We start from the raw sequence: 121,896 nt of genomic DNA, 5'->3' as shown, positions 1-121,896 counted from the left end.
CGACAAATCGAGAGCTCCTTGAATTTTTATAAACGGAATTGTTTGTTCATCCTGGCTCCGTTGCTTTTCGCCTATACGTATAATCGAGACTTGCGTCGCACGATGATGAGGGAAATTGTGCCTCTGAGACGTAACTGAAAAAATGTAGAATAACTTTTTTTCTAGTTTTCGTTATTTCGTTTCACTTCGTTCAAGCTGGATGTCCCGTGAAATTTAACGAATTCGGAACGACCGGTTTCGTATGTACAGGATATCGTCCAAGACGTGAGATTTCCGTCTTTCGTTACCTTGCCGCGTATAGCAATTGCGAGGGGTGAAAATCTGAGCAATTTTTTTTTTTTTTTTTTATAGAAATTGACGTACCTAATGCAACGATTAGCGGTATATAGGAATTAAATGGGCCTAAACACGGGGTAATCATCTGACTATAGATACAAGCGGTGCGGTTGCGATTCCGGCACATTCACGCCCGCAATTGAAAGCCGGAAGATATCCATTCAATTCCGTCTCAATAGAACCTTCATCCCTTATAATGGTATATATACCAGATACTGTATATAGATAGATATATATACACGTGAAAATTGCGACGCTTCGCCGATATTATCCCGATTAATGACGCAAGGAAGAAAAAAAAAAAAAAAAAAAACAAAGAAAAAGTAAAAAAAAAAAAAAAAAAACGAAAGAAAGAAAAATACGCGGACATAAATTTGAAGAGAAGAGGAAGTAGGAAAATATAAAACAGGCGCGAAGTGGTACAGTGGTACGGTGGAGGCCCTTTGTATTTCGCGATCGCGGGATCGCCTCTGCACACGATAACTACATCCCACCGAGGCAAATCGCACGTGTATCCCTCCTATACACGCCGCATACCTCGGGAGACGCGTGTATAACGTTGCGGCTCCCCGCGGTTTCGATTATCGCCGTGGTTCGGTAGCGGCAGGTAAAGGGGTCCGGGGTCCGGGGTCCTCCGCCGCCTACCCCTCTTCCGATTTCGGGGCCAGCTGCGCCCCGTTTCCCTCCAATGCGAAGCCGGTGACTGACAGCTGAATGCGCGAGGAGGCCCTAGCCGCCTGCATCCGCGGACGGACCCCGTCGCAACGTTACGGTGAAAACTATACACCCGACCCGACGAAAACTACGGCCGACGGTACGAACCTATCCGCGTCGGCCGACCGTCCCCCGTTTATCGGGACCCGTCTTATGGGACCGACGCGTAACCGTATCCAGGCGGCGCGCCCTCGCGGCCATATACGTGCCCGACGATCGAGCCGACGCGTCGCCGCGGTTCCCGCAGGACTCGGGAATCGGGATCCACATCCGGGCGTTATACTACAACCGCGTACCTATACATTATATAGTATAAGCAATAATGCGGATTGTCGTATCCCGCTGACGGGAGTCGGGTTACCCACACGCACCGCGTGGCCGCATTATTACCGTCGATGCCCATGTTGCGTATGTTGCGTACCGCGACGCCGACGGGTCGTTTTTTTTCGAATTTCGAACGACGTCGTGAAAAAAACAAAAAACAAAAAACAAGGTGAGCGCATCAGGTGCGGAAACGAGTGCGCGTAATTCGGGTCTCGTTACGAGGTTGTCTGGAATCGTATTATAATATCGTTTGAGAGAAGAAAAGTTGTGGGACCGGCGTACCTGGTTACCCGCCTGAAAGAGCTATGTATGTATACGCAGAGGAATAGAGGAGGTGGTGGTGGGCGGCGGTGGGAGACCTGGACATCGATCAGGGTTGTTCCCTGTACAGCCAGTCCTCTCGCCTCCGTCCGAATTCGTCCCGGCAAGTTGATGGATGCGAGATTACCGCTGTAGGGACACTCGTTGACACCGCGTGATGTATCACCACCTTCGCTTCCATCCGGGGTGCGCCTACTTACCCCAAAAATGGTCGACGTCAACCCGGACGCGCGCGGCCTCGATGTATGCGGAAAATGATGAGAAAAAAAAAATAAATGAACAAACAATTCCAAAATCTACGCGCTCTCGCACTTTCCAATTTATAAAAAATTACAAGTCGCGTCGACGGACGCGATTTCCTTCATTCATTCTTTCACCTCTTCGAAATTTTCTCACCACCCTTGCGGTATTAATTTTTTCCTCCCCTGTCGATCCTAGAAAAAAAAAAATGACGTTCCCGGTGGGTAAGGTCGTTCGAAATGTGAATCCGAATCGGATCGACGAGGATTAATTTCGAAGGAAAAAAAAAAAAAAAAAAAAAACACCTCGAAGCACCTTCCGACGCCCCGGAAGAACTGCAGCGTCGCAACGCTCGTGCAGGTTGCGGGAGTATATAAAATATACTTGTCCATTTCCTGTACATACGGTTTTATGTAGGTACGCCATTCATAAGACACGTTTTACCATATTTTCGCGTATACCAACCTAAACGTATACGGGTGTGGTTGAAAGACAAGAATTCGCCGGAGTAGAACGGGTGTACGTTCTTTGAACGGGGGCGGTGGTGTATTATACACGACCGCCCGAGATAAGTCGATGTTGTCTACGTTCTTTTTTTTTTTTTTCTGCGTCCGGCCATCTCCCGGCGCTCTTTAAACTCCGCATTTTCGGAAGATACACGCGTACGAACGTGTGACCGCACACCCACGTACGTCGCGGTTTGGTCTATTTTCGTTGACGCGACACGTATCGCGCGAAAGATTCACCGAGGAAGGGTCAGAGGTGTCGGATACGCGGGTGTCGGGAGTGGGACCGAGTCGCGGACGGGGGACGCTGTTGAAACGGTGAATGGAAGATTGGAACTCTTTCTGCGGTGACGGGACTCCTTCCGGCGAAGAGGCCGATAGTGCCGGCTATTTCCGGTGGCCACCGTCGTGACATTGCTATCGCGTCGAGTCGACCCTCGGGGCTTCCCCTCGAACATGCTCGTTTCGTAGGTGGTTTCCACCCCCCCCCCTCACCCCCCACCCCCACGTACCCACCGCCGCCCCCTGCCCCCGCCCTCGGGAATTTTTGCCCCCGTTCACGTCCCCCCCCCCCCCCCCCCCCCGACTGTTCGGAAGTCGATCCATTTATTGTGTGCCGCGCTGCACACGGTTCGCCCGATATCTGAAACGTTCTTCTATTTTGTTTTTTTTTGGCTTTTTCGTTAAAAATTTTCAATACAAAAAAATCCAACAATTTTTTCACCCCCGTTTTTCTATTCGTATGGTTTTGACCAACTTAGCTCGAACGAATTTCAATTAGGTACCATTTTTAAATTCCAAATCTGTCGGGATATCGCTGAGATCCGAAATTCGAAAAAAAAAGAGAAGGAAAAAAAGAAATTGAAAGTGGGTACACCGCGCACACAAAGATTATCCGGGATTATGTCGTTATACGGCGTGTCCTCGACTGTCCTGCGCGATCGGGTGTGGATTACAATAATGAAGAAAAACGTCTCAATATTATTGCGGATATTGTTTAAACAATCGCTAAGCGTTTGTATTAAATGAAATCCGACCTAGGAGAAACCGTCGATTCTTATTAAATATGAAAAGAAATTACCCAATAAAGACAGCGGACGTAATCTTGACATTCGTCTGACTTACCAACGATGTGGATCGCCAATCGTCCCGATTAAACTTCGATAAATCCGCCACACCTGACCGGTGACGGTGTTCAAATATTCGGGATTAGGCCTTCTCATAAGAAAGGAAAATACGAGATCGATCGCTAACTCCTCATGTTCGGCTACCTGCGCTCGTTGCGCCGCACCTGCACGAAATTTCTACAAGCTTTAATATTTATAAAATCGCGTTAAAATCACTTGTTATTACGACGTGATAGGGTCTTAGGCGCCGCATATCCGCGCTGATCGGTATGAATAATCGCACTCTGTACTTTGCCGTCGGGTGTTTGTTATTAGATCGAAAAATGTATACTTGACAATTTTGAAATCCTTCGATCTCGCACGCGCCTCTCAATTCCGATATTATACACACTTTCATCCACCGATCCTCGTCGATCTCCGTTTTCCTTTGTTAGTCTCGATTATTATGTTCTGTTTCTTTTTTATTCATCTTATTTTCATTTTTATCCAGCAGGATTTCTCAGAGTATCGACCTTGCGAGAATAATGCTAAATCATATTATGTTACCTGTTTATCGACGCGTATATACCTACCTATGATGCGATGTGAAAAAAATCAAAACAGAAAAAAAACAAAAAAAAAAAAAAACAAGCAACGACAACCCATACGAACTTTTCTACGGAGCATCCAACGAGAGAAGGGATACCGAAAAGATGCGCGAAGAATTATCACAATGATAAATCGGAGGATAAAAAGTCCACGCTCCCTCAATTACAGTCCATTGACAGAAGGTGAAGATTATACAGGCGTATATATTTAACTAGTTCGAATGGTTAATGGGAATGATTTATAAAAAGCTTACAAAGTGCAACGAGAAAGGAGATCCGTGACGAAAAAAACGGACCACCCGAAAGCGAACGCGCGAGTATAAAATCGTAGATCGCGGCCGTTGCGCACGGTTAACCTCGCGCCAGCTCGACGACGATCCTAGTCTCGTTCGTTCGTTTTTTTATTTTTTTTTTTCTCTCTTTTCCCTCCTCCGTCGTCTCGTTTTTATTTCACGCCGTCCGAGGATAGGATCTCGTCGACGGTTGCGGTCGCCGTAACCGCGCCGCTGCTGACCACCGCGAACTTTGTAATTTTCCTCCAATTATATAAGAAGCGAAATGGCGAAACGTAGGAGATTAGGCGTGAATCGGATCGATCCAAATCGACGAAGAAGAATTTTTCGCCTAATTTTCTAGTTCATTTTTCCCCACGCCAATTAGCATAATCGATCAGGTGGTCGAGCTTCGACTCGACGATGAAAGAGGGAGGAGGGGCAGGGGGGGGGGGAGGGTGGAGAGCGGTGAACGTGAAGACCTAATGTGGAAACCGTGTCGCTCGGATTCGGAAACCGACGATCGACGCAGTGCCAAACTTCAAGGTCCCTCGCTTACACCGAGGGATCGATTCTTTTTACAATTTGTTTTATTTCTCTCATTTTTTTTTTTATTATTATTCTTTATCCGCGCTCGTACGTACGTTACACGTACAACAAGTTATATATATTAGGTCTGTATTATTTTCACGCTATAATTATCGGTTGAAGTACGAAAAAATCGTTTGCGGTCCATAACTCACGACCGTATTACACCGGAAAAGTGTAGTAGAACTTCAAGGCCGCCCGCGACAAGTTTTAACCGAAAAAAATTCGTGACATCGATCGCCATTGCTCAGCGAGTTTTAATTTTCACAGATTCGTCAACGAGAAGACGTGACGAAAAATGAACGACGAATTAATATCCTAGGACAGAAAAACGAAGATTTTCCCTTTTTTTCTATTTTTCAACGATCCCGGCGATCGTCTCTGCCGCGCCATTCCAATTAATTGACAATTGCAATTCTCCTACGATCTGTTGATAAAAAATATCCCTTACCTATAAGCACACGCGTACAGACATATCGGATACGCGCGAACGCTACGTGCAGTGTCGTGTGCGGCGTGAGGGGGCGATGATTTGCGAAACGAGCCCTTCGGTTGTCGAGGACGTTTATCGAGTGCATGAATTAAATTACCGTTTTATTACCTACCTCCGTAAGAAGTAGCTGTGCGGTGTACATTAATATTCCGACAAGCTTCGTTTGCGCGTAAACCCCCTGCAGATACGCGTGCGTACGACAAAGCTCTACACACTCAGTCGTACAACAATATGTGCTCGTACACGTAACCCCCACCCGTCCGTATAACATGCACACGTTCGCACGCCGTACATATGCGACACGTACCTAGACAGTGAAATTATGCACGTGTGACGCGTAACTCCGTATATACTCGCACACCGATGCGGTGTATTGGAACGCACCGCGCGCAGGGGGTGTGCGAGAGTAGATTAAAAATTTAAGATTAATTACCCCGTGGACACCGGGCCGGCCTCGAGATCCAGATCCACGAGCGGTAGGTATACCTACGCATGTAACGCGTTACATGCGTACATACGTATGTATCCGGATAATATCGAGCCGAGTATAGTTCATTGTCATTTATTTATCTCGATTACGTAGGGTGTTACGATTCGATTGATTGTTCCCGCGGGACAAATATGACGCTTAAAATATGACGCGCGCATTTTATTACGTAGATCAGCGACGAGGATCTTATTTAATCGACCCCGTTTGAGGTTGTCCTATCGCCTCTATTTTTCAGGTTTTTGTTTTTGTTTTTTTTTTCTCACTCTCAATTCGAATTCCGCCGAGACTTTTACGCGGAAATATATTTTTCCACCCCGGGGATCCGCAGGTAACGAAATCTCAAACGGAATTACGAAGAGAATTTCGACATAATTCAGGGGGATAGGTATTTTATACGGAGCCGTCATCCAGATCACGTAAAGTTATAATAACGTAAATATATATATATATATATTATTCATAAACCTACGACGTTGTACAACGAGAGCAGTTCGTATATATTGGCACAAAGGGAGAGGTCAAAGGTCAAGTTGACATCCACGACGCGGGTTGAGAACCGTCGAGCGCGTCCGGCTGCCCCGCGTCAGGGGGGCAAAAATCGAGGGGCGGGAGGGGTGGTGGTGGTGGGTACGCATTCATCGCGATGCAGATGGCTTCCAACCCTCGCGACCCTTCTACCGATGCTGCGTACCTATGGTACGCACACGCGCACACGGTTGTACCTACACCTATACATTAGTATATATATATATATATATATACATACACGTCATATTCTGTATACCTATACACACAATGCGTGAGTTTCACCTCAACCTTGTACCGGCGAATACGTTGCGTGCTGCGTATCCTACGAATATGTGTACAGTACAGTGCGTACACATATCTTCTACCTACGCACCCGTTGCGACGCATCGTATAGGGCAATATTGGCCTGTACGGACGCTTGACGCTTTATACATATACGCGACCCTCCGCAGGGTTTACGCGTGTACGCGGAGACGTAGCTATGTAGGCAGGGATGGTATTTATGGATATTCGTAGTTAGGTTCACCAGGTACGCCTATGTGTATGTATATGTGAGCGCGCGATGCGCGATGCACACGGCGAGCGCGGGTAATAGGTATACATAGGTATGTGCGCAGACAGTAGAATCAGTGAAGAAGGTTTTTCATGAAATTGGGAAATCAACAATTTTATCGCACGGTATATAGGTACGGATGTATTGATGTATACCGCATGTATCGCGTGTATAGGTATACCTACCTGCGGCTAACGCGCCGCGAACCTACGATCTGTGCTGTACGCGGAAAAAATTTTTTAAACTCGCAACGCGACCTTCCACTCTCTGGATGAATAATTTTACAGACAGATGTGTATGGGTGTACGCACGTGCGACGTTTCCCGATCCGAAATATAAAGATCACACGTCGTTCCTCGTGGTAAATGAAAATAATTGAGTCGATTCGATTCAAGCGTGACGTCGCGCGGGGTGTAAATTAAAACTAGAAAATCGCCAACTTTCCGAATTCTTTTTCCTCTGACTGACCGTTGAGAATTCGACATTCACCGTGCGCATAGTCCGGTAGATTATTATACATAGACGGCAACTCGATTAGTTTCGATAATTTTCAAAACAGCTTACAGGTATACCGTAACTTCTGTGTGTGTAACATGTTCGCGGTGTATGACCGAGCGCCCTTACCTGTCGGTCGATCCGCCATGACGAGGGTTCTCTTATAACATACCCTGTGAAAGGGCGCAGCCCGAGAAGGATATTCCGAAAGGATATATATGTACTCATTTCCCCTCCTCCAGCTTCATCAGCTACTCTCGTTCGGTTTTTTTCTTTTTTTTCTTTTTTTTTTTGTTTTTATCCACTATATGATAAGTATATCGCCTAAAATTGCATTGCAAAAATTATGCATACATACAATACATCATTCGAAAATTAACAGCGATACGGCAGAATCGCGCCAAAAACATCCACTGTATAGAGGTATGCATGCACTTCAGGAGACGGAGGACCGGAGGACCAATAAATGGAGACGACGTTTTTCATTTATTTAGGTTTGTTTTTTTTTTTTTTTTTTTTTTTTCAAAAATCTGTTGCGAAATAAATTAATTTCACAAATAGATCGATATAATGAAAAATATCTGGATCGCGAGTATAATCATCTCGTGTGTATCGCCACCCGTTACGGGAACGATTCAAACAAAAAAAAAAAAAAAAGAGAAAGAAGAAAAAATGGCACCAAAGATTTTTACGCGTGTGAAGACCGTAGTATATGATACGCGTGTGTGTATAACATGTATAATAAATTCCTACGAAAGAAACCACCGCGATGGTACGTCGATTGTTATGAAAATTTGTACTCGTATAACATTATACACCGACGGGGGTACTGGGTGAAATTCGGTAGGTATACATATATATATATATATATATATGTATATAGCACGCAGTGGAGGAGAACGGTGACAAATTAGAATAACAGTATCACGGTGTACAGGTATAATGCAAAGGTACGTACGTCACGAGTGCAGGACGAGAGTGACGAGTGACTGCGGTAGACTGCGGTGTATATATGTGTACGCATACTTGTACAATGAACTTATACACACGTCTGCGTATACATGGGCGACGCATGTAACAAAACTAACCGGGAGGTCCCAGGTACTCAAAATTGGCATAAATGAGATTGATACGAGTTTAAGTTACTCCGAATTGAGATTCCCCCTCGCGAAGCGTACGCGCGCGGAGACGCCGGACGCGTCCGGTGGATTATATGGGATATGAAAAAGGACGAAGGGGATGTCGCGGGTACGCGACGACCGAGGAACCAAACGAGTCAAAGAATAATGGCTAGGAAGGAAAAAAAACAGATGAACGAGTCGCTCTTCCAGTCCTCGATCAACAGCTACGGGGATCACGATTATTCCTTGACTCCGGTACCTGGAGCACCGTACCACCCCACCGATTCCATATATACCGTATATTCCCATGTACCGCACGTACACAGAAATTCTTGTACACGTGTATTCGTTTATTGTCACGTCATCACCGCGTCAATCTCACGATTAACTTTGCATCGAGAAACATCCCGCGTGCGTCGCGCACTGCGACCCGTATACATATATACATACGGGTTATATACATATATATACGTTCTATCGTTCGCGTCGCGCGTCGATGTAACGTGAGGTAAGGTAACCGCCTTTCGATTAACGAGATGCGCGACCGTTGAACGATCACGCGTAAAAATATAGAAACGCAGAGCGCGGCGGACAGTGAGGGAAAACGAAAACGAAAAGCTTGATATAAAATTAAACTTGAAACAAAAGAAAAGAGGCAAGAGAATGGGATTATATAACGCGGCTAACAGCTTCCGCAATTCGGAGGTGCACGTCCTACATTTTGAGGCGATAAGGTTAATTATTGGTCGTCCATAAGCCATGTTATGTGAATGAATCGTATTTTCGCAAAGATGTTCATTTTTTTTATGTCATTCAATTTCGTCCCGCTTCCTCAATTTCTTCCTCTGTGCTTGAGTATGCATAATGGAGAATAATTTTTAACGACGCCGTTATCATTGAATAATGTGCGGTAAAGCAAATAATAACATCTTTCTAGCTGTACACATACATATATGTACATACATATAATCCCTCTGCGATAAATATCGGGTCCCTATATGTTCCAGCTCATGTCTCTTTTTTCCCGTTTCTCATCCCTTCCGCCTCTTACGTATTCCCTTTCCCCTTTTCCGTTTTCCCTCACCCCGTTTCATTTATTCCTCTTTGCCGATTCTTCCCCCACCCCTTCCCACCATACCTCCCCTACCCCCCCCCCCACCCCCCTGCACCGCAGGTATGCCCCACAAGGTCGGAACCCCGACGATCTGCACCACCCCACTCTCGTTTTATTCGTTATATAAGCGCGTTGGAGGTCGGTAAGAATTTTATATGACTTGTGGAACTCCGGTGCGAATGAATCTATATTATACCCATGATGTATAACAACATCAGAAGACACCACCCATCTTCGTTCGATCTAACTCGACGCCAAAAGAAATATATTCGTCGTTTATTATTGGGATATATGATACGATGATATGTATTCGCGGTGATAATTATATGGGTGAATAATTTCTATTCTTTACAGATGGTGAAATTAGATATATTCGCGACGCGCGCGGATGAATTTTTTCGGTGACTAATTCGACTGCAACGCGTTAATATTACAACGGCTTCGAGAAGACGGAGGACAAGCTATACGATGTATTGTACGTACGTAGGTACGTACGGTGACGCGTACAGGAGACATCGATCACGCGTCGTCAGCCGTCCATATTTTACATCGTTCGTATTTTTTCCAGATCAATATTGAAACGCATACCTACTGAAATGACCGTCGCGGTATATAGCCCAGGTTTTGCACTTGCGTCAAACTGAAGCTATATCGTGGCGATAATTCAGGGAAATAATATGTGACAAACCGACGTCACATCGTCGATGACATCGTCAAAGGCACTTGACCGTCAGTTTTGACAGGATCGTCCACGCGTAACAGTAACACGTGCGAAAAAGCCTACGTGGAAGCTGTCGAACGGATACACCTTCCCCGAACCTCGCTGAGGTATAAGCGGAAAATATGGGGTGTGTGTACCGCAGCAGCGAGGGGTGCAACCAGAGCCCCGACCTTGTAAGGTGTTAATAAATTTCCTGGAATCGGGTGTTTTGCCACCCGATGTATAACAGAGTGACAACCCTTTCGGCTGACGTGTACAGCTCGTTATAATAATCCTACCTGCGGTCGTATCGCGGCTGCGGGTCAACGGACAGGAAACCCCATGGGGTTCGCCACGCACGTACACGCATCGCAGGTATAAGTACATAGGTATAATACAACTATTACACGCATATTATACCCAAAATATTATTGGTATATAATACATCCCGCGAGTACATATAGGTATATATTTCGATTTGTAATATCGAAACCTGCAGAATTCGTATTCCTCTACGTGCGTTAAACGAGTGTACAATTATTGCATATGATGTATAGGTGTGTATACGAGTATATAGGCAAATAATAAGTTTTATTTTAATAACTTTTTTATGAAATCAAATGAAAATGAAATTCATCGGTAAGCAAAATCTATCTAACATTATTTGACTCGAAGAAATTTTCCAAGAAACACGCGAAATTTTATAATGCGACAATTGTACACACATAGGATACGTCCGACGTCATGTGGGTATATGTTTCCATATATGTATATCCATATATATATATACGTGGACCGCGAAGCGACGGGCACTGCAGGAAAACGCGGGGCGGGGATGAAAAAGGGCGCGGAAGGGAATGGAAGAGCAGAGAAGGTTCGTATATACCTACGTAGTTATATGTGAAGGTAGGAAATACCCGACGTATAGGACGTATATATACGTATATAATACACGTGAATAGGAGGACATCGATCGCGGCGTCGACGCGAACCCCGGGATTGCGACTGTTCTCCGCGATGGTGCAGGAAACAGAGAAATGTTTCATTTCCAATAGACGCGGGTGCACCGGCGACGGGAGTACGCGGATCGCATAACCGTATACACGCATCCGTACGGACGTGTATGTTAAACCGCACGTGTGTATATATATGTATGTATGTATATATGTATATAGGTATGTGGGAAAATAAGTGCACAGAGTGCAGCCTCGGGTTTCGGCTCTGCAGATTCCATGGAATCCGATCGAGGAGATTGCGCCGCGGGACGGACGGTCATACGCTTTTTTCGAAACTTTTCGAGCCCCTTGAACACGTATGCAGGGTAGGTAGAGGTACCGTGTAAACGGATCACAATGAAGTGCGGTGTGACTTGTTGTAGTGGGTCTCTCTGTGGAAGCGTGTGCATTTAAAACGACGACGAAAATGGCTCGATATATACTCGAATCGTATTATACCGTCATCCAACACTGACGTCATTGTATCCATTCAGCGATTCACGTGCCAAAGAATCTCGGCTAATACCTATATATGTATACGCCTCACCGCGTGTACGTTCTATCGGAAAACCGATCCCTCCGACCTCCTCACTTTTCGCGGATATCCCCACCACGAAATTGACTTTTCCACCGTCATGGAATCTCGAAGAATTTGATAGAAGGATGATAAAATTCGCAACGCGTGTCGTATATTTTGGAATAAGCGATACTATGCATATCCTTTTACTATTTTTGGTTTCAAAGTCCGCGAGGACGGCGGTCGAAGAGGCTGGTTTTCAGCCCTTGCGTTCGCCGTGCACGGAAGTTCGATTTTTTCTCATTAGAAAAAAAGGGCCCTATCCGATGAAAGCTATTATGTAACGTTTTCGGTTGGCGTCTTTCGCTTGGATACCGAAGTTCCTCAAAATCTAGCCAACCCGTCTGAGAATACAAGCTGTGAACCGTCGATTCTCCGTTCCCACAAACCGTCCAACAATGCGATAATAATTGCCAATTTTACGCCCAAATATATAACAGTGTATACAGGTATATTTATACCAGTCCGTTACAATGCTGACGGATAATGAAAAGTATCGGTTTCTAATTAAATAAAAAATAAATCAGATAGGAATTTTGAATATTATCGGGGGGGGGGGGGGGATACGCGAATAGAAGGTCGCGCTATTCAGGGGTACGATCGGTCAAGAATTTTAGGTGTTCGATGTAAACGAAGTGGGACATTCGCCGAAGGAGTGTGTTTTCCACATAAGGAAGCGTACGAGAAACGCCATCGTAGTCTATAATAGCCGGTACCACCGGCAGGACCACCGTGGTGGCGCACAGGGATTATTTGGATCCCGTTGAATGGCAACAATCAGGCTTTGTAATCGTGCCTCCTCAATAAAGACATCGTTGGCCACCCTTCCGACCCCCTTTTTTCTCCCACAATTCTTCGGTCTCGTTATTCGAGCTAATAACAGAGAGCCTCGATGCCGTCACCTGTTGGCCCACTAACTTTTTTCGTGTTCTTTTCATTCGACTAACGCTGCACCTACGAGTCTTCCCATTCCGTTATCTATGTATTACTCCCGTGAGCGATCATCGCTTGCAGACTTAATTGATATACGAAAACTCGATACTCGATTCTTCTGGTCTCGATTGCCCATATGTATGTCTATCATTTATTTGGATCGTATATATGTATATTATACAACAATCCCTCGATATATCGGTATATATATATATATATATATATATATGTGTGTGTGTGTATCGAATTATGGATATGGATACAGGTATAGTATACTATAGGACGCCACACGCGCACGGGGTATATCGTACAAACATTGATTTGAATCACAAAGCACGCCCGCGGCCTCCCATTGTCAGAGTGGAGCTTATTGTATCTGCTTTTCTCTCCTCTCTCGCTCGCACCGACTTCCATATCGGATCATTTTCTCTCTCTTTTTCTTTCTCTCCTCTTTTCCTTGCATTTCGCGGTTATGTGCCACTTGTGGCACTTGGCCGCACCACCACCTTCTCGATTGCCAACGAATTTCGCTGATATTTTTATGTCCGCGCTGCACACCGTTATACTGCAGCACCGTGCAGCCTCCGTGCGTATAAATAGTTACCCCGCATCTATATTCCAATCAAAGTATACAATAATATACCGCGCGCGGAGAATTGTTCTTCTTATTGTAGAAAAAAAACATTAAAAATGTAACATATATTATAACGCGTTGCAGAAATAATTGTATACATGTATACTTATCTCTTCGAAAACTTGCATCGGAAAAACTTGCAGACTTTGGGGACTCTTAATTTGAAAGTCAACCGTACAACCAGAAGGTACACATACGCATACATGTATGTACAATACCGATGTGTACGTAACCATGAGAGACTTGTACGTCGGTTATAATATACACATATCATAGAGATGAAGCCATGTGCCCACATATATGTATGTATACATACACGTATAGATGTCCCATATTATATGCGCGTACGTAAAGTTGCCGCTACCGCTTGTGCTACCGGTATAGGTCCGTGTAAACACGTGGAGATATACGTGGAGTAGTACATGTACATAAGACCGGGATATATACCTATATCTGGTATAATACCGCAGTGTATTTAAGCACGATCTATTATCCGTTGTGACCTAAACACGTGAAAACATTCTATTGAGAGGCGATAAACGGCGAGCACGCGGTGCATAACACAGGCAAAGAACCTGTTGCAGTGCAGGAACAGCCTACTAACAAATATATACCTGTATAGATATGCACCCATGTATATACATATATATATATATATATATATGTATGCGAGTACGTCTATTATGTGTATAATAGAAGAATGCACGACGTGTATATAGATAATCATACCGGACTCGTTGTATACGCCGCGATAGGGCACCACACCACCGTATACATACACAACAACGTAACTTTTTACCAAAGCGATCGTCACGCGCGCGCTTTTTATAATATGCCGGGCTTTAATACCTTGAGATCTAATTCGTCTGTATGAAGACGCGATCGAACATCGCGTCGCGATTCGTCTGAACGGAAGGTCGTATACCTTCGTAACCGATTGTTTGCTTTATTTCACTGCACTCGCCGGTGTGAATTATACGTACATGCGGTATATACCCTTCGGATCTCATGCAGATGAAATCGAAGCGAGTATACGACCGAAGGTCATATACATGTGTGTAAGAGAAATTTGAAGTTATTCTACGATTGTGTATAATGAAAAGATGACCGACAATTGGAAAATTATCTCGAAGAAAAAAAGGATTTATATATAGAAAGCTTTTTATTGACGAGCTTGAAAAATTTGAACGACTCGACTTCGTATATATATATATGTACCATGATGTCTTTTCGGCATCACGGCTTACGTTGTGTATAGGTAATATGTATAACGTGTAGTGAAATTCAGGGCGGATAATGCGACGGTAAGCGTCGTCATTTTATACTAACGTATCACACAATGCTACGTATTCACATACACAGATATCTATATATATATAGATATTCCTACATAATATTCTTGCAGGCCTCAACCCCTCGTATACCCACTTCTCGGCAGTCAGCTAGAGTATAAAATATGTAATATACATATATTATATCAGCATATCATGAATATTTTCATGTGTGGATATATAATACGTGATAAGTGTTCCCGATATTATCGCCGTTATAAATATCATATATATCTGGTTCAATCATTACCTCGGTATTAGAAAAACGAAAACAAACAAACAAACGTTGTAATTATGCAATTTGCGTAAAGAAAGAAGAGAAAAAAACCAACTCGTCATTTTTCAATTATAACGTCTTTGCAAATTTGCAAACAATTTAGAGGAGTCAACGACGTATATAGTATACCTATACGCGGTATATACCGTGTCTGCTGCAGACTCGAAACGTCTCTTTTTTTTTTCTTTTTTTTTTTTTTTTTTTTTCAGTTTGCTTTTTCTGTTTTCTATTATTTTTGCCATATATCTACCCCAGTGTACGGCGAGCGCGTGTACGTACCACGGGGTATATGTATATATGTATACCTATAGGTACGTGAACTGCCATTATATAAAGGATTTCGACGTTGGTCGCGTTTGCTTTTAACCAAATTGGTTCTATCGGTGCAGCCAGCATCAGAAGCCTCGCGCTGTTACCATCGGTGCAACGGCAGCTGGATTTCTACTGCAAACTATGCACTCTACCCGCGCATCCCTATATACCTGTACACCTCTATTATATACACACTGCAATACCGCAGTCACCGAGCAATTTCCGTAAGTCAAAAATTTCAAGGGATTTATAGAGCGAGCCGCTCGATCGGAGCATCGGGTCATTTGACCTAATCCATCATCCCTGCGCCGCTTTCTCTACCAAGCATCTCCGACCAATGGGACGTCCGTTTCATTTCGGAACCGAAAAACCATCGACGTGGCACCTGATGAAAACCTGGAGGAAAAAAATCAGTCGCGTGCGTAATAACGGGTTATACCGTCGACAAACAGAAATTGTTGTAAAACTTTTCTTCCGCGAGTATTCCGCGGGGCTCGGGCGCCTCGACGATATCCTCGGTTGGCCCTCTTTTCGGGCGCGCGTTGTATTTTCCGAGAGGCGGCGGATGTCGACGGGCATCTCGGGCGCACGCGATTCGGCGTCGCCGCGCGAGAGAGGATTCGGCCGCCGGAGAGGCTTCGGGTGGCCTGGGGTACTCGTTTCGGTATCGCGTGACGTCACGGAGGGCGAACGCTCCGCCCCGAACGCGGCGTCGTGGCGGCCCATTGGCGGGCCGGAATGATGGCAGGCGTGCGTCGCAATCGATAGCCCCTGGTAGGTTCGCCGACGCCGAGAAACCGTCGGGTATCCGTCGTAGGGAGGGGGGTGGGGGGGGGGGGGGAACTCGGCAGGAAGCAGCCGAACGAACCGACGAACCGGAGGGCCCGGCGCTCCAGCCCCGAGTCCACCAACAACGAACACTCAGACCGGACTGTTGCTCCGAAGTGAGTGGAGGTCGCTTCTTCAGGCACGCTCGGTTGTTGTACAATAAATACGCATAAAAGGGAAAACAAGAAGCGATATTAACGAATATAACAAATACGGAAACGTCAGCGTCCAGAGGAGAGAGGAGTTTAAACGATCAACCTCGATATCGTTGACCCATTAAAAGTGTACAGAGTATATATAAATATACCTGAGAACGTATTATTATTCTTGACACGCTCAAAGTTATTGGCAGTGATATTACATGTAACGTGATCGGTATTACTTTATTGTTCGCCTGTATTCCTCCGACCTAACGTTCGTGTTCCGATCGAGCTCGTCGGGCGGTATAGGAACCTTAGAACAAATTTAACTCGTTGGAAAATACACGTCGGTTGTTGTTGAGATTTTATTTGTCTTCGCCACTTTGAAACTGTATAACAACGTGTACACGTGTGCGGAATTTAAAAAATAGCGGAATATACGTACGTGTGATGATAGTTCGGTTGATCTGGTAAACTCGATATCATCGAACATTGAAAACATTAACAAGTAAGAGTTGTTCATCGATAGAAGAAATTTTCAGTGCCGCCAGTCACGATGCGTTGTTGTGAACAATTTGTAACACTAGTAACGACGAATCAACACATAATCAAATGTTTGAATTAAACGTGATAAACTAATTGTTTTATAAACTTGAAGTGAAGTGTGGAACGTGCGTCAGGCAAGATTTATCGGAGCGAGAGAAGGGGAGATAGAAAACTAGAGTAAATGTTTTCACTTAAAACTTCGGATTCGAATATAGTGCGACGAAGTATTATTGTGACGATATATCATCGCAGTGACACTACTACTATGGTTTTATTCTAGATTACGATAATATATATTACAGAAAAACACACAAGGACACGAATCCAAGTGAACCTCTGGTCAGAGCGAGAACAGCGTCGCAGTGTTTCGACTGGTAACTGACCTCAACGGTTCGTTCGAAAACAGTCGAACGTAGAGACGATCGAATTCGTCGGTGTCCTCCGTTTATCCGTCACTCGGTTTACTTTGGAGTGAGTATAGTACTCGGAGTAACTCGCCACCGGATACCAAAACAAACGTTTCATTCGGCGACGGCCCCGAAGTAAGTGAGAAGAAGATCGTCGTTCCTCGAAGAGACTCGGTGGGTCCAACGCTCGTCGATATACCGAAAATCGGATTTGATGTATCGCGCAATTCGACCGAATTCGTTATAGCGTCACGAGGGGCGGGGTGCGTTTCGCGGGGGCTGCGAACCGGCGTCGTGTCGAAAGAACCGAGGCGGCCGTGTCGCGATTAGTGAAGAGACAGAGAGAAAACAGGCTCGCCACATTCTATTGACACCCGATAGTCAGATAAAAGGCGGCAAGCTGTACGGACACAGGGAGGACGACATGTTGACGATGGAGACGGACCTCAAGGGCGGCAGCCTCCACGGTCAGATGCCTCCGCACCCCCATCAGGGTGTATCGCCGATGGGTCACCACACGGGGGTGTCGCCCTACGGAGCCCTAGGCTCGATCGTCCACAGTCCGGCGCTTTCTGGAAGTCCGCCGAGCGCGGGTGGCCTGGGCGGCCTGGGACTCCAGCACCATCACCAGCCACCGCCGCACCATTACGCCTCCATGCAATCCCAGCAACAACAACAACAACAGCAGCAGCAACAACAGCAGCAACAACAACAGCAGAGTATGCACGCTCTGGCGAGCCAACAATCCGCGCAGCAACAGCAACAGCAGCAACAAGCGGCCCAACAGCACCACGGCCATCCCCAACAACCGCAGCAGCATCAGCCCCCGAACAACAACAACAATACCAGCAAGAACAACAACATCGACCGCGTCAAGAGACCGATGAACGCGTTCATGGTCTGGTCGAGGGGTCAGAGGAGAAAAATGGCCCAAGAGAATCCGAAGATGCACAACTCCGAGATATCGAAGAGGCTGGGCGCCGAGTGGAAACTCCTCAGCGAGACCGAGAAACGACCGTTCATAGACGAGGCGAAGAGACTGCGTGCGGTTCACATGAAGGAACACCCCGACTACAAGTACAGACCGCGTAGGAAGACAAAGACCCTGTTGAAGAAGGACAAATTTCCCCTCGGCGGCGGAGTTACCGGCGTCAGTGGAATGCTAGGCGTTGACCAGAGGACCGTCGGTGCCGGTGGACCTCAGCAACCTCAACTACCGCGAGACGTTTACCAAATGCCGAACGGCTACATGCCCAACGGTTACATGATGCACGACCCTACCGCCGCTTACCAGCAACACGCTTACGGAGGTCACATGGGTGCCGCCGCCGGTTACCCCAGGTACGACATGGGCCACCACATGGGCGGCGGTAGTCCGAGCCCGATAAACAGCTACATGAACGGGTACGGGGGTTACGGGGGTGCAACGGTTCCCGGTGGTTCGCCGTCGCCGTACCATCAGCCTCAACCGGGTTCCCAAATGTCCAGTCATAGCCCATCGGGAAGCAGCATAAAATCAGAACCGACAAGTCCCGCCAGCGGAGGGATACACACGCCGACACCCACCGGGCCCTCGTCGACCGGGGCCCCGGTGAAACGGGAGTACATGGGACAGCAACAGACCCAACAACCTCAGGGTGACCTTCGGCAGATGATTTCGATGTATCTGCCCCAGAGCGCGGAACAAGGCGTCGTCCAACACGGCGGTAGCGTTTACTCGCCTGGACCATCACCGGACCCCCTGGCGCAACATCATTCGGGCGTTCCGCCGCTAACTCACATGTAAGCAGAATATTTTCATTTTTATTCACATTAGCAATTTTGAGAAACGATAGTTTTTCTTGACTTTTTTTTTCCCTCTCATCACATCGCATCACACGCCGCGAGTTTACTTTATTTTTGTTTCCTTTGCTTTATTCTTAAGGAAGATTCGTTGCGTGTACAGAAATTGATAGAACGGAGAGACATATTTTGCGTGTCTCTCGATTGATATATATATATATATATATATATATATATATGTATGTAACGTATATATATATATATATATATATGGTTAACTTTATACGCTATAATAGCTTTATAAACGCGGCTTGATCTGGATCGCTGAAATTATCATGTATGCAATGGGCGGCTCTGGCTTTTTATTATTATCTCTAATACGTTTATCGCATCATTCTCACTCACTTAAACTTTATAAACTAAATCTTTTCAACTTCTCTGCACACTAGTTACCGTTGGTTTCATTCCATTATATTACCCTATTATTATATCAAAAGACCGACGATACGCACTCGTATATTATATATCACACATATATATATATGGTCACAGAGTATTACACCATGTTACAAGGGGTGTCCTGTACGTATATATATACATATACCATTTTCTCGTAATCGTAGAAATGAATAAGTTGTTGTTGTATATTCTGATGAAAATTTTCATATATAAATTTGCTATTATGCCGTATACCTACAACACACTGTGAACACCTTTGTTAGATATAACAACGAGAAACTAGACGAGACCTATCAGAGCCGAGTCCGATTCTTCCGATTGACGAATACGTACGAATACGAACGGGGACGGAGGGAACAGACGGCGAGCAGCGGTCCAGAATAGGAGCCACGAAAATAAAATTTAAATTATTAACCCAAATGAATTTAAATACCGAATAAATCTGAGATAAATTCAATGAGAGAGAGAACGAAACGATAAAATGAAATGAAAAGAAAGGAAACTCTGTCGTGATTGAAACAAAGAAATTAAAAATAAATCATAAGCTAACCACAGAAAACTACTATCCTCGTAGGATAGCTTAGAGAGCTGATGGGCAGGATCGATGTGCGAGAGAAAAAAAGGGAAAGCGAGCAAACGAGCAAACGAACTAACGAACAAATCCTGGGTTGAGGTGGCTGTGACAAGGTGTGGGGGCTGCGGGATGGAAAATACCGAAAAATTCGCTACGAGGTCAGAAGCGTCGTTTCCACGAATCACCTTCTCTTCTTCCACTTCTTCTTCTTCTTCTTCTCCTCCTTCAACGAAGAACGATCGAACCGAACCTTCTTTAGTTCATAATTTCGAGAATACAATGCACCTATTCCGCCGCGCGCTGCAACCCACCGTACACGCACAAATAATTTCCCGAAATCAACGGAGTTCAAAAATACGGGGAGAGGAAATAAATCAAAGGGGTTAAAGAAAAAGGAGAAGGGGACGCTTGTGATCTTGTATCGGAACTAAATCCAATTCGATACTTCCGAGGCCCACGCATTACTTATGTATTTTTTATCTTGAAAAACAAAACTACAACAAAAATAAAACACTAGACAGAAACAACAAACGATAAGAAAAATTAACAAAAAAAAAAAAACAACAACAACAACAACTCACAAACCGTGTCGAAATTTCTTCACCGGAATGCGAAGAGACAAGAAAATTATGAAACCGTACCAAGACAAAATAATAATAATAATGCTAATAATAATAATAATAATAACGTTAATAATAAATTTATGTATATATATATATGTATTATAATTATATAAAAGAAAGAGAAAAAAAAAAAAAAATGAAAGGTTATTCAATGTCTGTGACACGTCTATTAGATATGCCTGATTTTGTCATACCGATGCGAGGCTTTCCGCGGACGCGTCATGTGACACGCGATCATCATTGGTATTCTAGAAATTTGGACACTGATTCTATATACGTATAAAATTTTTTTAACCAGCACTCGCAACGTACGGTAAAAACCCTCAATGCCAGAAAAAAGATAAGAACATATGATGATAATAAAAAAGAAACACCACAGTGTAAACGAACAAGAAAACGATATTGGATAGAATAAAAGAAAGAAAGAAAGAAACTCGACCGTGATTTGTCGAGAAGTTGAAAAACACGCTCTTTACATTCCTTTGATATAGGAATTTGCAGAGTTCGCTTCTCGAAGGATCAACCCGCACGAGTTTTACCTTTTTCATTTATTTTATTCTTATTATTTTTTCACAAAAATCGTACGCGTTCCACACTTCGTTGTAGAGTGCGCGTGCACGCGGCGTTGAGAAAGAGGAATATCGACGTTGAATTAAATGGATTATCTGAAAATCTTTAACCGTTAACACACGTATGTCTATATAGAAACATAAATTTTGGTGTCGAGAGTTTTTACCGCGCTATACATATTCATAGTTTTTATCCGCATAATACATTTAAAAATATGTGCGTTGTGTGTGAAGTGTGTGCAAAGTTTCCGTCTCTTCATCGTCAAAAATATAAATGAGTCGATGAAAATTTGATAAATTGCTCGACTACATATCTCCGCCGCTGCAGCAAATTAGTATATTTCAAAAAAAAATGAAAAAACGAAATAATAAAGACGCAGGAAAAAGAGAGAGAAAGAGAGAGACAAAAATAAGAGTTGATAATGATGAAGAAGCTATAACGATGAATTTGAGAAATACAAAATGCAAAAGAGAAATAAAAACATCGCTATACCAGTCACAGTATTTATATAAAAAAGAATAAAATAATTAAAAATTAAAAAAATTTATTGTTTACTAGTTTTTAGGTCGTCATTATTATATTGTTAACTATATTGATATCGATGAATATGTGAGTGGCTCGCGCGGGGCAAGTGGCGCTGGAGGGAAAAACAAACAAAAAAATATATATACCAAGAGAACAATTTTCACCCCACGCCCACGCTAACCCTTATCATCGTACCCCCGCAAAAACGACCCCTTCACCCCCACCCCTTCCCCAAATGTAAATATGACCCCGTAAACAAAAAGACAAAAGACGAATCTCGCGTCATTATGGTTTAATATTGAAACATCATTATTTTTTATTATTAGTATTATTACTATTATTATTATCACGATCATTATTATCAATCTATTCTTAAAACTATTATCATTATTGCTATTATTAATTCTTTAACTATTATCCGAATATATAGATTTTAATATTTATCCGTATATACATATTAAATATAGGTACTCTACATAGTAAGAATCACTGTAAGATAATTATTTTATTTGAATTTTATTATACGATATTTGAATCTCAAATTTGTTTTCTTTACTTTTTTTTTGTACATTTATTTCTTCTTCGTTAACGTTTAAGTTATTTTTTCCTTTTTTTTTCCTTGTACAAGGTATACGTGGTTTGCAGAAGTTTTAAACGAGCCAAAAATAAAGAAGAAAAAAATTGAACTCACCTAGGCGCATATTACGATATCAATTCTTTTCGTTGCATCAATAAATCGCGCATACAGTATATGAAAATCAAAGCAACAAAAAAAAAAGAGGAATAGAACGAACAACGTATAATTGATGGAAAATATATATATGAATTATGAGTTTTGTCAATTCGCATAATTATTGTATTATATTATATCATTGAGTCAATTATTATGAACGAAAAGAAAAAATATGGAAACAAAAAGAAGAGAATCTTATACAATAGATTTTAGTTTGATACACACGTAAAGGTACCTATATCTCAATTTCTTCAAGTGATTATTAACTATTATTAATTATTATTATCATTATTAGTTAACGATATCATTATTGTCATTTTTTTTTTTTTTATTATCAAACGATCATCCTTTTATTTTTCTTCCGAATCATGAAATGCAATGAAAACAGAGAAAAGATGGAAAAAAAATTTGTACAAAATTTATGAACGTTGAAAGAAAAAGAAAATAATTGAAAAAAAAAAAAACAAACAAATAAAAAAACGATAATGAATTAACGAAAGAGAAGAAAATAACAAAACAAATTTTAGGATGAACATTTTCTGTACAGATGTTTCGCATGGCGAGGATCATCGCTGCTAAAAAAAAACATGTGAATATATATTCATTAAGTCAAGTTTATATTGTGTTTAATATTTCATCAACCCGAATCACAATATCCAAAGTTCCTGAATTTTCTTCGTCGGTTTCTGTTTGCTTTTTTTTTTTCATTACTTTTTCCATAATTATATATTTCGGAAATCATACAGACATCTTTTCATCATAGTACGTACGAAAGATTAATTATTTTCATATCCTTTGTTCTTATTGCTGTTTGGAAAAACTTCTGAAGAATATTTATCGCTTCACTAATTAATATCGACGGAATTTGTATAGATCACAATTCATTTAATGTTACATTTTCTTCTTCCAGTTCAGAATTAACTCGATTCGTAATAAATTCACATCGGCTTTTTTGAGAATTCACTTTTTGTTTGTTCTTTAATTCTAGTATACATCAGATTACAAAAAGCGACTCGAAAGGATCAGGTAATTATACGAATGATTCAAAATTTTCTTTCACAATTCGTTGATGCACGTTAATTATGCTGAATTTATTATATATAGTTTCCGTCTTCTTCTGTTTTTTCCTCTATTGATGAAAGAAAAACATATTCATAAATCCAAATCCCAGATATACACGATAAATCAATATTCAAAATTCATACCCCTTTCGTCTCTCCATTTGTTTTTTTTTTTTTTTTTTTTCTTATCTTCGTTCGCCATATTTTGCATCGTAAATAACAACAGTTTGAAAAATTACAAACGGCGATAACTCAGTCATTACACATAATGAGAGGAAAACGAGAAATGTACATCGGCTAGCTATTCTACAAATCTATACATAATGGGATAAAACGAACGGCATATTGTAAAATTGATTTCTAACTGAGTACTAAACATCCAAATATCGCAGCGGAAGTTGCGGTTGTGACGTAAACTGACAATAAAATAAAATATTCGGTTGGTTTGATCGTTTGCCATACCCTGCGGTGTATCGTATAAACTCGTACGCACCTATGGGTACATAACCGTACAGAGCGGAGATGTGGATGGTTTATGTACGCATGAAATCCATTTGATAATTTGACGCGGTAAATATTGGATCGGTAAAGTAAACGGCGCATTTGTCATATTCATAAACAAGTCGTCGTTCGAGTTAAGAGACCCACGCGCGCGGGCTCCTCTCCTCCCTCGCTGCTAAATGCAAATGCGCTGCCTATGCCGGTGCTTTTGCCGGTGCTGCAGCCCGGCAGGCAAAGTGTAGAGTAGCAGCGGGGTCTGCAAAGTGCTTTCAATTACCCACCTATTCTCGCTCTATGTCCCGTCGCCTATGCCCCGTCACAATCGAGGGCTTGACTCCGTCATTTAGTGCTCGCTCTACTTACCTTTTTCTACGAATTCACACCGCACTCACACGATCGTACCGATAACCGTACACCTATGTATTACGCACACCTTCTACATAGCTTTTGGAAAACTAAAACTAATCGCACGTATATGGGAATGAGTTTTACCGACGCTAATCAATAAATTTTTTCAATTTTTCCAAGGTCTTTATCCATCTCATCGTAAAGTCAAGTTTCCATGATTTTCTCGCTTTATTTGATATGGACGATTTTTCAACGATAGGGACAAAAGCCACATTTGTAGATTATACGCCATTTTGGTTCTCAGCCCCCTTCGAGTGGATAACCTTTTGAGATGGTGCGAAAACGATTACATACGTGTGCGTAGTCGAAAAATTGACCTCCCAAAGTTTTTTTTGTTTTTTTTTTGTTTTTTTTTTTGTTTTTTTTTTTGTTTTTCTGTGAGTTTAGAAACTTACTGCACTTTCAAAGTGAGTTTTTTTTTTCTTCAAATTTCGTATCACGAATGTCACCGCTTTGCTAGTTTCGCATAAATGTCATACAACTCCACGCATCATGCAGTAGTTGAAATTTCGGCGATCCAGATCTTGATCATCAATGTTTCATACCCGCCATGAACGAAATGTATACATATATGTATAATACGGTATGTTTGAATATTGTGTGTAGAGATTTGAATCGTTTTTATTTCAGTGAATCGTCGAATAAATACGTGTAAACGTATAACGTAAGTACATAGATTGCGGTATATCGTATCACCCACAGTATAGTCCGACGTGTTCGTCGAATGTAAATAAATGTACTATAGGTATAGCGACAGTTTGTATACAAACGGGAGATTTGAACTTGGAAGACGATCGACTTTTATTCCACACTTCGCACCGGTAACTGTTTCATTCATCGCCCCTCTTGTATCGGCCTCGCGACGAACGAAGCGACGCGTCGTCTTCATATAGGTATTCTAATTTTCCTACTCTTTTTCGTTTGAGCTTCTTTTTTCGGGGTGCGATGAAATTTTGGTTTCATCGGTGGAGCGACGTCGTTGGAGTTGTGCAGTTCGATGCGCCCCCGCATGGGCTTCGGTACGCATAAAATACGCGAGTGCGAAATGCCCACTTTTTCATCGTTGTTAATAACCGCGTGAAAAGAGAGGTGTATGAATATTCTAATACGTTATATATACATAATACGAATATACGTACGAGGACGCGGTGTGTTAGCCAAGTGGTTTTTCTAGTGGCGGAAACTCGTTGACTTTGCCGAACGCGCTAACAAGGTATTTATACGTGACGCGTATAATATATTCTTTGTAAGATTTTTACTCACCTCCGAATGACGACGATGATTACGCTCCTTATTTTTGCTTTGTGTTATGTAAAGCGAGTGTGTGGAGGTATACAGCTATATAAGTTTTTCAATCGTTCAATGAAATTAATATTACGATCGTCGCGTACGTAAGGGCATCCCGTCATATCTTATGTGAACTATGACGCAACGTGTTTAAACAGTTGTTGAAATTTTTCGTACCTAATTCTCCAATTTACGAGGATCGAGCCTACGACGTGTTTATCCTATACGTGTATATTTACGAACGTTTTATCTTATCTCCTAATAATCGCCGAATGCTCTTCTATACACGTATTAGTATTCAATAAAAGTAATAGAGAAACGAGATCGCTTTGGACAATCGATTTCCACCAAATTCGTTCTAAATTAATCAGAAGTTCGCACGTCGCGTCGGTCCAGGGGAATTCCGAGAGATTTTCCTCTCTCCGATGATCTCGCGGTAGAAAAAACGCCGTATAGGTATACCGTCACCTTGCCTACCTATTACCGCGCGCGTTTCAGCCGTGTACGTGTACTTTGCCAGGGTTGGTTACACGTATATACGTATAGGTATAGGGTGTATGTGGGCAAACGAACAGTTTGAGAGGTAAAACTGACGGGGTGCGGCGGGGGAGCCTTGCGGGGTTATAACTTACCCTGTTAACTTTAATCGGTTGCGCCTCGCTGACCCCGCAAGCTGCGGTAATACCGCGCTACTACCCGCGCTATACTCCTACTCGGTGCGACGGAGTAAACTCCCGAGCTCCGCAGAAGCCCTAGTTTTGAACCAGCTCCGGGGTCCCCCGTGTGCCGCGTATAGGTATATACGTATACTTGTATGTGAATATATTTTTATATATCTATATATCTTACGTGCTATACCGCGTTCATAACCGCGAGATGATGCGCGACTACCTTCACAGCCAATTACCTAAAATACTCCGTTCTCGCACTCGCTTTCCCCCCCCCCCCCCCCCCCCCCCCCCCGGCCCCGTGACTCGCATTTTCCTCTTTTTCTACAGCTATTTTATCGTCATTTTCACGCATTAGGTAGTACATCGAGTGCGACCCCTTAGCCGATTCGCACTCTAGCTCGCGGCTCGTTTATATACGGATATAATATGTATTGGCAATACGCCATGTTAACCGGTCCTTTTAAAATCCATTACCCCGTGAAACGAGTCTAATTTCACAATAAATTAAACTAGATGTACAAATTTGAGACGGAAATTTTATTAAGGGATGATAGAACGTTTTAATATATTGCGTAGGATTGCGGTCTGTACAGCGAGATATTTATTCAAATTGTTATTGCGAAAAACAAAACGGGCGAGAGTAGAGCTTGAAAAATCGGACAGCTGACGAAATGAAAGTATTATTGACCATTGTTTTTTGTTCGATTTTTCTCCATTTTTTTACGCGAGACCAAATCAAAACTCGACTATCGACAATTTTCACACAACGAAGAATAAAACTTTGCCGGGGGTTCGGTTTCTATCAATTTTTTCTTTTTCTTTCTGTACATATATGTATGTGTATTACACGTAGTAAAAATCTATGTGCCCACATGTTTTACCCAATGAATTGCCATCCGAAAAATGATTTGAAAAATTTTGTCAAAATTTTCAACTTTGCCCATATTGTGTTACAAGGTTTGCGCCGCAGATGTTCAGTTTTCGGTGGCGAAAAATCAAAATTCTGGAATCACTTTATTTACCTATACTATATCTTACTTATATACATTACTATATATTTATGTATAACTCACGAGACTCGTCATCGTAAGCCGTATGTGTTACGGCCGACTCACCGCGCGCGGTACATAAAAGTTGTTGGTAATTTGAGCGTTTAAGAGCCATTTGTGTCAAGTTATGCCGATTGTTACAGAACCGATGGAAACCTTGTTTCTGAATTTCTGAATAAAAATTTTTAAATCGTCAGCGACGCAAGTAGTTGTCCTCCAGGATTTTTCTAGGGGAGTAAAATTATTCATACGATCGCGCGCGGAACCCGAGCTGTCGTCTCGTCTCGTTCCGGAAAATATTCCAGTCACATATCAATATTTGACGTACATTAAGATGCGATAAATCCTCAGGGGCTTGACCCGAGCTGGCCAGACGAGTTCTCGAGATCCTTGAAATTTCCTAAACTGCGAAGGGAGCAGAGACAAATCGAACAAAGAAATTGAACGCTAAGGAAAAATATTTCCGTGCACGTTGCACGGATCGCATTGAAAAAGGAAGAAATAAAAAACCGAACGCATTTTACCGCAACGTTATGAAACTCACTTCAGATCGGTGAAATGCAGAGAATTTAACTCGATATTAATTCAGAATGAGAATCGGTTGCACCGCGGCACTTTAGTTTTCGTGAAAAAGCTAAGGGTGTCCACCCCGTTTAGCCGCTCGAACGCCCTAAATATTGAGGTGAGAGACCGCGAATCTGGTTTCTGGTTACGAGTATAATTCAGGGTCCTGTACAATAACAGAGGGGGCTGGGTCCCCTCGATCTGTCGCACGTTCGCTCGTTTTACTCCGTGAAAACTTGTTGCGTTTATACGACGTGTGTGTCAACTTAATGGTATGTATAGATATGCGTTCGTATCGCACGAACTTGTATATATATATATATACATATATAGTATATAGTATATTGTACATGGATATTCTATATATTATGTATTTACCCGAAACCCAGTCGATACGTACAATTATTACTCGCATAATTATTATACACGTATACCTAACCGACTGGTGAGGTTCAGGGTCGCTTTATGGATGTGGGGAACAAATATGGATTACGAGCTCCGTTCACCGTCGCATGGGTATACAACTTTTTTCCCTCACCGGTACACCTATACGGGGAGTCGTTTGTTATATCTCATCGTATATACGGACGATTCCCTGGTCCGTATAAGGAAACCAACCGCGCCTCGATTTTCCAAATTCCTTCACATTTCGTTTTCAATCGAATGAAATGATATGAAAATTTTTCAAACTCGTTCACTTTTCGCTAATCTCTTTTCTATACCGATTTTTCGTACGGCTCGATTGTTTCCATTATTCGAACGAAAAAGAAGAAAATTTTTCAATTACACTCTTCTGATGCATTTTGCACATCGTTTTGATCTTATGTAAAAGTTATGTTGAAGTTTTTGTATTCTGCGGTCATTTTTCTCCGAATTTACACGAAAATCGTTAACAATTGTGGCACCACGGCGTAAAGAAGAATAACTCTGAAATCATCTCGTAAATATTGACTCATCTTCGCGTTTGATTTGCGATGACGTTTGTGGCTTCTCAAAAAACCGCAAAACAGAATCTCAATTTTTTTTATTTATTTATTTATTTATTTTTTTTTCGTTTTCTGTTCCATGAATCCCACAGCATCCGTAGCGAATGTTGATAAATTTTCTTGGTTCGGCACCCGATCGAGTTGAGACGAAATTGGGAGAAACAATACCGACGGAGCTATTTATGATTTTATACTATTTTTCCATCTTTCGATTAACGTGCAAAGAGAATCATCCGCACGGCTCGGCTGTGGAGGTGCAGCTGTGCGGAGGAAGGGAAGGTCAAGACGGGGAGGGGGGAGCTAATGACCGATTCGCATGCGGCCGGGATAGCTGCGACAAAACTCGGTACTTCGTCATCGGGGAGGCCGCGAGTCTCGGCTCTCCGGCTTCTAATTTACCGCGATGGTAATCGTCCGATTTGTCTTAATTCCTCCCGGCCCCCCGCCGCCCCCCCGATCGCGCTCCTCGTCGTCCGGGCAATGCCCAAGTTGCGAGCGTCGCGCGTTTGTTTGATGATCGCGTTCGGGGCTTCGACTTGTGTAGCGACCCCGCGCTGCTAGAATCGCCGCTAGGGCCGCAATCTTATCGCACCTTCTTCTGGGTAATTTCATTTGTGGATTTATCAACGATTTATTCTTCGCCCCCGTTGGTTCCGGTTGAGATTCCAACACCGGATTGCGGCGTGCGTTACATCGTGTGTTATTTTATACGCCTACCTTGCTCGGCTCATACGCGTATACGCGTTAAATTGCGGTATAATACAATACGATGATCGCGCTGATCGGGGCCGATTTTTCCCGACCTCTGGGTGCTGCAATTGTTTTATCCTTCGCCCCCATCTTGCCACTCCTCTATAGGTGTACGCCGCGAATGACGAATGCCCCGAATCTGCACCGATCTAATGATGCATTTTATCTATACGGTGTGACGTAACGTATTACAAATTATTCACGACAACCGAAATGCCGAGTTTCCGTCTCGGATTTGTTACTCGGGTGAGGTAACTCCGTTTTCGAAAATTCAAACTTCCCTGTATCCGAACTGTCAGCATTCGAGCGGTCGCAACGACTTGAAATCCATTCCCAATGCTCGGTGGGAACTGTCGTCTTTTTTCTGTTCTCTACCACGCTCGCATATTGAGCCAGGAGCTACCGGAGTTCCGACGAGCGACAGAACTCGGAGTTTGAATTTCTTAAATTTTTTCTTCATTTCTTTTTCTTTCATTCTTTTTCTGGTAATTACACCGTTAGAAATCCATCATGTCCGTAACTTTCGAGGCGAGTGGCGAACGCGCGAGGCGCTATTATACTTTTCGGTCATATCGCAGTTTGCGGACGGGGACAAGGAACGGGAACGTGAACGGGAACGGGCACGATACATAAGTACGCATGTGGGAGGAGTAGGCAGATAGGCGAGACGGTCCACACCGAGATAACCGGTTACCGATTTATATCTCATACACACGAGTCGCCACGAATTTTTCATTCACTTTACTCCGTTGGAGTAATTAATTGTCAAAGACCTGCATCGGCTGCCAACGATGTCGCACCACCGATCGGACGAAACGCTCACGCTCCAAATGTATAGTGCAATTATTCTTTTTTTTTTCAAAGTCGTCGCGTCGATCTAGCGCATGTACATCGTCACTGCGATGAATAATATTTTTTACACAAACACAGGTACTCGTTTACGATTCGTATACACATACGCACCGTATCGAGGTTCTAAATTTGCAAATAACCACCGTTCGATAAATGATCGCCGCAGGTACTGAATAGGTACACATATTGTCCATATAATTTCGATATGATATTATAATACATAAATACATATTGTATATATACATAGGCACATATGGGGATGTATACGTGTCATTCGCGTAACTTGCAGCAGTTATCTTTTGAGTCTGTATATTTCCATATGTATATACATATTAACAACGGAATATTTTGTGTACCTGCTTGGCTAATTACGTATACGTACCCGTATCGCGATATCAGTTGTACGTACATAGGTATATTTGAGAACTGGGGCTCAATATAATAGAAATATACCGATTGAGATTGTTCGTACGTACATACCTACGTACCTACGTACAGGTAGATAACTATAGGTATATACCTACGTCCCATCTTACATCGCACCGTCATTCAAAAAGCGATATACACATCCGGATGATCGGGCGTCGTATTTCGTACAACTTTCGTATCCGAGGGACTCTTTTCCGCCTTGTCCGCGGCCTCGAAGTTTTTCTTGCTTCTGCCTAATTAGAGATGAAAATATTTTCTTGGTTTCACCTCGACTTCAAGTGCGACAATACGTACCTACATGTGATTCGATGTAAGGGGTGTTGCGCGGCGAAGCGCGATATTTATTTTTTCCATCGAAAAATCATTCTCTTTTTTTTTACGTTACGGAGAAAATTTTTCGCTCTCTCTCTCGCGCAGCTGACGCACAGCAGATATCAAACTTCACGCGTAAACACATACGTGGGTATTACAATTATTGCGTAAAAGTTGCGACGCGTTTTACGTCATTTTTCGATTCATGCACAATGTAATTTCATACGGTATAATAACGGATACATTCGTCGCGTCGTGTCTCTTCCTCTCTGTTAAATAAACCAATTCCGAGCTGGCTCAACTATACCAAATTGCAAGCGGAATCTTATAGGCGTGCAGATTTCAATCGAGTTCTACGCCTGTTGCAATGCAATAATACTGAAAATATTGATATGTTACATCGTTTTCGGCACTTTCTTAAAAATTTCGCGCAACACAAACCGAATAGCGTTGGACAGGTATACAGCTAGTTTTGTAGCTGCAGTGTCCATGTATACCTATAGAACCGATCGGAATGGCGTCAGCGGTCGTTAACCCTTTCAGGTCTGAAGCGCGTCACGTTAAAGCAAACATATCGGACCTGCTCGGTGTGTATATATTACTTCAAAAACAAAACACTGCTGCACCGTCGAACCGACTTGGGTATACCATGCGTGCGTTCACCTACGTAACGTATATACCATCTATACCTGTGCGGTTATATACCTACCCACACCACTCCGATCGCTAATTCCATCGAGTGGTCGTGTGCGTAGTTTCGCACCTGCGAGACACCACCATTAGTCATTTTACAGGACAAAAATAAGTCCGAATTCTTCAAGGATTCGACGGCTATGGGTAAATACGCGTAATATACCAGCTACACCGCGTCATTGACGCGAACGACGATATAATTATTTATTACAGCGCGACGATCGAGCGCGGACCGAAAACTGCAGCTGCGTAATGACGAATTTTACTACAAACATATACCTGCGCCGATTTCCAGAAATTAAATATCTCGACGACCCAATCGAAACCCGATCTAATCGAATTCGTGGTTGTTTCGATCGAAACCTATGCGATTCCGCAGTTATCGTCGCGGAATCGCATAATTACGCTGCACTCCTCAATCGTGCGCAAGCGAAATAAAACTTTCGAGTATTTGATGTGGTGGATGCAACGTGCATATAAAAGCCCGTCTCATGGTCACAACCGCAGCAGCGGACTTGATTCCTTGATTGTTTTCAATTTTGTTTCTTCGTAAATTTTTCACAATTTCAGCGGAACGGGGCGAATCGATTTCGCAGCGTGCGGTAATAACAGGGGATGTGAAGGGTCTTCGTGTTATCCTCTACAGGTATTTCCGGATCGCTGGGCGAGATCCGCGGCGCATAGGCTGCAGCGGTTCGCTCGTTGTCTCGCGACATCATCTTTACGTTATGTAGATATAACTACGTATAGTTTTCGAATTCAATAAACTCGAATGCCTCGAGGTTCTAGTGCCACGGGGCGCCTAATTAGGTAATATTATGTAATTGAGGCATAACGACGTACGCGGCTCACAAACCCGATACGGATGCACCACGCTACTAATTGCTAATTACTCATTAGCATGCGCCACTCGGTGCCGACGTTACACCACTAGCTGTATGTATTTACATGCAACTTGCGCTTACGAATCCCCGTGCCACGCGGATACCAAGTACTTATATATATATATGTGTGTACACCGACCGTGATCATGAGTGAAATATGGAAACACGACGCTATCTGATTTAGGTTCGCGCAAAATACCCCTAGTCGAATTTACAGCAGCGCCACAGCAGAGGTGGGGGGATCGCGTCGACCGGCCACGATCTGTTATGATCCACGGCGTGTTTACCGAAAATATTAGAATCTAATCGGTCGATAATATCGTAGAAACCACGACCGATGTTGTTAGTTTTGATCAGAGAAATGATACGGTGAATTAAATAGGATAGGATGATCTCCGTCGATGACAGAGTAAACACTTGCCATTGATGCATTCGAAATGAGTGTTGTAAAAGAAGAGGACAATGAACGGGACGCGTTAAGGATAATAATTGCGTGCTAACTTCTAACTGCTAACTCCTTCAGACTGCCAACGCGTCTCGTTTATCGTTAAATCATCGTTGAATGGCTGTGTCAGTTTAGTGAGGTTAACACACGCCGTGGATCATAACAGATCGCGGCCGGTCGATGCGAGTCGAGCGGCACCGGATCCCCCCACCTCTGCTGTGGCGCTGCTGTAAATTCGACTAGGGATATTTTGCGCAAACCTAAATCAGATAGCGTCGTGTTTATATATTTCACTTATGATTACGGTCGGTGTACATCTCCACGTATACATAAGTCTTCGAGTTATTTGTGTATATACCCGCACGCTCTATGTATCCGTGTGTAACTGAAAATATATAGGGGAATGTGAGGCAATATGGGATACTCAGGAAATCCACGAGAAGGAAAAATAAAAAAATTGCAAATCCAGAGTGATATCCAAAGTCCTTTTCGATAATTTTAAAATGATTGCCCCGCCACCCCAAACTGTCCCGCGTTCCCCTACATATATATCTACTTATCCTATGTACTATTTTACTCTTGCGTTACACGTATATATATTTTGTATCAGGTAATATACTCCACATACTTTGGAATCCACTCCAAATTTCTCCTCAATTTCACCGGGCCCAGATAAAAAATAGGTCGTATTCGTAATGGACAGCTCTCTAAATTTTGCAAAATTTAAAATTCAACCAATTATTATAGTATATTCCTAGAAAAACAGCGAAACTGAAAAAATGTTAATAATCGGACCAACGTGTACATCGGATGTATGCGTCTGCGTACATGACGTATGAGTACGTACGTTGTACATAGGAGCTGCTGCAGGCCGACTGCAACCGTTGACGAGGCGGAAGTGATCTTGAGTAATATAAAAGCCAGCTTAGTTCCGCTCCGTGATGTACGATGTGAAGAACGGGTGAAATGGAAAAATGATACCATTCAAATTCAACGGTATTTAGTTTTTTAATCACAGCAATTCCCATATCACCTACATGCCGCGTATAACCGCTCGTCAAGTACTACAACATAAATGCTCTGTGTATATTCATCTGATTGTACTTACGCAAATTTTGATCATTCGATTATTTTTCTGTTTTCTTTAAATTAAGCATTCGTTTCAGAAAAAAGGAATCTGTACACAGCCGATTTGGGTTCATCTCAATAATTCATTCATTTACATATGTGTATATGCGTTATAGATGCTCAAGTCACTCTTATTCATTCGGTGGCCATTTTGCTCTTAATTTATCCGTACCGCAGCCACTAGCCGTTTGGATACCTGTGATATTCAATCAATCAGGCGATAGGTACAATAGAATTAATTATTTACTCAACTATTTATATATCCATATAGGCGTACATAGAAGTATATGTTTATGTTATGGCGTATACGGAAACCATTTCGAATGTAACACAGCGTGAATAACCGGATCGCGCGATGCGCTGGGATATCGCGTTGTAATTGCGTGGTAACCGATGCAGAATGTAAGCTCCGCGCAATGTCATATACATATACATATGTATACGTATTATATGTATGTACATACACGGAGTACACGTATAACGTACGCGCCGCAGGTGGGAAAAAGATGCAGGACGAGGAATCGTCTGGATCGCGCATCCAACGCCTGCGATTCGCCGCATAAGCAAAGCGACGCTTTACGCGGTACAGATATTATACCTGTGCAGGTACGGAAGCTCCGGTGCGCACAGTTTGCATCAACGTCCTTAAATTTCTGCTTCTACCACGCGCGCGCTTCGTCGCTCTTAATATCACCGCCATTAGCTATTTTTTTTCTTTTTTTTGGAAAATTCGAATTGATATTTTTCATTCGTTGGAAAAACGTCGAACCGCTATATACTTTCGTCCCATAATTATACGAGTTCCCGTTCGATTCGAGGGAATAAAAAAAATAATTATTCACCGAATGTAGTATAGAAGTATATATGCACACGTTACCCTGATTTACCACGGATTGAATCGACGCCCGCAGTTAAATATACATATATACATACGGAGTATTTATATTCTTATTTTTAAGCAGCGTTAATTAATCTCATTATCAGTTTAATAGCTCGCGGGAGCCAGATATAGATGAGATGCGTATCAATTAATTACTAAATCGTGCTGCGAGACGAATCGGCTCAGGATAACGAACATCATTTATGTCAGGGTATATACCGGTGTAGTACTACGTGTATCCTATAATATATCACGTATTATCGATCTCTTTCGCACCTCACAAACCATATACATATATCGATACGCGTATACACACACGTATATGTATAATAATAACACACGCGTTTCATCGTCGAATCGTCATCGTCATCATCCCTCCAATTTATTTCGAATGACGTTCGCGATCCGCGCGCACCCGCGAGTGTTACGGATTTTTATATTTCTCGGAATTATTAATGAAGAAAAGAAGAAAAAAAAACATTCCCCACGAGGTCAATTAGCATATTTATAAAATTCGTCCGAGATTTTATTGCACGCGTAATACAATCAGAGGAGTTGAATCGAAGGGAATTTTTTTTTCTCGAGTTGAAATAAAAACGAGATGAAAAACCGAGTGGAAAAAGTAAATAAAAGGGAAAAACGTATTTTTAATCACAGCCTGTGCGCCACGATCTTCCATTGTGTTCCATGTAGAGATATATGTATACGTAAGGACGATATACCTAGTTTGGTATAAAAATTGTCAAAGGTACGTCCGCTTCCGTGACTCCGCTATATACACGCTACCAAAGAGGAGAAACGATCCTCCAGATATATATATCAGCGGGAGAAAAGCAGCAGCAGCAGCAGGATTATACACCGGGCGAGGTTACGTAAGAAGTCCGGATTTCCGTTGGTCAACGCGAATGCTGCAACAGCCTACATATCTTTCGTATTGTGAGTAGCACATCAAAGAGATGGGGACATATTATTATATACACGTGCCGCACCCGTGTGCACCGATTCCCTCTGACGACGATATCATAATTGGAAGAAATTTAACCGCAAAAAGAAGATCTTTCTTCAAAACATAATGTCGACGGGGCACGAGGTGGCTTTTTCAAAATCATCGACTTTGTTCGTTCGTTATAATAATAATAATGATAATGGATATGAAACTTGCCCCGCGTATATACCGAAATATATATCAAACGACATCTCTTCGCGTGCTCCGCGCTCCTCGGATCGTACAATGCAGCTTCGTTCTTCGGTTTCCGTGTATTTCTATTATACGTCAACGTATAGGTACATATTCTTAGGGGTGGATTGATTAAATCATATCGAATTGTTCGACGGATTCGTTACAATTATCGCCGGACGATCCGCATTGATTTTTCTGATTGCGGGTGCCCTTTTATCGTGGCTTAAAAATCATCGAGGATATACTATTTTGAGATGTAATATTTTATACGGTGCATCGTTGAAAAAATGAAAAGCCATTCGGTCCATTTTACGCCTACTTTATTTTTATTTCTTTTCCAAAAATCTCGGTCTCGGCCCTGAGAATAGGATGCAGCTGATTTTTTCCGCGCCATTTTAATGGCACTCTCAAACGATTTCATCTTCGCTCACCCGAACCGTAAATGTTGCGCAACTTTTTGGTCGGTAGTAAATTATATATGCGAAGGCCAGATTCGGGTGCAGATTCGGGTGAAATTGAATCGACCGAGTCAAAATCTGACCAATCCGACCAGTCGACGCGCTATTTTGCCGCGGCGAACAAATGTGTATCACTATACGTTTAGCCAGATTCTCTTATTTGATCCGAAACGCTGACCAGTCCATCCCAACGGACCTCGCTATACCATTCCCAAAACTGCCCGAGCTTCATATATACACCGCGTTCGGGTAATTCGCAGAAAAAATCGCCTCGCACGCGTGTACCGTTTTGTTAATTTTCGTTTTCTTTTTTTTTTTTTTTTTTTTTTTAACGCGGGCTTTTATGGAATCAATTCAAAATGGCGGATCGAATTCCATTGCCGTTTTGTCAACGCGTATACATATAGGTATACCTGTATATATACGCGAAAATTAAAACTTGGATTGGAAACGTCCTACGTTGAAAACAGACGGTAAAAAATATTTGGGCATTGTCATTTCGTTTCGCGACTGTTTTTGCAGAGAAAAAAAATACGTGCGTATATACAGGTATACGGAGACGTGTTGCATATAGAGAGATACGTCATTATGATAATTTATGTAAGCCGTACGAGGTCACTTTGAAGGCGACGTCGGTCCAACATGGCGTCGCTCGCGGTGTGATATTGTCTGTAAAATATTCCGCAATTTTCATCCCAGTATACACCGAAGTATATAACGTAAATAGCGGCCCGCGAACTTAATTATACTCAAAAATGTATACCCTGTTAGGTGATGTATGCACGTACATGTATACCTACAGCCCGCGTTATATATACGAGCAGATAACGCGTTCGTCGTGTACACGATTATTTACTCGAGAGATCCAGAGATCAACAATTTTTTGATCGGAGTCTGTCTTGTGTTTATGGATGGATTCGCGGCCCGAACGGGTATTTATGGTATAGATTTTGGCAAAAAGTGAACAGTCGCGACATCCATCAAATTTGCCACTTTTTGTGAGCAGAATTTCCTCAACTCTGAGTATAGATTTTTTACAGACACGAGTCGAGTCATAGGACGTCATACCGACGATGATCATCTATGTCAGATATTCCTGTCGATGTAGTGACCGAATCTGATTCACGCGATTCACCGCGTTGCACGGTCTACCTGCATACGTCGTCGTACCATGAACTGAACAACTATAGGAGAAGTCCTAGAAGGACGCGATGTGCCTCGCGACGACGCCGGCTGGGTGCGCGAATATCCGCTACGAAAATTGTCCGCACTCGTCCTACTATATGTATAACACGTTCATGGTATAGGAATTGCGATGTTACTTTTCGAAGGTAATAATCTCGTTACATCGTCGTTGATCGTTTCTTGGTTTTTGTTCTTGAATTTCTCCGGTGACGCGCGTTGCGGAGAATTTTTGTCCGTCCAAAAGGGCGGTCCGATAAATTACATCTCGCGTATATTCCGGTAACACTTTACTCATTGTCAGTAAAAATACGTGACTCTCGAGCCATTTAACACAACGTTTATGCGCCGGGCCTATAAAATAAATCAAAACGGTAGATGTTAAAATGACAATGGGACCACGTAGGCACTCTCTGCTCGGACGGCATCCGATGACATGGTTATGCGGTAGTGGGGATCTATAGATACTTATACCATACAGAAAATACAAGAGATAGGCCTATTACGGGGGCCCGAAATAGCGAGGTATAAAAGCACACCGAGAAATGAACAAGGAAAGCTCTGGCCCACTTTCGAACGAGGCGAAAAGAAATTCTCTCGCATGTCGAAAAGAACGAGTTTAACGGTGATCGCTACCAACGGGAAGGGCGTTGTGGGGCGTTTTTGGACTTTCATAAGCGACGAGATTGTCGGAAATCGACTTGTTCGCGACGCTCCGAGTTCGCGGTTGGTTCGAATCGGTCGCTCGGTATCACAGGTGGATCGAGTAAAAGAATTTCGTTGTATTTGATACACGTGCCAGGGATTTGAATTTGTAATTCGATGCTTTTGTTAATCCTACGGAAATTGAATGAGCCTGTTAATAGGTCCGGATTTGTGTCGGTTGTCCGTTTACCGAGATGACGTGAGAGGACACGGGGTGCGCTATATTGTTGTTACCACGTGATCGAAGGAAGTGCGCCGAATTGAAAAAAAATGATACGGGGCCCTACCCAGCCAGACCTCGTACGAAACAATAAATTACCATCAATCTAACTTCGCGGCGCTACTTTCACAGCAATTTCTCAAAGACTTTTACCACCTCCGTTAAAAAAAATTTACAGATCCACGAGATCCACCCCATTTTCCATCTCCTTTTTTCATTCGAAACGAGAATCGCCATCCCTTTCAAATTATGTGCATAAGTTAGTCTCACTTTCAGTTTTCAACCGCACTCAGAATGTGAAAGCCCCGCGCACTTTTTGAAATTAAAAATTACACGTCGCAGCTCGAAGTACGGTCCCTGTGCCGCGGTAGGCGTACCGCAGTTGCTCTCTCAGTGGCGTGTTTGATGTATTTCTTTAACATCCGTAATTGCGTTTCGCGACATACACCTAAATATATATATATATATATATATGTATAAAATGACGTCCGAGAGGTGATTTGTCATAAGGTCGCACCGTATACATCGCGGTTTACATAAGAGCGTGCCATTTGGCGAGCGCGTTACTCGGAATGCGCTCTTTGAGAACAGTCGAGTTTTCCCGTTGGAACTACGCGAGGCTTTGTTCGAATGGGTCATCAATCGTCCACGCAATCGTTCGATTAATTATAAAGACGAGCGTGCTCAACCCTTTCCATCGTTATATCTTTGAGAATTAGGAGGAAGAGGGGACCTACGTCGAAGAGCGTCCCGAACCACCCAAGAATATCAAAGGTACGTGGGAGACTCGGTTCGGAGTTTGCGCGCCAAGAACGACGTGGAACAGAAGTCTGTAATTAGGAAATAAAGATGTTGGGTCTCCGCGACCCGCGCGGCCAAACATCTGCGGAGAAGGAGGAGGGGATCGAAGGACCGGGGAAGAAGAAGAGGAAGGCGGCAGAATGGGAAGAAGGCGCTTGGGGATCCCCGAGAACTGTATATAAGCGCTCCGCTAACGATCCTGTTTAAAACAATGAACCGCCATAAATCTTGAGCAGGTGTCCTCGGGGGCAGCCTTATATACGTACACACACCCCGCACCGGTTCCGAGAACTCCATCTCAATTTCGAGGAAACGCTCCTTCGAAATACCCCGAAAAATAACCAAAGGGCGCGCCCTTTCACCCAACCAATTTTACGCGGCTAAAAAACCGTTTTCGAAAACCCAGCGACCGCTCGGTTAACGAAAATTTCAATTTCTCATGCGGCTGATCACACGCGTCGAAATAAATCAGAAGCAAATCGACTGGCTCCTGCCCCCTTGGGCTGTGCGCGTCGGATCCGAGTGTGCCGAAGCTCCCGGGGGTCCGCGGGGGGTCCGACGAGCCGAAAGTCTAGACATCGCGTTAACTGCTCGTCGGTTGTTGTTCGCTATTCTAAGATCGCCTCGCATCGGATCGCTAGTTAGACGCAATGTTTTCATCCAACTGTTGTCCTGCAAAAACAACGAAACGATTACCATTTGGATGAATGAGGAAGAGCTTGGACCGATCGATTGAAAAGGAGATGTCACGTAATGCCACCGCGTAGCGTCGTAGCCCCGGAAAATCTAGTCTTCCACGAGATAAGCGGAAGAATGAGAATTTTTGATTTCCAACGAATGATGATGAATTGCTTGGCGAGTTTTTTTTCGGAATTTTCGCGATATCCTCGTCACGAACTTGTACACGTTAGTATACATGCGGCTACATACGTATACCTAACCATATATTAATTATTATATAAGGATGCGTACACGTGCTCGTAATAAGAATGCGAGACTGTTGTGTCGCTTAATTACCTGCAGCTGACAATCTTTTTGTAGAAAATTTGTTTACCTCTGCAGGGAAGGAGCATGATGTTTGGTTTAAAACACACGGTGAGCCACGGCACCTGACAGCGACACTCGAGTTCTCCGGAGCACTACTTTTGTCAGTGAAAAGAGCGCTGGAAAAACGTTTTAATTACAAACGAACGTTGGTAGGATATAATTGCACAAAGATAACCAGCCCCATTCCACGTTAGAGTAGGCATCCAACCGACACCCACCCCTGCCTCCACCCACCCATCCCCCCCCCCCCCCCCCCCACCTAACTCCTCGGTTAAAGATCCTTCAAAGAAGTCGTCTCATTCGTCAGTCGCTGTATGCTTTTACTTTTCATCTTTTTTTCCTTCCTTTTTTTTTCCATGATTATGATTATCGTTGTGATTATTGTTATCATTATTATTTTAGTGTACTTCGCGAATTACGTGGTGCGGGGTCGAGAAAATTTTTAACTTTTATTTTTCAACTCGAAGTCTCGAATGGAGAAAAAAAAAAATCAAATTTGCGAATAAAAGTGGAACAGATATAATGGATGGATAATGTTCATTTTTCTTAAAAAAATTTGATGTGAATTTGATGATCTCAGCTAGTTCTCGTCCTTTTTTACCTTTAGTTTTTCATGATTTTTGAGCCGGAACGTTCAGAAGGCGATGAATTATATTTTTGAATAATTTTTGTCAAGAAATTTACTGCGATAAATTAAATAAGAAAATGTACAATGTGCGATATTCGAATATTTTATAAGCAAGGATGCTGCGATTTTTACGAGAGACAGAAGATACGATTTACTATACCTCATTCCATATGTAACCTGATATCTGTCCCCGGGATACTCAAGGATAGGGCGGCAGACATTTTTATCGATATATATATATATATATATAGAAACGTTTCGCTAATGGGCCCCGTATTGTCCATAATATGGACTAAATGTCACCGCAGGGGTTCTCATGACTTTATCAGATTTCGGAAAAAAAATCTTCTCTCCAAGTAAAAGTTTCACTTTACTTTCTTTCTCCATTCTTTTTTCGAGCGATGCAGTTTCTAAACCCAAAAAGGGCGAGAGGTTCGCTCACTCTCTCTTCCCTGTGAAAAGTGCGCCACTTCCTCTGAGGGGAAAGGGTGAAATTTTCAGCACAAAAGAAAGAGAAACAAAATGAAAAAAAAAAAAAAAAAAAAAAAAAAGATTAGAAAGTTTGCTCTCCCTTACATTATTCGGTCGCAGCTACCCCTGGATGGTCAATAAATGCACCGGTATATATAGCGCATATGAGGTAGTATAACCTTTATACCCCGAACGCTGACTGCGACATAAAGAGTAGGTAAGATGGGCGATTCGTCGAGCGCGCCAAAGTAGATGTAAGCTAGTCGAGATGATACTCGAAGAGTGTCGGGTGTCGTCGTCTTCTTCTTCATCTCGGTCGTCTTCTTCAGCGCCCCTGTTTCCCGGGTGTCGCGTGTCGCATGCGGGCGCTCCACCGACCGAGCTGCCCATTTTCTCTCTTTTTTTTTTTTTTTTTTTTTTTTCCTCTCATTTATTTCATCGGCCCCCGAACCCTCTCTGACACACGCGCGGTCAGCTATCGGCCAGCGTGTAATTATCAAGTATAAATGTTATATTTGATGTGGATGGTGGATGTTATAAAAAAATATGCACGCAGCGGCACGTGACACAAAATTAATGAGAAACAATCGATTCGGTGAATTTCGCGAAATTCGATTGAAACTCGAATCATCGGAAGAATTTTGTCGTAATTATTTATTTATTTTTTTCTTTCCTTGCCCCCGATAACTGGAAAAGTGATGTTTTTACCGGCTCGTCGCCGGACGAATTTATTTACGTTTATTTCACATCTGGACATAAATCTTCGAAATTATTGAATTAAATTAAGATCGTTATAACTCAGGAGCTACATGGGGCGATGACGGTGACCACGAGTATCATGATTTACCTCCACGTTACCCACGTGAATACAAGATACGTATATTTTACGGACGTAGTTCTAAGCCGTACACACGGCGCAATATACATATGTAGTAGCATCGGATACTTCCGACTCTCATTCACCTGGAATCCGAAACTACGATACCGGCTTAGGTAACCACCGCACCGTCGTACAATATATTATATATACCCCACAAACTATACGCATACGGTGTAATTTTTCCCCCTTCTTTTTGTAACTTCCAAGTAAAGGGAAATCGCGGACCGAGATACGATACACAAATCCTATAGGCGTACCTTACAATACTCGTGAATCCGATTTTTCCTCCACTTCATTTTCATCGGCGATCCGCGCGGAGCGTCATTTCGAGAAAATCATAGGGCAATCGAAAACTTTGCGGGAGAACCCGTTGGCGCGTAGCGCGTACGATGAAAAAAAGATAACGCACCTCCGCGCAGGCGAGAGTTCGTCGGGGTAAGGTGGCGAACCGTCGACGCGGGGGTGTCGGGGTCGGGGATCGCACGGGGCGGGAGGGGGAGGCACCGAGGGGAGACAGGAAACACGGTGGGTGCCCCGGCGAGTACTCGTTTGACTACGGTAGTGTGTCAGGGGCGTCGAGGGCGCCGTCGAGAACCGTGACCGAGTTGAATCTGCCCGTGACCACCGACACCGTATCCAAAAAGTTTATCAAAAGGTACCCGGTCGTACACACGTACGCGGAGGTTAGGTTGAGGTGGAAGGGAGACCGCGGCGCGAAGGTGTCGGATTCAGTGAGAGGAATCCTGTTTCGTGTTCGAATGTATATAGCTATAGCGCGGGTGGACGATACCGCGGTGTAGTTCACACACTCGCGCGCATCCGTGCTCCCAACTCCGGTAAGACAGGAAGTAAACGCGCTCTCCGTGAGATAACTCGATCCCGCTGCGATAACTGCACTCAGAGCTAGCGCTGCGATTCGGCGGCCCCCGCGGCTACACCGATATCCTCGCAACGCGCGGTCCACGTCCGACATCCCCGTCGCTGCCGCGAGTCGATACGATATGCTCGGCAAATAGATATGCATGACGTACGAAAATCTATGTCGTGCTGAACTTTTTGAAAAAGGTTCACATATGTATGTATGTATACTGTGTTCCGCATAACGTTTAATCGGCTTCCCGCATGTCTTTTGTTTCAGGTAAGTTCACCGCCTCGCCTATCTACGATGAACGAAATTACCGCACTTAAGTGAGTAGCCAAAGTTTTGCGTTTATCGGGGTTACGCGACAGCTAAAGATCCTTGTCGCTCTATCGTCGTTTGGCGATGACGAGTGACCGATAAAACGTACGCCGCACACATCGTAATTATTCTATATCCGTAAAACGAGCGACGCGCAGATTCATCGCTAATTATTAAACCCAAGTTTTTCCCCCCTTCGAAAGGGCGAACGGCACCGGGTACCGAGGCTACCGGGACCCGCCTGTTTGCCGGTAATTATTCATAATCGCTAATTAATACTACCGGCCAACGACCACGTGACCTTCTTCGATTATCCCCCGTGTCACGTGTTGGTATTTTTATATACCCTACGCATGTTACGACGCCGCGCTCCGGTCTCCGCCGTACCCGCGTCTACATATTAAATATATTTCATGAGTATATAATTCATATACATATGGTAATTTATATACATAATCGTATACCGCCATGTACGCAAAAACGCGACGTTAAAGGGCACGGGACGCGGTGGTGAGGAAAGAATTTGCCGCGAAATCTTAACCGTAAGTCGCGAATTCATCAGGTAGCCGGCTCGCGGAGTACATAATAATTTAGTTATACATATGTACGTATACTTTGGTATGTAGGCGAATTCCCATGTATTTTCTACGACATGTACCCGAGGTACGTGAGATTTATGCGCACATACGTTATACGGGGTAAGGTACATATATATATATGTACAGAAGTTGAATTTCTCGCCTTTAGCTGCTACCTCCTCAAAGTTACGCCCCGCTCGCAAGTTTCAAAGTTGTGTAGTTTATGAATTTATAGCAGGAGCAGACGGCGGACGAAACGTTCGCATACACAGAGGACGGTTATACCCCGCTCACCGCGCGAACCGTTCACGCGGTATTCACGGCGTACCGTTTGTTCGTTTCATTAACTCGCCAAGATCCCGTATAACGATCCGCGATACGTATTACCTGTATTATATTCCGCATCATTCGCGAGAAGAAGAGAGATGCGAATGTTATAACGCTACAGAGCGGAAATATCTCTTCCTGTGAAAACTCTTTTTTTTCCCCACAGCTCGATTTTTCATCTCCCTTCGCCCGCTTCACCCTCTATATATATCTGCGATATACGCGGTTTCGGTCGATGACCTCGACGCGCTCGACGATCGAGATCCAACTGTTTCGAGACCTGGAGATTTGTGAAATGGACGTGAAACTTGTATTCGCGAAATTTGAGCGACTATATGGTGGTCTACTTCGAACGAAGAGAGAGAGAAAAAAAAAAAAAAAAAAAAATGACGAAAGAGAGAAGAAGTCGAGTAATAACAATCGAGCAAAGAAACTGCAACAAACCAAGGGGAACGAGGGGGGTCGACTCCGTTTCTCGAATCGCGTGAGTCTAGTGCCGCGTGTAATAACTACGGCAGCGTGATTAGCATGTCCTCGCCGCAGGCACAAACCGACACACGTGCGATACGGAATTTCTATTACGTTTTTATTTTGTGCGTTAGACGCAACTTTGCCCGCTGCCAACTTGTACGAATACTTTGATCCGCCTTACCTCCCGACCCGGGGGGGATTCCCCGTATAACACCAGACGCAAGCTCAGCGTCACCACCGCGGGGGTGCAGGCGTGCGGTACTGTCGACCGGCACTCCGTTGCAATAAATGTTGGATTGACTCCGGAATCGGGTCTGTAACGACGCGTTTTGTTTTTGTTTGTTTGTTTTTGTTTTTGTTTTTTTTTCGCTTTCATTCGATCGATCCGAAACGATCGTCCCATCGGTTATACCCATCGGACTCGATAGGAGACCGTCGTCTGTTCCTTAAGTTTTGACTAAATGATTATCTTGGAGTTTTTTTTTTTCGGATTTTTTATTCTTTCTTTTTTTTTTTTTTTTTTTTTTTTTTACATTCTCTTCGACCATCGCGGCTCCGAAATAACGAGTCTGCCAGAATCGCGGCACCCGCAGAAATCCTATACCCATGAGTATATTATTATATTAGGGAAAAGAAAAACAAGCCACAATCTGAAACATTCATCTGTACCTCGTTTTTACGTGACGAAATGAGAAACAAAGAGAATCGATAATTCTCGTTGTAACGTGTTATTTTTTTGGCGGGAGATTCGTAATTCAAAAGAGAAGAACTTCTTTTATTTCGTCCTCTCTACGTCGTACTTACCGTTTGGTTTTCTTTCGTTTAATTTACACTGCGGTTAATTGCAATCGGTGTGTCAGACCTATACCGTATACGGTGCGAATTATCGAACGAGTTTCCGAATGGCGATATATCGCGATCGTTCATTGTTATCGTTATTTTACAAAGTACATATTTGTCTAACAAGTCAAAATCGCTCGTGGGGCCGTCAACTGTCCGTCGAGAAGTCAGACGCGTTAACGATCGGTGTGTGAACATTGCGCGATTGTCGAGGAAAAATTACATATACGGTGCGTATATGCGATTGTAATAATATGTTATTACAAACCGATCGTTCAATGCAATTAATTAGGTTTAATACATCAAATGTTTGTTTTTCGTCTCCCATGTGCACGCGATCTTGACTCAAGGAACGTTCAAAGTCAAACCAGGTCATGATTAATATCGATTAATTTCATAAAGAAAAAAAAAAAAAAAAAAAAAAAACCTTTTCTCTAAACGACGAAAATATTTTCGTCTAGTTAGCGGCAAAAGTTATTCGATGCGAATTTACAAACGATACACACGTTCCGTTAGATCGACGGAAATTTTTTTTTCTTTTTTCTTTTTTCGGTTTTTTTCGAATATCAAGGAAACGTGGAAACGAACCCGGGTGGCTGCGGTTTTGCTCTACAGATTCGCCGGGCACACACGTGATCCCGGTACGAGTTTTTATGCGAAATTTGAATCGCCATCGGCTTAGCGAGAAATCGGTAGGTTTGTAGTCGCGGCTGGTTAGGATCAAAGTATATTATAACTGGCATTTTTCCTACACAGTTCGGGTTCAGGGGTCCGTCGGATCACTCGACTGATCTTCGGGGCCCCCTCCGTCTCCCTCTTTTTCTCATTTTTCTCGATCGTTCCTTTATTTTTCCGTTGCCGCTGTTTTTTTTTTTTTTTTTTGTTTTCTGTCAGCTACCGAAAATTTTTTCACTCCTGGTTTAACAGCTACCGCCGAGTTATCCGGGCACCGCTATTCGATCCTTCTCGTATCCACACGCGTACACCTATACGCGCACCTACATCGGTTAGAGCCTTACCAACGAACGCCTCGCGTTCGTGCAGGTCGAACCGACCGTTCGATCGCGTTCGGAGCTGCGCGTATCGTTTGCCCAAAATATAACGATATTACACGCTTCGCATACCTACGTGGCTCGGCTACGTGGATACGTGTACAGGTACCCCTATTAAGGGGGAGAAGAGAGTAAAAAACTGTAGAGAGAGAAAGGGAGGGAGGCGGGGGGGGGGGGGGGGGGGAGGGGGGAGAAAAAAGATGACCAAAATCGCCGGTAGCCCGAATGCTTCTGTTACACACGCTTAACAAACGAGCTTCGTTATTATTGGTATGGAGAAACACACGAGAAACCCTCGCGCGCTGCGTAAATATCGTTCTTCGTCTCGTATTCCCGAAAAATTTTCGTGCCTCCTTCGTTTTATGCTTGTCCAAATCCTCGCGGCGACTCTCCGCGGGATTCGAACCGACAGCACCCCGGGGCCGATGGGCATTCGAATACCCGCGATCTCTCCGCTTTCGCAGCGATCGCACGAGATCGGAATGAAGAAACGGCGAGGCGTTTTTTCGTTTGTTCGGGTGAACGTTCGTCGGGCGCAGGGGGGCAGAGTCGCGGCCCGAGTTTCGCCCTCGGTTAGAACGTACTGTTCATCGGCGCTCTTTTGTTTTCATTAGATTTCAACCGCGGACGGCGACGGATGTGATTATAAAGTTTAAATTAGCTCGAGCCTACGTATCGGCGCATCCGTTCGCCCGATATATTATACCAACGTGGAATATATCGATATTCGATACGAACGTCACGTGACGCTATGGGTACTCGAACGATCCAATCACCGCACATCGCGTATCGCTCCCCGTCACACGGCTGACACTTGTAGCTTTGATTATATTTAATGTACAGCAAGTTAATTAGCAAAATCTATTTCTGCTCCATCCGTGACGCTGTTGATATTTCACTGTCGAATAAAACGTCAACGTTGTATTCCGACAAACGTTGGAGATAAAATTTCCCTGTGAATCGGACAGTTCCAGGTGAAGATGACGAATCCCTCTCTACTTTTTCCATTGTGACGCGTTCGATGTAATTCTTCGATGCAGGTAATCGGCTCTGTAGTCGTAATCCTTATGAAAAACTTTCCATTTTTAGATCACGGTGTGATTCATTTTTAATTTCCTCTATTCGATCGTTGTTAGTGTGCTTTATTTATTATTCATTTTTTTTTTTTTTTTTTTCTCTCTTCTCAGTTTAGTTCTTACAGTTTGCCACGAAGCACAAGTATACATGTATATATACGTGTGTATTCGTATAAGGGCCGCTATCTTAATTTCATCTAGACCTTTATTCCGTGTTTATTTAAATGCGAGATGATACCGATGCGATTAGAAACTGGCTACCAGTGTTGCGTTAATTAACAACCTAAACGAGCAACCGTTCGTCGTTCTCCGACCGACACCGAGATCCCTCGAGGCGAGTTGCGGTATAGTTGGAAAAGAAAAAAAAAAAAAAAAAGGTACGATTCAAGCGTTACATCACCTACAACCATTCCAACATTCTGCTACACTGATCCATCTTCAATATACATAGTTTCGGCGAACGCGAATCGGACGAAAATTCGATTCCGCTATCGGCGCTCCTACGCAGCTTCCGCGTTACGCTTCGATCCCCGAGCCACGGAGGCCCCGAATAATCGAGTCGTCGTTATAATGAAAATTTCAAGACCGAAAAAAGATCTTAACGCCCTTTACGTTCACCTGCGCGCATAGACGCGCTGGCTCTCGCGTGTCGTCCTGCGACCCGGTCGCCTTGATTACAAAGCGTCCGATACCATCTGACACCGTACGCGTTCTATTTGCATAGCTATCAACGACACGCTGACTGACTCGACGCCGACGAAGAGTCGCTTAACCGTCCAGCCCTTGCGCGCACACCCCATTAAAACGAGTGACCAATTTTCCAGCGATTCAAACTTTTTGTTTCTCTCCTTCTTTCTTTCGGCTTTATTTTACTCCCTTCGATCGTTTCGAGCTTGGCGAGTAAAAAGCAGGTATAACGATGAACATCGGTCATCGAAAAAAATTACAATTATAATTAGGGGGGACAAACGATGAAACGAATTATTTTTTCCGTCGCAGGACCTGCGCGTCGTGTAAACCACACGGATGATCCGTCTCCCTTTGGCAATGCGGATGACGCTTTATTAAGGCGTATAACGTGATCTTGCATCGCGCGTACGGGGTCGTGAATCGGGAATAAGAATTTTTTTCTGCTTTTTTTTTTTCTGTATTCATTCCTCTCTTTCTTCTATGCACTATACGCGGATATACGAGCGTACATACGCGCGTATACGACGTGGTGTATACCATTGAAAGTCGATTTACACAATAGTTGTGTGAGATCGTGAATGCGTTTGTAGTATTATACATAACCGACAATACGGTACTTGTAGCAAACGCGCGCGCGCGCGCGCAGGGTGAACCGCATTGTCGAATTGGCCTTGGTATACAGGTTTGCGATTCCGCAGTCAACCAACTTTTTATTATATGTGTATTCGCTCTATGCGATTCGCCCCCCCCCCCCCCCCCTCCACACCGCACCTTCTTCGCCAGACAATTATACTCCAATTTCTCCGAAGACGTTACTTAATCCACGAGCTTTGCAAACTCCGTGCCCATTATATCGACGACGATTTACGGGGATACTTTTTAACCGCATCTATTATTTTTATTTTTTTTTTTTTCTCTCTTTTTGCTTCTCACGATGTACTCGAGCCGGTAAATTGTAACCAATAGAAAAACGAAGAACCTATCAGTTGTTTTGAACGCGGTTTTAGTTTACCGCGTCTAACGTGGTGTACGTTGAAAATGAAATCAGTGTCACACGTCGCACAACGTGGGTGATTAGCTGTTTTCAACCCCCCCTGCGTTTGTCATCGCGAGGGAATTTCATTTGACACGAGGCGTCGCGCGTCTGTCGTCGTTGCTCCGAATTCGTCCGCGGTAACACCGTAGGATATAATATACATGATGTACATATTATAATACACGGCTGCAGTATACATACGATACGCGCGTGTACGCAGTGGTATGGCAAAGGGTCGCTCGGTGGTGGCCGGATAACTTCTTGTTCGTATTATAGGTTTGATTTCATTCGTAGATTACCGCTCACAAGTTTCCAGACTGGTATATCTAACGCCGAATGATTTCCATACAGGAAGCTCTCTGTAACAAGAACCCAATTCTCTGCTTCTCCCCCTTACGCGGCGAGGGTACGCGGAGCTAGATATACTCGTTGTCGCTGCCGCCGCCGCCGCCGCCGCCGCCGCCGCCGCTGCTGCTGTTGCTGCAGAGAAGAGCTTAGTCTTAGCTTATCCCGGTGTATTATTACCTCTGCCTGGTAGCCAGGTATATTTGTATACATCTATACTCGCACATGCATACCCATGTACCTGCGCTGCTGCTGCTGCTGCACCTATATACATACACACGTATATTTTATATTGTACACGTTATGTATTATAGATATATAGGTACCTACGTATATATACATATATATATGTATGTATATACATATTTACCTAACTCGCCATCGTGCCATCCAGCAGCAGCAGCAGCAGCAGCAGCAGCAGAAGCAAGTATGATTATTATTGCTATAGTTGTAGCTATATACCGATGTTATGCGCAGTTGCTTCTTGCCTGTTTGCTCGCTGCTGCTGCTGTTGCTGCTGGTACTTTGGACTAGTCCGTTCGGTTTTCGAACCCCAACCCCCCGTTTAGGGGAGATTTACAGAGGTTCTCAATTATATCGATAAAACTAGCGTGCTCGATCGATCCTATTTTCTAATCGCGCTTACGTTGAACGCGTGGTAATTGATATGCGAAATTTATCAATCCAAAGCATATTGTCCGTAGGGATTCCGTACGTTCTATATACTGTATACCGACGCGGCACCGTCTCCCCGAGAACTGATTTACGCATTAACTGGATTATTTCATAAAAAAAACAAAAAAAAAAACAAAAAACAAAAAAACAAAACAAATTTGGCGGTTTGTCCCGCTGTTGAATTTTTCCATTTTCTTCGATAAAATTGTCGACGATTTTTTCGCGACTCTGATTACTATTCGTCTCTGCGGATACCGCGAGTTCGGATTCCTCGAAGCGTGTATTCCGTGACGAGTTGGTTCATAGGTTGCGTTCGTTTCGTATGGGAAAGTGAGAGTCGCTGGGCGTAATCCGGGCAGGACAGGGAAGAGCGGTATCCGAAGTTCGGGCAGCCAGGCAGGCAGGCAGGATCAGGGTGGGGCTGGGCTGGGACCAGTATCCCCATCCTGTATCCTCCGAGGATCGCCCAGGTGCGCACGGGGCCTCATTCGGGGTCGACGGGGGCGCCCGGAATAAGGGGAGGCGGGTCCGCGGTCGCTACCTGAGCGAACTCGGGGAGTCCGAAAGGACCCAACAACTCACCGTAGCATCGAGATATCCCTCTTCTGGGCGCCCAACTGTCTGCTGCCTCGTTCTTATTTAGGAAAGAATCACGATCCCATCCTCCCTATATTATACCGATCGCAACCGCCGACGCAACGTTCAAAATTCTCGCAATTTCACGGTATACCCACCTCGTCGTTATGCGTAGGAGCATGAAAAAAAAGTGAATGAGAAAAATCGTCCGAAATTTTTCTCGAATCTGCAATGTAAAATATTGAAATTCTCGGTCCAAGAGTGTAAAATTGTTTTTTCTTTTTTTTTTTCTTTTCATCTTTCGAAAAAAGAAGAAAACTCTAAAGATAAAAGAATTGAGAATGAAATTTTTAATTTGAGAATGAAAAGTGTAATGGAGAAAGGAGAATTGAACGATGATTATTCATTGAAATGAGAAAGAGAGAAAAGGCACATCGGCGACCTTGAGCCGACTCTGGACGGTTGTGCAAACCCGTGGACTCGGAATGAGAAATATCTTGACTTTGAGTAAACTCAGCTACCGGACTTACGAAACTATATGGGTATTATTATGTACACTACAAAGTGAGGAATCTTTTCTGTTTTCCGAGTTAATATTTGAACAGAGCCCGTTCGCGTCCCATCGTATATTAAGGCTGGCGGCACACGAATGCAATGAAATGAAACTAACCACCTTATATGCGTTATACACCTCATAACTTAACACTCTCGTCCCGGGATTTTAGATTCCTTAGCTCGTAAGCCCGAAAAAAGATGCAAATGACAGGCTGCCCTTCGCACAAAAGCATTCATTCCTAACAACGATTGTCTACAACGACGCGTGCCGAAATTCGTTGCCTCGCCGCAGCCACCGTCGCTTCAGAAAAATGTTTATTATTTTTACTTGAATAATTCTTTGTCACAATTTTTATCAAAAATAAACTTATTTATTTATTTATTTATTTTTTTTTTCTCAACATTCGTACAAGATGACTGGGAATTACCGGTAGCTACTCGATTGAACAGCCCAAATAACGGGCGAAGAAAGAAAAAAACCAAAAAAAAAAAAAAAAAAAAAAAAACAGGATTAATTTTTTTATTTTTACGGTCAAGGTTCGTAAGAAACGTGAGACTGAGAAGGAAGTATATTATACGTAATTTATATTACATAACGTATAATATGTATATAAGGTCTATCGAATTACCTATTAAGCGTGCAGGCTGTTTAATTTCCCGATGAATATTTTATCGATATAACTGTATATGGGTCTGCATTAAACTCACGGTGTGTCTAATTTGAAGATTCTAATATTATATTATATCGTAACAATATTATGCAGTTGAACGAAATTGATGACTCGTTTTAAGGCAATTTGAATCATATAATGTCAGGTAATGCTTCGGTGGAATGGAACGTTTAAACGCTCGCTGTGTCTGGGCCACAAGTGACACCTCGAGTTATACCAGACATCGGACACAATCGATTGCAACGTCGTCCGAAACGTCTAATTTCCGAGGACTTATCGTCCGATCGGGACGTCCGACGATTCGAATGAAATCGGTGCGAAATTCGCGGACGACGCGGAAACGAGAATAAAGAAAAAAGGACGATATGTAGTGAAAGTGGAGATTCCGGACGACGACTTGGCCGGCTTTCTTCCGAATGCCAGAAATATTCCGATAACGAGTCCTACGCATTACTATAATATTCGACAAACGCCGTAAACAAACTCCGAAAGCAACTCGAGTCAATAATAAAAGGATTACCGAAACGCGGGGTCCGGGGCATCACCTCTCCGCACTGCGCTTCGAGGGCCTCTCCGGGTGACTATGTAGAATTATTTCATTGACGCCTCAGCCGTTCGGATCGTAAACGTCCATTAGGAGGCTGATTTAAATTCCTACGTCAAATATGAAATAGCCAAGTTTACGGAGGTGTAGGTTTTTAAATTGAATTCTAAGCCGCACCGGCCACGAATTGATTACGACTGTCCCGCGCGCAGGTGAAATGAAATATCGTCCGACTCGTGCTGCGGGATCGCCGATGCGCCGAGGGAAAAACCTCCGTATTGATAAAACAGTCGAAGGCCGAGTTGAAAAGTTTCGAAACCCCGCGACCGATGATGATTCGGTTCCTCGTGTCCGCGCACGGGTCATTTTTCAATCTCTAGAACGTTTCGCGGCACATGACGCGTGTAATTTTTTCACGTTAGCACGCGGACATAAAGAGGATCGTTATGGATTCAAATTTTTTATCCGAAAATTAAAGCGGAGCCGTTCGTGTGCGAGAGAAATCTGGTTATATACATATATATATACATAGGCGATGAACCGGAGGTGAAAAATATTCGGCTATTTTCATTTTCACGATATATTATACGGTTGAGAATTAAGCGTGGAACTGGAACTGTTCAGGAGCAAATAACCACCCGCCTTTCGGAATATTTTTTTCCTCCTCGCGTCGGGATAAAAATATTTCTAATTTATGATAATTTCGCGGTCAAAGATACGAATATAATAACAACAACAATAAGCAAATAAAAAGTAAAAAAAAAAAAGAAAACGAAAAAAAAAAACGAGAAAAACGAGAAAAAGCGGGCGGAGCGCGTCGCGCCAAGCGAACAACAAAGATGATTTTTACCTGTTCCACATCGATGCAGAAGCAGAAGTGGTAGAAGCGTAGTAGGAGCCCACGGTGTCAAACGACTACCTGCTCCGAGTCCCGGCCGCTACGCAAAGTTATTCCTCACTAGCAAAAGTGAGAAGAAGAAACGCCAATGTGGTCATCGAGACAATTATAACCGATGAATATTTATCAGGAGAGAAGAGAGAAGAAGAATGTTCCTTTTTCCCCCCCCCCCCCTCTCTCTCTCTACATATATGTATATATATTTCTTCACCAATCTCGACTCGAAAAAGTCTAGTCTTTCGGTCCTGCCGCGCGTAGTCTCGGCGTACGAGATAATTCGAAGCGGAACGAGGCGACGTGAACGAAACGAGAAACGAGAAACGAGAACCGAGAAACGAGAAACGTTCGAAGTGACAAAGGAAAGGTGAAACGAGCACGAGGACTACGAGTTGCCGTTGCAGTATTCTTGCTTTCGCCATGCATGTTATACATAATAAATATTACATATATATATATACATATATATATATATATTCTAGGATACATAATTCGTATGCGCTCGTATCCTTCGATCCTTCATGTTACAACACCGCAGTCGAACGGACAACCTGTCCGAGTTTTCTCTTTCTTTGCACCCTTCGATACGCGACGTTCTTTCGTTCTTTTTTGTTTTCTTTTCGTCAAAGATAAAAAAAAAAGAGAAATTTTACACCTCGCGTGCAGCCCGGAAAGGGTTGGCATCCACGTTGCGTCCGCGACTGTATAGGTATTTCAAGAATATGTTCAACCCGTGGCGAGTTCTGAATAGAAATGCGGGTATTTATAAACAAATTAGGCGATCGTTGATCGCGACTACGGTCCGCGCTGACTCCGAGACGCGGACCCGGGGCCTACCGAACGCTCTGCGAGAATAATAATGAAAAAAGTAAAAGAAGGAAAAATGACAAAATGACAAAAAAAAGCACAATGCTTTTATACCGCGTGTATAACGGTGCGTATAATAATACAGAGAACCGAGGTCTAGCCATTCCGTTGCATTGTGTGCACTGAAATGCATATAACCTAGTGTCTAGTACGTTGTCGTACTACATTGTCAATGAATCGAGCGCGACCTTCGCCTTCGTCGGAGTATGAATAAATCCACCTGTGAAATGGGCTCAAGCCACAGAAGTTTGGCAGGTTGAAAAGACCGGCGATAGCGACAATCGTCGTCATTATTCTTTTGAAACTGCGCTGCCAACATTGGTCCATATGTGATCGGAATTAGGGTGACTGTGAAGCGCTATTCTCATTCCACCCCCGGCCGTAGAATACCCCGTTTATGAATTGCGTGACCGAAAAAAAGAAGAAAAAAAAAATGACTGAAATGAAAAACCTCGTCATATATACGAAACATTCCCGGAATCTTTGTGAGTCGATGCCATTTCTTCCCTTTTTTCTCTCTCTTCAATTAACATGTGTGGGAAATTCGGCCGAAATCCGGAATCACTGTTCGACGAGTAGATTCATATGAAAAGGGTTGTGAAAAATCTTACGCTTACAAAGTACGGTTGTATCCCGGAGCGCGTGTATTAGGGGGAGTGAATAACAATCGGTGCGGAGATCGTTCTTGGTTTGTTGTTGTTATTATTTCTGTTATCATTATCATTGTTATTGTTGTTATTGCTGTAAGATTGGAGGAGGAAATTTTAAAGGCGAGGATTTTTTCGGAAATATCTCTCCGAGTCATTAGGAGCGATCTGTCGGGGTAGCCAAGCGCAAGACGAACCGGAGGAGGATCGGGGAAAATTCTTTGTCTCTCCCCGGAAAGAGAGGGAGAGAGGGTGAGAGAGAGAGAGAGAGAGAGAGCGGTACAGTGATTCACGGTAGTGGCTGCAGCATCTCTCTCTCGTGTACATATGTACGCCGTGGATCCCAAGAGTTCGGTGTACATGACGCGTGATGGAAGTAAAAAGGGAGGTAGGGAATACGAAGGGAAGAGGAGATGGAACTGGAACTGGTGGAGGAGGAAAGAGGAAGCGGAGAAGGTAGCTCGAGAAGAGGGTCCCCTTCAGCAACCCTCGTTCGTTCTCTACGTCCAGGTTTTCGTATTCAAGGTTTATAGATTTCTTTCGATACTCGTAGGTATACAGAGTCGCCTCTAGACTTTCGTATATACCTGTACAGATGTATACATATAACGGGATACGTGTACACCGAAATACCCGTTTAACGTTCGAGCGTACATTTTTTCAACACCAGAGCAATTCTTACGAAAATCCAAAACCGTCCGGCTGCAACGTATCCCAGACGAAATGAAGAGTCAGCGATCGCTGACTCTAGACGGCGTACACGGTATATATATATATATATATATATATCGTAAAATATCACTGCGGGCCAGCCGACGTGCGTCGTTTCGATCCGTATATTACCCGCAGCACCTACCTCCGAGGCTACACACGTAAGCGGAATACGTTTCGCCAGAAAGAAACGCGTAACTGAAATCTCAGCATCCCCTGGCCTCCCCCTCATCCCTCCCTTCTGCTCCAGAACCTCTCCGGACCCCAGAACAGTCGAGGGGTGCAGCTGCGCGCGGTGGCCAGGTGTGCCCCGACGGGCTACGTTGCCACCGCAGGGGAGACGACGCGACGCCCGGCGTCGGGGTACGTTGCGACTATAATATGGGCATCACGCAACTCGACAGATTTGCGAACATATTTTTCACACACGGACCGTAACGCGGGGACTGGCGTGCGAGCGGTTTCGGTTTTCAATCCAGTTTCGGATCGGAAGAATTACGTGCGTTCCAGTTAAACATTTAAATCACCTTCGCGTGTTCGGATTCAACATATGTTGACGCCGTCGCGGTGGACGACACACGAATATGCATCGATCCCGCGGGGAACGATGATCTCTTTACTCTGGAATTCTCTCGAACGCGTTCACGCAGTGTACGCGAAAAATAGGGTCGGCGAGTCGAAGATGACGAGAAGAAGATATTGAAACGATTCTTTTGCGAAAGCGGGTCGAGCGTTCGAGTACATCGGCGATATCCATCGATGTGGTTAGGTTAAATATCACACAGGATGGATATTCTCCCCATAAACTGTATCGGAATAAATGAATGAATTTTGTAGAGGATGGAAACCGCGGCGGGCAATTCGACGAACGGAAATGACTTCGATCATATTTGATAAGCGACCTGTTAGCGACGGTGCGTGGTAGCTACTTCCACTTCCGTAATGAATTTTCCCGTCCGTCGAGCCTAAAAATTTCAACCTCACTCGACCCCAACCATTGCGGTATCGCGGCAACGAGCGCCCATACCCACCTGAACAGGATGGATTGGAACTCCTACGCAATCGTCGCGCCGTTATATTACCTGGGAATCAGTTCGCCGGGAGTACAGCGAACGAAATTCGACCCGATAAAGGTCTTTCTGAATAATCCGGCGACCCGCGAAAGAAAGCCTCGTTTGAACATGGAGTGGAACATGGAAGCGGAACGAGAAATCAGACTCGGATGCCTCGGATCCGAGTCTTTCTGTTTCCGACGAATAATCGTGGGGACGGAGAGTTACGGGCGTGAATCGTGCGAGCATCATGTCGCGCGGTTGAGCGTGTATCCCACCAGAGGCGGAAGCGAGGGTTTCCCCCTGCGGAACCAAGTCTACCGGAACACCGGAACCGGACGGGAGCGGAACCACCGTCAACTACCCGCGGGGCCGGAGCGTCGCTAGGATTGCGCCAATTCCCTGATCGAGGCGAGGAGGACATTAAACGTCATTATGCGTCGGTGCGGCGCGGTTGTAAAACTCGTCATTCACGACAGGGAAGCACGCGCACTGTACCTACCTACCTACCTACCTACCTACCTACCTACGCACTCGTCGTCGATCGAACGCCGTCGAATTCAGATTTTCGCCGATCGATCGAAACGGAAAGTGGAGCGGATCCGATCGTTCCGACGAGTGAACGAGACCGCACCTCGCAGCCGGGACTTTCGCACGCCGGTCTCTTTGTTTCCTCTCCACCGATTTTCAGCCACGCTCCGGACCCTGCGCGAGTTATATTCGGAGAAACGAATCGGCGAGCGATCGCTCACACCGTTCGGCCTCCTCGTTTTCATCCGCTGCATAAGCAGCCGAGGGATTGCTAAATTTGTCTTACAATTAGACCGAAGGTAGTTAAGAGCGAGAAGGACGATCGCCCCGTGGTCCCGCTCAATCAGGCCCTCATCAATAACCGAAACCGTCGCTACGCATCGCGCTGCACGTTGTTGTTTTGCGTAACCCGTGTACATATACTTTTGTAAACCGATACGCGTAACGTACGATGTTTCGGTCATTAGCCCTGAAGTTAGTTAGTTCGCGTAAGAACCCCCGCAAGGTTACGAAGGGAACGGGTCGCGCTACCCTAACCATGGGAATCTCGGCTCGCTTGTACTCTACGTGTTTATTTGCCGGCAGCAGGTGAAGTTCCTAATTAACGCTACGAGAACCACGACTCTATGGGAAATCTGACCACCACCTGCCAAAACTCACCGCGTCCACTTGACGGCGGACCGTGGGGTGTTTGCCGATGGAATACTATACCACGTAATGGTGGGGTGTACGCCGCGTACACCCATCAAGGTATCCGTGTGCCATTATGCGACCGATACCCACCGTACACGTATTAGATTATTTTCGAGATATCAACCCCATGGGCGCTCGAACAGGTTCCACGGCGAGGACCGGGACACGGCGTCTTCTTTTTTCTTTTATCCCCTTCGAAGGAGAAACTGGAAACGTCCGCTCAATTATCCTGCCGTGTATTCGAGTGTCCTTTATTTCTTCGACAAGCGGATCGCTCGGTATTTTTGATAACCGAGCATATTCCTCGTCGTCGCGATGATCAGGGCTCTTTCAATTCGAATTGTGTCCCTTACAGGGTGGTACCCTTGACAGGGTTGTTTTCCCTTATATAAATGTAAAGAAGTTTCCTGAAAATCTGAGCTTGAGAATAACGTGTTTTGTTATTTGAAATTTTATAGGTCGTTGACGAATATATAGAAAATTATGGAAAATTGTGAATTCCCATAGACAATTTAACGCTCTATAAAAAAAAGTCTCTTATGATTTTTCGCCAAATCGACTGCTTCAAAAGTTATTCTAATGATAATTTTGTATAAATTGAACTTTGACTTCGAATTCAAGTTTCAAACCAGTAGATTTAGCGAAAAATCATCGAACTTTTTTTATAGAGCGTTAAATTGTCTATGAGAATCCATAGTTTTCCATAATTTTCTATATATTCGTCGACGACCCATAAAATTTCAAAACAAAACACGTTATTCTCATGTTATTTCCATAAGTAACTCCGTTGCCAATGCGGACTATCATAGAGTTGATATCAAAAGCTCGGATTTCCGACAATTTCTTTACATTTACTTAGAGGCGTTTAAACCCCTGGGAGCATCGAAATTCGAAAACAACCCTGTTAAGGACCACCCTGATGTCCCCCCATCCAAGAAGTGCAGGTTGTCGAAGAATCTCTTCTCCTCTTCGAAACGTCACGCACCAAAAGTCTGGAAATTCCGAACGTCGTTGTCCCGATGAACATCCGTTTCATATTCGGAATGAATTTTGTCGAAAAATCGTACGGTTTCCGCAACGAAGCGTCGCACTCGGAGATCGACAAGTGCCCATTAATTTCGACGACGAGGAAGTGTTTCCGGATCCACGATGTACGCTGATGATGATATTTTCGGTACTAAATTGGCACCTTCGGTTGTCAACCTGCGTATCGTTTGTCGGCAATCGTGTTACACGCACCGCGCGTGTGCGTGTGGGTACTTTTGCATTCCTTTGTACCCGAACCCACCCATATACTTTGGTACGTACATATGCGTGTAAACGCGTAGATGGGTACACGTTACATACGCTTACATCGCTCGTAGGTTAGGTGCCGCCGGGGTTATGGGAACGGCTCTATCCGCGGGCTGGTTCAAAACTATAATTACCTTCGAGTGCGGTAAGCTTGTGGGACCCTCGACCATGGCTGTTCGGTATTACGCCACGGCCTCGTTGCCGGTGATGCGTGAACGGACGTTCGATAAATTTACTTATTTTTAATAAACTACCGAGCTTTTTCCGCGGAGATCCGTAGGGGAGGGTAACGTAATTGAAAATTTCGAAGGTCTTGTATATTTGGTAGTTGGAACATTCGACCGCCGTCTGGTACAGATGAAGACGCGATTAAGCACTCGCCTGCAGTCGTTAATATATCGGATAAGTTGAACGGATGTATGTATAAAAATTGAAACGAACACCGATTATAGAAAATTGTTATTCGACAAGTTTTTTCCAATTGCCAATTATCTGCTCGAAAGTTGACTCCTTTCATAAATCCAGCAGTATGCAGCGGGCGCCCCGTTTTATTTCGCCGTTTATCAAAACTTTCAATGGACAGTCGCTAGCGAGTTCGTAATTATTCCTGAACCAATTTATTTAACACGGGCAGTTGATGGTTTTCGCGGGCTGGTGGGAGCCAGTCGATTTTCGCTGAAATATTAACTCGCGTTTCGCCGTCGATCGCCTCGGTGTGCGCCGGCACCGGCACGTATATAGGTGCCGCGACGTCTGTGTCCCCGTACAACACACGGATCGCGGTTGCATCGCGTCGTACCCGGCCCTCGTCATTTCGTTACCAGTTCCCAATTTTAAAACAGCTTTGATCGATTCGCGCCTCTGACGAGAAGGGGGTTGGCGAGCTGACTCGTCGAACGTACAACTGGCGGCCGCTTTAATTTCCAAGGTACAGAAGAAGAAGAAGTAGAAGGGGTTCCGGAATACGGGAACGAGGATACCGGCTCTACGTGTATCCGTGTGTGTGTACAAAAGCGCGGCGGAACGGGGGTGAGATTGCCTTGTCACCTTGACAAATGGTCCGAAAGGTATATAACGCGTTGGAATCATGGCGGTGCACGGCAGCGACCCTGGAACGCCCCGTACGCCACGTTTCCACACACACGAAAACACCGCCGGTACATTTTCAACACGAATAAACGCACTTCGCCTACGTGTATGGGTCCGTAACTCGGTACTACCTATGCGTATAAAGCACGTGGCTCGTCTCCCACGACATTGCCGCGAGTCGCCACAAATTTCGACTCCCCCGAGCCGCCGCCGCCGTCTCGTCGTATGTGTACTTATAGCATAGGTTCGATATATCTATGCCTATAGCCTTATAGGCGTACTACGGGTTCCACGAAGACGTTGGGATTTCAAGCGACGGAATATTAGTCATTACCGATTGACAGCCACCCCGTATATATACGCGCGAACCGGAGGAAGGTGAGCTTTTTTTTTTCAAAGTGAGGAAAATTACCGCCTGCACTCGATAAATTACCTACATTCAATTATCGCGCTCGAGGTCGACCTCGATCAGCTGTCGTCGCGAAACTTGAATGGAGTTTTTTTTTCTCGCCTTCGTGGTTTTTCTTCTTTTTTTTTTCTTTTCATTTTTTATTTTTCATGTAATATACTTTCGAAAATAATTACGTAATCACAATATACCCCTTCGAAAAAGCGCTCTTTTTCGGAATTTCGACTTTCGAATCAGACGTTACATACATATACTCTACCTACTCTGGTTTTGTGCGAGTTGGAAAAAAACAAACTTAGTCTTAGGTCATGGATCTTCAATGAAGAAATTTCATTTCTTCCCCTAGATAAGTAAAAAAAATGTTTGTAAGCAAAATCATATCTGAAATTGAAAAAAAAAATGTTTCAACCCCCATTTCATTTTCAGTATTTATTCTTATGACGTGCAGGGAGGAAAGGAATCCTCCAATTTTTCGCTTTTGGGTCAGAAAAATTTACATATCTCGATGGATTAAATTCATAGGTCAATTTACTCAACGGAGTCGTGTTTCCGAGATTAAAATACGTTGGAAGAGTTTCCTTCCATCGTTTTTAAGAAAAAGTTCATTTTTGGCTTAAGAATCGAAAAATTCCAAATACCCCTATCCATCGTATTCTTAGGTATTTCGATTATACAATACAGAAGCCAAATTGATCTGACTATACAAAATTCATCGAGTTATCGCCAATTTATTGATCCAAACGGTGAAAAATCAAGGACGTCTTGATGGGATCTACTCCCAATTCAATTTAATCGTCGCCCATGTCACGCGTCAGCGATCCTCTGCCTATTCTGAAATTTATAGGGGTTAAAGTAGAGGTAACAAATTGATTTTTGAGAATTAAAAAATCTTTTTGAACATGGAGAGTTTTCAGAAAAATGAAAATTAAATTTCCAAGACGTCTTTACGTGGTCATATGTGTATATTATGTTTCTAAAAAACTGATTAATTTCGCGTTCAAGTGCGGAAAGAATCCTATCGAATACGTAAGTTTAGGAATATTTTTTTTTCAAATTCCACGCGGGCGAAATTATTGCAAATCGCGGAAACATCGAAATTTACATTTAATAAGTGATCTGAGCACGGTTTCCAAGACGTCGGAAAAGTTTCGACAAGCTCGACAAATATTTCGGGAAAAGCGGTCCGTTTGCAAAAGAATGCGAGAAAGCAAACGACCAACGTTAAGAGATACGGACAACATGAAATTCAAATTGCGATAACAACATGTAGATTGACAAAAAAACAAAAAAAAAAAAAAAACTCTCAATATGCACGTGAAGCGTAATGATCTGAATTGAATGAAAATTATGGAACAAAGATTCAACCGACGAATGAAATTAAATGCGGCGCACGCATGCAATGCTGGTACAGTAAAACGTCATGTACATTCGGCTCCGCAAATGCGATGTGTATATTTTGACCCAAGTTAGGCTCGATCAATCTAGTAGTACCTACCGTAGCAGTAAGTGCCCACCTAATACTCCCGAGTAGTAGTCACAAATTGACCAAGTCAAACTAATGACCCGTAGCTCCATCGGGGAGAATCGTATTTTAGTATTTTTCCTTTTTTTTTTTTCAAATTTTTTATCCTTTTCGTTTTTCGCTTTCTCTCGGGTGTTGCGCAACGCACACGCCATATCGTAAACCGTACATATACGTATACATATATGTATATGTAAAAAACCGTTCGATCGCTAGACGTCACAAAATCCATCTTATTAGCCACTAGATTAATGGATGTGGCAATTTCTGTGTGCGTTGTTATACGTGCGAATCGGTCCGCTAAACTTCGGCGCGAGAAAAAAAGTTATCTACTCTTCATTACACCGTCAACACCGATAGAACTCGAAAAAACAAACCGATAAAACCTATCAGAGTAATTAGCGAAAGCAAAAATTATTTCGGTGTAAGAAAAGCGAAAGAATATCTGGGATTCGGACAGGATGTAACCGAACTTGTTACGCGCACCTGCCCTTACGTTGTAAAAAATTTGACAATATCTTTTTTGTTTTTTTTAATTCCATTCTCATTCCGCATAGTTCACATGAGTATCTATATTACGCTCAACAGTGACACGCTGACAGGTAACATTAAATATATAGGGCGGAAGAATAAAAGAAGTATTTTGTGCCCCGCGCGAACGATTTTCGAAAATAAAAGAAAACAAAAAGTTAGAATAACGAGGAGATATGAAGGGGGAGAAAAAGAAAAAAAGAAAAAAAGAAAAAAAAAAAGAGAATGAAAAATTTGAAGAAATCTCTGCGCGTACCTCCCCGTTGCCCGCGATAACCCCCCGCCCCTTCAATTATAACATTAGCGACGTAATACGCATTCCCACACAGTCGGGACACGCAACGGTTAACGGTTGACCGGGCAATGCGACCGCAGCGTCACCTCATTCTCGCTTGTATCACGTCTATCACGTCCCACCCGTGCACAGGACACTGATTTTTTCCAGCCCACCCACACCCGCCCTCTGGACAGATGGGGTTCTCACGACCCCCTTACCCCCTTTAGGAACGTATGCATAATACGTATGTCCTTTCCCTTTCCCATTCACCCGAATTACCCGATCTCTCTTTTCGTCTTTTTTTCATGACGACCTCTTCCCCCGACGTTGCTGTTAATCGTACGCTGCACAGTGACGCGAATTGTCACAACATCAATCGAGGCTCGTCCGATCGGAGGGGCGTAACTAAATATTTTTCCTCCCGTAGCTCGTTATTCGGGGAGCGCCAAGCGGATGACCCAATTGCTTCGAAAGTTCGATTCGTACGGTTTTTTTGCCGGTGTATAACCGATTATCCGTGTACCCGAAGAGTCGTGTGTACGAGGAAAAGAACGAGTAAAAATAAGGGAAAAGAGAGAAAAAAAAAAAAAAAGAAAACCACGAAACAGTTGCACGTGTCGCCGTCGAAGTGCTTCAATTTAATGGTCATCGTTGTACCGTAACGCGGCACAGGTGACCACCGCGTCAGATTTATTAATTATTTACTCACGCGCGTTTGTACGGAGGGAACACTTTCGCTCCTCGTCGCGATGGAAAAAAAAAAGCGGCGATGGTTATTATTACGACGATACGATGGTAGTACGCGGTGTAAGTCGTGTAGAAGAAGTTTTTTCATGTGACGCATAGAAATATGCGGTGCAGAGATCGAATGCCGATGAAAAAATTAATAATGCACAAAGATTGTTTGAAATAATATTTCTTCGACGGAGGAGTGTAGTTGGGCGTCCCGTTTTCGGATTGCGGTTTGAAAAATGATAAGGGCGTATGGATTATACCCACCTATAATCGAGGTATCGCCCTTTAGGGAGGAAATGGGGAGGGGCGGAACAATTAAAACCTTGAAATTAAACGTTGCCATTTGCAATTCAATTGCCTGCCCTCTGACGCCTTCCATGAATAAATTAAAGCAGCTGCTGTTGGAGCAATTTCGCATAAAATATGAATACGAATATCATCCGTCTCGCGGTGTACCGCACCGCGACGTATACCGTAAGCACAGCCTCGCGCAGTCCCCCTTCATTCCTCGCCTTCGACGACTAGATCCCCACTGGATTAGACGCGGCTTCAAAAAATCATTTACTCCAGATTGTTTCAGGGCGGGCTCCCTCGCGCTTGTATGGGTGCCCGGTCGATTCGATGGTGCGAACCCGTTGAAACGGTAATGACACGTTGCGCGGACGGCGACGCTCAACGTCGTTATTAACAAATCGACGGGAAACTCCATCGAGTCCAAGCTTCGGCAGCGGACGCGCGTTCACCGCGGTGTGGTAAAAAAAACAAAAGTACCACCGTCCGCGCCGTTCGCACCAAATGCATCGTTCACGTGTCGCGTACGATTGAGCGAAAATTACGTGTCATTGAAAACATATTACACAACACCTACGCCGCGTGGTTTCTAACCGGATGTGTCCCGCGCCGATCGGCAGGGTTTGAGTTTTCGTTTATTTTGTTTTGTCGGTCTCCGATTACGAGGGGGCGAAATTTTCAGGGTACGGGTGATACGTAAAGTCGCGAAAGAGAATTTCTTCGCTTTGCAATAGGTTGTTAATTTAATTTTCTCTGTTTCAGGTCAGAAAACGAGCGCAAAATGCTAAATCCTGAAACTGGCTGTTACTCGGAATCCGTACGCGCGTGGTAAGTGACGATTATCAAATTGGCGACGATATTTTACAAAGACGAGGGGAAGGAAAGAGATCGTATGAAAAAAAAAAAACGACGAAAAGAGAAACGAACTGATTCGCGCTTTGAATTTACGGTCTGAAAAGATTGGTCGAAGCAGAATTTAGGCAGCGGTATGTATAAGGCAGGAATTTAGATCCTCGTGACGATATACCAAGCAATAAAAGGGTCGGTGCACGAGCGATGCCATCTTGATTAGCTAAGTAATTGTTACACCTGTCGCTACATTCACGAGCCACAATTATTCGGTGACCACCTTACAGACGACGCCCTGCGATTCGTATCTTTGTATATCGAATTGCTTCTATTGTCTAATTTTTATTCCCATTTTCTCACCTGATCGCTACCAGCTGCAACTTGATCCCTCTCGAACAATATTGTGAAAATCGGAATGCAAAATTACGAAAAATTTATTACAAATATCGTGGCATCGTGAATTACAAGTGACTCAATTAACCCCGTTAATCGTAATCGCAATGAAATGTTCTTTTTTTTTTTTCCCCAAAATTCAAATGTTTTTACTCGCACGCGCTTGCGGTCGAATGCCCGAATACACACACCGGATTTACCACGTTCGCGTTTTTCAAATTTATTATGTAATCTAATGTATAACAACGTTGGTACATACATGTACATATAATATTGCACCTATATTATGCATGTAGTAGTCACTTGTTCTTACGGCGCGCGTCTACAACGACGTATCAGCTGCACAGATTACATCATGTAGACGCCTAGGTGTGCGCTGCAGTCACGACGTCGTTTTGTACCTACAATCTACCGGTAGCTATGTATCCCGTGTTATACTATACCCAACTAATTAGTATTTCATGTTAATCAGCGACGCGTGGAAGTGCGATCGTCACGCCGACTTTACAAGCTTTGTATCGGAAGACGAACTCAACTGCGCAAGATTCGATCTACGGGGTGTGAAAAAAAAAATAGGGGAAGAAGATTCCGATGAAATAATAATAATAATAATAATAATAATAATAATAATTCCTGAACATAAATTTCTGAAAAATTACAAGTTTTTTTTTTCAACCGCCCGCCTTTTTTATCGGTTCGGTGTCTGTCCGTTGGCCATTTTTTTTTTTTTCATTTTTCGAGCACCGACGAATTTATTCGCGCACTTGAAAATGCCGTTTTCGGTAACCGCGATGTATATGTATATGCAATACGTGACATATAACCATTCGCGCGACGCTGGTCTCCGCGACGACCACCGTGTCAACGATCCTCCGTACAAGGTACTATATAAAATCGAAAAGCTCATAGGTATATATGTATGTACATATGTATTTGATATTGATAAACTCTCGCGTATTGTCACGTCGAGTGCCTCGCGGGGTGGCTGTGGATGAGGAAGAAAAAAAAAAAAAAAATATGAAAAAGTAAAAATAAAAAGAAAATAAAAAGAGGGAGCAGCAAAACTTGGGATTTTCATATGAAAAGACGATCGCACCGCAGCTGTACAGACCTAGTGCGATATTTAATAATAGAACCGCATCGGTTCGTTTCCCCCGTCCCCCGAGGGATGGTTATATTGTAAGAGCTTAATAACAATTTCTCAAGTATTCTGCAGCGAGTTCTGATCGATTACCCATATTGTTTATACGCGTGTAACGCGTATCGATCTACATGCGCATTGCGTCTCTCGCGAGTTATAAATCGCTGCTGAAACTGCTGTTGACTTATGGAAAAGAAGAAACGGGGCGTTCGTGGGTTAATCGTACGATATATTAATTCGCGACGCGTATAGGTAGGAGGTACGCGTTCTCCAATTTAGGTTGGAATATACGTCGTATACAATTTACATACGTATACGTATACGTATGGTGTATAATAAGCGCGTTGTTAATTCGTGATGTATAATTTGAGGTTGATATCCACGTCCATTGTAGACACATATACCCACACCCCATTTGCATTGCAAATAACCGGCTCTTTTGTACCAATTTAACCCCGACTTGGTAGGACTGCATATAAGACGGATAATTTGAATGGTTGTTAATACGATTAAAGGTTATCAGATCCACGACTTTGCTTGATTCTCGCGTGCGTTCTCCGTAACGTCAAGCCCCGGCCATTCGTCATCACGTGACGCCGCGGTACGCTCGTCATGATTTACTTCCGCTTCTTAATTATAATTATATTACAAATATACCGTGAACAGTGAAGAAATTTTTTCTTTTCAACGGGTTCGTTTTTTTTTTTTTTTTCTTTTTGTTCTTTTATTTCTTTCCATTTTAGTTCCTCAATTTTCCACGATCGTCGTGGAAAGGGAAATTTTTCGATTTTGCCATGGCGATAAGTTTCCAACTTTCAATTTTTTTCCATCATTGTCTGTACCCTTTATGAAAACCATGATTATAATTTTTTTTGCCATGGGTTTGAATATTTTGTCGAATGCAGTTTGAAAAAAAAAGAAAAAAAACAAAAAAAGACAACAATAAGATGCTCGCACTATTTCCTCGACCATGGAACAATACTCGAAGAGGAGATCGTCGACGACGAAAGAAAAAGGTTGAAAACCCAAAAATGAAAAACGAAAAAAAGGTGACTCCGTGAAGAGTCGCGTGCGTGACGCCGGGTAGTATCTCGAAGAAGAAGGGGGTTGCGGTGGTCGTCGTCACGCACCCTCGAGGTGTGCGTATACGTATATGAGTATAACGTGAGACGTTCGTTTCTGGTTCTGTTAACGGGGGCCGTTAACGCGTCTTGACGTAAAGGGGCGCCCTAATGCGGGGGATATAAGGTTACATTAGCAGCGAGTTGCCACGTTTTTATTTCGCGCAGTTCGCCTCCGTTACCGATGCGACGATGCAGGGTAACGTTACGTCTGTACGAGTGCGCCGCTCCTCTATCTCCACGTATATACAGACGCATACAACGGTGTACGAAAAGGGAAGCGGGAACGGGACGATACACCATTCCTCCTCCCTCGCTGTGATACAGCGCGGCGGTGTGGATATCCAACCGATTTACAACTCGGGAGCCGCTCCCTCGGCGTATCCCTAAGACACGCGTGATTAGCCCTTGCACCACCGAAGAGGGCGGGACGCCGGTAAGTTACTTGGATTACTTATATTATATCCTGCGGGACATAGGGTTGTAGCCTCTACGACATGAATCGTTTCCGCGATTTTAAAAGCCGCGAAAGGAGCGAATTTGTTTTTTTTTTTCTATTTTTTTTTTTTTTTTTTTTTGTCTCTTCACTCTCCGGTACGAGGGATTACAAACGTTTGACGATGAGAAAGAAGAACCGCGAAATCGAAATCGTTCGAATTTCATAACCCAGAAAAAGTCACTCGTACTCGGTCGGATGCTTCGAAGAAAAGAAACGAATATCGCCCGCGCGGATATATCTGCAATTTTTCTTTTATCATCCTCCGTCTGCTCATTTTTGTTTTCGACCGAAATAGACGACGGCAACCGAACGCGAGGAATTCGCTAGACCGGAAATAGTCGAAGACACGGTCAATTCGGTATATAAATGTATACTCGACGAAAAAAACTGAGCGTAGTGAAGGCGGCCGCGGTAACCCACATAAATAACCGGTCAAACTTTTCAAGCGGCTGTTAAACCGCGACAAGAACACGTGTACAATAGCAAACGTGTAGATATATATATATATGTGAAGCGTGCGCGGGACGTGCGTCCGTGATACAGGGGGTGGTATATGGATATGAGGTTTACCGAAAAAAAAGGAGGAAGAAGAAGAAGAAAGAAAAGAGTCAACCGCTCGCGCACCGACGCCGTGCACGGTATGGGAAATGCTAAAAAGTTGGTCAGTTTTACGAGGGTCCGAAAAATTTCTGTACGGGAAGAAAAACACCGACCGAGATTTTTTCCCTGTTCTTTTTTTTTCTTTCTGTTGCTTTTTTCCTCTCTCTTTCTCTCTCTCTCTCTCTCTCTCTCTGTTCCCCCTCTACTCCTTCTTCACCCTTGGCGCCGTGTCGGGGCCAGTTTGTCAAACGACCCTTCGGTATATCGCTTACGCGACAGCAAATTTGTCTTCGACGAGCAAAACAAACGTCGTGTATTCCGTGTGTGTGTGTGTGTGTAGGTATACCACTAGCTACTTGAACGGGGAGAAAACACAAACCCCGTGACGCAGTTCTGTGTATGGGCCATTCCACGTGAACCGGATCAGTCACCTCTCAGATATTTTTTTAATTTGGCATGTCGATTGTCCATGGGGAGTTAGGTTTTTGTGCCAAAGGATTTTTGAATTAGTGCAAATTTCGATTTATTATGAACAATCGAAAAATTGAGAGGCGGTTTCTTTAAAAAATCATAACTTCGTCAAAAATGATGTTAGATTTAATTTTTTTTTTTAAATTTTCGCGGATGAGGCTATAGATTTATGAAAAAAATAAATCGTGCCGAAAAAGTTTATTTATCATTTGTTTATTTGACAATGAATTTTTAAATGATTTTTAAAACACTGATGGATAGCACCGAAAAATTTAAAAAAAATGCTGACATATACTTTGAACTATACTACAGCCTGTGAATTAATTTCAGAGATGCGTTCGGCTTTGTTTTCGAGTAAAAAATCATCGAAGTTGGCGGCGCGCATAAATTCGAGCTCGTCGACGCCTATGCGCGTGATGACGCGCGTCGAGCGACAGAGACCCTATCTACTCTCTACGGACGCTACTTGGTGTACGCTCGACCGCGGTATTCACGAGTCGTTTTCGCGATGATAGACACCGTTAAAAAATCTGAAAAAAATTCCATAGCTTCCCCATAATACGGCAAAGCCATAGAGTGAGTTTCAGAGATGTGTTATTTCTCGTTTTCGAGATATCCGGACGCATTGGGACTCCGCGCTCGCTACTTGGTAGACACTCGGCGGCGGAATTCACGAGTCATTTTTGCGATGATCGACACCGTTCAAAAATCTGAAAAAAATTCCATAGCTTCCCCATAACACGGCAAAGCCATAGAGTAAGTTTCAGAGATGTGTTATTTCTCGTTTTCGAGATATAGGGACGCATATGGCACTCCGCGCTTGCTACTTGGACATATTAAGCCACAATAATATCTCAAAAACGAGAAATAATACATCTCTGAAAATAACTCTATGGCTTTGCCGTGTTATGGGGAAGCTATGGAATTTTTTTCAGATTTTTAAACGGTGTCGATCATCGCGAAAATGACTCGTGAATTCCGCCGCCGAGTGTCTACCAAGTAGCGAGCATGGAAAGTCCCAATGCGTCCGGATATCTCGAAAACGAGAAATAACACATCTCTGAAACTTACTCTATGGCTTTGCCGTGTTATGGGGAAGCTATGGAATTTTTTTCAGATTTTTGAACGGTGTCGATCATCGCAAAAATGACTCGTGAATTCCGTCGCCGAGTGTCTACCAAGTAGCGAGCGCTGAGTCCCAATGCGTCCGGATATCTCGAAAACGAGAAATAACACATCTCTGAAACTTACTCTATGGCTTTGCCGTGTTATGGGGAAGCTATGGAATTTTTTTCAGATTTTTGAACGGTGTCGATCATCGCAAAAATGACTCGTGAATTCCGTCGCCGAGTGTCTACCAAGTAGCGAGCGCTGAGTCCCAATGCGTCCGGATATCTCGAAAACGAGAAATAACACATCTCTGAAACTTACTCTATGGCTTTGCCGTGTTATGGGGAAGCTATGGAATTTTTTTCAGATTTTTGAACGGTGTCGATCATCGCAAAAATGACTCGTGAATTCCGTCGCCGAGTGTCTACCAAGTAGCGAGCGCTGAGTCCCAATGCGTCCGGATATCTCGAAAACGAGAAATAACACATCTCTGGAAATAACTCTATGGCTTTGCCGTGTTATGGGGAAGCTATGGAATTTTTTTCAGATTTTTAAACGGTGTCGATCATCGCGAAAATGACTCGTGAATTCCGCCGCCGAGTGTCTACCAAGTAGCGAGCATGGAAAGTCCCAATGCGTCCGGATATCTCGAAAACGAGAAATAACACATCTCTGAAACTTACTCTATGGCTTTGCCGTGTTATGGGGAAGCTATGGAATTTTTTTCAGATTTTTGAACGGTGTCGATCATCGCAAAAATGACTCGTGAATTCCGTCGCCGAGTGTCTACCAAGTAGCGAGCGCTGAGTCCCAATGCGTCCGGATATCTCGAAAACGAGAAATAACACATCTCTGGAAATTACTCTATGGCTTTGCCGTGTTATGGGAAAGCTATGGAATTTTTTTCAGATTTTTAAACGGTGTCGATCATCGCGAAAATGACTCGTGAATTCCGCCGCCGAGTGTCTACCAAGTAGCGAGCATGGAAAGTCCCAATGCGTCCGGATATCTCGAAAACGAGAAATAACACATCTCTGAAACTTACTCTATGGCTTTGCCGTGTTATGGGGAAGCTATGGAATTTTTTTCAGATTTTTGAACGGTGTCGATCATCGCAAAAATGACTCGTGAATTCCGTCGCCGAGTGTCTACCAAGTAGCGAGCGCTGAGTCCCAATGCGTCCGGATATCTCGAAAACGAGAAATAACACATCTCTGAAACTTACTCTATGGCTTTGCCGTGTTATGGGGAAGCTATGGAATTTTTTTCAGATTTTTGAACGGTGTCGATCATCGCAAAAATGACTCGTGAATTCCGTCGCCGAGTGTCTACCAAGTAGCGAGCGCTGAGTCCCAATGCGTCCGGATATCTCGAAAACGAGAAATAACACATCTCTGAAACTTACTCTATGGCTTTGCCGTGTTATGGGGAAGCTATGGAATTTTTTTCAGATTTTTGAACGGTGTCGATCATCGCAAAAATGACTCGTGAATTCCGTCGCCGAGTGTCTACCAAGTAGCGAGCGCTGAGTCCCAATGCGTCCGGATATCTCGAAAACGAGAAATAACACATCTCTGGAAATTACTCTATGGCTTTGCCGTGTTATGGGAAAGCTATGGAATTTTTTTCAGATTTTTAAACGGTGTCGATCATCGCGAAAATGACTCGTGAATTCCGCCGCCGAGTGTCTACCAAGTAGCGAGCGCTGAGTCCCAATGCGTCCGGATATCTCGAAAACGAGAAATAACACATCTCTGAAACTTACTCTATGGCTTTGCCGTGTTATGGGGAAGCTATGGAATTTTTTTCAGATTTTTGAACGGTGTCGATCATCGCAAAAATGACTCGTGAATTCCGTCGCCGAGTGTCTACCAAGTAGCGAGCGCTGAGTCCCAATGCGTCCGGATATCTCGAAAACGAGAAATAACACATCTCTGGAAATTACTCTATGGCTTTGCCGTGTTATGGGAAAGCTATGGAATTTTTTTCAGATTTTTAAACGGTGTCGATCATCGCGAAAATGACTCGTGAATACCGCGGTCGAGCGTACACCAAGTAGCGTCCGTAGAGAGTAGATAGGGTCTCTGTCGCTCGACGCGCGTCATCACGCGCATAGGCGTCGACGAGCTCGAATTTATGCGCGCCGCCAACTTCGATGATTTTTTACTCGAAAACAAAGCCGAACGCATCTCTGAAATTAATTCACAGGCTGTAGTATAGTTCAAAGTATATGTCAGCATTTTTTTTAAATTTTTCGGTGCTATCCATCAGTGTTTTAAAAATCATTTAAAAATTCATTGTCAAATAAACAAATGATAAATAAACTTTTTCGGCACGATTTATTTTTTTCATAAATCTATAGCCTCATCCGCGTAAATTTAAAAAAAAAAATCAAATCTAACATCATTTTTGACGAAGTTATGATTTTTTAAAGAAACCGCCTCTCAATTTTTCGATTGTTCATAATAAATCGAAATTTGCACTAATTCAAAAATCCTTTGGCACAAAAATCTAACTCCCCATGGACAATCGACATGCCAAATTAAAAAAATATCTGAGAGGTGACTGATCCGGTTCACGTGGAATGGCCCGTATACGTACGTACAGCGTATACACCACCCTCCGAAGATCACCTTATGTGGGATTGCAACAAACTTCAGGGTTTCTTTTCTCCCTCTCGTGTTCTTTTCCATTATGCGACCACCCACGCGACTGCAGCGTGCGTATATTTGAAGATGGAACACGATATGTGTCTATGTATGTACCTTGTACGTACGTTGGTACTGCGTGTGTATACGGGAATTGTGTATACCGCGTGTTGTGCTTACGAGCCACGTGCCGAATGGGAAATTTTGCTTCTCTATTTTCCATTTATTATTGTCTTTTTTTATTTTTGTATCGAATCTGTAGACGCGCAGGTGCACGACAACCTTTTCTCGTTATTCTGATTTTTTTTCTTTTGTCTCTTTCAAATGGATTGTAATTTTCAATCGAGAGCAAAACTCGATGAAAATATAATTGTTGAATTTCGGACACCATTTTGAGGAACATCTAAAGCTATGGGTTCGGCGATTTTGTGGCGCAAAATGTGAATTTGTTGCGAAATCAATTTTAGGGCGGTTTTCGTATATATTAAGTTATTTCGTCGATTAAGTTATAGGTTGAAATAAATCCCAACAAGATATCCTTGATTTTTCATATTTTAGTTACAACTCGATCAATTTTATAGTAAAAGCGATTCAGCTAGCGAAAAATTTGCCCTACACATTCCTTCGGTTCTGATTACAATAAGAATTTGTTTCCAATAACCCATTCGCATTCCTGCACTCTTGAATATACGCAGGTATATACATATATGTATATATAACATTCGCATACCGTAGTTATATCTCATATATATTTCCACGAGGATTTACATAAATTATATTTTATTCTTCTCGGAACATTAATTTCCTATATGTTTACCAGTGGAGACGCTGAAGGATGCAGTTTTTACCGCGCCCCAGGTTTTATGTAACAATATCGTATACCGCGAAACCATACAGTCAATAGTTTTATACCTCGCTTACCGCAAGGTCCTTCCTTTTAGTTTCCGAGATTTCGCCATTTTTTTTGGTCTCTTTATATTTCCTCTCGTTCCTATACGCACTTCGATTCAGCTTCTCTGTTTTTCTTCACCTCGACTGTAACGACCCGCACGCCATTAGACGCGCTCCTCTTCGTCCGGAATTTTTTTCGAATCTCGACACTTTCGTGTCAACACAACTTTACCCCTCGGAGATCCGTTGCATCCGGCGTTGTCTCATCCACTCATTTTGTGAAATCCATCCATCCCTCTGTTTGCTCCGATTTACCGCGACCATTAACACCGTCCACCATAATACGGCCGCGACGCGCGTACTACTCGCTAGTACAGGATACATGCTCCGGATGGACACGAGTCCAATGTCGCAAGTCGAACGAACGATCGACTCGTTTTGAAAAAAAAAAAAAAAAAAAAAAACAACGAGTGAAAAGGGCGCAGCCGGACACCCGTCGGTGACGACAGTTACCCCCTTCGAATATACACGCGCACATACGTAACCTGTGGGTGGACGGATGGATAGCGGCGAACGAACGACTAATAGAGGTGTTAAACTATCTAATGGATTTTCCGAAGTAGACGTAGCCTTTATACGCTTGAGAATCTCACAGGCGAAGCCTGCAGCCTCCGTCCGCGGACGTGTTATGCATTGTGATTTATCTGGCCTATGATCAGTGGGCGAGACCCGGAGAGTCCTTCCGTACAATCGACCCGCGCCGCCACACTATATCGATCCTCGTACATTATACACAAAGATCGAGAGATCTACCGACGACCCAAACCCGATCACGCGTAGATCGATCGATCGCACTTGATAACCTCGATTTACCTAACGAATGATAAATTAAATCGCAACGCAGTATTTCAAATAATGCGTTTTCAGCTGCGTAAGACGGCCCCCCCCCCCCCCCACCCCCCGCATTTCGCACGATGGTTCGCGCGACGATTCGATCCAGGCGTGACTCGCCGGGCCCGTAATACAACGTCCGCTGCACGCAGGTTTCCGGCTGTGTATCCAAACGAGTTTTTCATTCGGACCGCAGATTTTTTTCGCTCCTCGTAGGAACGGAGGGGGGGGGGGGGGGGGGGGGGGCGCGAACATTGACGTGTGTACAACCGTTTTCAGTGTCGATGCAAAGTGAATGAAGGAACCACTTCAATCTAACCGTGTCGAATTTAATCGACAACCGCGAAAGGATTGCAGAATTCGATCTTGTGTACGGTGTGCGCGAGTAGCGCACGTTATCCGGGGGGCGTCCTCCTCTGGGGGCAATCCGAGCCAAAATTTTCGGGGGTCCTCGACTCCCCCCTTCGTGTCATCCGTCCGACCCGACCCAAGGGGCGGGGGGGGGGGGGGGGGGGGGGGGGGAGAGGGAAGCGCTTCGCTCACCGAAAATCGCGTACCGTACAGAGTGCAGCTGCGGATCGGAACCCCCAGCTGCTTTTGGTTTTGGTTCCGAGGGTGACGCTTATTTCTCGATGACGTTCGAGCGTCCCGTGTATACATCGTATATTATATTATATGTACCGCGGAGCGAAGTGAACGGATGGGCGGATGGATGAACGGACACTAGCGCGTGTCCAATCCGGGTACCTTGTTCCCCGTTGCGACGATTTGTTACGCCGCTATTATAACTGCCGCCCTCGAGAAAGTAGACAGCGCCCTTCACCGAAATCTTCCTCGCGTACCCCGCCGCACCGAATCGCCGGATATATCCTCAAATCTGGTCCTCGCCAAATAACACGTTTCGCTGTTTTCGTCGATTTTCAATATCTTTCCCTCGGACTTTCGATCGCTAGGCGCAGCGTAAGTCACGCGACAGTTTTTTTTATTTACTTCATATTCCTCTCCTCCGTGGAGTTCGGTAACGGGGTGCCTGCGAAGCGTGGAAGTCGGAAGTGCATCTCGTTCGGGATGATGTGGAAAGCTGACGTGTACGTTACGTAGAAGCGTAGCGTAGGATGTGTGCAAGCGCGTCCTGTGCGGGGAAAGGCCTTGGGGACTCGGAGGGTAAACAGTGCGAATAAACCACCGGGGAGATGGTTACCCTATGGGGTGAATCCACCGCTGGGACCCGCTACGTGTATATTCAAGCGGCGTAAACGATTCTATAAATATTTTATTGCTTAGTGATTTGATTTTATTACTGAGGTAATCGAATGATGTTACGATCAATGGCGAAAATAATATGAAAAAAGAAAACAACCGGCGGGCTCCCCCCCCTGCCGCTCGCTTCCGTGGAATGCGTTTAGCGGTGCGGAAACGAAGCGGAGATAAAAAAAAACAACGAAAAAATTGTATCGGGGTTAATTTTGCGTCGATCGCGAATCAGTTGTAGATTTGTTTATTTTATTTCATTCGTTTCGCGAACGCGGCGCAGGTGACGATCGGCCGATGCAGATTATATCAACGCGCGGTACGTTCGGCTGGTATCGAAAAATTGCTCGTTTGGCAAAAATTTGATAAATTAGCACTTCCCGAATAATTTTTGTCGCTAGTATAACGTAATTTCCTGTCGAGTGGGGAGGAACGGGAAAACGGGGGAACGGGGGAAGCGAGGCGTCGACGCGATGGGACGTGGTCGAGGCCAACGGAGGCCGACGGAACTCCGACTGTATACAGAGAGAGAGAGAGAGAGAGAGAGAGAGAGAGAGAGAGAGAGAGAGAGAGACCGGGCGGCGAACGGAAATTGGCCCGATGACATTGATTAAAGCGTTTAGCGGTGCGGCGACAATGCCGTTAATTAATCGGATGTGGTGATGCGCGAGGCTAAGATTTCGAGTCTCCCATTAGGTTTGGTAAATTTATAACGCCTTGTGCGATAAACCTGCACCCTGTAGTGCTTGTCCGCGCGTCCGCCCTAGTTTGCCTCGGACACCCGTTACAATGATATATATCGTGGAACGACGTAACGAGTGCGAAATTTCCCAAGGTTTTTAGACTGGTTCTCCATGTTTTCCTTTTTTTTTTTTTTTTTTCTCAAAAGCTGCGATTTTAGAAAACTAACAGGTGTATATATGTATAGGTTTCTGTATACGTACGTTGTAACATCGTCGCTTCCTTGAATTTAAAATTCGTTTTAACGAGTCACGTGCGAGTTTACCAAATTCGTTATACACAATTATGTAGGTGTAAAGGTGTTTTGTACAATGTCCATAGGGAAACAGTTGTGAAAAATGGGAATTTTTGTAAAAATTCGATAAAACATGCGCGATGCGCGGACGCCGTTCAGCACCACGGCGATAATTTCCGCGTGCAAGCAGTGGCGCAACCGTTTCCTCAAAAGTCTCGTTGTTTGCCTCGGAGAGGAGAACAAAAAATTAAAAAAAATATATAAAAAAGAGAATAAAAAAGAGAAAATAACACCAACGAAAACGGCGTAGCGAGGAGCGGGAGCGAAGAGAGATTAAAAAAGTGAAACGCAAAAGGGAAGAATTGGGAGAAAAAAAAAAACATAAATATGCAATATCATCGGACAAATGAGCATCACACCTCGGAGCGAAGGGTCGACAGTTGGCTACCTGAAGCGATTTATTGGCGAGTTTAAAAGATGCGGCGCCCTCGGCATAAGTCAGTCCTGACGGTGACCGAACAGGTCGCGTTACCAATCAGCCGAGCATTCATCGGGTCGGGCAAACCGCCCGTACGTAATTAGGTAAGCAAAGTACCTCTGCCAATCCTCTCTACTCCTTCCAATATTCGGCTCCCGATGTCTCGATTTTTTCATTCCGTACGCCTTTTGGTTTTTTTTGTTTTGTTTTTTTTTTGTTTTTTGGTTTTGGTTTTTGTTTTTCAACTGAAATTATCTCGGCAATGTTACTGATTCGGAAATTTGAGTGGATTTAGACGGAAAATTGATCGATTCGTGCGTACGCGTCGGTTGCGATCTACGGAGCCTGTGAATAAAGCGATAATCAAACTTTGGGGTTATTGAACGGAACGAAATATTAGGGAGGTTCGAGCGAAGTAAACTCGTACGCTTCAACTCGTACTTATTCGTAACGTGTTAAATAAGGATGCTAATCGTTTACTCCGTCAGTAATAAGATTTACACTCGACAACGCGGTATATATAGGCGTGGGCGTCTAATAATTACTCTACGGGTTTGGGCTTTGGGCGCGCCACCAACGGCAACGGCAGCTGCCACCTCTTGCTCAATAACTCTTCTGTTCCCTCGTTGCGGGGCCTTGTTTGTACAAGAATTTGAAAAATCTGCTAAAAATTGTGTTCCCTTCGAATTAGCGAGTTTCGCCATCAACGCACGGCGAGTTTTTCCTCCGAAACACTTTTCAAAACTCATCGGCTCGTCAATTATCGAAATTAAAAATATCGAAAAAATTTGTAACCTAATAGCCGCGCAATCCACGCGGTATAGAAATGAAATGAATACGTACCAGTCCGAGGGAAGAAAACGGAGAAAAAAAAAAAAACGAAAAACAGATGGAAAAAATTTAATGAGGAAACAAACGACCCACGCGACAACCTCGCGTATAGGTGCAGGGTATATCCGGTCCGGGTTACGCGAGGTCGTTTTCCGAGCTGTCCGAACCAGCCGTCTGATTGGATATTACAAGTTGTGAACCGGTAGCAAATATAAATAGTATTCCTACCTGGTTCTACCTAATATAATGGGCTCTCAGGTACAGGTACGCGTTACACATCCTTCTATATAATACTATTCACTCGCCCGGCGCCTACCACATCCCATATCCACAATTCACCTGGTCACATATCTTTTGCATTATTACCGTCCAGCGGCGCCGATTCAATCGTGTATCTTCGTGGTCGGTGAAGGCCCGATTGAAAACCGAGGGGGAGAGGTGGACACATATTTCCGTCACGGTTATCGAACAAATACGAGCTGTAATGAAAATAGTGGTTCAGTATTTGTTTTTTTGTGTTTTTTTTTTTTTTTTTCCCCTCTATTTTATCGTCGCGCAATTTTTCTCCCGGTTCGCGGAAAGGTCGTGAAACGAGAGGGTAAATGATAAGGTGAATAACGCGGTGAAATGAATATTGTTTTCGCTGTTGAATAAGCGATTTTCACTCGAGGCTGCTCTTTACGAAGTTTGCACGTCGCACTCGTCTCGTTTCTATTGTTTGACGTATGGTGCAGGCAGGCGAGGAAATGCCGACGCATGCCGACTGTGAGTGAATTAGTACGCAATGGCACAACCGGCAGACCAGGGAGAACGAGCGAGGCTATTCTCTGCGGACGAACCTAAATTGAACGCGGTACAGGTATCCCCGGAACTGCTGCGAAAACCAACATTTTGCCGCCTGTAACGCATAGCGTAATATGCGAACGGGTACGCGTACGTGATACTCGTACGAGCTGGTTGCCCCGCGGATACGCGCGTAGATATTTCACGGAATCTCACGCCACGTTAGCCGAGATTTGCCCCACGTTTTTGCTACGTGTAGCACGTCCCCGTGAGTTTTACCATTTGCCATTTGCCATTTGCCATTTGCCATTTGCCGTTTGCCGCCTGCGCAGCTGACCGGATCACGAAAGCCAGAACACGGTTTATCTGTATGGAAAGTTTTCAAACAATAACCGCTCGCCACGGGGTCTCGCCGCGGTGGAGAGCGATTACCGCGAGAGATTATATTATTGCGGTGTGTATAAGCGCATAGTAGTCCTCCGAGGTAATTATCGCCGCTTGGCTATCATCGCGCGCCGTTCGAGTGTATTTCGAATTCTTCCCTTCCATCTCCGTTCGAATATACGATCCTTGTCGCGTAGCACGTCTAGATTATACGGACTTGTAATTTTTACTCGACACAGTTTCCCGGGTAGCCGGAAAATTTTCTGCCCCACCTGTAATCCCTAGGTGGTTATTTTATCCTTCGGGAGCGTGTATACGAGACCTCCCGACAGTCGGTCGGAATTGACAAGTTCGTCCACCCAGCTCTTAACAGCGGGATATCGTCGCTGACAGGTAGCGGCAACCGGGACACCTTAGCCTCGCGTTGTCGCATTTCAAAATCTTCAAATCTTCGCTCACCGCCGAATTTTCCGTTACCTACGCAGTAAACGGGCGTCGGGCAGTCTGCAGCGGGGGCGAAATTAGACGCGTGAGAATTTTATAACTTCAGAAGGTCGGGGCGTAAAAACAGGACCCAAGTCAGGGGGAACATTCTTCCAATCTGTCGGCGGTGATCGAATCCTGATATCGACGATGAAGTCCCTTAGACACTTTGAAGTCCGTCCGCCTCGCAACGGGGGAGCCCATCGCTCCGATCCTCGTCCCGGGAAGGGGCCGCAAACCACAACCACCGACGCGCTTCGATTCCCGAGAGAGACCCCGTCCGACAGTCCGTCTCTTAATGTCTGTCAGAAATTGAAGCGCCTAATAATGGTCATGACGAACAACCGCCAGCTCGCTAATGACACGTCGGAAATAACACCGAATCGGACAGGTCATCGTTTAACTCGCGATGGAACTGACCCCGCGACTGCTCTCGGACCACGGAGAAGAACGGCTTCTTCCCCACCCCCTCCCCCCCCCCCCCCCCGGTTTTCAGATGAATCGCTAAACGATAATCCGGGTAATTGAATCGATCTCGTCGAGTGTACGCGGAATGTCGTTTATTTCGCTCGAGTTGGGGGGGGGGGGGTTAGAAAATCAGGAGAGGGATGAAAAAAATAAAAATTGACGTTGGAAATATGACGGGCGTTGAGACTGCGGACGTTGGACGGGGGGGGGGGGGGGGGGGGGGGGGGGCTGGTCTCGCGGTAACACATTTTATGACGGGGCCCAGAGTTTCATGGAAGGACCGATTGGGTGCAATCCTCCCTACCGTATATACCTTCCTTCGGGCCTTCCACACCGTCAAAACTGTGATCGTAACCACGGGGGAGCTGCTAACACACTCGCCTCGTGCCGTTAGACAAAGGCCTCGAAGCTACCATAAAACTGTCCTCCGTACGGAATCGGTCTCCGAGTCTCCGAGACCTCGGGATGGTTTATGGTTCGAAGTTCCCGAGTCCCGGAGGGTCCCCGGGAGGACTCGATCCTCGGGAAGGTCGTCCGGGTTGCGGGAAACTCGAAGGAGTACGTCCGATCGCGGGGGCTTAACAATTCTCCGTTCGTGCGAAAAGAAAATTATTTCATCTCCTCCGAGTTGCGTTTCTCAGTCGCCGTGGTGTTGGCACGAGTTCACCGTCGGCGAGTATGATATTCGGATGTTAGCCAAACGGGAATGAGGGAACAGTTTCTGATGTAGAATTTGGCAGCTTGTTAGCGGAGTGAGCGAAGACTGGAGAGAGAGTAACTTTCATCGGCTTTGGTCACTCGCCGGTGGATTTGTCCGAACGCTTTGTGCCGCTAATTGGCCTGGCTAATTCTCCCTGAAAACTTTGACACACCGAAGCTCGGGGAGAAAGGGCGACGGGTATAGGGAAGAGGTGAGAGAACTGACCACCTCCAGTTTTCGCCAACAACACCTTGTAACTTTTAGACAATGAAGAGGGGGGGGGGGAGGTCGAGGGGTGCCTTACCGTTGAGACAACGAGCTTGTTTGGTGCAACAACTCGCACCTATTCGGATCTTAGAACAATAGGATATGACCGGTCCGCCGACCTTTTCAAACACAGCTGAGACGTGCATTCTCCTCTCGACTCGCTAAATACCGATAAATGATCTATCGGTTACCGATCGACACTCGACTCGTCGGTCACTCTTGTCCGTATAAAATTTATGGTTCGCCGGTCGTCGACGCCCCCCGTTCTACTTTCATCCCCATCCTTTTGGTCCGAGAAGACGAGTGTCGACGATATGCCGCACCGGTAATTCCCTCGATCCTCTGAGGGTCCGAGGATTTCGATGCACTCGCAAAAATGAATGGCGAGGTCGACCGTTTCCCGGTGCATAGCAAAAGTCTCGCTGACATTGTTTTCAACGAAGCCGCATGCGAAAAAACGCTAATTTGCAGAATGCGAGTGCGAATGTCGGTACTAAACAACGTCGACGTTTGGTACAAAAACTACCACAGATCCGACAACATCAGACGCTAGAAGGTTAGGTATAACGCGGTCGGGTCGGGGTATAGCGTTACATTTAACTTCAACGGAGGTAACTATACGTTCCGACTCGCGTTCCGAGACTCGAGGAAACTCGATGCCTTCAACGGCGTTCGCCGTTGCTCGACGACGACGACGACACACGTACGTACGTAGGTACGTACGTACAAACACCGCGACAGCTCGCAGTTACCTACGTGTGTTGTAGATCGCGAGCCCCGGGTAATTGCGTTTCAGAACACCCTGCCGAAGGGATTTAACGAAAGTATAGAGTCGGTGTTCCCCGAAGTTACGTATACCGTACAGAATACGAGAACGAGAGACTCACTCTCATTGTCGCCCCGCGAATTCAGCCGAGACGAGGCACGCTTGTAACAGGCTTAAGTTTCAGCTTATCCAGACTCCGTTTCGAAGCAAAACGTAACGTTGGTAACCAAATAAAAAGCTGGCTTCTAATTTATCCAGATTCAATTGTGTAACTATTTTTTTTTGGATAGATTCTTTTTGTTTTTTTTTTTGTTCTTTCTAACCGCTGGCCCGTTAAGGAAGCATGTCCGTAAATACGAACCGTTGTAAATTGAAATTCTACCTTCGGCGGTGGAAACGTCGGTATGGTTTTATGAATAAATGCGGCAAGTGAGAGTTGAAACGCGCGATTCTCGAATCTGCAACGCTGAGTTCAAAATGAAACACAACTCGATGCCTTGTTGTTATTTATTCGTTTCTCATTCCTTTTTTTTTTTGTTTTTTTGTTTTTTGTTTTTTTTTTTTATTCATTTTTCCACGTTTCAAACGCGGGGGAAAAATGTTATTTCGTCGTCGTTGAAAATTGTGGAATTTCGACGATACGGTTACGGTTGCTGAACTAACGATTCGTCTCTCGGCAGATGCGCGACGCGCGGCATAGTAATCGTCGTACGGAGAGAAAATCAAATGAAAATACGTTTACGAGCTAGCCTTTGGTAAAAAATATGGAAAACCAAAGAGCCTCGTTCGTTACGAGTCTCGCCGCTTACAGTTTGCAGCAGAAAGAAGCGTTTACAATTTTCTACATATGCGCGGAATATGTCAGGCTACTGTTTCCCTCGCTCTTTAGATATTTAGCGTCGCACACGTGCGGCAGCGAGCTGCGCCAGATTTCTATTACTTTTACCTCTGGCGACAAGAGAGAGAGAGAGAGAGAGAGAGAGAAAAAAAAACAAACAAAAAAAGAACTACTCGCAATCCGCCGGAATATGTTAAGTTCTGTAATCCTAACTAAATAAAATAAAAACACCTGCACAGGTATATTAAACGTTTCGCTGCAGAGCCGGGTCCGTTCAGCAGTTTGGTTTTCACATAACTCCCGTGTTTTATCGTTGTACTCGTTACCGGGGAGTCGGAGAAGAGCTACAACCCTCTCCGAGGTCGCTGTTAAAGTCATGTATGAATTTTTTAAACGCCTCCCCGCAGTTTCGGTTTATTTTAACTGCGCGCGCTATTCGAGAGTCCCTCGTGCATTTCGGCGATCGCGATCATACGCGTCGTTTATATTATCATTGATCATCCCGATGATTTTTCACGTTTCCCGATCTGATCTGTACCCGTAGCCCCCCGGCCATCTCCTCGACTCTCCGCGATTCGTTTAATTTATACTCCCATTCCCCCCTCTCGCGCTCCTCGGCCCTCCGGAGTCTCGCTCGGCTGGCGGGTTGGGTGCCTCTCGCCGGCCGCGGACCGTCTCGAAACCGAAAAGGCCCCCGAGGGCCATAGTTCGCGGAGGGGCCCGTTCGTCAGCGGTAACTTGTCACGCCGCTGGGCATCGCGATATAAATTTAACCGTGTAATGTGACAGGTCCTCGAACCACCGCCACCTTCTCCTCCTCCTCCTTCTCCTCCCCCTCCCCCTCCCTTTTCTTATTCTCATTCTTGTTTTCCACCTCCTCAACGCTCGAGCCAAACGACTCTCCGCCAAGGTCCTTTCGAAGCTCGGAACATTAGCGCGTCCCTCGAGAACCCGATGAAAAAATAGCCTCTCTATATACGCCTGCGAACACGTAGATACGTACATACGTACGTACGTACGTATAGTACACGCGGTTAGAATTTCACTTTCATAGAGGCGCGTAATGGACTACGCGGAGTTTCTGCTTCCATGCCCCCTCCCCCCCCTCCCTCCCTCCCTCGCCGTTCGGCACGGTTGTCCGAAGGTATGGAGAGGAAACGGTAGAGGATTCGGAGCGGCTAACTCACCGCCGCGTTGCATCCTTTCATCCGGCGGAACTCGATAGCCATCGGATGGCTTTCCGGTTCGGGGGCCACAACTCTCACCCGCCTTTCCAGGGTCAGAGACGTCCTCTCTCGGGTACACGCACACGCCACCGAGCGCCCACCCTCCTCTCTCTGCGGTCCGGTACGCGACCGCGTACACATATCTCCCTTAGGTCCGGGTGGAAGGGCGCGAGATAGCGGTATCGGACTTAATGTCCCCATTTGTCCGTGGCTCCTACCGGAAGCGATACATCTCACCTTTGTGCCCCCGAGGCGGATCCCCGTACCGCAGGTGGGTGCTGGCGGGTAGTTTCATAGCTAGCCCGCGCCCGCGGGAAATTCTCGCCTCTTATTGTTAATCGTTAGCGGTCGATTGTTAATTACTTCGGACCTCCGCGGAAGCTCGGAGGATTCCCGTCTTCTTTACGTCCGAACGGTGACGATAAACGGTCGACCGCGGAACAACCGAAAGCCTGATTTTCTTTTCACGGTACACGCGAACTTTTCGGATCGCGAAAGGAGAAGCAGTTTCGATAACGGGACAGATACATTCAACATCCTAAATCCGACACGGCGGCGCGTATACCTTTTCTTACGCACATATACACAGTATACGCGACACGTTAAAGAGCCACGCATATCTCTCCGCGGAGTACAAAGGGCAAGGGGTCGCTTCGGGCTAATGATGATGTGGGGAAGGCGACGGCTTCGTACCTAATTACGTCGTATGGTTCGCTCGATCCGACGCCTTATATTTTCCACGCCATCGTTCGATCCCCCCACCCCCCACCCTCCGTCGAGCCGACGTTGGATACACCGAGGTACGGTTCCGAACGGACAACACGTCGCACCTTCCGTCTTTGTCCCCTGAAATATCAACGCGCATTCGGATATACAAGAACACACGTAACGAGGACTGCGCGTATGGTGGTGTACGCGTTCAGTTGAACACCCACGCGCGAAGTGGTGGCGAGTCGTCGTCGTCGTCGTCGTCGTCGTCGTCGTCGTCGTCGTCGTCACTCGTCGCAGTGCATTAATCTCACGGTACAATGCTCCGTCCGCGGTATGCGCGCAGGTTGGAGTTTGTAACGCGACGTCAGGAGGTATGGATGTAATCTATCTTGTATCTATATGTGTGCGGTTGTCCCATCGTTTAGATACGCTCATCACCCCGGAGACGACCCGGGAACCCGTGACCGATCCGAGATAAATATTGGCGATTATTAACCGCGCGTACATATAAGAAGAAGGCACCGTAGGAGAAGATAGAGAGATGACACGGAGAGCCGGACGGAGGGACGAGGGACTTGTTCGGTTGAGACGTTAAGTGGATCCATTAGGGAATCCTAGAAGGGACTCGGTAATCGTACGCCTCCGATATTCCGCGTCGAGTCGCCCTCGCTATGATCAATCGCACCTACGGAGTGATTTGAGGTCGCGAAAAAAAAAATTCTTTTTCCTCTCTCTCTCCCGTTCTCCACCGGTCGAATGAAATTCACGCGAGTCGGCTCGTATAGGAGTATATATATATATATACGCGTGCGGTGAATGAGGAGGGCTTCGTGAAAAGTTGAACGAAGAAACGCCTCCTTCTTTTTCACCGCTAATTCGAGCTAACGCCGCCGAATGTAAACATTCGAAGGTTAGGGATCGTCCCTAAGGTATTCATAAAGAACCACCTCGGCTATCCTTTACCGGGCGACCGATCCGTACATCGAATAGATTCGTCGAGAGCCCCGATACACGGTCCAGATGTCCAGGTGCGCTGCCCGTTCAGAAGGGATTCTTGATCAGCCGACAATGGAGAAACGAGAGGCGCGAGTCGAAGCGCGCACAGTCACCGGGGGGGACTATCTCGCGATAGATGCGCGGTTGTGACGCGACGGTGCCGGGCGGTTGGAATAAAGAGAGAGTGAATCGGTCGCGACGGAAGACGAAGGTCGGGAGGGGGGAGGGGGAGTTTTGGGGGTTACCGAAGCGATGAAGATGTCACCGCGATGAACCACGAAGTTGACCCCGTGGCGATGAACGACGAGTCAGCGAATTCCGCGAGATCCTCTGCATCATCGACGGTGCGATGCCACGTCGGCTGGGACACCTGCGCGCCCGACAAGTGATCCCAACGGCCGAGCCGTACTGCACCCGTACAATTCCACGACACGTTATTCAACGACACCTGACGACGTCAGCGCATAGTACTGAAAATAAACACAAGGGAATACGGTGTACGAGAGATATCTCGTTGCGGTGTTACGCTCGCGGATGAAGAATCTGACCCGTGCGAAGGGAGAGGAGGAGGACTCTCTTCCGTTTATCGCCGAGTCCCGCGCGCGTACGCGAGATCTCGTGGAGGTCGCGTGTTTTACGGATAAATTTGACCAGCGGCGCGCGTAGCGCGTACGTACGCACGTTGCAGCCTCGGCAGTCGCCTACGTACACCGTACACACACGGTCTGGAGATTAAATTTACACATAGTAGCACGGGTGAACAATAGCTGAGGAGAGTGTGCGCTGAATGGGGTAAATATTTGACGTGCAGGGGCCTCCCCGTCCTTTTTACAGCTCTCATCCGAACGAACGAACGAACGACCGAACGAACGGTCCCCTCTCTCTACTCCGTTCAAACTTCGGAACGCGCCACTCTCACCGATCGCTGTTTGCTTCGACCACTTCAGTTTAATTGCCACCGAATCACGTATTAACGACTGTCCCCGGCAACCCGGGCAGTACCTCCCATAGAACCGAACAATGCGAGAAAATAAAATTTGGAAAAGAGACGAATTAAGACAGAGGAAAAGAAAAAAACGTTCGAGAGAGGTGAGTCGCACGGAGTGTGCCCATTTGCCTGTTTCAGAGGTTTCTTCGCCCTCACGCGCGCGTAGTACGAAGGGAGGTAATGAGTTGAAAATAACATCCGAACTTTGATTAATCAGTGGCGGTGTCGCGAGTCGATATACCGCGCTAGCCGCGGAATGAATTCGCGAGCGGGAGAAATCATACGCAGGAAACGGAAGTCCACCTCCCGTCGTATAGCGGACGAGCGAATGGACGGGTGCGTGCGGAACGGGGGCCTGGAATCTGGCGATCGGATCGTCGCCCGGAACTTTCCGAGCACCGGAATCCATGAAAAACCGGCGGCGGCGCTCGTCGACTCGGGACAAATGCCAAGTTCAACGACGTTGCCGGTCGCGGTCGCGCTCGCGCTCGACGCCAAGAGATAATCTCGAATTCGACGGTGTAGCGAAACGTCGCGTGTCGCCCGTACCTCCCGATAACCCCAACGGTTGCCTAGCGATGAAACTCACTCTCTCTCTCCCTCTCTCCCTCTCCCTGTCCTTGTTTTTTAATCATCGTAGTTGTTCGATCGTTCGATGCCACCCGAAGCGTAAACAAAAAGAACAAAAAAAAAAAAAAAAAAAAGAAAAAATCAAAAAAAGCGTAGGAGAAAATGCGAATTTACAACATACGTCCAACGTGTGCATACCTAGTCGGTCTAACCAACAATGGGTTTTAAAAGCTCGCGGCATACGGAGCAGATAAAAAGTTCGTTTCGGATGGACGAGCAGACCGCGGGTGCAGATCATTTTGCGTAGATTGACGAATGGAGGGCGGGTTCGTCGCTACGTCGGTGATTCGAATTTCAGCGTAATGCGATTGCGGTGACTTCAACTGGGTGCAGTGTTGGGTGAACCGGCGCAGCCCACGTCCCTTTGCCACCGATTCTCTGCCCTCCGGCGCGGCCATTACTGCAGTTTATATTTATATAATACGAAAATCATTCGCTACGAGAGATGAAAGAGCGACGAGTTCAGCCCCCTATCTCCCTCTCTCCTCCCCTCGCAGCGTCGAACTATATGTGCTTTCAATTAACGACGATGGCCAGTATCTGTTGTCATTGTAGCATCGAATACATTGCCCGGAGTGTCCGATCGCGACCGAAACAACTTCATCGGATCAAAACCGTTTCCAAGACGAAGGTCGTTCGGTCCGATCGAACGCTATATATACACGTTACCGCACCTGCAAAATTTTTTCTATCTCATTCTTTTGCTTTTCCTGTTTTGGTTTTGTTTTGTTTTTTTTTTCTCTTTTTTTTTTTCTTTCCGTTCCCTACGTGGAATCTATTTCTGGTTCTCTTTTTTGCTGGAAAAAATGAAAAGTAGATTACACGTTCCGTCACCGCGTGTACATATAGGTGTGCCATAAATGCAGCTATCTGTACGCAGGTATATATATACACACGAATGCTACACCGGCGTAGAGATAGCGCAGTGCGGATTGGGACCAAAGCCGCAGGTAATTAGGGGAAGCGGATTTTTCATTTGTTGGGCATCATTGAAGTTCCGCTCATTACTCGTTGGCTGTGCAACCGGCATGGCACCGACGCCTGGGTAGGGACCGACGCATCCTCTTTCTGTTCCTTCATCCCCCCCCCCCCCCCCCCCCCGTCCCCCCGTCGCCCCGTCGCCCTCGCAGCCCCGTACCGTATCTCCCTTTTCCTCTCGCGTTTCCACCTCTTTCCTCTTTCCTCTTCCTCCCCCGCTACCTGCGGATGGCAACGGAGCCGCGGGCGCGCGTCCCTAATGAACTGTGTAATAACTAACGTCGCGACGCCCCGCGTCCCGCCCACCACTTTCCGCGACACGACTCGACTCGACTCGACTCGACTCGACTCGACTCTCGACTCTCGACTCTCGACTCGGTTGCAGCATGTGCATATTTTCGCTACGTGTGTGTACTTTATTTTCAATCTCTTTCCGGAGAATTACCTCGTGCTCAATCTATGTACCGTATAGGTATGAATAGGTGTACATAACTATGAAGTATTTCAGGTATTAACGTATTCATGCAAAGTCAAATTTTATTTTCCTCGAACCCCACGGGGGGAGTCTACGTCGCGGCCACCCTTTGGGGGGGCGGCATCCTACGCAGCTATATATTCCGACTAAAGGGTTGCACGCCCTTCTTTTGTTCGCTGTGTAATCGTATACACCTATTTGCGACAAGGGAATTCATATATATATATATATCGATTATCGAAAATTGGAATCACCTTATACATATAGCTATTCGTTACGAATGTCAATCTTATTTCAATTGTTAACAAGCCGCGCTGGACTCGTTCGAGAGACACTTTCTCCGACACACACCACCCCCAACCTTTTGGTTTTTCACCTTCGATTCTCCTTGTTCAAATGTCCCGTGACCAACGATGCACGTACGTACAGTTGAGCGTCGACGACGTGTAGGGGCAAGAATCTATCCTGACGGAGATATTCCTGCGTCGGGTTAATCATCGGAATTCTCGTGCGCGTCAGAGTAGTCGGTTGTACATAATTGAGAAATAAGTTGCGAGTCGGTCGGACATCGAGCTACTCGGAACGTAACCCGGCCACCTTCGTTCCACATAAATTTAAGGTAGTGAGTTATCCCCCGCGCATTGTTGCGCTATTAGTAAATTGGTAGCATTAATAAAAGCGGTGAGATCTAACCGGACCCCGTACGTCACTCTCTTCGGCGTTCATTAATCCTTCGGTTTTCTAGGACGGCGTTTATCTCGGGAGAAAGATGAGCCGCGGCTCCGGCAAAACGAATAATGAAAGAGAGAAAGCCGCGGACCGCGAGGCGAACGGTGAGATCGAGAGAGAAAGAAGAAAAATATTTCGAAACAGAAAAAAACTTGACAACTAAAAAAGAAGAAAAAAAAAAAAAGAAAAGAAAGAAAGAAAGAAAAAAAAACAACAACAACAACGACTCGACTTTGGCTCTTGATGTATGTGACTTCTGGAGTGAACTCGCCGGATTTGACTCTTGCAGCGATATTAAGACACAAGCGCGTTCACGTGTCTCTTCGCTGAGAGATAGAGACGTTTTCGAAATGATCACAAAAGCCGCGGATTCGCTCTTACTCCCGATTCCACCTTCGTTACTCTAGTGTTCATCCGAACAAATTTACGGCAACTAATTCGCGTACTGGCGCCTCATTTATTTCACCCGAGAACCGAAAGGAACGCAGAACGTGAAATCTGATTGGGTACGGGACGGTTACATATCAGACGATTTGAATAGCGGCTCTGAAATTTTGCAAAAAATAAACAAGAGGAAAGAAAAAAAAAGAAAAACCCGTCGACATTCGAGAGACACGCGATTCTCTTTCGGATTAATGACCACGTCGGGTGGACGGAAATTTTTTGTATCTCTTACCACAAATTTATTCACCTATCGATTGCATTTGTTTTCATTTCGGATATAAGAATACGGTGCGCCGATCGCATGGATCTTGGGGGGGGGGGGGGGGGGGGGGGGATTGATTTGAACGAGCGCGAATAGGGGCTTGCAAAAGTCAGGGGTGATTCGTTGTGGATTATAAGGAACGATCGATCCGTCGAAATGATCGTTAAATAGATGGGACGCTCAATGGAGTGTGTATGCTCTGTGTTGCAGGGATTGGACCGCGACGAGCAGCGCGCGTGTTCCTGAATCCTGGCCCACGTGAACGATCGGTCCTGTATCGACGCCCGCGCCGCGGCGCCGAGGTTCGCCTACTTTGCCGTTTTGCGCACCACCATGGTGAGTCTTTGACTACCCGCCCTAATTTTATAGGGAGAAACCAAGCGCCTCCGGTAAATAAAAACCCCCTCGACTGCAACCGCGTAGTCATGCACACGTTACACGTTAGATATCTATGCGTGTATATATTTATATGTATGTAACATATTTCGATTTTACGGACGGTCATTTTTTTTTTTGTTTTTTGTTTTTTTTTGTTTTTTTTTTTTCCACGGTACACTCTTTCGCACGCACGCAACGAACGGAGATCCTCGCGAGTGGCGAGTGCCTCGGAGGAGGCAAGATGTAATTAAGCTCGTACCCGACTCCCGTCCACTCGCGTGTCGACGGGTCGTTAATTCGCAAAGTTAAATCACCGGGGGGTAAACTCTGCGCCTAGATATTTCACTGTAAATGTTTAGGTGTATCGATGCCGGAAAGATGGGTAAAGAATCGGTACCTTGCTCTACGCTTTATTCGTGGAGGTGCGAATTTTCGATCCCCGAGTTCGCGTCACCCTCCGACGAGCGCCTGGAACGTTTTCACAATCCGAATTTCGTACGCGTTGCGAAAATATAAACAATTTTTCATAAAAAAAAAAAACAAAAAAAAACTTCGTACGTCGTTTTTCATACAGTTTTGTTCGGTGGCCAGATATATTATATTCGTTATTATATACTTATACTCGCGTACGATCGGTGGACCGGTTTTCTGTCGATGGAAGATCGGCGCGAATACATACGTCTCATATGTATACATACGTATATAATTTTTGGTGGAAATTCGTTCGTCGACGTCGTCATAAGTAATATTGAATCGGCAGTCGCCGCCACCGACGTATGAATTTCTATACCAACCCTGTGATACGGCGTATCGCTCTTCCTCGAAGAATTAATCGGAGTCGCGTAGTGACTTTCCCTCGTTTTTGTCCGGCCCGTTGTCGCCGCGGTTATGAAACTCCCTGAGAAAAAATTGAACGACTCAACGTTGTTCGTGTCACTGCGGATCAAAGATCATACGTAGATCCCTCCGGTGCATCTCCTATTATACACGTTTCTTTTTACGGATATACGTTACACAGTGGTAACCGAAAATCGGGGCGAACGGAGTGCCGGGTGTCGCGATTCGAGTTTCTTGGAACCGTTCGAGATGCCGATGAATATAAGGTGAGGAATGCGCGCGGTCATCATTCCAGTTCAACTTTTGGGTACCGGCCCCGAGGTTCGGGTCTTACCTAAACTGGACGGCTATGAAATCGTTTCTGATTGCCTCCGCGCAGCGGCGAACCTTAACTCACCTTGTCCCAGGTGACGGTCTCCGTCGTCGGCCGCGCTCCGCCGGGGATCAGAGATCGTCCGTACCGCTGCCGGTGTTGCTGCCGCGGCTCCGCGTCCGTACCGCCGCCTCCCGAAAAATTGGGATCACGATTTTCCCTGTGTCGGACCACGTCCCGAAAATCCGTAGGTACGTGCCAGCGGGAATTGAGTTTTAGGTGAAATTCTGGCGAACACGCGTGTGTACGCGTATAGGACGCCGGATACCCTCCTCTAGCGGTGCATTAATTCGAGACGGTAATTTTACTCGCTCCCTAAGATATCGCTGATTCATGGAAACAACTCCGCCTCCGTGCGGCAGACGAGATCCCTCTTTCGTTTTCTGGGTTCCCATAGATTGACTCGTCAAAATTAACGCGCTGCTCTCGAGACGGAATTGGGGTGGTGAGGTGCTCCGTCCTATACTATACGCCAGAAAACGCGCGTACCTTTTCGAACTGCCTGTTAATGCACGACGGGGAAAAAAAGAAAATCTGGAAAAATTTGGAGAAACAAAAAAAAGTCCGAGAAAGATATCGTCATCGTTACGCGACCGAATTCGAAGTAACTATAATTGACGGGTTTGAACTTGGTTTGAAAATAAAATCATAGCAAAAAATGGACATAATTTTTCACGGTTATAATAAAACGCGTATACGTACGTATTGCGACCGTTTCAATCATCGGTACCTATACCGTAAAAATTCTCGACGCAATAACCGTAACGATATAACCATCGGGTTCCTGCACTCCGTGTCCGCGTGTACGAAAATTACCACCACTTTATATCAATTACCCACCGTCAACCCGTGAATTGCGACACATAAAAATCTTCCATTAAATTACCTTATATCATCGCGCTGTACACTAAAATCGGAGAAGCAATTTTATCAGATATCTATTAACCCCGCTGCCATTTTGCCCGATGATTAGAAAGTGTTACACATATTATTCGTTTCGTTCAACGCTTCGGTTAGTTTTTTGCTTCATCTCACCGGCTGCCCTTAACATTTTTTGGGTATTCGTTTTTTTTTTTTTTTTTTTTTTTTTTCTTGGCACTCGTTCACAAGGTATTCGGTAACCGTCAATTTTGTTTAAAATTCGTGGTCCGATTCGCGCGATGAGTGTTCGGCATTTTTACCGTCGGTGTTTTTTTTTTTTTTTTCCCCTCGCCCAAGATGCGGGGAAAGAAGTCGTACTTTTCTCGTGACTTTCCAATTACTCGGAGGTGTCGGAAATTTGTACGTTCGAGGTTCGGTAATTAGCGGAGCAAAGGAAACTGTTTTCGTCGATATCATGGTCGGTGCATTTGTATACCTTAGATTTCCGAGAACACCCCATAACCGTGGTCGCGTTTTACGCGAGTTCCCGCAATTCGCCGCGCCACCGCAGGGGGCTAAACACGACGACCGCGTACAACGTGTACAATATATACATATATATCTATAACGTCTATACTCGACGGCGATCGAAAATTACACCGCGCAAGATCATTTACACCGCACCGATCAACCCGCTGAAAAATTTATCACGGACACGTGTATAGTATAGCTGTATATAGGTGTGAATCAGAGTATGCATCAAAGTGTGGCGAATCGAGAGAGTGTATATATGTATATAGCATTTTGTAATACCTTCGCGAACCACAAATCCGGTAGCTCATTTACCTTCATTTAGTTTATTTAGTTTTTATCGTTATATTGTAAAATGATCTTGCGAAATAAATGGGCATATACTACGTATATACCTATACATATGCAGAGATTCTCGGAAACGTAAGAATATTTCTTTGCTTCTTTTTCCTCAATTTCTATTCCCACATGTATTTGTTCTCACAATCTGTAAAATGCAGATACAATCATTTCGACGTGCCGAAGGAAAAAAAAAAGTAAGAAATAAAATCTCCCATTCTGATCGGATACCTAACATAACGCGCTAGAATTCTAGAGAAAAAAAAACAAACTTCTGCTTTTGAAACGACGTCTCTTGGGTAAGAATTCGAATAGTATCCTACGAATTGGGGGTGTTCGTGAAAAATCGTTCGCCGTGTGCGCCCCGCTCTAATGAAATAACGAGTAAAATATCATAACTGTATAGTATTAGGCATCGAGCAGAAATCACGAATTGCGTTCGTATACACGCACGGTTGTGAGGCGCAGTTGTTAGCGTGTACCTTGCAACAGTTTCTGGCGGCACGCGTGATTACGTTATTAAATGATTGCGCGCTGTGGTATGTAACCGTGCATTTAGTAATTAAGGGCCGCGCGCGTCTCTCGGTCGGGTGTTAATGACGGAAGGTTGGGGAAAGGTGTAGAGAATGTTTTTAACTCGGAACTTCTTCTTGGAGGAGCGACGCACGTAGCGATACGCGGACGCGCGCGGACGTCGCAACGCGGATCGAGTCCGGACTAGAGACACGCTTTTTGCCAAGTCACCGTCAGTAACGAGCTTCGGAAAGGCCAAAGAAGAAGAAGAAGAAGAAGAAGAAGACCGAGTAGAAGAGAATAAGAGTAGGAAGGTGAGCTCTTCACCCGCTTTCCTTACGTATTACAGGCCGACGAATTATGCTCAAGGTGTATCCCAGGGATCCCGACGATGACCTCGCGCAGCTGATCCACCGTATAATCTCTAATCTCAAATATCTCCTTTTAATCCGATCGCGCTCCAACGATATTTTCAACATTTCACCAACGCCCGATCCAACTTCACAGCCATGCATCTACGTGAAAGAAATTATCCGTTCAGAAATCATTCCAATTTATATACGAGGACATGGCACGTTCGATCGTTGCACGAATAAAAACTGATGAGATAACAAAAAAAAAAAAAAAAAGAAAGAACAAACGTACGTCGGCGTTAAAATATCAATGACCCATTCGGTTCGAGGGATAAATTTGAATTTTTCTCTTTTGTTTCGAAACGTTGATATTTTTATCAATTTTTGTATTCAGTGGGGAAAAAGGGAGTTGCGTCAGTCTGAATAATCAAGCCGCAGTTTGGAAAAAAAGGGTTTTTCGGTATACAGCGGTACGGTTTTTTGGGATGATCTGACAAGCCGCGGGAGAATTCGTTAATTACCCGATTCTCTTCGGTTCGTGTCACTTTTTAATTGATCCTTGGCAGAGAAATTAGATTTCGTCTGCTGCGCACACGTATACACCTTTGCATACATATGTACACGCGATGCGACCTAACGAATGCTGCAGAAGCTACACTACTCGCCTGTACGAATATACAAAACACACATAACCACGGTAGGTGCGTGAGAACGTGATTTGCAGAGTCATCAATAGCGCAATTAATATGAAAATTATAACGAAGCTGCATCGATAAACATTAGGCAAACGTGCAAAACGACGTCTACGACAGCCCCCAGTTTTATAATATTTGATGAATTTTTTTTTCAAATGGTTTGCACGGGGTGATTGGACACGAAAGCAGTGCCCCTATCTATATAGCTGCGTTACACGTAAACCAGGTGATATTGCGAATGTCCAGACTCCTTCAGATAAGCTGGTAGAGTTGGCAGATTAGAAAGTTGATCCGTGTTCTGCAGTAGATCTTGTACCGTGTCGAAAAACTGATATTATACAGTATTAAACGCGGACTCCTTAAAAGGAGATATATATATATACGACGCGATGCAGTGAGGCTGAATCCAAAGGTACCCGCACCTATGGGTTTGTAAGCTCTTCTCGAAAAAAATTAATCGAATACAATCAATTTATTAGAACATACTTAACCTAAGCTAACGGAATAACCCGGAAGTATCCGAATATCGAAATAGTGGCAAAAATTTACCAAAAGATTCCAGCATATCCCCATCGCCGTTATACTACATTCGGCACTCGTCGCATACCTAATCCATTTTCAAGTGGAAAAAAATGACACATTCAAGATTAAATGTATATCTACTTTAACGTACGCCGTTAATTTCGGCGATATTTAACCACCAGGGTCACACGAGGTAGCCCCGAGGCATATCCGTATATCTGAAGTTATAACGGTATACCTATATATATATATACGTATGTACATCGAAGAGTTTGTCCATAGTCATTTTGTCGCCCCCCTCTGCGCCCCCCTTTTTTAATTTTTAATCCTTTTACTCCTTGGTTTTTTTTTTTTTTTTTTTTTTTTTTTTTTCCAACAGCGACACGTCACTCTCGGCCAGTTACACGTCCCTCTCATGCACGTCTCTAAACGACCGATAAAAAGTAAATTGATTTTCGTCAGAAGCTACGACGAATAATAAATATCTGTCGACACTATGTGTCGTACCATATGGTCATGCAGGTGTACATATATTATACAGGTACGTATAATGTATGTATATAGCTGACAGACTTGCCGGCTTTGCGGCTTGCATTATTTCTAATAATTATTAATATATGTATACATATATACTTACGTACCTGTTTACATTTTAAAAAAAATTTCCCACAATTCGTACAGGCTAGGTACATATGTACACGATGCATATACACGATGTATATGTAACTTTCGATATTACTACATATATACATAAAGAGTCTGTGGGAATATAGTTTTGGTGGTGTACCGCTTGAATGGAATGATTTTCACTAGACGTAATTCTAGATTTTTTATCGAAAAACTACAATGAATATTTTGAAAAAATTTCAAGACGTACGGTGCGGCGCGGGAACGCCGATCATATATGGTCAACTGGGCATCCCCAGTATGAGAATAAGATAAAAATCGAAGTGAAAGTAAAAGTACGAATAGAGAAAAGAAAAAAAAAAAAAAATGATTGAAGGATATTCAAAAAGAAAATACAAAATAAAATGAAATAAAAGCTGAAGAGGTTGGGTAATGGACCAACGGATTACGCAGAGCTCAAACTCTCTGCTATTTACTTCCATTGCACCCCGTCGCGCTGGTAAAGTTTATTGGATATTAAAGAACCCCTGAAAGTCAAGAATCTGGAAGTAATGTTCACTCTGCAGCGCGTATATATACATATAGGTATATATATCTAGACTGCAGTTCTCCGCAAAGCGTGCATTTTTTTTTTTCAAATGTGTTTTTTGTTTTTTCTTCATTTTCTCGTTTTTTTCTTCAATTTTGTTCACGACGATTCTTGTATATATATCGACAATTACACGCGTTCGTATATTTACATATACGTAGTAGAAATAGGTGTAACTCCTTCACGGAGAAGCTTTTTTTATTCCTCCTCAATTTCATTCCTACTCGGATTGGATCCACTTGGAAAAACGAAAATATTCCGTCACCGAAATTATGGGGGGGAAAAGAAAAAAAAAAAAAAACAGAAAAAAACCAGAAAAAATGTCGAATATATTTCCGGTCGGAGAATTACGCAAATAATCGAGGGAGAGCCGCGTCGCGTTCCAGGTATGTACGAGCGGTGCCCCGGCATTGGTCTGCCCAATGAGGTGAAACGAAACGAAACGAAACGAGATGCGAAATGAGACGAGACTAAACTAGGCGTATATGTATATCGTGCACGTACGATATACGTACGTACATTCGTATGCATACAGTATGTATAACGAATAGCCGGAGCAGGTATGATAAAACGAGAAACGAAACGCTCGTGCAGCTGAGTGGTTGGAATAATTCTGGCATGAAACCGAAGGACATCGGCACGCCCCGAAGACCATATCCGGTTGTCGAGCTCATTCGACCGGACCAGCCAACGGATTGAGATGCTTGCCGTTGACGTTTGTCTTTGTCTCCGGGGTAGCCCTCGACGACTGGAAACGCGGAGTGCCTCGTCTCCGTCAGGTCGAACTCCGGAGTCGGAGCTGTCAGAGACAGAAGTTCTCACCCTCGGAAAAATAATTACCTACGCTCCGCAGCTACTGGAAACCTCTTCCCGCCTCTTCCTCCTCTCTCTCTCTCTCTCTCTCTCTCTCTCTCTCTCTCCTCTTACTCCCGCTCCTACCCCCGCTGCCAACGCTACTACTCTTTCTCGATGACGGCTATTGTGCCAATCAGACGCTCGAGCGCATCGACGATAAGCGCGGGAATATGATATCCGTTGTTGGAAAAAAAAAAATAAAACAAAAAAAAAAAAAAAAAAAACAAAAGGAAGAAAAACATTACGTCTCTGTTTTTATCGACTCCATTTGCTTCGCGTACCAGCTCGCGCGCAACCGATGTGAAAAAAAAAAAAATTATTATTCATACCGTTAAAAAATGCGGGAACCAATGATAATTAATAAAGCGAAAATAATGTGAGGTTTATTTTTTTCAATTTTATCTCTCCGTAAAACAATCTCGAGAGACGGACGTCATAGAAAAGCGGGTGTAATATGCGTATTGTACCGATATATGCGCGGGGAAGAATATTAATTAGAAGCGTGGCTAAATATGCGAATTAAACGCAACTATAATTGTTAATACAGGGATGTATACAGCGAAGGAATCCCTGAAGTACTTGTTTCCTATATAGATAAACAGGTGCACACCTTACGTGTGCAGTATCAGCGATTGCGGAATTATTTGAAAATTAAATTTCTGCAGCTGCACGGCGTTATATATAATTCACGCGAATTCATAAATCGCGGGGCTCTTATGCATACGTAATTAATGAAGACAGAGGCGAACAAATAAAAAAGGAAAAAAATAGATAACACGTAATAGCTGCACCCGAATTCCCTCGGGTAATTTCGTACACAGCGCACACGCATCGCCCGCAGGTGTGTACGAACCGCACGTAAAAGGGGAAAGTCTAGATTTCTCGAGCGTGCCGATAAAGAGGAGCGCGCCGAGAGAGGAGTGCAGCGTTATTTGTTCGCATCACACTGGCGCCGATACATAACAATTGCGCTCCTTGTAAAACTCTTTGGAGAATAAACGGTGTTCGCAACCGTTCGGGCGCGTAGGTGCGCGTAATCGCGCACACCTCTCCATAGTAGGTAGACGTTACGCGTTGTGCAAATGTGTACATTAACGCGGATACACCGCGTACACCGATCCGTGTCGTGGCGCGTTGCGAGTACCTACGTGCCGCATCTATACTCCCTCCTCCCGAGGGATCCCCGGGGGTCGTTCCATTCCACCGACGACTGCAACGAATCATTCTACGCCGACGCCTCGACACACTGCTGAAGCCGACGCGCGACCGACGACGTGTGAAATCCCGATTGACGAGTGGGTTGCATCCATTTCTGCGATGCACGTACGCGTAAGCTACCTGCACCACGCTCGATGCGACTCGTTCGAGAATCGCACGCGCGCCTCGTGAACTTGAGCGCGCGGGATGACGCCCGAAATGGCGAACGCGATTCCTCGATTTCTGGCGGAAGAAAATTCGACGCTTGGCATCCGGTTTGGATGCCGACGATTCGTAACGAAGATTCCGTAGCCCCCGATCGCGCCGCGTAAAGGGAGACGTACGCGCGCACCTATAGGACCGCGGCGGCGAGCGTCGCCGTGGAGACGCGGCTAGGGAGCGTTCTTCCGCGTTGCGGGACAGCCGCAGGAGCAGCGACGGCACGCGCGTCTCCGGGGCTCCGCAGGGGTAGTTCGGGCTTGTGCCGTAGGTCTCGCCTGATTGGCGGCTCCGGACTATCGACCATCCTGGGACCGGCCCTTTGTTTTAGCCAACACCCTCTCCGCACCCTACGTATACCTTCCGATCCTCGTCGGTCACCCCCTGAGCCCGGCTCGCCCTCTCTCTCTCTCTCTCTCTCTCTCTCTCTCTCTTTCTCTCTCTCTCGCACTCTCTTACATGTGGGTGACCTTCTCCGTACACCCGCCCAAAGCGTTGTAGCCCCGCGTTCGTTCACCAACCAGATTTGGAAACCAGGCTCGTTGTATTCGCGTAGACGCGATGGACGATCGCCCGAGGACGATATACACAGGAGCGACAATTTTATCGCATTACTTTTTAAGTGTACGAAATACATGGTAAATATGCGATATTCTCTAGAAGGTAGAGGCCGAATTTGAGTTTGTTATATTTAACGATCTTGAATCTGCTGCGGAACAGCGGCGACGGCGAGGAGCATAGGGAAATACTCGAACCTACGTGTATAAAAACGTATAATATAGTATACCTGTATTATATCAAATGAATCCGCGTCATTAGCGTCGTCGATTATTTTCAAGTTTTTCTTCTTCTTCTTCTTCTTCTTCTTCTTCTTCTTCTTCTTTTTCTTTTTTTCGTTTCGTTTCGTTTTCTTCTCTCTCCGACAAACCATCCCCCGCCCCTGCTGACCAGTATTTTTCTGCGGAATGCGCGCCTCGTTTTTAATTAATAGAGCGTGGCGGTACTGCGGGTTATATCTTGCGAGCGAACTGAAGTGTGGCGCTGTTGAGTTTCGTATACATACATATAAACACCGTATACCTGTGTATGGATATATATTTTTTATCTACATGTACATAATATGCCGTATATAAATGTGTACACGCTGCAGGGGTGCCGAAGGAATCGTTGAAGTGGGAGGGGAGAGGAATCGGGGGCAGCGTCGGAGGAGAGGTGCGGGGAACGGAGGCGGGGGTGTTTTTAATGAGGATGAGCGAGATAAACCTCCCTCGGATCTCCCTCTCGACCCTCCAGCATCCAACGGCACCCTGTACCGCCTCTGCTTCTGCTGCACCCCTCGCGCGTACACCGCGAACGCGAGATACCGAAATACAAAAGAGAAAGTAATTTCGTTTCCCAGCAATTTTTTACTCGAGAGTTTTTTTTTTTCTTTTTTTTTTTTATTAATCCAAGTTAAAGAAATAAATATAATATACGCACATACACTGCGCACAACAATTGAGGGTTCACTAGAATTTTGTCCTAAAAAAGACCCATTTTCAAATGAGCGTAAGATCGTCGAAAATCGGGCAGATTTCGATGAAAAAAAATAGAGTTTGGAAACTCGAAGCTCTCACTTCAAAACTGTCACCCTCAATTTGGTTCATTCTGCAAAGTTTTTCCTGAAGTTCTACAGCTCTGAAGGCATGAATGCAGAAATTTGGCGTTTTATTATTTTATTTATAACACGGTCACTGTGTTTGAAAAAAATTGCACAAAGATGGCGTCATATGGGTTTCAAAATTGTGCAATGATGAAACAAAAAGCATTTCAAAGGGTAAGTCTCAAACTATGAAACCCATATGCGACGTCATCCTTGTGCAATTTTTTCCAAACACAGTGACCGTGTTATGAAAAAAATAATAAAACGCAAAATTTCTGCATTCATGCCTTCAGAGCTGTAGAACTTCAGGAAAAACTTTGCAGAATGAACCAAATTGAGGGTGACGTTTCCACAGTCAAAACTTCAAGCTCCAAAATTCAATTTTTTTCATCAAAATTGGTTCGCTCATTTGAAAATGCGTCTTTTTTCGAATAAAATTCTAGTGATCCCTCAATCGCTGTGCGCAGTGTACCTATACATATATCCCTATGTTCGAAGAAACCGAATTGGGTAAACTCAAATTTGACTTTTTCACACGCTGCAACACGGTGTATCGTGCATGAATACTATAGCCAATTCTTTGTTCGCGGAGCGTTATTGTGAAATTTGAAAAATCGCAATCATATACATAAGTATCGAATCTCGGTCGAGCGTGGACTGATATAATTATTTTTCTTCTCCCCTCGAGAATCCGTTGTTTTTCCGGGTCCAACCCCATCTCGAGCGAGAGAAGCTTGTCGTGTGTATATGAATATTGTAGGGGGTTAGCGATGCCGCCAGGCAATCGCGGCGTCAAGCATCGCGGGATGCCCCCGGTGTGATTTACGCGATTTTTTTCTCTCTTTTCTTTCCTCCTTTCGAAATGGTAGCCGGAATAATTCACCCCTAATGCCTACGCTAACTGCGCCCTCGCTCGAGATCCCGCTACTCGTCGACACTGTTTATTGCCAAAAAAATGTCGTCTTATATATATATCAACCGACGCCTAGCTTTCTGAAGACGATATTCCGGGGAGTGGGAGTCGATATACAATGGCGCGTGTTCGGGACGCCTCACGCCGCAAAAGAACTTCCATAATTTATACCCTACACGGTAGACCGTTTTAGAAAAACAAAAAAAAATTCTACGTCGCCTATAAATAATTCTCTCCGATTTTTTATTCATTCATTCATTCGTTCATCCGTTCATTTCTCTCTCCGTTATAGGCAGATCTCTATCGCTGATAATCGTTAATATTATAATATGCTAATCCATGAACAAGTTTTAATCGCTTCAATCGAGTTACGCGTCTAAGACTAGTTAATTTTTGTTTTTTTCTCGATTATTTTTTTTTTTTTCTGTTCCGCCAAAGTTTTCAGACGGATAAATTATCGAGTCGTATAACGTAATCCGCACCTAGCGATTAGCGTATCTACGAATTCGTTTTATACGCGATGCGTATAATACATGTACAATGTAACGATGAGCAGTCGAATTAATTAGCGTATATGTATATGTAAAATTAGTCATCCGTTAGCCGCGGGAGTTTCTAATCGGTTTGCACGTGCATACGTGTAACATGTAACGTGTGTATTGCGTACAGGTACGTACGTACCAAACAAGGTATAAAATATCGTACCCTCGAGGGGCCCGACTTCGTCACATTTAATTGTGTTTGACATTAATTCAACCCGAACATCGAATTGATTGACGTTCGCGCGGTATGGAACCGCAAGTTATGGCGGGATCGGGTGATCGTTACGAACGATACAGTACCTACGTACATACAACATGTATATCTATATCTATTGTACGTGCGCGGTGTATGGAAATAAGTACGAGCGACTCATTATTTTCCATCTAATTATCTCGGCGTTGAGCCGATGCAACCGATACCTAGAGAAATTCACCAGGGCCACTTTCAAATTGGCCATTGTATTTTGATTCCTTCATCCCCCGCCCCCTTTTTACTTATTGTTCATTCGCGACGTCAGATTATAACGAATCGCACTCGATGTGTACGTGGAGTAGGTACGAGATATTTCATGCGATCGTCCTCAAGGATATCGAATTCATCGAAATAGTATATATGTATATATATGTATATGGTATAAATTTTTATCGCTTTATATACCTACGAGAATTTTTTTCTCCTTCTATTTTATTTGCCCCTTTTTATTTTTATTGCGAAGAGCGATTTTATTACCTGCAATGATTTTACGTGTCACGGTACACGTGCAGTGTGCGCTTCTATGTCCCGTATTATTGTTCGTTCGAGATAATCAGTCAATTAGAATATCATATTTCGTAGCCGTTGTCTTTGATAAACGCGAACAAAGCGCGGAGATGGCTTCTTTAATTTGCTTTTAATTAAAATCAATCGCTCCAAATCCTCGTCGACGACGTCCGCGATCGCGATGGTACCTAACCGTATATTATACCATCGTACCGCCACCGCGATATTCTATATACGCGATCCGCAGGTGTGTATATCTCCTCCTGATATTATGTAATCGAATTAACTAACAGTCTCTATTAAAACCGATCGCCTGCACGCGAAACCATCGAGTCTCGACTCGATTCTCTCTTGTACTCGTTACGCTCGCTCTCGGTACGCCCTCTTTTAATTGCCGTTACATCGCCAATTATCCGAAAGAAAACCAATAAGCAACAATGAGATGTGAAACAATTCGTGATCCGTTATATTCGTCCATAGGTTGCGTGTGCGACCTATAATGACGTAATATACGAAGTGAAATACGTGCGTAGTGTATATCGCATAAGAGAAACTGTTACGCGGGTATAACGTGCACAGGGTATACCTCGTGATACGGAAGTTAAAAAGGAGTCGATGCGACAAGGACCACGGACCGTATACATACTGTATACATGTGTATACGTGTACGACGAGGCCGTATCTAATCACGTGGCTCGTGTAATCATCTCGGTGGCCCCAATGGAGGACCCCCCCGTTTCACCCACTGCGCGCCCATCTAACCCCGTTTCCTGCGGGCTCAGCTCAGCCCGGTCACCGCCGTCATCCCATAAGGTCCCTTTATTCGCGTTGAGCCAGAAACGCGCCGCGTAGTGGCATTCTCTTTTTGTCCGTTCGGCACTGAGTCGGCGAACCCCCGACCGAAAGAGCGAACCGTTCCCGCGACGAACATTCGCCACCACCCTCGTCAATCGGACGAGTTACGGCTTAGCAGCTCCCACATAATTAAGTCGCAATTGAAAATTAATCATCGAAATTGACGCGGAGATCGGCTCTGATAAAAAAGGAGGTTCGCTTTGATGTGGCGGCGGTAGTCGCGGAAGCTTCTTACGCCAATTATTTCCCGGATTATTACTTTCCATCGTATCCCCAGCGAGAACCGCCCCGCGTCCTCCGTCGCAGCGGCAATTTTTTTTCGGAGAACGAGATTCGGTTTTCATATATTTTTTTTTACGCTTTTGCTTTCTTCTGTTTCTTTTTTTTTTTGTTTTTTTTTTGTTTTTTTTCATTCTTTTTCACTACGCGCGGGTTCCCAATAAGAGGATTTGACCACGCAAGAGAGTTACGACGTCCTTGAAGGTCCTTTCATTTTTCCACGATGTGCAGCGTATACCATACGAATATCGCTTTGATCCGATCGCGGAAAAAATTGATGAGACCCACCCGCGTCGCTCATTTCGGTGCAGCTTTAATTTCTATGCGGAGTCGATAACTAATCGAGTTGAAGAGAAAAAAAAACAGAAAAAAAAAAAAAAAAAAAACCCATACCTCAAAATCAGTAACGTCGGTTTCGGTTAGAAAAAATCAAAGTTGCTCGAGAATCGTAATAAAAAGCAAATAAGGGAAAAATCAACCTAATTTAATATCTACCAATTTTTTTTTTTTTTTTATAAGCCGCACGCTCAAATCCGGCACCCCGCGGTTATTACGTACACCGTAAACGCCCCGGTATTCCAGATTGCATTATTATCTTGCAACATTTGTTCCGACGACGCGGAGGAGCGATTCAGTGATGACCGAAAAGTGCTTTGATGTCGGTGCGACTTGCGACGCTGTAGGGTTTTCCGAGTACAATCCACCGACGCAAAGCTGAAGTAGTGCCGACGACGGGAGGGAGGGAGGGCGCGTATCGAGCGTACACGTGTTGCGGCTTACCTTGCGTACCGTCGGAGATCGCGTCGCGACTTACCTCTGTATTATTATACGTACACTCAGTGTCAGTTGGGTATATATATATATATATATATATATATATATAGGTATATCGTAAGGTATCTAATTTTACCCTCGCAGAAAGTAAAGAGAAAAAGAAAAAAAAAAAAAAAAAAGAGTCCCGAATACGTGTCGTCGAGTTTGATTTTATTGCGAAGCCCACGCGCGTGCAGATTGTTTCTAGTCGACAAACGACCCGCGTGCGAAACCTTTCATGTACGCGTGCCCGCCCCGCACCACTCGAGGTTTTGATCTCCTCTTTATTACCCACCGCGGTATAATTGTTATATTAATTCGTCTGGGTTTATTGGGATTTTTATTATACCGAGTACACCTACAGCGGATTTGCGTATTTCCTCGATTTGTCAATTGTATAATCGGCGCTGCGTATACGGCAGTTTTTGAACAAAAATTTTGAAATAGGAAATGAACTATGACGAGATTTTCGATTTATAAAAATGTATGAAACTCGCGCGTGTGCCATGCGTTTCGTATTGTAATATCGCCTACGTATGAAACATGTCTGGAAAAGTCTGACTGGTCCAAAATTTTTTGGCCACCATCCAGTCTGCAGTTTCTTTCTGACGGACAATGTTACAATTTCAAAACCATATCCGCGATATAGTTATAGGTAGATAAACAGAAATGGTTAAGATTTATCTCGCCAAAATATGCCCAACCCTTCATTCGTCGGGGATTGTTTGAGCCGAACAACGTGGAAATGTATAATAATGACGAAGTCCCAGTAGAGGGTAAAAATTCTGTCGAAAACTACATCGCTAGAAAATTACCCGTAGGTGCGGGTGCGCTAGTTACAAAATGGCTGCAGGATCCGCAGATCGATTGATTACGTACGAGCCGTCGTCGTCGTCGTTCCGGCTCCGGGGAATATTAGGTTATTTTCTTGAAGCAAAATGACAATGAAATCTAGGATAGAATATAAGAAATGAGAAAAAAAAAAAAAAAAACTCAACTAAAAGTAGACAGACGGAGAGAAATTTGCAGAGGAGCATCCGCGCCATTTTATCGAAGGGATCTTGGCAGGCACTCCTGCCTCCCTTGTATAGGTATATACCTATAGAGCAGCGCGAGCTTCCCGTTCTTGAAATCCTGGTAATCCGCGATGAGACATAGATTGAGTTCTGCCTGCCTGGCGGAAAAAAAAAAATGGAAGGAGAAAAGGAAAGAAAATTGGAAACCCTTGCGAACCCCACCTATACCTCCGCCTGGTTAGCCGGATGATAAAATTGCGCCGACCGGACGGGTGTTTCCCTAAGCCTGGATAGAAACGACGGTCGTCGACGGACTTCTTACCGAACTTATAACCCAGGCCATCGTCTTCTACCTATACCTCTGGATTTTTCACCCTCTACTTCCATTTTCGCTGTTATCGTCAGGAGGAGAAAAAAAAAAAAAACAAAGTTGCAAAATTGTCAACCTCCATTGAAACTGTTCAACGATTCTTTGTGAAAAGAAAAGCGAGTATATTCACAACATTTTTGTTTCTCTATTCTGAGCAACGCTGACTCTTTACGGATAATCCTTGCGTAGAGACGTGACGTGCGATAAAGCGAGTCGAGTTTTGATTTCGTCGAAATTTTCATCAAGAGGACGCTTTATCTTATCGGCATGAGGCATAAAGAAAGAGAAGGAACTCTGACTCTGAGGGAAATCGTAGTCGGAGATCCATTAGGTTAATTTGCAATTTGTTAAAAATGATGCCTCGCAGTTTCCCCTTCTCGCGCAGATGGCGTTTTCCTACTGCGATTAAGAAAAAGGTTCGTCCGGTGCAGGCGTTTGTGAGTGGTTTTTTTCTTTTTTTTTTTCTTTTTTTTTTTTCTTTTTCTCCTCCTTTTTTCGTTTCCGTAAATCGCGCTGCACCCCTCCGCACGTATACCTATGTATACGTATACGTGTACATCTGAACCGAAAGTCATCAACACTTTTATCTCGAGCATCCCCTAGCTCTAGCTTTTTCGCTTTCCTTTGATTCCCCGATAAGAGCTTGTTGGTATTAATTTAAACACACAGCTTTTCAACGAGCTATCCCCAAACTCCCCTGCCTCCCCCCCCCCCCATCCCATCGCCGAATCCCGATCGTAACTACCCCATCGCTGCTAACGGGCAGTGATTATTTTAATCCAACTGTTGGGGGGAAAGAAGTCGCGGCGAGGAGGAGGAGGAGGAGGAGGAGGAGGAGACGGGCGGGCGGGCGGGCGGGGCCAGCAGAAGGACTCGTAATTTGTTTCGAGATCCTATCTTCAAAGTGGCTCTTTTATCTGGCAAAGGGACACTGCCGCGCGTTGTGTAACGTACCGTTGAAAGAAACCTCGCCCCGTAACGTTCGATCGAGCCGAACTCCGAACGAATGGCTCGGTGAAGAGCACCAGCCCGCGTCGGCTCTGACCTCGATCATCGCGGTTTGCGCGCTGGAAAAAGGAGATGATAAAATTTCAAAAATTCGTTACCCACCCGCCGCCTCGATTCGTCGATTTTTCGCACCCCCTCCGATTCTTTCGGCGAGTTTTTTTTAGAGTTATTTTGAAAAATTTCATCGGCCAATTTTTCCAAGTCCAGAGAATCTGGAGGAATTTCGGAAACGTACGTCGCGATCGCGGTACCTTTGATCGAATATTTTCGGAAATTTTTAAAATCCGCCCGACGACGAGGAGTTTGAAAAAAAATGGTCCCAAGTTGGAAGCTATAAACGAGCGGAGGCACAGGTGCGCGTGGCGCGGTGCAGCCTCGCCGTAGGTGTACGAGGAACGAGGAAATAAATAAAAGTTGGTCCGCCGCGGTGGTTACGGACGCAGTTCTGCTCGGCGTATCTCGCTCGCCGTATCTCACTCCGGCCTCCTCGTTTTATTCTCGTTCTTTTTCCTCCTCACCTTCTCATATGCTCCGTCGCGTATATCGCCACGGAGGATCGGGGTAAGTCGGTAGCTATACGCCGTGCAAGCAACACGACGATGCGCACAATTAATATCGTCAGTATCTAAGATCTCTCATTATATTGCTCGGTGTCGGTGTCCGCCGCAGCGCAGCGACGTTTTTCTTATGGAAATACTCCGCGCGTAAACTGCCGTGCGTATGCGTAGTCGCATCCACACGCGCACACGCGCGCGCGCGTATCGAGATTTCGTCCGAGTTCCCGTGGCGAGTCCCGGTGACTCGGGGACGTGCGTACGTACGTACAGTACCAACATTCGCGGGATTCGGTCGGGTTGCGTGCGTAAAAGGGTGTCGGAGGCGACCGCGGCTACCGAACGCCCCGGGACACCGGGATACCGGCGATGCATCATCCCGCAGTAACGAGCCCGGGGACGCATCGCGTGTCGATTGAAATTCGAAATTTATATAATTCCATCAACGTTCTCGTATTGTAGGATGAACGGAGAGCCGGGCGTACCGAGAACCGCGATAACTTCTCTTCCGACCTATCGATAATTCCACACAAATCATTTCGCGCCCCTTTCGAATATCTTATTCTCGCAATATTTTCTTATACCCGCACGGACGCGCGCTCCTCATTATCGGACACAACAGGCGCAACGTACGTACGTACGTACGTACATCGCATTATTATCTTACCGCCGATTATCCGAGCGAAGAGTGAGTAATTCGTATTTTTGGAAAATTAACGATTATCCTGGAGTTCTTCGCGCCGCGCTCTACCCCGAAGGCCACCCACCGCAACCGTGGTCGGAAACGTGGAGTTTTATACGAAAAGCGACGTGGATATTCGGAGAAAATAATGACGATGAAGAATCACGACAACATCCGTGTGGATAAATTCAAACGGTCGAATAGGGATGTCCGTGGCTCATCAATATTAACCACCGCAACCCTTTCCTTTTTCGTCTAGACGTCGGAGGTCAAACGGTGGAGGGGTTGGTCGGTCGTCTTCGAGGGACGCGCGGGAATTGAATCTGTTGGATCCCGCGTGCAGGAGCGAGCGACGCAACGTCACGTACCGCGCGCATTATACGACACGGCTCGGGCTACGGTCCGGTACTCACCACGTCCACCACCCGCGCCGCATTCCACCCTAAACACATATTAATTAGCCACTGCGGCGGACAGGAAGACATAACTCCGTCTAGCTATGGGTGTTCGGGGTACCTCGCGCGGGGCGCTCATGCGGCGTCGGCTCCCGCTCCTGTTCCTTGTCGTGCGGGCAACGTGTCCGTGCGTAGCCGTCGCCCTCGACGGTCTCGACGGTCTCGACTCTCGCCGGTCCTGCGGAGTGTCGCGTTACGTGGCCCCGCCGGGTGGCCGTAGCGACCAGATTCACCGAGTCCGGTAGCAGCAGAAGCGTCTCCGCCGCGTCGGGACCGGGGGGCTTGCGGGTCTCGCCGGTCGACCCACGGAATCGGAACCCGAGTCCGGCACTCCTGGGCATTAATAATACCGGTGGCTACCCATATGTTAAACGTCCGCCGAGGCGCTCCCTGCGTTTCTATACACTTCCACGCGGCCCACCTACCTACAGCGTAGACTTCTTCCCACATGCGCTATTCGTCGTCGGGTATCATCCCTTATCGTCTTCTTCACACGCGCGTGTCCCGTCCTCCACCTGCTCCCGTTCTCCTTTATTTCTAGGGTTTTTTTTTTCTTCTCCTCCTCCTTCTTCTTCTCTCTCTTTTTTTTTTTTTTTTTTTTTTCCAACAGCGATCAACCCCGGAGCGAATGAAACTGAATTTTTCTCGTACGTTCGAACTTCATTCATCTCTTTTCTTCCCTGCAACGCTTCGGCTGAAAAATAACGAATCGTCGTGACTTTTTTTTTTTTCTTTAATTCTTTGTCTTTTGTTTATATTTATTCGCAGTGAAAATTTCGATTAAATTCACAGATGAATTACATTTTTTTTTTTCTCGTACGATGTTTCAGGTACCATTATCCGGAGGAGGCTTGGAGACCGCCACCGAGACGATATTCGTCGATGCCATCATCTCCTTGAACGACTACCCAGAACGTCTCGAAGAAATGAGGGAGAATGAATGAAAAATAAAAAAAGTGAAAGAAATAAACAAAAAAAAGTAAATCATAATCGGCAGCACCGCGATCTCCCGTCTGATCGATACCTTAAATTTGGACCTTCTTTACATCATCTCTTCGAACTTACCACAGCCACATTGTCATTTATAATAATAATGTAAATAAAATCATAACTCGCACTTCAATTTCTGCCTCGTATATTGATAAGGATAATATTAATCATAATAACGATAAAATTTCGAGATATACATATACTATACCTGTAAAAGAAAGGTCCTAATAATGATCACACCGAGATCGCCCAGCCTCCCCAAAATTACTGCCATCTGTGAACAATTATGTAATAATTAAAAGCTCATCTCGCGCGAAACCACACGAGTCATGAATATCGTCTAACGTTAATTAATCTAATCATTAGGATCAAATTGAAGAAGATAAAAAGAAATCAGCAAACAAGCGAACAAACAGATAGACGAAGAAAAAATATAAAAATATATATATATATATGTATCGAAAGTGCACAAATTTCCGTTGCGATCAAATTATTATTATATTTAATATGTATTAATAATAATAATAGTATAGGTATACATATATACATAATTATATATATATATATATATATATAAATGTACATTTTCAATCACCGTGGACATCGTTTGTATGTATCTATATATCGTTATATTTTGGCGCAGGATTATTGATTTGTAGATCGCCGACGCACACATACATATTTACGTATATATGTATACATTATATATATATGTATGTAAAGTATACATACAATATGTATATTAGGACACTATTATACCTATATCATATGCCACATTTCACCCGAGGTAAATAATTTGTAAATAACATAAGTTTTATCTCATACATGTATATGTATAGATATGCGTGTGTGCGTGTATACATATATATATAATGATAAAAACGAGACAAACATTATTATACACCACACACATCAAGCACACACAATCTAGGATTCTTCGATATAATTATATTATAATAATAATATTACTGCGATTGTAATTCATATATTTCTACATCAATTATTACCATCATTATTTTCACCCGAATCGTCGTCATCGTCATCACGGGTTTATATGCGTATATATGAGCAAATATTCACAAACTATGTCATTATCATTACGATTTACATACAGTTTTGCTGCTCGACTTCAATATTTTTTCATTATTATATATATATTATCATTACCATTGTTTTATCGCTGAAAAAGTATTATTATCATCAGTATGGTAAGGATCATTGTTAAAACTATTATGATTATTACTATTATTATCATTAGCACCAATAATTATGATTTTTGCCTTATGTTATTAGCTACGTTACGACGTATGGTTGAAATAAGAAAAATTTGTTGAAAATATTCCTGTAGTACATATTTATACGCGGGTACGTCGAGTATATATATACGGTAGACTTGTGCATGTGTGTATACAATAAGTGAGAGAAAAAAAGAAAACCACGCAAGAGTCGACGGGAAAAGTAAAAATTATCCTACTTATAACATCTATAGTGATATACGTAGTGTATACGAAAGAATGAAAAAACGGTGAAAAAAGAGAAAGACTATATGGAAGAAAAAAAAATTTGAAATAAAAATACAATTAATAATAATAATAATAATAATAATAATAATAATAATAATAACGATGATTGTGAAGAAAAAAGTAAGCTGCGACATTTTTATTGAATGAAAGATAATAAGGGAGAAAAAAAAGACAAGATAACATTCTCGAAAGATAATTTACCTGTGATTACGCTGATTAACAATTAATTGTACGACGGTGGAGAATCGTTAGTTTTCACGCTTTCGCAGGATATTGAGCAACCCTCTGAATTTTTCTTATTATTTTTACGTCGTCGTACGTATAACGTGTGTTCGTCGTTATAAACATATACACACGTATGCGTACGTATAGATTCTACGTCTTATATATTCGGGGTTACAGACGCGTGTGTACGTGTACTTAATAACGTATATATGTAAAGCTCGCGTAGCCAAAAGGAGTTTATGAAATATCATTTTTTCGCAGAGTAATCGGCCGTCCCGAACGCAGCGGGTGTCGGTTCAGCTCCGGGCAGTTCGGGTCGTTGGTTCGGCTTTACGACTGGTTCCAGTTAGTATCTCATACTTTAACGACGAGTTTTTAACATAACCGGAGAACACTCGATAATTCCGAACTATACCTACACCCGTTACCTATACATACGTGTGTACCTGCGAAACGCAGCAGCCGTAATATGCGAATATAAAGCTCCCCGAGTCAACTGAGGTGATCGACTAAATTTTGCAGCGCCACTTCGTCGACTCTCTGGGCCCATCCGGGCCGGCAGAAAACGATCCTCTTCTTCGACTCCGCGCTGCTCCTCCGGTGCTGGAAACACCGGGAGGTCAGTCCCGGAGGGGACTCTCTCTCTCTCTCTCTCTCACTCTCTCTCTATTGGAGTAAATAAAGAAAAAAGAGAGAAACGAAAAAGATATAATAATAAAAAAAAAAGAACGACGAATATCGCGGACTCCACCGTATCTTTCAGTCGATCCTCCCCTCGACGTCGGAGACTCCCGGCGACGAACGCCGTGGTAACCGGCGAGTGGAATGTTGTCGAACTTAACGAGCTTACCGCTTAAGTAATCGCTACCACTGTTGGGCCACCGCGAGACCCGAAAGCGTTTGACAAATTTCAGGGACATGAGGAATCCGTGTTGTCTCCAGGTAAACGTATACCTCCTATCCTACCGGCCGGTTGCCACCCGCGTTCCGAACGAGCGTATGGAAAAATTATACCTCCTATACATCGAGAGAATTATTCACGGCCATCTTCGCACGGTGTGGATTCGTCGAAAATTGGCCCACTTAAAATTATATGTATTTTTTGAAGAGCGTTACGCAACATTTAGATGTACCCATCGGGCGAAGCCTTTTTTCTCTGGTCTTCGAGGTGAAGACGACGCTCGACGTTCGGCGTCTGACGAGCAATTTCAAGTGCGGTTATTTCGGTGGAAGAAATTGCGGGGGAGCGTACCGAATCGTTGAAAATTAAGTAGAACGTTTTCCATCGGTAGACAACAACGAATCCGCCGAAGCGATCGCGATCGGCGGTTCGTAAATCGATCCGAGCGTTGTTTCCCAGTAGTTTTGGAACACCCTGGACATCCACCAAGCCGTTGGAGGTCCGGAGAGGACGCAGTGGCACCTGACTCGAGCTATTAGTCAGGGACCCCCGGCTCGCAGCGTAACTGCGGCCACGTTCTTTTCCATTCCATGAATCGAGAAGCGAGAAAAGAGCGGGACGCCCCGAACACCACCCGGTATAATAACCCGTGGGCATTACTTATCCCCGTACCGCGTTTGTGTGCTCGCTGCGCGCACGAATACAATTACACGGGAGGGGGGGGGGGGGGGGGGGGAGAGGGGGTTTCACGCACCCGCGTGCGTACGCGGTTGGGTCCTACGTAGGCGCGACGCACACGATATATCCCACGAGGTTGCGTTCCTCCTCGGACGCGATCGCGCTGCCCGATCGAAGGAGATAGGACCCAGCGTGGTGCCCCATTCATGATCGCCCACGCGCGGCAAAACGGACGTCTGGGGGACACTAAATGTTGGAAAATATTATTCGGCTCTCGGGTGTGACAGCGCCGATAGCACCGATACGCGATAATTGAGTGCTCAATTCGTAACTTCGAACGCTGAGATTCATCGCTCCGGGAATTCCGTGAGGTTCACTTCAAGCCCGTTCAACGTACGTACGTACGTAGATGTCTACCCTCGGCATTTCAACCTCCGGATAACACGTTACGATAATATTGAACGGGTCAGCTGTGCGATCCTCGGCAAATTTCCGACACGTAATTACTTCGAAATAGTTGAAATGTATAATATTACGGTGAAAAATTGTATAGAGACCAAAGTTTACGGTACAATTTAATCGAGGAATTGTTGTTATCAGCAGGACACCGCTCACCTCCGCTTAACGTTGAAACGATCCTTTAAAAATTTTTAACCCTCTCGATCCATTCGTTCATTAGTTTATCTCCGTACAATACCCATCACCCCCCACCCGGTGGACGGTTTATACTGATGAGCGTCGTGATTTCTTGCGATAATTTACGACGTTAACGATAAACGAATAGACGAGAATCGGAGAAACTGACCTCATCGCAACGATACCGCAATTCCGAGGAAACGAAAAACGAGCTGTTTCGTTCGAAATGGAAATTGAAATTGTGATTAGAAAAAATTCAATCGTCCGATCCGTGCGTCGAAGAGCTTCGTCCGTATCGCCGACCTTCTCTCTCCTTTTCTTTCTTAATGCAGAAGGAAAAGGGGAAGAAGAAAGCTCGACCGATTGCACTTTTCGGATAATCAGCGGGCAATTTGGTTTCTGCATTTTTCTTATTATTTGTTTTTTTTTTTTTTTTTTTTTTTTTTTCATCATCGTTACAGGACTGTGTGCGATTTCTCGTCAGCCGTACCGCGCGGGCGCGCACACACGCGGTATAACACTAATTAACGAGCGGAAGAGAGAGGCACGCCCGGCGGTACGGATAGGCTTGTTCAAGTTTCGTACTGCGGTGAGGTGAGTTTAGTGCGCGCGGTACCGGGGCCTTATAAGTTGCGACGCGCGTTGCGGACCTCGTTGGCTAGCGAGGTGAGTCGTCCCGTGGGTATAATTTATACCTTTGGTCGTCGGAACTCGGGGAGGTCCGCGGCGTCGTTGGCTTTACGGACGCAATTCAGCCGCAACAATTAGTTATTTATGGGGCGTTCACGCCTGCAACCAACCGACCAACCAACGAACCACGTCGCCCTCGTCTTTGCGAAACGTTTCGATGTTGTTATTGCTTATAACGCCGCGACCGCGGCGCGAATGCCGCTGCTTCGAAAGTTCCCAAACATTTTTTCAATCGCGTTGCGCCGTCGAGGTTCGATTCTCGTTTATTTTCGTTCTCTTGTTTTTTTCTATACAAGCGAACGGAAGATTTGGGGTTATATAACCGTCGATTTAAAAATTACATTTCTACGATTGTATACTTTAATATCCTCGGCGCGGAGTCGGTGTCCGACCAACGCGTGCTACGCGTGGTTACGATTCGAAAGGTGCGTGGGATATACGTTACGTCCGATGAATAAATTGTCTGACGAATAAACGACGGGTGTAGTTAATAAACCACCGCGCTGTTTGTCCCCGTGATTTATGCCTCGCGCCTATTCCTTCCTCTCTCTATTTTTATTCGTGCTTTCTTCGACGCTCCGATGCGATCCTTTTTTTTCCATTCGAACCCAAAGCTTTGGTAAGCTGGAGCTATACCGCGGTGTAAGAGCGGAGGGGGATGGGGTGGGGGGGGGGGGGGGGGGGGGAGGGGGGAACAAGGTCCGCGCGTTATTAGACGACGCGTCGGAAGACCTCGTAAAACAAAAAACAGAAGACGCAAAAAAGACCGTCACGTTGGGACCCTCTTCCGTACGTGACTCGAATTATCGTCGCGACAACGAATAAGCTATGGTATTATTATTACCCATAAGCAATCCGACGATCCACGCGCTGTTGCGCTCGTTCACCGATCCGCCGTGTCGCGCACGAGCTCAATTTGCATTTTACACGCGGTAAGTCCTTCTTTTTCATTCGTTTTCGTAATATTTTTTCACCGGCCACGTGACGATACCTGGTAACGTACAACGTTTAATCGTCGCTTCGATGTGATTCAAAAAGTGAGAAAAGGAACGTCCTTTCAAATTTCCTCCAGATTTTTCGGACTTCGGAAAAAATCAGCCGACCCCGTAAGTTCGATCGGTGCCCCATGAAGATCGCGCAACAATCGACGAGGGACGTCACGGGGACGCGGGAAAAATTTTGCGGACGATCGATCGATCGACTTCGAACGCGAGAGATAGATAGAAGATACAGCCTCGCGTTCGAAACCCTCCACCCTAAGCAGTGGCGCAACCCTGCGGCGTGCGAAGATGCCGCCCGGCCTGCGCGCTGGCCCAACGTATGCGTATAGGTTGTCTAGATGACGTTCGAGATACCGCCGTTGGACGATCGGTGTCCGTGTCGGTGTCCGGTGCTCCTAAACCTCGCCGCTCAACCTCTGCCTTCTCTCGTATCTCCGGTGTATCCAAAACCGGGCGATTTCGTTCCCCCGGACCACTAGCTGCCCCTCGAAGGGACCGCTCTTCTGACAGGCCGCCCGTCATTACACGGTGACTCGGCAAGGGCCGTCGTTCGGCCCTCGTGACCGCGATCTTCTTGGCTTATACACGTGTACAGGCGGCTAGGGGCTCTACATGCGTCACCGTTCCTGTACGTATAGCTATATATATATATATATGTATATATATATGTACATCCATACTCCTGTACAGGACCGGAATGGAGAGAGACACGCCACCGCGAACACCTCCGAAAGACATCTTGACCGGATCGAACGTTTGAAGTATACGGTGCTTCGAAAAGATAGACGCGGGATGAAGAAATATACTATACTGTATAGTATAATTTCGTACGCCTGAATCTATCTCGTACATATACGTCATTACGATCGTCGGAACTGGCACGTTATAGACGTGGTCAGAATACAATAGGTGTGTACCCGGATAAATAACCATGTGGATTTGAATTGAATCATACGAAAAAAGGAATACACCCATGTTTGAAATTGTCCGGATCAGAGATCCGTAAACGTATAATCCGTTCGTCCAGCTGGGCTATCGAACTTTATAAACAATCAATTATCATTACCGAGTGAATATAATTACGGACGGTCGTTGATTGGCTTGTAACGCGGGGGTGAGTTATGCCTGGCATTTACGATGCAGACGGAGAGAAGAAAATATGAAATAAGACGGTAGGTCGGTCGGTCGGTCGGTTGGTCGGTCGTTCGTTCGGATCCCCTTCGCAAAGTAGTCGACTGGTATAATTGTATGCATATTGTATGCCCGAGGATAGGGTTACGCGGTTGGCTTCCGGAATTTTAGTAATTTACTCTTTTTTTTTCTTTTTTCGTTCCTTCTCCATTTTTGCCTCTTTTTCCCTCGTTTTCTACTTCTTTCAGTTTCTCCTTCGTTACTTTCCGTGTAAAAATATCGCCTTTCCAATTACGCAACCGCGTTGCAGGCTAATTTGCATTTACAAAAATAAACAGCTCTGTATAGGCAACGCACATGTTAGTGTTCAATAGACCATATTATTACGCGTTTTTGCATAGTTATAGATATTTATTGAGAAAGACACACGTTGAGTTTATTACACATTTTGTCGTTCGTTGAATCGCGCCATTTCACTCCCTACAATACCCGCTCACAGATTTGCAGGAATTGCAATGGAATTGTTCGGAGGGGAAAAATGGAGAAGAAAGTCGAAGCGAGAAGAATAAAAAATATTAGCGACCTTCAACAATCTATGCGCAGCTACATTATATGTATACCTTACAATATTCGATACCCGATCAATAACGGTTTTACGGTCGTACATAGTAACTCTCGACGATATAACCACATGCCTAATGGTCCAGACACCTGCCGCGCCGCGAACGAACACCTTCGACGGAGAGAAAAAAAGAAAGAAAAAAAAAAAAATAGAAGAAAATAATAATAATACAATAAAACAAAAATAAAATTGAAAAAAAGGAGTGAAAGAAAAAGCGTGGAAAGAATATACTACAAGAAGTGGGTGGGAAGACCGATCGGAGCCAACAGCCAATATTTACTGGGTAATAATTTGCTCGAAATTAACGCGCTATATAACTTTCTCATTAGGCGTATCTTTAGTATGCCGTGTATAAATACATATTCTATACACGACCGTTGAACTCTTATGCGGCTGATATATTTTCACGCTAGACTATTCGAGACGTTGAAAAAGCCTCGCTGCATACAGACGGCTCGGTGTACGGTGTTGAGCATAAGCGTTATGAGATGCGACATATGCTGCGCACTCCTTTATGTGGCTAATTGCTCACATCGGAATATTAACATAAACGTTCGACCCGCCGATTATACTCACGGAGTATCAGCGACACGAAACGCGGACGTTGGATCCGCGGCACTTTCTTTCTTTTCTTTTTCATCGCCTCGTTGTTCGATTGGTATACATTGCGAATATAATATTATTCGTGTAGCGAAGAAAGGAAGGTGGGCGCTATAAGTGGGGTCATTTTTTGACTTCATTCTGGTCAGAAGATGAAAATCCTCCGAGGATTAAATTTGTCAAACTTTACGATGTCCGCCATGTTTTATACGAGTACAGGTATATCATAGGCGTACAACGAAGTTGCACGTATGTGTACGTTACACACGTGCAGCGTTGCACCGAGATCCGTGAAAACCAACGAGCGCGATCGCGTGGTTAGAAAATGAAGAGAAAACGAAAAAAAAAAAAAAGAAAAAAAAAAAAAGAAGAGAAGAAAATAGAAAAGAAATCGTTGATCTCATTCGCAGATAATTTAAAATCGACTCGTACGTCTGCGTAGCATCTTCGCTGTCTGCACGGTTGTTAGTGAACCGGCAATTTTCGAATTAAAAATATATATGGTTGGAACTGATCGCTCGCTCCGTTAATGCCGCACACGTGCGTTATACGTATACATACGTATACGGGTATAGTATCGTATAGTGGTGGTGTTATGCGCGTTATTATATATACTTTTTCGTATTTCTCTCACCTTAGCTAATTAGCGATCTACTTCTTTCGTTGTTACTTTGCTTTCGCTCGATATCTTCTTTCCCCTCTTCTTCTTCTTCTTCTCCGTCTCTTTAGCTCGTTTTGGTACAGCTCCAGCGGCAGTCGGATCGAGTTCTAACGGAAGGAATACAGGGACGTTCCTCATGCGATGTGCGATAATGTAGAGTCATCGGCTACCTGCGGTAAACCTGCTCACATTTTACCGCGAGAGCTGCAGCTCAGGTTCGACGAGGTGCGAGAATCAGCGGGGATTCCGCTCGACTCGCACCTCTCATCCCCGGCGATGAGGACCCGCGCCGCCGACTCACCTTCTCCTTCCATTTGGCTTCTTTTTTTTTTTTTTTTTTTTGTTTTCGCTCTCTTAATTCCTCCCGCTCCTCATCTCGGGTATTTCATCTACTCCGTTATTTCAACGCCGCGTTACGTTATTACGCCGCGCGCAACGGCTGACGTTGGCGGGGATAAAAACGCTCTACCACGCAGGGAAGAAATGGAGAATGGAAAATCGACTAGGGAAACAGGGAGATATCCGCAAGGACCGAAAATAACTTTCGCCCTTCCATCGCTAGCCGCCCGAATTTCGGAGAAAAACAATTTCAATCGCGGTAAAACATTCGATGAAAGGGCCGAGATTAAAGGAATAATATATATAGGGGTGGAATATCGGGCGAACGGTTTACGAGGGGGTGACACACAATCGGAACACCTCTACGCTGCTAGTCCGAAGTTGTTGGACGTCAACGAAACTTGGCCAACTCCGTCGGCGCGATCGCGTCATATTCGGGTTAGCGAAATTAATTATATGTATACACCGATACACCACCTACTCGATCTGTAGCGTAAGTCGGTGGCGATGATTATGGAGGCACGCGAGGCGTCGCGCGTTTTCCCTACTATATTCCGACGTCCGAGAGTCCTAAGAGGTAAAAAGAATATATTCAGAGGACGGGATGTGCCCGGGTATAGGCGGGTATGCACGGACGGGCAGGGCCGGCTCGGGTCAGATTCTCGTTCCGAAGATGTATGAGGTGCACGCGTTCGCCTGTACACCCCGAGGGGGATGCCGGTCCGCCTTTTCCCCCTCGGGCTACTAATTAATTACTGTGATTAATCAGAAAAGTTGGTAATTAGAAAGTTTCTTACTGGGCGAAAAATTAAAATGGCGCTGTGAGTGACGAGCTCGACTTCGGCGTAACCCGACTCGCTGCCGAGTTCTTACCCTACGGTTGCACCCCGTGTTGCCCGCTCGGCTACTTTTCTGTAGGTATACACACTTATATATTCCTTTGCGTTACCCACACCGCTTCCTGCAACGCTGCGGAAAAACCTCGGGATCCTCCGCACGGCTAACCTTCGGCCCGACTCCGCTGACGGCTAACCGTAAACTCGACGCGCAGTTTCTAGTCCCCGATAAACTCATTAATTAAGGCAGATCGCACTACGCCCCGCGACCCCAAGTATTACCCGGGATATAAGGGGTTTCTCCCCCCCCCCCCCCCCGCGCGTACAAATGCGATCTGCCCGAGGGCGAATTACACTAAAATACATCACGGAGGATTCAGCCGCCATATTTCCCTCGTTTTTTTTTTCTGCCATTTTCTTTTTTTTCCCTTTTTCCGCTGTTTTTGTTACTCGCGCTCACCGCCCGGCTGCGAATCCTCCGCCTGTAATGCTGGTTTAATGATGTATGTCGAGAGCTGCGAACCAGAAGAGCCTGATCCAAAAAAAAAAAAAATAACAAAAATAACAAAAACAAACAAACTGAAAAAAACGCAAGAAAAAAAAAAAAGGAGTATTAAATGT

General features: G+C 44.7%; 1 protein-coding gene across 4 annotated transcripts; it reads left to right on the top strand.

The window, feature by feature from the left end:
* The first annotated feature begins 16,444 nt into the window (after nt 1-16,444).
* LOC105685260 (transcription factor Sox-2) lies at nt 16,445-112,922 on the top strand. Of its 4 annotated transcripts, XR_002305633.2 has the most exons (4): nt 16,446-19,271; nt 66,149-66,214; nt 91,875-92,000; nt 111,273-112,922. XR_002305633.2 is itself a non-coding variant. In XM_012399219.3 (3 exons), exons 1-3 carry the CDS (start codon nt 17,914-17,916, stop codon nt 111,340-111,342), a joined length of 1,494 nt encoding a protein of 497 aa, XP_012254642.1. In that variant the 5' UTR covers nt 16,445-17,913; the 3' UTR covers nt 111,343-112,922. The 4 variants fall into 4 exon arrangements, 3 of the variants coding, with proteins under 3 accessions (XP_012254642.1, XP_012254644.1, XP_012254643.1); XM_012399219.3 differs by lacking the exon at nt 91,875-92,000 and having other exon boundaries at nt 16,445-19,271; XM_012399221.3 differs by lacking the exons at nt 66,149-66,214; nt 91,875-92,000; nt 111,273-112,922 and adding an exon at nt 20,305-23,090 and having other exon boundaries at nt 16,447-19,271.
* Nucleotides 112,923-121,896: the final 8,974 nt, after the last annotated feature.

This window comes from Athalia rosae, chromosome 1 (assembly GCF_917208135.1).
Source record: "Athalia rosae chromosome 1, iyAthRosa1.1, whole genome shotgun sequence".
Taxonomy (NCBI): domain Eukaryota; kingdom Metazoa; phylum Arthropoda; class Insecta; order Hymenoptera; family Athaliidae; genus Athalia; species Athalia rosae.
This window is presented reverse-complemented; position numbering and strand designations above follow the sequence as displayed.

Bases quoted from the DNA above. Each gene is read 5' to 3' on its own strand.
- LOC105685260 (XM_012399219.3), top strand. From the start codon at position 17,914: ATGTTGACGATGGAGACGGACCTCAAGGGCGGCAGCCTCCACGGTCAG. The intron at 19,272-66,148 runs GTAAGCAGAATA...TCTCTGTTTCAG, and splicing joins GTTCCGCCGCTAACTCACAT to GTCAGAAAACGAGCGCAAAA. The intron at 66,215-111,272 runs GTAAGTGACGAT...ACGATGTTTCAG, and splicing joins TCGGAATCCGTACGCGCGTG to GTACCATTATCCGGAGGAGG.